Source organism: Helianthus annuus, chromosome 9 (genome assembly GCF_002127325.2).
Source record: "Helianthus annuus cultivar XRQ/B chromosome 9, HanXRQr2.0-SUNRISE, whole genome shotgun sequence".
In the NCBI taxonomy this organism is placed as follows: Eukaryota; Viridiplantae; Streptophyta; class Magnoliopsida; order Asterales; family Asteraceae; genus Helianthus; species Helianthus annuus.
This window is the reverse complement of record NC_035441.2, coordinates 105,177,044-105,321,222: the sequence shown is the minus strand read 5'-3', so window position 1 is coordinate 105,321,222 and position 144,179 is coordinate 105,177,044. Positions and strand designations below refer to the sequence as shown.

The following is a 144,179-nucleotide window of genomic DNA, read 5'->3' as shown; positions in this document are numbered from 1 at the left end:
TTTTAACACCATCTGCAAATCTAAAACTAGTTCGTGGTGTCTACCAAGGTTCCACGTGTGTGGTATCAGCCAGCACTCAGTTGGGTTCAACATTCGGATCAATGTCAAGACATGATTGAAAACCACTGTACGCCATATTAATAACCGTCAACTTAACTATGACTGAATTTGAATAGAACTGCTGAAGAGCTTTTGATCTCTTTTATATTTCATATTTTTTCCTTTTTTGGTTTTATCACAGCAGGAAGTGGTTATTGGGCCTAATAACGGAACTGCTACGTCACATGATAACTTTCTACGAGTGAACCTCGTTGGGGACTTTGCTAGCATTCCTTCCTTTGAAGACTTCTTTCTTGTTATTCCGAGACAGGTAATTTTTTCTCGAAACAATTGTATTATCATAACTTAGTTCGAATTTTTTATTTTTTTATTTTTTACTGCCTATTGGTTTTTTATGCTTCTGAAGGGTGGCCGCAAGATTTGGGAAGGAACTTTTCTATGTGGATGCTACTTGAACGAGTGAGGTTCACGTTAGATGGCCTTGAATGTGATAAAATCAGTGTCAGTTATGAAGCTTTTAACAACCAGCCAGGTTTCTGCTCTGCACCACAAATGAGTTGTCTGCACAATCAATTATGGAACTTCTAGGATGTGAGTATATACATTTTCTTGTGTTTGATATAAACTTTGTGTTTACTTCTATATTTTTGTTAAATGTTTATATGATTCATAATATTTAGTATAATGGATCAAACGGGTAAATTTCTACCCGTTTGACAAATAAATACCTCAAATCGACATGCTCATAATTAAACGGGTTAAAGTCACCACTTCTAATTGAGAGCTTGTTCTTTATCCAGAATGGCAGCGATCATGACACGGATATGATGGCAGATGTTGGCAGCGATCAGGAAGATCATTCGGTTGCTGAAAACATAGCGAAGCACATAGAAGTTCCAGGAAGATCATCCAAGGTTTCGTTTAATTGGTTGTTTTATGTCCGACTTAAACAAAAATCCGAACTAGTCAACGTTTAGGTACTTTTATGTGTATATATGTATACATCAATGGTTTGGTATGTATTCGGGAAAATTGGTTATAGCAGTAACATGTCGTCGGTAAAAGTGAATAACATTTAGCGGCGACATCTTTAGCGGCGACAAATGTCTTTTAGCGACGGACCATTAGCGGCGACCTTTTAGCGGCGACAAGTCGCCGCTAAAGGCTTAGCGGCGACATCTGGGACTTTTAGCGACGACAAAAGTCGCCGCTAATACTCAGTTTTTCTCATTTATTTTTCTTTTTGAAACAAGGGTTACACATGATCTTAGTATTTGATCATTTCCAAATCATGTGATTAGAACTGTTAAAATTAATGTATAATTTTATTTGATTCAAAAGTAAATTAATTTCTTATATTTTGAATGTCTTTTTTTTGTAGAGTTTTCTCTCTAATTCTTTACAAGGGCTTTATTGAAAGTTACTAAAGCGATGACATAAAAAACAGAAAGTTTAGATATTTGGAGTCATTGCCTTACATCTTTAATCAGTTTATCATTTTTTTTTCTCAAATAGCTAACTCCCAAGATCATTCTACCGACTCAAAAATGGGTTTCCATCTTCTAGGGTTGGCATGTAAAAGTTCATCGCTCCCTATTGTATAATCTTCGTCAATCATTGATCAATTATCTTCATACAGTCTTAGTCTTGGTAGTCTATCGTTTATTCAAGCTTGGTCTTTGTTTTACGTAGATTGATTCAATCATTCGATTTGTCTTGTCCAGATCACTCGAACCTTATGTTAACACTCGTTGTTCAGTTGTTTCCAAGCTATATACATCCAATTCATACATTCTTGACAAGGACAATACTTCCTATTAATCCAAACATGTTGCCTTCGCTTATGGAAGTAAAACATACCTATATTTGCAAACCTGATTAAGATAACATTCTCAACTATTTGTACGTAATGCCATGCCATATGATTTTAGTTTGTTGCATTAATCCTTTATTTGAGCTGCAAGTCAATTTCATATTATACATTTGAGTTTTAGTTTTCCAATCTTGGTTCCACTACATGATGCACAAGATGATATCTCGCTGAACACATTTTATTCAAACCAACAGGTCCTTGACACATAACCAAGTTTCTATGTTTTAGAAAAATGAGTGAGACGAATATCGATCGACACATCTAATTACCTTACAGTCAGATTTTGGTTTACATTTGTTATAGATATAAGTGAGACAACTTCTTCCTTGGGAGTATCCTTTTCAAAATCATAATTTTGTACAAATTCTTGGATGCAATTTGATAGAGATCTACAGAATGGATCAAGATCCAAAGATAAATAACCCTTAGAGGGGGTCAGGCTCCAAGAATTGTAGAGACGAACACAAGAGTTTTTTTTTTTTTTTTTTTTTTTTTTTTTTTGCAATTTTTCTTCTTCTATTCTTAATACCAAACAATCAATTACATTTATAGGTAAAATTTAAGCAGGGAAATATGGAACCCTAATTTAATGCAGATATTGGAAACGTGGAATGAAAAATGAAAACATTAATGGGAAAATGCAGAAGTGGGCTAAAAACTACACTCCTATTATTATGGATGCGAACGTGACTTTTTAATGGGTCTTCAACATGGTTATCCATTTGCAAGTCCTGGGTCGGATCATATCAATATTTCCACCATGAAAAACGTCCATGTCCTCAAGGACGAAATACGTGTAGACGTTGGCCGCCATTTATGTCTTCCGGTAGAGCATTAGGCTCCGTTTGGTCGCCAAGGTGGTCACCACTCATGTTTACAGGCTACAGTCGCGACACGTTGAGATACCCATTTTTGAGGATGTTTCTCAAAGGGTGTGCCTATTGGCACACTAAAGTGCCTATTGGCACACCAAACCCTAGCAAAACTAGGGTTTATCTACGCTGCGTAGATAAACCATAGATCTCAGTGTCTGATAACCAATCATTGCATAAAAAACAAGGTGTGTCTACAATGCGTATAGGTCAATACGCAGCGTATAGCTATACGCTGCGTATTGACCTATACGCAACGTATATAAAACATCAGAAAATTTGGGGTCATTTTGGTAGGTTTGACGCATCAGATACACTTGATCGCCGGGTAATTTGGTTCATCAACAGGTGGAGTGGGAGTCTTGTTCAAGTCTGGCAACTGTGTTTTTTGATCAACAGGGACTCCAGACACAACCGCCTCCTCCTCATTGGCATCATTTGCTCCCCATGTGTCGTTAGAATAGCGATTACCGAAATAATTCTCGTTCCAAAATGATGACATTTTAACAAGATTGAACAAAAAACAGAACAAATGATTTTGGTTTGAGGTATAAATTCTCTATATTGAAGAAGAATATGAAACACAGAAGAATAGATGAATGGTGTGGTTGTGCGAAGATGAAAAGAAAGCAGAGCTAAATAGACTTTTAAATTTACTGAAATACGCAGCGTATAGATCTCTACTCTCCGTATTGCTTTATTCACGTGCCTGGACAACATCGTATCATTGTCAAATCAGTCTGACATACGCTGCGTAGAGACCTCTACGCAGCGTATAGAGTTACCAATTTACGTAGTGTATTAGTCTCTATGCAGCGTATGTCAGACTGATTTGACATCGTACTAGGTTTGACTATCTGGTCGTGTGTAGGTCCCTTTTTCGCGGAGGATTACGAACCTAAACCTTGTTATACAAACCTACTAGCGAGTGCGGAATCCAAGCTAGAAGCAAACCGGGATGAAGCAAGTATAGAAACAAACACACAAGAGTTCACCGATTAACACCACTGTATTAATACGTATGAAGGTTCCGGTTACAAGCACAATGTTTACAAACAGTTTGCAAACTCTCAAAGTGTGTGTGTGTGTGAGTTTCGGACAGAATGCTCTCAACTCTCTAACTTTCTGTCTGTGTGCATCTATATCTAAACTCAACACTGCATGGGTATATATATACCCAGCCCATGATGTCTGGTCGAAGGATCCGATAGATGATCCGAAGGATCATCTTTCGGACATAGTGCTTTCGAAGGATCAGCAAGGACCTCGAAAGATCACCTTTCGAGGTCTATAGTTCGAAGCCTATCTTTCGATCACCTCGAAGGATCAACAGTATCCTTCGAGGCTATCCTTCGATACAGACAAACATATTACATCTTGTTGGCCAAGTCAAACTAGGAGGATAGTTGACTTGGTCAACTTACAGACTAACTTAGGACATCGTTTACATACAGACCGAATACAGACAAAGTACAGACACAAGTGCACCAACAAACTCCCCCTTGGCTGTAGCTTTGTCTTTATCTTCTATAGTTGTAGACTCGTCTCGAACTTCGACGGTCTCTGATCTTCGAGTTCCAAAAACTCTGATGTCCTTTCAAGTCTTCATTGTTGGAGGATCTTCAAAGTCTTCACGTCTTGAAAGCAGAGAGTGTATCAACAAACTACCCGTATCATGTAGGAAGTGTGTTGACAAACTCCCCCTTAACATAAGCTCCCCCTTGAGTTATGCTCGTGAATGACTTGATCTTTATGAAGTGAGATCCTTGTGGTGTTGATGATGGCCAGCGGCAACTCGATCATCTTCATCTTTTGAGCGCCTTCTCGTCGTGTCTTTATTCCAAAGCTTGTCATCGACCATGTTCTCCTAGCCTTTAGAATCTGCACATGCAAGAAATCTAAACGCGTAATGAGAACAACTGCTTGGGACATAGTGTAAGCAAATGACACACGAATGACCATGTCACAATCAAACACCGTCCGATAGTTTGAAAGTTTAATAAATTTGTCAATTTTAGATTTAACTTTCAAAACTTGCAAATTTCGACCGTTTATGAAGATTTAGTCAGTTCGGTTTTCGTTCAGGTTTCAGGCAACGAAGACTCGAGTTTCAACATCGTACGATCGAAAATAAAGTAGAAGGAAAATCTTTTTGGCTTTTATAAAGTTTATATTAAAACAGATTTTAGGTGTGTTTTAATATTTCGGAAGACAACAATTTAAAATCCTTTGAGTGTTATCAAACGACATCACCGCTAATGTCGTGCTGATATGCACCAAACGACGAAACTGTTTAAAAGAAAGCAATAAAAGTTAAGCAGTAAATAACTATATACAGACATTCTTTTTGCGAGTTTCGAGGGTAAGAGAATCATATCAGTGTACGGTCATGCCAAAACACTCTTGTTGTTCAGTCAGTTAACATTAAGATAAGCATCCTATAACAATTATCGGTATTGTTGTCCACTTAAGCTCAACTTATCAGATGTAATCATGTTTAGAGGATACGTTAATGTATGATTTATACTTACCGACCGGTGTTCATCCACATCACGACACATTCCCGTATCAAGGTATGCACGAGGGTTCATCTTACCGGTGAGTATACCGATTATCATCTGTTTGACCGTATAAGCTGTGAGATACTCACTTATTTTGAATTGAAAACAAGCCCTTATGTGATATAATCACTTATTGATGAGGAACTTGATTTTCATATGCATGAGGGCACAGGTGCAAGTCCGTGAACAGGTCAGTACTTCCGTACAGCAGAGAGACGAACTTGACACCCGGATAAATGTGATATTTTTATCACTTATTTGTTTTGGACATGTGATTGTTTATCACTTATTGAGGTCGAATGCAGTATGTAACATGTACACGTATGTATAGTATCATGGATGTAACGCCCTGCGTTTTCAAACTTCCTACATTTAGAAACCTTACGTGAAATTCTATCTTTGGAAAGCTTGTGTTCTTATAACCATTCTTTCATCGTAATCATTGTAAAATACGGAACTTGCTTCGTAAATAAAACTTGTACATTACACTTTTTACCTAGTTAAATCATGTTTTATTTCATATTTCACCTTGTTACAAGTTAGGGGAAACATTGTTGCATATTATTACACAACTTAATTAACAAAATCACTCATTATAATGTTCTAAAAATAAAAAAAAATAAAGAAATATGGCAGCCCCAATTCAACAAAATTCAGCCCCATATAGTTGGGTTTTGTGGGCTAGTTTCAAGGTGTAACCCCTTCTAAACACTTCCAAAGCCCAACCCATTGAAACCCTAATCCTTCCCCCTATAAATACCACTTATAACCAGCCTCCCTACCACTTTTGCAACACTAAAAACTCTCAAAACATCCTCCAAACCGTAGCTGAAAGCAAGGGTTCGAGTAGATTGACACCCCTTCACGAAAATGGGCATAACTCACTCAATTCTTATCCGATTCACTCGATTCTTTTTCCTACTTGCTTGTATAATCATGGGGTTCGATTCCTAGACTTCTCCTTGGAGAAATCAGACCTGGAAATGCCCCGAAATAGTCCATAAACTTTCTGTTTGTTTTTATGTTCATCAAAAACTTGTTTAAACCTATGCAATTTGTGTCCAACACATCTCATACCTATGTCCTAATGCTTACAACTTATCCCATGGTTGGTTAAGCTTAAAAACAAGGTTGATACATTTAAAATCAGAGGATTAAACCTCATAAACTTGGTGTTTTGTTTAGGGTTTTTAACCCACAAGTCATGTCAAACTTTGTCTTTGATACATGAGTGATTATGGAACAACTTGGGTTGTCCAAACATACAATCCTCACATGATTTGATGATTTCTCTTAGTTAGTGTGTATATTTCTTATTCTTTATTGTATGTTCATGACCCTCCTTGGTTGTTTTTTTTACATCAAGTGTAGTGGTGAACACATAGAGGTGCCTAAATGGAAGACTTGATCTTCCTACCTCCTACATGACTTCTATGACATTTAGAGGTACCAAAATGAAGATTTTAATCTTCTACCTCATGCTTGAACTATTGGACATATATTATATAACCTAAATATATTATTCGAATAATCGAATCTTTGATGATGAACTAGTGTTCATATGTCGGGGTACTAGATTACATCATCCTAGACTATGATAACTTGTCACGATTCTAATGGAACCTTGTTCCATGAAAACATCTAAACTCCTTCGAGTTTCCTAGTGTCAAGAACAAGCATCATATGTACTAAATGATTATTTTCCATGTTATTCTCATATCTTATTTTTTATGTTGTTTTAAACACCGAATCTCGACTCTAAACATACTTGAACTTTAACCCTTATACATTCGGACTCTAAATCTCTACTCGTCAACAATTGGATAATCGGAAAACATATGCAAACTTTGTGAGTATACTCGTATTTCCCCTTTTTACTTTTACCACTTTTGGGGTGTAACATGTTTACCTATTGAAAACTTACACATGAACACTTTGTTAAACACATGAACGTTCCTATAACATGCTTGTATATGTGATGGCTTGATACTTTAAACTTGGGTTATTCTTATGTGTTGAACTTATCATTAACTTCGTACGAGCCAAACCTTGACATATGTAGCGCTATAGGATTAACGACCCGCCCGTAAACTTGAGGTTATGTCTTGAGCATATTGCGTTTTCTTGGTTTGATATGTTAGACACATGCCATGTTTAAATGTTTATCTTGAATCACATGCTTGCTATGAGGAATTGTTCAAACTTATCTTTTGCTATGTACGTATCAAACTTGTATACTCGCCTTTGCTTTTGCATTGAACTTTATTTTAAACATGTTACAGGTTGAGGACGATGATGCTATGAAATGAAGTAGCGTTGATGCCTAGATACACATATAGACGTTAGGGTTTAAAATGTTGTATCAAAATTTTGTTATGTTATCATGTTGTTTTGTTAAACTTGTCGTATTTGAATTTCTTGTAATGTTGACTATTTGAAGTTATGAAATGAAATGAAATTTGGATTTTCTAAATATTGTCACAAATAGCGTTATGATGTCTCTAGCAATCTTCACACTTCGTCTCATCCCGATGTTTCCGCCATTGGTTGGGGTGTGACAGATTGGTATCAGAGCCATAACTATAGGGAATTAGGAAAAGTAGGAATGCTTTAGCCTAGTCTATAGTTTTAGAACCTTATTCGTATGCTTTGCTTGGACTACTACATGATACTTTATTTGTTACTTATTTATGCTCTTTTAAACATGTATGTTACTCATGTGTAATATTCGACATGTTATTCTTACGCATTAATGGTTGTTTTATTATGTGTTAACACTTGTTTCGTTGTTCGATTCTTTATGTGTTATTCTTGACATATTTCTCTATGTGTTAATACTTGTTTTATTTCATTATTTAAGTATCATCCTTGATATGCTTTCTTATGTGTTTATACTTGTTTGTGTATCTCCTTCGACATACACTTCCCTCATGCATTTTACTCGATTATTCTAAATCCGACAACACTCATATTGTACAAATGAGACGAATTCACCAAAATAGGCGTGAAACCCACAGTTTAGTGAACGACTCTCAATCTATCTATTCTTCTTTTTACACGAGATATCGCCATTGAGCTAGGAGTGAAATCCACATCTAAATGGCAAATCTCAAATTTCAAGTTCTAGTGGACCCTCGTCAACACGTCGAAATTAAATTTTGACCCGACGAGTACCAACCACACTTAGGATACGAAATCGTCAAGTTAGGGGTGAAACCCGCACCTTGTCGACTAGTTCCACTCCTTGGCATTTTTTCATAAATCCCGCCAAGTCTCGAAATTTCGATTGATTTGGGACATGTAGTAACCGGAAGGGTAAATACCGTTAACCGACTTGTCGGCGAGAGTATTTTACCTATTAGGCCAAAACATGCTCCTCAAATTCAAAAGACTTTTCGACCACTTTGGTCAGTCAAAGTTCCGTTTTGGAACACTCCAAACTTTGGTCAAACATGTGTTTCTATTGTTCATTTTATACGATGCAATCTTTCAACCTCGAGTTTACCTTTGATTTCTCTTTTCACACGCACAACATATCGAACCTTTTCGATACACTTATATACGCATGATTTTCATATAATTTAAATTCATATTCCTTGTAACAACTAGTGGAGATGTATCATCGAGATTGGAGTGACTTCCTTACCTTGACGATTGACTCCACCCCTCTTCCCTTAAAACGACTTCACCAACGAGTTAGGGGTGATTCCCTTACTTAGGTGACCGTTACCCAAAACTTATCTTTCAAAATATTTTATTATGCAAACCCGATCATGTTTTATACCTAAATCATTATCATTATTCAAAATACCTACTTATACCGATTTCAAAATACATTGTTTATCAAACGTACTTCTTATTCTACCATCCATTTTCACTCAAATCATATACACGAGATTCTTAATCATGTCTTTACCATTTTACTACACGAATTTCCAAACCTTACGAAATGCTACCTATCAATTTAATCGGTCTAATGAATCTCTTGCCCATGAACTTCACATCTGATTTACTAACTGAAACACGTTCACATTATATCATCATACTAGAGACTTCCACTCTTAATCGAAATCAAACTAACCTTTCTCAATTACTTATAAGACCTCATAGATGTTATATGACCGCTTACCAAATACTCTTTCCAACATCAATAAATCCTTTGTTAAAATTATTTTTAAACAATCACTAAGTTCTTTTACTAAATTTCTTTTCTAAGGGTCGACGTTTTCACAAGAACTTTCAAAGTCCAAAATTTTCATGTTTTGATGCAAATGAAACAAACCCGTTATTTAAAAAAAAAAAAAAAAAAAAAACCTTCTCTACAACGCTTAACTCGTCATCCAAATTTCAAAACACGTGGGCTAGAAGACTTCATGGGGACCGACAATTTTCAACATACGTGAACTCCTTTTTTTAAACAAAAGTAGCATTTCAATCATTACAAAATACGTTAAGCATGACCAATGAGTACTTTATGTTCCTTTACATATACAAACTATATTCTACCTTTCAAACCAAGCTCAATCTAATTTTGATTCGACAAACTCAACGTTTTGTTTAAACAACTATACATGCACATCATCATATACATTTTAGTCGATATCTCGCGATAACATCATTTATATCGTTCGTATCTACATACTTAACCTTTTTTTTTTCTCTACAATGTCTCAACGTACACCATATACGCAATATTTATTTTTCATACCTACACCTATGTTCATACGTTTTATGCTTGTACTCATACACATATTACTTATACGTTTTACGCTTCTGCTTGTACACATACTACTTACACGTTTTATGTTTATGCTCATACATACATGCGTATTCATACTTAAACTTATGCTCATACTTTCATCCTTACTCATGATTCGTACATTCGTACCTATACGCGAGCGTAATCCGAGGGATTCGCTTACGTGGGTCCCATACATGCTTAAACATAAACATGCTTACATACGACATTCTTCTACGTACACATTCTTATTTTCAAATTCATGTATACCTTGATTCATACATAACTAGTACAAGCTATGTGGATCATGCGACAATCGGTATAATCGCGGGTGCACACGGGATTATAGTGATAGGCGTATGAGAACCATAGAGTGTACTACTGTGTATGGTAAGACACGGAACGTAACATGACCCCGAGTAACGAAACGGACGTAATGTGGTTAAAACATGGTGGATACGCCGCTGGTATTTCCTATATATAAGTGTTTTCACCATGTTACCAAACTTTCGTAAAACGTGCCATGAGAAATTCAGTGTGTTGCAGACCTTTTGGACCTAATACAACTTCACGCAACTCACAAACGCATTATATCCGATTATTCATGACGAGACTTCATCCTTAACACACTACGTTCATCTATCCAACACTTATGCTATTCACATACTTGTACTCTTTAAGAGTCATTCGTTCATTCTATACTCGTATTATTTTATACAAAACTCGTTCGCAATCCAGCTTGTTTAAACATTTGAGTCCTAACTTACCTTGTTACCTATAAAATAGCCTCCCTATTCTTGATTCTTGTGTAACTATACTTAGTATCTCTCTATTGCTTTATTTAAAGTAACAAACCTTTTCGTCCCTCTCAATAAACAGGTTTTACGAAAGTATGATTTTTTTATACTATCCTTAAAAACTTCCCCTTGCAAATCTACCTTGACGTTCTCCAAAATTTGGTACTTTTCAAAACTTTCAAACTTCCCAAGTTTCAATTCTTAATGATCACCTTTATGCCAAAAACTCTTTCAAGCCTTCCTCTTGAATAAATTTCGGGACGAAATTTCCTAAAGGATGGGAGACTGTAACGCCCTGCGTTTTCAAACTTCCTACATTTAGAAACCTTACGTGAAATTCTATCTTTGGAAAGCTTGTGTTCTTATAACCATTCTTTCATCGTAATCATTGTAAAATACGGAACTTGCTTCGTAAATAAAACTTGTACATTACACTTTTTACCTAGTTAAATCATGTTTTATTTCATATTTCACCTTGTTACAAGTTAGGGGAAACATTGTTGCATATTATTACACAACTTAATTAACAAAATCACTCATTATAATGTTCTAAAAATAAAAAAAAATAAAGAAATATGGCAGCCCCAATTCAACAAAATTCAGCCCCATATAGTTGGGTTTTGTGGGCTAGTTTCAAGGTGTAACCCCTTCTAAACACTTCCAAAGCCCAACCCATTGAAACCCTAATCCTTCCCCCTATAAATACCACTTATAACCAGCCTCCCTACCACTTTTGCAACACTAAAAACTCTCAAAACATCCTCCAAACCGTAGCTGAAAGCAAGGGTTCGAGTAGATTGACACCCCTTCACGAAAATGGGCATAACTCACTCAATTCTTATCCGATTCACTCGATTCTTTTTCCTACTTGCTTGTATAATCATGGGGTTCGATTCCTAGACTTCTCCTTGGAGAAATCAGACCTGGAAATGCCCCGAAATAGTCCATAAACTTTCTGTTTGTTTTTATGTTCATCAAAAACTTGTTTAAACCTATGCAATTTGTGTCCAACACATCTCATACCTATGTCCTAATGCTTACAACTTATCCCATGGTTGGTTAAGCTTAAAAACAAGGTTGATACATTTAAAATCAGAGGATTAAACCTCATAAACTTGGTGTTTTGTTTAGGGTTTTTAACCCACAAGTCATGTCAAACTTTGTCTTTGATACATGAGTGATTATGGAACAACTTGGGTTGTCCAAACATACAATCCTCACATGATTTGATGATTTCTCTTAGTTAGTGTGTATATTTCTTATTCTTTATTGTATGTTCATGACCCTCCTTGGTTGTTTTTTTTACATCAAGTGTAGTGGTGAACACATAGAGGTGCCTAAATGGAAGACTTGATCTTCCTACCTCCTACATGACTTCTATGACATTTAGAGGTACCAAAATGAAGATTTTAATCTTCTACCTCATGCTTGAACTATTGGACATATATTATATAACCTAAATATATTATTCGAATAATCGAATCTTTGATGATGAACTAGTGTTCATATGTCGGGGTACTAGATTACATCATCCTAGACTATGATAACTTGTCACGATTCTAATGGAACCTTGTTCCATGAAAACATCTAAACTCCTTCGAGTTTCCTAGTGTCAAGAACAAGCATCATATGTACTAAATGATTATTTTCCATGTTATTCTCATATCTTATTTTTTTATGTTGTTTTAAACACCGAATCTCGACTCTAAACATACTTGAACTTTAACCCTTATACATTCGGACTCTAAATCTCTACTCGTCAACAATTGGATAATCGGAAAACATATGCAAACTTTGTGAGTATACTCGTATTTCCCCTTTTTACTTTTACCACTTTTGGGGTGTAACATGTTTACCTATTGAAAACTTACACATGAACACTTTGTTAAACACATGAACGTTCCTATAACATGCTTGTATATGTGATGGCTTGATACTTTAAACTTGGGTTATTCTTATGTGTTGAACTTATCATTAACTTCGTACGAGCCAAACCTTGACATATGTAGCGCTATAGGATTAACGACCCGCCCGTAAACTTGAGGTTATGTCTTGAGCATATTGCGTTTTCTTGGTTTGATATGTTAGACACATGCCATGTTTAAATGTTTATCTTGAATCACATGCTTGCTATGAGGAATTGTTCAAACTTATCTTTTGCTATGTACGTATCAAACTTGTATACTCGCCTTTGCTTTTGCATTGAACTTTATTTTAAACATGTTACAGGTTGAGGACGATGATGCTATGAAATGAAGTAGCGTTGATGCCTAGATACACATATAGACGTTAGGGTTTAAAATGTTGTATCAAAATTTTGTTATGTTATCATGTTGTTTTGTTAAACTTGTCGTATTTGAATTTCTTGTAATGTTGACTATTTGAAGTTATGAAATGAAATGAAATTTGGATTTTCTAAATATTGTCACAAATAGCGTTATGATGTCTCTAGCAATCTTCACACTTCGTCTCATCCCGATGTTTCCGCCATTGGTTGTAACAAGGTGAAATATGAAATAAAACATGATTTAACTAGGTAAAAAGTGTAATGTACAAGTTTTATTTACGAAGCAAGTTCCGTATTTTACAATGATTACGATGAAAGAATGGTTATAAGAACACAAGCTTTCCAAAGATAGAATTTCACGTAAGGTTTCTAAATGAATAGGCAGCATAAAGACAACCATGATACCCAGATGATAGGCAGCATAAAGACCGAATATCTCAGAACCTCGGCAATCTATCAAACGAAATTTCGGTACTAAGACCATATGCCAATGAATGGTTCCCACCTGGTCTTCAGTCGATTAAGATTTATATCACCCTGCACACTTTAAAATGATTGTGAGCCTACCGATACATCTTATATAGAGCTGCTTATCGTTTTTCATTTAAGGTTTAAAGAGGTTTGGATAGACCACTGATGTACTATCATTTTCTCTTTTGCTCGCCAGGAAACTCATTTTTGTTTTTCTATTGTTTTTGTGTTTTTGAAATTTTTCGATGTTTTTGGATTTTCAGATTTTTGGATTTACTCCCCCTAAATTCAATAAACTAAGATAAATTTAAAAACACACAAAGATATTTACAAAAAAAAAATGATTTTCCGATGTTGGTTTACTCTTGCATGACCTTAATGCCATTTACCAAAATTAATTTTACTCAGGAAAGATTTAATTGAATTTTGGAGAAATCAGTTGGCATGTCGGTAAGCGGTGCGGACCATGACAACATTGACGAGTTTCACAAAGAAACAATCACGTGTGAGGTGATATCCGAGATCAACGTGTCAGGCCAAAGAGTGCTGTTCGAGATAATAATAATTCTCAAAGTAGCCTAAATATCGACAAGTATAGGAGAAATTAAGAATTTAAAGGCATATCCTGCAACTGTTCCGTGCATTGCAAGGAATCTGAGCACTCTCCCAACTGGATATCCACCCGGTGTGGACTTCAAAGTCGAATTTGCAGCTACTTAAAAAATCTCTTGACAGCAATAAAATCATAAACCTCCGGGTCCGGCTGGTCTTCCACATTGTACCAGCGAAGGTCTTTGACTTTCTCTTTCAGAAATGGTGTGCGGATGTTCAATCCATGCAAAGGCATCGGCACACATTTCACTTCATTCGTTCCTGAGGACCCGATCAAAAACCATAATGACCAAATTTTGGCACATGCTTCATTTGGTCGTATTTTCCAATTTCCAATTTCTTTTATCAGATATTTCCTCTTTTCTTTTCCTCTCCATCAAAGGCAACAATTTCTTCTGTCGCCTAACTTGTGCAAGGACATTCCACTATCAACAATCCTATGACTATCGATAGTTCCTCCTGGAACTTCCTGCACACTCACTCAAAGATTAGTTGGAGAGTGGGACCCAAGCCTTCATAGACTTGGGTTGCCCCTGAGAATCAAGAAATGTAATTTCAATTTCCTGATAATTTTCAAGCACAACACCTCCCCCTGAACTTTCACCTGATTTAGGTTTCCAAGTTTGTTTTTGTTTACCAGATTTTTGTTTTTGTTTACCAGATTGTGTATTATGTACAATTTCTGGTTTTAATGGTTGTGACAAACTCGGTTTCCTTTTAACCGCCGTTTCCGGTTTTAAAGCCTTTTCGATCACCTTTACATTTTTACGTCGTTGTTTTGTTTCTTGTTCTTTAATAGTGCGTTTATCATGTTTTGGAGAAACATGACGACGTTGTGAGTGACCTCGTTCAGTGGGGGTTCTTTCAATAAAATTTGGTTTGGGCGAGTTTGTGCAGTCTTTAATGATGTGCCCAAACTTCCCACATTTGAAGCAAGTTCTCCTTTCAACAAACTTAGGAGAATTTGTTCGACTAGCAGATGTCGAACCTGTAGAACCTGAGGTACTTGCTCTTTCATCACACCCGTTTGTGTGTTGGGTGTAACTGTTATCGCTATTTCGTTTCAAAATCTTGACTTTTTGTACAAAATCGGTGTTTGATTTGTTTTCAAAAGTCTCAATTTTATCCGTACCCTTTGATGCTACAAATTTAACATCTTTTGCTTTCTTCTTGTAATGAGCTCCTTTTGATTCAACCTTAGCCTTTGGCTTTGGAGCTCGTTGTTGTTGTTTACCCTTAAAAGCAATTGGTTGTTGCTTTGTCGGTGATTTCTGATCGCCAAATTGTTTTCTGATTTCAGCCTTTGGAATTGGATCACATTGAGTTACAGTAACTCCAGGGATCGTCTTTCCCAAAAACTTGCTTGAGTTATCTTTAAAAACTTTATCAATCAAGGATGGATTGACATTTTTAATTGGAAAATCATTGTTTGAATAAATTTTAACATCTCCGACCAAAGTGTACAACAAATTATTGCTTTCAACAGCAAACACACTTTCTTTGTCATTCTTGACATCTTTGACAGGATTTATCACTTTCTTGGCAACAGGTTGCACGACAGGAGTAGGAGGATCAATTGGAATTTCTACTCCTTTCGCCTCATCAAGTGATTCATCCTGGTCATTCACATCTGATTCATCATCTGAAGAATCACATTCCTCAATAGTTGGAGGACTTTGATTTGAAGCACATGATGACTTTTCTTTGTCATCAGATGAGCCCTCCGATGAATTGTCCGGTTTGAACCCTAGCCCAGTAGCAAATTCCTCAACGTTAAGAGGCACACTGGGTTCATACCGAGGCATTTCCTCTTCATCGGGCATCTTGGTATAGTTGTCCATCAAAGGGGGTGGACACGCCTTATACCCTACACCTTTCACATTACCTTTCAGTTTTTGAACGTCTATGATGTGATCGAGCACAAATCGGGAGTTAGAATAACTCTCCAACTTTTGCTTGATAGCATCATGCTCGCATTTGGCAATGGCTAACTCCTTTTTGGTTTCCTCAACAAGATTAATATAATCGTTAATACTAACTTGTTTATGATAAACAACTTTGTTCAATTCGGAAACACTTTTCTTTAGGGTTTCAATTACAGATTTAAAATCCTTTTCGTTTTGAGTTAACACCATGTTTGCCTCTCTGCACTTGGACAGTTCAATAACCAAACTTTGATTGTGACTATGAACCGTTTCAGATTCACGTTTCAATTCATCACATTTAAGTTTCATATCGGCACAATCACTACATATGCTAGGAGTTTTAGCTTGAACCTGACTTGTAGAATCTGTGACATTATCCACAAAGGCAGTCTGAGAAGAAAAAGATCCATCTTCAGTGAGAATCTTCTCCATTTCGCTCGATGTAGCATCAGCTTTCTTGATCAAGTCAGATTTTTGATCTTTTGTCTCCTTTGCTTCATCCGACAAGTTATCAGCTTCAGCTTCAGAATCAGTTCTTTCGTTTAAATATGATTCTTCATTTAAACCTGATTCTTCATCCGAGCTGCCACTATATCCTGAACTGTCATCATTTCCCGAAGGTTCATCATCATTGACATTTTTGACAATTTCAGCATAGAACGCAGTTCTTGTTTGATCACCGTTTCCCAACTGTATGACCGGACCACAATCGACACTTGGATCAAGTTGAGGCTGTGTTGTGGAAACTTGGGCTTGTACTTGGGTTTGATTGAACTGTGGACACGGAGAAGAACTTGTATTGGATTCAAACTCTGTTTGAAGCTTCGGTTGCTGAACAAAACTAGAACTAGCTGAAGGACCAAAACCAGGCAAATACACTTCCGTGCTTTGAGTAGGTGTAATTCTTTTGGCTTTTCGAATTTCCACGTCGTTCTTTTGCTCCAACTTCTGAATGAATTCATAGATATTAACATTGACAGCATCTAAAACGCCCGTATGCTTTAAAAACTCTATGAATGGGCTCCACTTTGGAGGTAGAGCATCAGCAAACCGTGCTACCATTTCCTGTTGGGATGTACGAACACCAGAATAACACATTTCACACATCAAATGATAATAACGAATAGTCATATCATTTAGAGTTTCATTCTCTAAGAAATGAAATGATTCGAATTTCTTCTTCAACAGATCCTGGCGTGTCTTTCTAGTAGCTGCATATCCTTCCCCTCCCGCTACCAAAAGATTCTGCATGTTTTGATTTTGATTCGACACCATTGCCCATTGACTTGAACTTATTGACTGTTGTTGTTTAGGTATGGTACTCGTCATATACTCAGCCATCGACATCTGTTTTAGATCTGGTTGTGAATCCGTACTCCAATCCCAAGGACTTGTACAGCTCATTTTGATCAAATAATAATTGAGAACCTTCACAAACACAAACTGTTAAGTGTAAAACAGATAAGAATTGAAAGATACAATCTGTTCGAAAGATCACGACCTGTTCGAAGGATCAACAATGTTCGTAAGATCACTGTTGAGTTTCGAACAATCACTTCGAAAGATTGACAAAGAAAGATCCTTATCTTTCGACCAATTATCACGAAAGATTCACAGTTCGAAAGATCTTTATCTTTCGAATACTGATCTCGAAAGATTCACAATGAAAGATCCTTATCTTTCGAGATGAATCCTTATCTTTCGGACTACTATCTTTCGAAAAGATTCCAAACACGAAGGATAATTCTTAGACTTCGAAAGACTACTCGAAGGATGCTAATCTTTCGAGCTGTCTCTGATCGAAAGATGATCTTTCGAAGTCGAAGGATATCTTTCGGAACTTCTGACACAACTGACACAAAGTTGACGGGTAGGTGGGAAAGGTGATGGGTTGGTGCACAACTTTCGGCAGAAGGTATGTGCAGACACAACTTTTCACCAAACTTTGAAAAGTTTTCCCAAAATGGACAACACCTTATCCACAACCAGTCGCCGGAAATATGATCGGAAAATGGCCGGAAAAATCAAAGTCTCTTAAAAACAAGTTTTCAAGTTACCCAACCCAACCTTGAACACTCCCGAAGGTTTAGAAACCGTTTTTATGCAGAAAACTACCAAAAACGAGTGCTAAACCAAGTGTCCAAACACACCAAGAACTTGAACAACCCGGTTTTAAACAAGGTAAAGAGCCAAGCTCTGATACCACTTGTAGGTCCCTTTTTCGCGGAGGATTACGAACCTAAACCTTGTTATACAAACCTACTAGCGAGTGCGGAATCCAAGCTAGAAGCAAACCGGGATGAAGCAAGTATAGAAACAAACACACAAGAGTTCACCGATTAACACCACTGTATTAATACGTATGAAGGTTCCGGTTACAAGCACAATGTTTACAAACAGTTTGCAAACTCTCAAAGTGTGTGTGTGTGTGAGTTTCGGACAGAATGCTCTCAACTCTCTAACTTTCTGTCTGTGTGCATCTATATCTAAACTCAACACTGCATGGGTATATATATACCCAGCCCATGATGTCTGGTCGAAGGATCCGATAGATGATCCGAAGGATCATCTTTCGGACATAGTGCTTTCGAAGGATCAGCAAGGACCTCGAAAGATCACCTTTCGAGGTCTATAGTTCGAAGCCTATCTTTCGATCACCTCGAAGGATCAACAGTATCCTTCGAGGCTATCCTTCGATACAGACAAACATATTACATCTTGTTGGCCAAGTCAAACTAGGAGGATAGTTGACTTGGTCAACTTACAGACTAACTTAGGACATCGTTTACATACAGACCGAATACAGACAAAGTACAGACACAAGTGCACCAACATCGTGTACCTGCCCCTTACATACGCAGCGTAGAGACCTATACGCTGCATATATTGGTAACCCTATATGTTGCGTAGAGGTCTCTACGCAGCGTATGTAAACCCTAAGTGTGTAGATAGCCTGCCAAGGTGTGCAAATAGTTAGAGCCTTCTCAAATACATCAATATATAATAACTTTGGGTCATCTTTAGTAGATATATCATAACCAATGTGAAATAGTGTATTTAGATGGACTTCATTTTTGGGTTTTGCACTTGGAAGTTCCATCGTGATAGACCTCTTTGCTTCTTGGTGTATAAAATCAATAGGGTAAAGCACCATTTTCTTTACACCAATTGGCAGAGTCAGATTTGGTGACGGAGATACGGATGTTGGGGTTGCAATTGCTCATCTAGTGATGGTTGTGTTGGAGAGGGTCCACTGGTTGGGATGGGAACAACCACTTTTGTGGGTGTCAGTGTCGGTGTTGGTGGTGAAACTTGGGATAGAATTGGAGGAGGTGATAGAGGCTGTGAATTAAGTAGCGGAGGAGCGACGAGTGGAGGTAGACCGAGGCTAGCGGTAAACTCGACGAGGCGTTGTTGGTTTTTCTCGATAGTAGCCCACATTTCATTGAGCAACCACATGATTTTTTAGGCCATGATGGAGGTGAATTCGGGGAATGAAAGCACCAATGATAGAGATCCGTAGAGTGGATTAAGCTCCAAAGATAGATAACCCTTAGAGGGGGTCAAGCTCCAATTATTATAGAGACGAACACTTCGGCAATTTTTCTTCTTCTATTCTTAATACCAAAACAAACAATTACATTTATAGGTAAGAGCAGGGAAATATGGAATCCTAATTTAATGTAGATAATGGAAACGTGGAACAGAAATGCAAACACTTGGGAAAATGCAGAAGTGGGCTTAAAACTATACTCCTATTATTATGCATGCGAACCTGACTTTTTATTGGATTCCTATTGATTTTTGTAGTTTCAGTGCGTGTTTCATTCAAATCATTTCCATCTTAATTTAAGTATCTGAAATCAGTTCCCATAATCAGACGCCGATCATTAAAATTTTAGGGATACAGCTAATTAAAATTTGTATGTGTGTTTCTTACTTATTTTGTTGTGTTGCTGGATCTAAAAGTTTTTATGGATGAATTGTTTGTTTAATTTGGATTTGAATTCTTTCTCACTTCATGGTTCTTTATTTGATTAGGAATAATACATAGGGTATCACTTTTTGGATTGAAACTTATATAATCTTTTCTGGTTTACAGGTTCAATTGTGATTATAAATACCATTTGATTGTTAAGGCTATTGATGAGTTTCATTCTGATTGTAGGAGGTAGATGAGGGAAACAGATTCCGATGATCATATCACCAAAATGCCAGATTATTCTGTCGTTTTTGCCAATGAAGTACGCAGGTTCTTGCGGCGTAATTTAATTAAACTGAAATTTGATGGTACTGAGGAATTAAATAAAATAAAAGGTATAGCTGCATGTTTTACACAAAGCTGTCTGGTCTAAATCATTTCTTAGCACGATCGGACTTACACGAGTGAACCAGGTATCTGGAAGGTGTGGTCGTGTGGAGAGTCATCAGAAGCCACCCAGTGGTTCAAGAATTCCGGATTCGCTTTGATCTTAATCATCAGGATCAAAGACTTATCGATGGTTGGCTAGAGTTTGCAGTAAACAAGAAAGTTGAGGTAACTGAACTGGATTTTGTAGACAACAAGCACCACACGAGTTTTGGTACTGCCAACAACCACAATCTCCCATTACAATTACCCTAGGAGACCTTGTACAATGGCCATCCTTAGATGATGCAGTTGTGGAGATACCGTCTCTAAAACAACTTTTTTCGAAGAATGTTAACGTGACCGAAGAAATTCTTGAACAATTGTTGACAAATTATCCACATCTTGAGACGATATCTATCCATGGCTCTGGATACTTGACCGATATCCGAGTTAGTGGATGATCACTTAATTTAGGCAAATTGGATTTAAATAATCCCAACTTAGTTATTGACCAATATAATTCGAACCGGTTCACTTTTAGCCGATAATAGTCTGTGTTAAATATACCTTAACGGAGTTAAGTTTTTTTCGAATTACAAACTGATGTTTTAGGGCTTTTGATTAGAATGAGAATACGAGTTGATTGATGTAAAATTTACCTTGAATGCCCCAAACGACGAAAACGGTGCTTCAATTCGGGTGTTTAAACTTCTAATTAACAAAAATCAAGCCGTTTCGTTTCGAGGTAAGTTTTACATAAATCGACTCGTATCCTTGTTCTGATCAAAATCCATAAAATTTCAGTTTGTAATTCAGAAAAAAGCTTAACTCCGTTAAGCTATTTTTAACGGCGAACTATTATCGACCAAAGGACCGGTTCGGATTATTGTCGGCCAATAGCTGAGTTAGGATTATTATCGGACAAACTGAGAAAGCTGAGATTATTTAAATCCAATTTGCCCTTAATTTAAAGCACTTTGAGATGATTTTTTTCTTCTTGTCGCAGCGATTTATAAAGATCGATTCCCTATCAATTTTACTAAATGTCAAGGAACTGACGCTGACAATTGGAGCTCATGATGATGAAAGTTTACTAGAGTTCACTTGGATATTTAAAGCTTGTCTGAGTTTAAAGAGTGTTACAGTTTAGGTATTTATTGAAGGTCCACCCGGAGGATCGAGTAACCTCTATTCCCTGTTTTCTGACAAACCCGAAAGTGCGGAATCCAAACGGGTAAGTTAAACCAAGTTACGAACACGAAAACGACAAACACGAGATTCACCGATTAACACCCCATTGTATTAATCTAGAAAACGGTAACAAAGCAATGTTTACAAATGGTCTCTGTAAACTCTCAGTGTGTGTGTGTGTTACAGTGTGTTCGCTCTCAAATCTATTCAAACTTGCACCCTCAATCTGTGTCTTCAGTCTGCTGTTTATATACTTAAGTGGACGGCGAACCTTCACATGTGCGACGAAGGTTGATGACGAAGCTTCACATGTGAGCCTTCGTCACTTTTATCTTTGACGAACAATGGAACCTTCTTCATACATGTTCCAAAATCAATCTTCGTCATTCAATGGAACCTTCGTCAAGTCAGGCCCAAACTAAACATGATGTAAGCCCAAATCTATTGAGTCTGATGGAGGCCCAATAAGCTTCATATATTCGATGACATATATAGCAGTTTCATTAGAAACTTGTATTTTGTCAAAGTTTATGACATCATCATGACATCATCATGATGATGTTATGATGATGTCATGGTGATGTTAGCTTGCGACGCTCCTTGCTTCGAGTGTCGAACTCTGGGGCGCACGACGGAGGAATGTCGTGACGTCGGGCTTGAGCCGAACCTAACCGAGTCGAACCGAACCGAGTCGCACTTAACCGAGTCGCGTCCACATAATATGTATCAAATTGTAGGTCCACCCGGAGGATCGAGTAACCTCTATTCCCTGTTTTCCGACAAACCCGAAACTGCGGAATCCAAACGGGTAAGTTAAACCAAGTTACGAACACAAAAACGACAAACACGAGATTCACCGATTAACACTCCATTGTATTAATCTAGAAAACGGTTACAAAGCAATGTTTACAAATGGTCTCTGTAAACTCTTAGTGTGTGTGTGTTACAGTGTGTTCGCTCTCAAATCTATTCAGAGTTGCACCCTCAATCTGTGTCTTCAGTCTGCTGTTTATATACTGAAGTGGACGGCGAACCTTCACACGTGCGACGAAGGTTGATGACGAAGCTTCACATGTGACGAAGGTTGTAACCTTCGTCACTTTTATCTTTGACGAACAATGGAACCTTCTTCATACATGTTCCAAAATCAATCTTCTTCATTCAATGGAACCTTCGTCAAGTCAGGCCCAAACTAAACATGATGTAACCCCAAATCTATTGAGTCTGATGGAGGCCCAATAAGCTTCATATATTCGATGACATATATAGCAGTTTCATTAGAAACTTGTATTTTGTCAAAGTTTATGACATCATCATGACATCATCATGGTGATGTCATGGTGATGTTAGCTTGCGACGCTCCTTGCTTCGAGTGTCGAACTCTGGGGTGCACGACGGAGGAATGTCGTGACGTCGGGCTTGAGCCGAACCTAACCGAGTCGAACCGAACCTAGTCGCACTGAACCGAGTCGCGTCCACATAATATGTATCAACAAACTCCCCCTTGGACGCTACTCGTGAGGTTCATCTTCCATGTCTTCCATGTGACACCCCAGGAAAACCAGTGAACGATATAACTTACCTAGCTTCCTCAGTGAGTGCGTACCAAATTTCGGGACGAAATTTCTTTTAAGTTGGGGATAATGTGACAACTTGAATTTCCAAGATTCTTATTTCGCATTTATTGCACGTTTATGTGTTGTTTAGTTGTTTGATTCAATATAACGTTTTGATACAATGAAGTGTATTGTGTGATTATGCATGGTTATGTGTTAATTGTGAAAGACTTGTCAAATATGTGAACTTGGTGGCGAAATTGTGGAATTGTTATGAGATGGTGTAATTGTGTAAAATAAAGTAATTCAGGGTGTATTGAGCAATTAGTGAAAAGTTAATTATACTTAACCCTAATCCTTCACTAAACCACACACACAAAAATCCAAGCACGTAGTTCACAATTCTCTGGCAATCATCACCAAATCATTGGCAAGACATCACAAGTTTGATTCCTCTCTTTCTCAAAAATCATTCAAGGTAATTGTTATTGATCATTGTAATATTTGTAAACTCTAATTGATTTCTTGATTATTATCAATTCCTGATTCTTGATTGAGTGCTCATAAAAACCCTAGTGCTTCATATAATACTCTACGATTCTTGATTTGATTCGGATTGTGATGATAATGATATTGAATGGTTGTTTAATCGATTGCCTGTGAATGATAGAATGGTTGGATGTTGAACTAATGTTTGCAATGCAATGAAATCTAGGTTTCCAGATCGTAGAATATGAGAACGTAACTGATGGAATGTATGTGTGTGTAACTGTTACGATTGTGATTATGTTTGTCTGAGTTTGATTTGATATGTTAGTCCGAGTATTGAATAAAATAGTCTGAGTCTTAATGATGCATTAAGGATCCGAGTTTCAAGTCATGAGATATGGTCCGACCTTTTTATTAACATGATGAATGGAGTCTGAGTTTGTTGATAATACAACTTGTGGTCCGACTATTAAACACCATTGTATGGCCGAGTTTATTTATGATGTGAAGGTCCGAGTATGTGGGGGTATAACCTTGTCCGATGATTAACTTGGTAAAGAGGTCCGAGTTTAGTGATAAATAACCTTGTCCGATACTTGTTGATTTAACTTAATATGTCCGAGTTTCACACTAGCATGGTCCGAGTTTCTTGAGTGGAACCATGTCCGACTTTATGATTATATATTAGGTCCGAGCTTCATTAAGGGGAAGCAAGGTCCGAGTTTTATGGGCTTCCCCTTGTCCGACTTTGTGAGAGAAACCCACCCCCATGTCCGAGTTTAAGCAGGGGAAACCCCCCCACACACACTTGTCCGAGTTTGATAAGATCAAGGCCCTGTCCGACCTTTTTATGATGCAAGGAGTCCAAAGATGTTAAGTGGATTGTGTTGTCCAAGTGTTATTGATTTTATATGCTAAAATAAGTGAATGAGTGTTCTGTTATGACAAACACCAGTAATTAGGCCCTCTGTATGCTTCTGTATATAGTTTCATGCAACTGTTCATGTTTGCTTATAACTGAATGATACGATATATGATTTCATGATTTTGATTTCAACTACATGATCCTGCATGCGTGAGCATCCTATGTGATAATTGCATGTACACACTAAATACACAAAAACACAGTTGCTTGATTTCTCATGACATGCAAACCCTAATTTGATGCAAACACTTACATCATATCATGTGCAACATATCCTAGGTCGTGTGTAACGGATTTAGACACTTGATAAACCCTAGAGCATAGCATACCGAGCAAACCAAGGTGAGTTCACACTCTTACTAAGGCATGGGATTCCCAAGGGCTTGGGAATGGGCTTGAAGGAATAAGATTGAATAGAATCATACTGACACTAATACTAGACTACCATACCACTGTCCTCGGTTGTGCAGGACACATACTTATGCTATTCACTGTCCTCGGTTGTGCAGGACACATACTTGCAATCTACGTAGACTTATACTTACTACTATCCTCGGTTGTGAAGGATACGCACGTAAAACCTACGTGCATTTATACTTATTACTATCCTCGGTTGTGAAGGATACGCACGTAAAACCTACGTGCATCATACTTACTACTATCCTCGGTTGTGAAGGATACGCACGTAAAACCTACGTGTACCTATACTCACTACTATCCTCGGTTGTGAAGGATACTTATGGTTACGAGTAGTCTAGTGGTTATACAACATGGGAAGCCCCCACCAATAGAACGTACTAACGGCCCAGTAGAGCCACCTGTACAAACGAACTTACTATTACGCATTTACTTTCTGTGAACTCGCTCAACTAGTTGTTGATCCTCTGTTACATGCCTTGCAGGTCGTTAGATACATGGAGTTTGCACAGGGAGGAGCTGGTCGTTGTGGGCTTGGATCGTGATTGTTTCTTTAAACACTTATAACATTTGATACTATATTACGATGGGTTTTGATTATACGCTTCCGCTAAACAACGATAACTTACTTATGTTTTGGAACACCATTCATATGGATTTGGTTTGGTTTAATGGCAATTACTTTTATTATATATATTGTTCTATATGATTGGTGGCTTGATCCTGGTCAGTCACGCTCCCAAGCGGTGATACTCCGCAGGTGGATTTTGGGGGTGTGACATTCCATGTCAGAGGATCTTCAAAGTTTTCACGTGTCGCAAGTAGAAAGTGTATCAACAAACTCCCGCTTTCATTTAGGAAGTGTATCAATAAAGTCCCCCTTAAGTTATGCTCGTGAATCTTTTGATATTCAATGCTTGAGATCCTTGTGGTGTTGATGATTGATCAGCGGCGACTCGATCGTCTTTATCATTTGAGTGCCTTCACGTCGTGTCTTCATTCCGAAGCTTATCATCGAACATGTTCTCCTCGCCTTTAGCATCTGCACATGCAAGAAAGCTAAACACGTAATGAGAACAAACGCTTGGAATATAGTTAACATTTAAACAAATGACACACATGTGACCATTTTTCAATCAACTACCGTCCGACAATTTAGTTTGAAAAGTTAACAGATTTTTCAATTTTGATTATTAACTTTCAAAACTTGCAAACTCTGACCGTTTATGAAGATTCAGTTGTTTTGGTTTTCATCAGATTTCAGGTAACGAAGACTTGAGTTCCAACATCGGTTAATCAAAACTAAAGCAGAAATAAAATCTTTTTGACTTTTATAAAGTTTATATTAAAACACACCTAAAACTTTTTGGCATTTTGAATATTTCAAACTTAAAAACTGAAAGCAGTAAATAAATATTTACAGAGATGCAGAAACTGAAAGCATTAAATAAATATTTACACACAATCTTTTTGCGAGTTTCGAGGGTAAGAGAATCATATCAGTGTACGGTCATGCCAAAACACTCTTGTTGTTCTTTTTGTTAACATATAGATAAGCATCCTATAACAATTATCGGTATTGTTATCCACATAAGCTCAACTTATCAGATGTAATCATGGCGAGGGGATATGTTAGGGTATGATTTATACTTACCGACCGGTGTTCATCCACATCACGACACATTCCCGTATCAAGGTATGCATGAGAGTTCATCTTATTGGTGAGTATACCATTTATCATCTGTTTTGACGTATATGAAAATGTGAGAAACTCACTTATTTTGATTGAAAACAAGCCCTATGTGATAGAATCACTTATTGATGAGGAACTTGATTTTCAGATGCATGAGGGCACAGGAGCAAGTCCGTGAACAGGTCAGTACTTTCGTACAGCAAAGAGACGAACTTGACTCCCGGATAAATGTGATATATTATCACTTATTTTGTTGGACATGTGATTATTGATCACTTATTGAGGTCGTATGCAGTATGTACACGTTTGTATGATATCATGGAAGATCTAGACTTCGTCTCCGTTATTTTTCGGTAAAAGAAACAACCATGATACCCATATGATAAACAACATAAAGACCACGTATCTCAGAATCTCGGCAATCTCTCAAACGAAATTTCGGTACTAAGACCATATGCCAATGAATGGTTCCCACCCGGTCTTCATTCGATTTAAGTTTATATCACCCTGCACACTTTAAGATGATTGTGAGCCTACCGATACATCTTATATAGAGCTGCTTAACATTTTTCATTTTGCATTTCAGTTTAAAGAGGTTTGGACAGACCACTGATGTACTATCATTTTCTTTTTTGCTCGCCAGGAAACTCATTTTTGTTTTTCTATTGTTTTTGAGTTTTGAAATTTTTTGATGTTTTTGAATTTTCAAATTTTGGATTTACTCCCCCTAAAATCAACAAACTTACAATAATTTTAAAAACACAAAGATATTTACAAAAACGATTTTCCGATGTGGATTACTCTTGCTTGACCTTAATGCCGTTTACCAATAATAAAAAGTCAAATCTTGATTTATCAAATGCTTTGGTAAAAAGGTCGGCACGTTGGTCATCAGTATGGACTATGACAACATTGACGAGTTTCATAGTGAAACAATCACGTGTGAAGTGATATTCGAGTTCAACGTGTCAGGTCAAAGAGTGCTTATACGAGATTATAATAATTCATAAAGCAGCTTAAATATCGACAAGTATAAGAGAGATTAGAAATTTAAAACCGTATCCTTCAACAGCTTCATGCATTGCAAGGAATCTGAGTGGTCTCCTAAGCTGGATATCCACCAGGTGTGGATTTCAAAGTCGATTTTGTAGCTATTGAGAAATCTCTTCACAGCAACAAGATCAGAAACCTCTGGGTCTGGCTGGTCTTCCACATTGCACCAGCGAAGGTCTTTGTCTTTCTCTTTCAGAAGTAGTGTGCGGTTGTTCAATCCACGCCAAGGCATCCGCACACCCGGTTGGTTTGATCAACCAACACATTTTCTTCAACCACACCGTAGAGAAAAGTACACTACGTTCATCTTGTGGACTTTGAACTTCTTGTGGAAGAAAAATCCATGAATCTTCGAAAAGCTTCAGACGTGCTGCAGGCGCGTACATTTCATTGAATCTTTCCTGGGGACCCGATCAAAAACCATAACAACCAAATTTTGGCACATTTTTCATCTGGTCGAATTTTTTAACTTCATTCCTTTTTCCTCTCCATCAATGGCAACAATATTCTCCTAAATGTAACAATATTTCGGAGCCTTATGTCGCCGATCTTGTGCATGGACGCTCCATTATCAACAATCCTAAGACTATCAATAGTTCCTCCTGTAACATCCTGCACACTCATTCAGAGATTAGTTGGAGAGGGGGACCCAAGCCTTCACAGACTTGGGTCGTCCGTCATCATCGAGAATTGTAACATCCATTTCCCGATGATTCGGAATTGATGTGGCTCCCCTTGAAACAATTTCCGATTTTGGTTTCCAAATCTGTTTTTGTTTTTCATTTTTAACATCTGATTTAACAGACTGCGTTTGGACAACCTCTGGTTTTAAAACCTTTTCAACTTCTTTTCGTTGTTTCTTTTTCTGTTTCATTTCCCGTTGTTTAACAAGACGAGGGTCCTGTTTTGGTGAAACAGATCTTTTATGGTAACTGTTACCATGGGGGGCATCAACTTTTGCCTTTCCTTTCGTGAGATATGGACAGTTTCTAACAATGTGCCCATACTCACAGCATTCAAAGCATGATCTCCGCTCAACAAATCTCGGAGTATCATAACTGTAAGAACTTGATGATGAACTTCGTGATCTTGAGGTACTTGGTCCTACATCACAACCGTTTTTGTGTTGTGTATAGTTGTTTTGACTGTTTCTTTTCAAAATTTTACTTTGTTTAACAAAATCCATGTTGGATTTGTTTTCGAAAGTTTCAATTTTATCAGTCCCTCTGGATTTCACGAAGTTTATCTTCTAAATCGTCTTCTTGTTTTGGCTTTGTTTGCCTTTTCCATTTCCTTGGGCAGCGTGATTTTGTTTCGTTGATTGTTTTGTTTTTGCAATTTTTGATTCCCATATTTCTTTCTAACTTTGGATTTTGGGATAGGAGCACACTGAGTTACTACAACTCTTGGGCTCGACTTTCCCAAAAACTTACTGGTAGAATCTTTGAAAACTTTATCAATCAAAGATTGATTGACATTTTTGATAGGGAAATCCTTGTCTGAATATATTTTATCAGATCCAATCAACGTGTAAAGCAAGTTCACGCTTTCACAACTTCCAGATGAGGATTCAACGGACTTGGCTTTAGTAGTCACAAACGGTTTTGCAGGTGGATCACAAAGAATGTGATTTTCGAGAGGTATGTTTTCCTCTTTTGTTACCGTTTCTGACTGTTCAGAGTTAGTATCCTCGGATTCATCATCTGACGAATCAGCATCCTCAACAATATGACTGGAGGATCCTGATTTTGTTTAGCAGTTGACACATCTGTATCTGCTGACACATCCGAATCTGAAGATACTTCCTTTTTGTAACCTAGCCCAAATGTGAATTCCTCAAGGTTCAATGAAACTGAGGGCTCAAAATGAGGTTTATTTTCCTCATCAGGCATCGGAGAATAATCGTGTTTAACAGGTGGTGGACACTTCTTATAACCTATGCACGTGACATCCTTTTTCTTTTTCTGTATGTCAATGATGTGCTCCAGCACGTACCTAGAGTTTGAATAGCTATTCAGCTTAAGCTGGATCGCCTCACTTTCACACTTAGCACAGGCTAACTCTTTTTGCATGATCTCAAGACGATTGATGTAAAGGTTTATTTCAGTTTGTTTTCTTGAAACCATTTTCGTTAGCTCGGTCTTATCTTCTTTTAATGTTTCAATTATCTTTTTAAATTCCTTTTCATAATTTTCACGAAACATGTTGGCCTCTGTGCATTTCGAAAGATCCACGATCAAATGTTGGTTGTGGATAAATGTCACATCATATTTGCTTTGCAAATCGTTATATTTGCTTTGCAAATAGTTATATTTGCTTTGCAAATCGGACAATTTAACATTTAATCCAACACACATATCACATCTATCACAACTATCAGATTTTAATTCATCGACACGTACGTGACTGGAATCACTCTCAGATGTTGACCTATCTGCATCAGAATCAACAACCTCCCTTGATGATTTACATTCAGATCCATCCTCGCTTGAACTTGAACTTGAAGTTGTAACATCTTCAACTGAAGTTGAAACGTCTTCAACTGAACTATTGTCATGTTCAGAACTGTCATCGTTTCGCGATGATTCACCATTGCTGGCATCTTTGACAATTTTAGCATAAAACGCCGTTTTTGTTTGACTACAGTTCCTTGGATCAAGAGATGATGGTGCAACAGTAGAACGATGGCGCTGTGAAGCAACTGGTGGTAATGGATTTCCATACAAGTCTGTTTTTCTTTTCGGTTGGGGAACTGATTGTATTGGATTTCCATATATGTCTGTTGTCATTTTCGGTTCACTTTGCTTTTGATTAGTAACCGATGCCCATTGTTTTGCAGTAATTCGAGGTGGTGTGGGAGATTCGGCCCATGATGGCGACAAACGCGTGTTTGTATACTTACTTTCCAGATTAGATGTGGGTGCGGGAGATTCGGCCCATGATGGCGATAATCCCGTACTTCTATACTTGCTTTCCGCATTAGACGGAGTACCCCACCAATCCGGATTCATTTTTAATATGTAATGAAGAGTACCTGGTTAAAACAATCAAATCAAACAGTTAACTATAAGATTTAAAGCTTCTGTTTAAAAATATAAGTATGATCGACGAAGGTTAAAAGTTTGATCAATAATATGTGTGACGAAGGTTCCATTGAATGACGAAGTTTGTATTTGACTGTTTGAAGAAGGTTGTTTGAGACGAAGGTTGTATTGAGACGAAGGTTTAAATGTGAGGAAGGTTGAGGTGAGGAAGGTTGATGTGAGTGTGACGAAGGTTGTGAGTGGGGAAGGTTGAGGTGAGGAAGGTTGATGTGAGTGTGACGAAGGTTGTGAGTGGGAAAGGTTGAGGTGAGGAAGGTTGGAATGTATGGAGAAGGTTGTTTAGTGGCGAAGTTTGTCTGCATGTATGGCTGAGGTGAGGAAGGTTGAAGTGAGGAAGGTTGAGGTGAGTGTGACGAAGGTTAAAGGTGAGGAAGGTTGAGGGGAGGAAGGTTAAAGGTGAGGAAGGTTAAAGGTGAGTGTTACGAAGGTTAAAGGTGAGGAAGGTTAAAGAGCTGGGGAAGGTTAAATAGATATTTTCACACAGTAAATCTTATCCTCTGAACCTTATCTTCTGAAAAAAGACACCCATTTTCAAACTACACCTCACTGTAACAGTTCACTCAACAACTAGTAATCATGTCTTTTGTACACAAAAGTCAAATTAATATATTTTAAGCACAAACACTTCAATCATTCACCAAAACAAAGATCAAAATACAGAAATATATGGAGAATATTATGAACTGTATGAAGATCTGATGAAGACACTTGATGATTTAGGCCAAATTTCACCGGATAAATTTTCATGACCCAAATTTTTGCTAAATCTTTCAATAAAAACCCACAATAACGTACAAGCATGTAATATAACAAGGTTTCCACTAAAACAAGAAGCAAAACATACTGATTTTCAAGGTTTTGAAAAAGAGTTTTTCAGAAAAATGATTTTCAATCAAGAACATAAACTGAAATACACTTTCAAAATCTATCAAAACACGAGAAAAATCGACTTGGTTTAAACAAGGAATCGAGCCAAAGCTCTGATACCAATTGTAGGTCCACCCGGAGGATCGAGTAACCTCTATTCCCTGTTTTCCGACAAACCCGAAAGTGCGGAATCCAAACGGGTAAGTTAAACCAAGTTACGAACACAAAAACGACAAACACGAGATTCACCGATTAACACTCCATTGTATTAATCTAGAAAACGGTTACAAAGCAATGTTTACAAATGGTCTCTGTAAACTCTTAGTGTTTGTGTGTTACAGTGTGTTCGCTCTCAAATCTATTCAGAGTTGCACCCTCAATCTGTGACTTCAGTCTGCTGTTTATATACTGAAGTGGACGGCGAACCTTCACATGTGCGACGAAGGTTGATGACGAAGCTTCACATGTGACGAAGGTTGTAACCTTCGTCACTTTTATCTTTGACGAACAATGGAACCTTCTTCATACATGTTCCAAAATCAATCTTCGTCATTCAATGGAACCTTCGTCAAGTCAGGCTCAAACTAAACATGATGTAAGCCCAAATCTATTGAGTCTAATGGAGGCCCAATAAGCTTCATATATTCGATGACATATATAGCAGTTTCATTAGAAACTTGTATTTTGTCAAAAGTTTATGACATCATCATGATGATGTCATGGTGATGTTAGCTTGCGACGCTCCTTGCTTCGAGTGTCGAACTCTGGGGCGCACAACGGAGGAATTTCGTGACGTCGGGCTTGAGCCGAACCTAACCGAGTCGAACCGAGTCGCACTGAATCGAGTCGCGTCCACATAATATGTATCAACATTTATGTTATGTCCAATTAAGAAGTTCATTTAATGGTATAAAAACGGTGCCAAAATCGGGTTTTTTTTTTTTTTTTTTTTTTTTTGTAGTGGAAAAATGTAATGGTTTTTTGCTTTTTTGCAGCCACTTTGGTTTACCCCCGATCATAAGGAGAATGAAAGTAATGCATGATGCTAGCTACCTTCAATGAGCACCTCAAGCTATTCCAAATCTTGGGGTATCATGGTCGAGTAAGCGTGGCACAAAAGTGAATCTCCAAAGGACTTTTTAAAAGAAGAGGAACGTTCTGGATTTTCTGCAAAGAGGTAGCTTATACCAAGGTCTCCTGCAGGTGTTAATCTGGTCATACTATGAACATGTGTAAACATGTGTAATGGTAAAACAGTTTTTTTAATTTGTCTTAGGCTTTCAACTACACCTTTTAACTATCATAGAAAAATATCTTTTTCTACTAAATCCAAACCAACCTTGATTTTGTTTATATGATATGTTGGAGTATCACACACAATTGAACACACTCATTATTGCAAACGTAAGAACAGAAACTAAACTAACTACCATTATTTTTGCTAAAGACTAGGCCCTCCTGCTCATTCTTTTGCTAAAGGCTAGGGTTTGCTATTCAGAAAGGGGTAGCGGCACAGCTTGTTGCTCGCTTACCTGCGATATTGATGTAACTCGGCCAATATTTTATATATAAAAAACAATTTATCTTAAAAAAAAAAAAAGTTGAAATTTGATTTAACTTTAACATCCCTTGGTAATTCAAAGTCTGGTAAACGTAAGTCCACGTACATACAGGTAACAGAACTGTTCAGGAACCCAATGTCTGTGGGTAGTGTGTTTACTCTATCGGTGAATAATCTTGATGCTTGCTTAAAAAGACTGGTTGTAACAATAGAAACGTAGTTGTACATCTTTCCTAAATTTGTATACATCTGTTAGGTTGATCAAGCCATCAACAAGACTCCTAAATTTGTATACATCTGTTGCATGTGCACCATCATCCAATAATAGCCTGTCATGCACGTTTATATGCGTTGATACCTTGAAATTAAAATCCAGGGGACACAGTGACATAGACTTCTTCATTGAGACCAATTAAAAAACAGACTTTAACATCATACTGATGTAAGTTCCAACCATTTGAGCTTCCAAGTAAGCACAACACAATTTTTTTTTTTCTAACTGAATCATTGGAGAAAATGTATCTTCATAATATATTCTGTGTTTTTATGCTTCCCTCTAGCAACCAATCTTGCCTTATACTTGTGTACATTACCATTGGCATCCAATTTTACTTTAAAGACCAATTTAAGACAAATAGCCCTTTAATCATTAGGTAGAACAGTTAAGGTTCAAGATGATGTCTCTGCAGAGCAAGGGCGGAGGCAGTGTATAAGGAGGGGTAGTACATGGCGGCTGCGACAATAGTCACGGCGGTGGCTGTTTCGGTAGTGGTGTCGCCCGTGGGTGGCGGCGGAGGTGGTGTCGTGTGACGGCGGAGATGAATGACGGTGGTGGGTTATTAAAAACGATAATAATAATAATAATAATAATAATAATAATAATAATAATAATAATAATAATAATAATAACAATAATAATAATAATAATAACTAGTTTTTTAACGTCGCACGTTGCGGCGAAACCGAGCAAATAATAATATAAAACAAACGTGATTTAAAAATAAAGCATGTTGTTTAGAAAGTCAAACCATTAGAACGGTTTAGTTTATTATCGTATCGTTTTATGATAATAAATAAATACTTTATTTAGAATACAACTTTGTTTTTAACAAAACTTATAACAGAATGTCGAGGAAAATTTTAAGCACAACTACGTACTTAAGTTTTTAGAATAAAGCTATAAATGTAAATTATTAAAAAAAGTATCAAATTAATCAATCGATAAATTAATATATGTTCTAAAAAAGGAAAAAAGAATTATTAGAAAATGGTATAGGGAATATATTGTTTTAAAAAAGGGGAAAAATTAAAAATATTTTATTAAAAGTACATATAAGAATAAACTATTATATTATAAGGGTAGGGATATTGTAAAAAGTGTTTAAAATGTAATAAGGATAAGAAGTGTTTTAAACCATTGGATATTTGATCTAATGGTTGAGATCAATAGGGTATAAAAATGTAAATTGTGTTTTAGTTAGAGGAACCTTATGTAAAATTGAAGGGCAATAGTGTCCTTTTCAATGTTTCAAATATGGTAACTGTATCCTACACAACCAAAAACACCTACATTCACTTCTTTTTCCTTAAATATCGGAATTAATGACCAAGATCTAAATCGGAAGCCTCTTTGTTTTATGTAAGATTCAAGGCGTGGTGTTTTACATTTAGAAGAACTGTAATCAGATTCATGGCGTGGTGTTTTAAAACATCTGGATAAATTGACTATGATTCAAGTCATATGGTGTTTTATCTGGAATCCAGAAAACATTGTATTGTGATTACATCCATGGTGTTTTAACATCTGGACAATCAATACAAAACATTCCCAGATTTTAAAACACCATGACTATGATTCAAGTCATGGTGTTTTATCTGGAGACATTGTTCATGGCATGGTGTTCTAAACATCTGAAGACATTGTTCATGGCGTGGTGTTTTAAACGTCTGGAGACATTGACTATGATTCAAGTCATGGTGTTTTATCTGGAATTCAAAAAACATTGTATTGTGATTACATCCATGGTGTATTAACATCTGGACAATCAATACAAAACATTCCCAGATTTTAAAACACCATGACTATGATTCAAGTCATGGTGTTTTATCTGGAGACGTTGTTCATGGCGTGGTGTTTTAAACATCTGGAGATATATGATTAAAAGATGTTGCGATTAAAAGATGATGAAGAAGATAAAACAATCAGATGTATAAAATCGTAAAAACAAATATGTTTCCTAAAATTCTCCTAAAATAGTTAACACATGATATCATTTCCTTTAATTGACTCTAACTACCATTAGGAGTAAATTATATTATTACCCTTATTCATTAATATCATTGATGGACACATGTCAACACCAGATTATTTCTTACACTTTGAGCACTTTTTACAGGATCCTTTACCTATATTATAATATATTAAATAAAAGAAAAACAAAAAGCTATATATTATTATAAAAACTAGGATGGTGCCAGATGTCGCGCGTTGCAGCGGCAACCTTTAGGTTGTTTATAGTCGGCGGAAATATGGTTGTTGACGGTTTTAATGCATACACTATATATAGTTATATGATTTTAAGTGAGAGAATTATAAAACTACATACTGGGGTTATATTAAATTCATTAGGCGGCGTTAAAGTTGTTACAAAAGGCCGTCTTTGTGTCATATTTTCCCCATAGGAGGTACTACCTAACAGCTACAAACTGGGGTTATACTACATACGTTAGTTGACACTGAAGTTTTTACAAAAGGCAATCTTCTTGTCTTGTTTTCCCCATAGAAGGCAGGTCTTGTAATACTGTACTTTAGGACCTGTATTTTTGTACGTTAGCAAAAGTCATTTTTTAGTCTTCGGTTTTCCAAAAGGTTGTTCCAAAAGCTTGTTGTTCTTTTACATGCGTTGGTTATGCTGGGAGCTTTGCCTTCTTGTCAGAGTCTATTAATGAAATGAAACCCTTTTGGTTAGTATTAGTTGAAACATAATAATTGAAAATCCACAAAATAAAAACTAAAATAAAAAAAAATAGAGCCCACATTGTAAATGCAGATTAAAACCCTTGAAAATCTTATTTGTAAACTTTGGGTCTAAATTAACATTGAAGGGGTCCAAAAAAAACATACAAACGTAAATCATCAAATATAACATTCGATTTGAAATTTTATGTTCGACTGAACGGTATGATGTATAGTTTTTGCTGTTTATAGCCCAACCAGTGCGCTACCAGCTTTTTTAATTTAAATTTAATTTTACGGCATTTACCAGACGTATAGTATAGTTCGACTGAACGATATTATGTATAAGCTCTTTTGGTTGCTGGCTTCTTGGGGTCTGGTGTTGCTGGTTGGATTGTTCTAGGATTTTCTGCTTTGTTCACGGCAATGCTATTGATGTGTGTAAAATGAAACATATAAATCACATCAATTAAGGCATAAAACTAACCCTTTTTAAGTACTAATGTTGGAAAAAGAGTGTTTTTGTCTTCCTTTTGTATTTTCAGGATGAAATGAGCTCAAAATCACAAAAGAAGCAAAAAGACAACTAATTCTACCATAAAATACAAGAAAAGGAACAAAAAGTGGACTGCCCGGACCCTCAACGGCACCTCCCAAGGCAAAGGAGAAGAAACAGAGTCTGAACACGCCCCGTGTCCAGCGAACACGGGGGCGTGCCCAGGAAGCAGCAGAAAAGACAAACCAGTAGAAGCTTCCATTGCCCACCACGGGGCCGTGTCCAGCGAGCACGGGGGCGTGGTGAAAGTACAGCAGGCGCATTAATTGTAATTCGCAATTACAATTAATGAAGTGAGAGAATGTCAGACGGGCACGGGGTCGTGTCCAGCGGACACGGGGCCGTGTCCAGCCTTCTGTTCAGCCTATAAATAGAGGAGCTTGGCTTCATTCTCTCTCATCCCTTGGCACACCACCTCTCTCACACCTCATCCACCACCCACCACCACCATAACACCATCATCCACCACCATCATCCATTGTCCATCGTAGAGTGTGTGAGTCGTCTCGGGATCCAAGATTGATCGTAAGAGTTCTTGACAATCAAGGCCATGTTTGCCTAAGTCTCTTACATCACTTGGTGAAGACAAGTGTTTAGTATAATACTTTTTATTTTTAATCTTTTGCACTTTTTATTTGGTTTTGTATTAATGACTTTAATAACTAGTTACTTATGTTGAAGGTGATCTTTCCTTATCGTTTGTCCGTGGTGTCTTGGCATTATTTTACTGTCTATATAAAATAAAAGATTTTCACCATTCATATCTCCACGGTCTATATGGAGATATGTTGGCTACCTGGTCGGGGGTTAAGGGAACGGTTTGGTAAGGGTCTTGCCCTTGTTCAGCGTTTAGAGGTCCTGCTTGGGACCTGGGTCAAATTTAGTAGGATCTCCTTCAATGCCCATAGGTATTGGATGGCGGGGATCCAAACTCTTTGACCTCCTCATAAGTTAACTACTATTAATACTATAACCCGGCTATTTAGGACTGTATCCCTGCTGACTCAGACTACTTAGCCGAGGGTAACGTCACCGCCAAAAGCGGGGCCTACCATAATTTGCATTAATAACTTAATTCATTATCTTTCAATAATCCAACCCTTTAGGATTGTATCCTTGCTGACTCAAACTACTGGGTTGAGGGTAACGTCGCCTTCAAAAGAGGGGCCTACTACAATAACTAAGATAATCTCTTAAACAAGTGCAAAAGTGCGAAAATAATCAAAGGTTATACTAATACACGTGTCGGATCCAAGTGATTCATCTTGTCTATCTGTTTTTATTTTATTTTTTTCAGCATTTAGTTAGTTTTTATTTTTCTTAGTTTAAAACATTTTTCTAACTTTTTGATTTGATTAGACGTTGAGGATAAACCGGTACTAAAAGCTCTTGTGTCCTTGGACGACCTCGGTATCTTACCAACACTATACTACGTCCACGATGGGTGCACTTTCCCATATGTGTGTTTAGTGTTAGTGAATATCGTGTTTTATAAATTTAAAACTTGGCTAAAAGTGTAAAAAGGGCTTAAATACTCATAAAAAATAATACTACACTTCACGCGCATCAAGTTTTTGGCGCCGTTGCCGGGGACACAAGGATTTTAAGAAAGTTAGGAATCAATGGCCTAATCATATTTTTATTTTTCTTTAATTTTTTAGGATTTTTCTTAGATTTTCAGCTTCTGCAGAGCTCAGCACGGGGCCGTGCCTGGTCGGACACGGGCCGTGCTCAGCAACGTTACTGGCAGTTTTTGTTTCTCAAGTTACAGAAGGCTGACCACGGGGCCGTGCCGGTGCAACACTGGGCCGTGTCCAACTTCCAGTAACTGGGATCTGAAAAACAATCACTGTAATTCCGACCACGGGGCCGTGTTCGCTCAACACGGGGCCGTGGTGAACCTTCTGACCAACATTCTTTTCTGTTTTTATTGCAGGACTTGGAACCCGACGCCATCCTCACATAGTGTATGAGCTCCAGTTCCAATAAAGACATAAAGGAACCGCTAGAAGAACCCGAACGCTTTCTCAGAAAAAGGTTAAAAGCCAAAAACCAAGAGAAGGTTTCGGGTGATCCACCCCCAATGGCGGACCAACGTACCCTTATGGATTATCTACGGCCCACCGTAGGTAATCTAGGCGCCGCTATCAATGCTCCGAATGTCGAAGCCAATAACTTCGAACTTCGACCGCATTTGATACAAATGCTCCAAAACTCCGCAACCTTCCACGGGCTTGCGGACGAGGATCCTCATCTACATATAACTAATTTCTTAGAAATATGTGATACCTTTCGGATCAATGGAGCATCAAACGACGCCATCCGCCTCCGTATGTTTCCATTCTCACTAAAAGACCGAGCGAAAGCTTGGCTCAACACCCTCCCAGCTGGATCGGTAAACACCTGGGATGAAATAGCCCAAAAGTTTCTATATAAGTATTTCCCTCCTTCTAAAACTGCTAAATTAATGGCTGAAATTAATACATACTCACAAGAGGACGGGGAATCCTTATATGAAACATGGGAAAGGTTCAAGGAGCTATTACGCAAGTGTCTCCATCACGGCCTCGCAATATGGCAACAAGTATCCACTTTCTACAATGGATTGTTGCCACACACTAGGCAGACACTTGATTCTAGCTCCGGGGGACTTTTAGGTAATCGACGCCCACACGAAATATATAATCAGATTGAGGAAATTGCTCAAACCAATTTTCAATGGCACACTCCCCGGGGAAATAAGTCTATCGCCCCGGGCGCCCATAAGGTCGACGAAAGCACCTCTTTACAAGCCCAAATCGAGGCCCTTTCTTCAAAAATAAAAAAATTAGAAATGACAAAAACAGTCTCGGTTATGGCTTGTGAAGGGTGTGGTGGGTCACATGAAAATTGGAGTTGCATGAAAGAAACGGACGATCAGCAAGAAATGGTAAACTACATTGATAATAGACCTAGGCCGTCGGGTCCTCCAACGGGAACTTACAACCAAGGATGGCGAAACCACCCAAACCTTGGTTGGAGGGAAACCGGCAATAGTAGTAACCAACAAACCCAACGAACAAACTTTCAGCAATCAAGAAATGAGTCACAAAATTTCACTCAACAACAAGGTGGACGAGAAAGGCTCGAAGATACTATATCTCGCCTCGTCTCCGACACTGATAAGAAAAACTCGGAGAGATTTCTACAATTAGAATCTAATTTTAGGAATCAACAAGCTAGCATTCAAAACATAGAAAAACAAATAAATCAACTAGCACAAAATTTTTCCGAGAGACCGCAAGGCGCATTACCTAGCAATACCGAAACAAACCCAAAGGCGCAAGTTCACCTCATCACACTACGAAACCGCACCGTTGGGCCTGCAGAAGTACCTCCACCAACGGAAGAAACAATGCCAACACATCTGCAAGAAAAGAACTCTCCCCCATCACCAGAGCCTACCAAGGCTCCTCGAGTTCCGTACCCCGGTAGGTTAATTCGTCAAAAGACCAATGAGCAGTTCGCAAAATTCGAAAGTCTGTTAAAACAGTTGCATGTCAATATTCCTTTTATCGAAGTCCTAACCCAAATGCCCAAATATTCTAAATTTATGAGGGACTTCCTTACACATAAAAAGAAAATTGAAAATTTGCAATTAGTTAATTTAGGCGAAGAATGCTCTGCCCTCGTACTCAATAAACTACCCCAAAAGAAAATCGATCCCGGAAGTTTCACGATTCCATGCTCAATAGGGGAATCACCCGTTCGCAATGCCTTGGCCGACTTAGGGGCTAGCATTAACCTCATGCCCTCATCGATGTTCAAAAGGCTTGGCTTGGGAACCACGAGCCCTACAAAAATAAGCATACAACTCGCTGATCGATCAGTCAAGTTCCCACAAGGTGTCATCGAGAATGTCTTGGTAAGGGTAAGCAGATTCGTTTATCCAGTTGACTTTGTCATACTCGACATGGAGGAAGACACCGAGGTCCCCCTTATCCTAGGGAGACCCTTCCTTGCCACAGCACAAGCAGTGGTAGACATGAATGACGGGACACTGACTTTGAGGTATGGGGACGATGAGGTGAAGTTCGGAGTTGGGAAGAAAATAGAGGACGACGACCCAGTCAATTACATGAAGGTTATTGATTCAAGCTTGGATGCCGCTCTCTGACGGTGTAACTTGGGAAGCAAGGCACTCCACTCAGAAGATATATAACCAGGAATCGGGTCTAGCCAAGGACCCTTATAAACGTGGCGCACCACGGAGGCATTCCACGGATCTATCCTTAGTTTAGTTTAATTTAATCTTTTAGTTTTTGCAGAATAAAACACACTCATGGTGGTAGTGGATGAAAAAGGGAACGAGAAAAATGGAACCATGCACGAAGAACAGAGCAACCCGACAAAAATCTCCATCACAGAAGGCTCAACACGGGCCGTGCCCAACCAACACGGCCCCGTGCTGAGCCCCTGCAGAAAATCACCTAGTTCAGGTAACTGGACACGGGCCGTGTTCAGCGGACACGCCCCCGTGTCCAGGCTTCTGTTTCAATTCTGTAATTTTTGTTACTGACACTTGACCACGGGGCCGTGCCCGGTGAACACGGGGCCGTGTCCAGGATGCCAGTAACATAAATCTTTGCTTTTTAACCCACTTTTATACATTCTAATCAACCAAAAACATTATTTTTGGACACATTGAGGACAATGTGTAATTTAAGTGTGGGGGGGATGCTAAAACCTTGAAATTTTGCAAAATCCTAAACACAAGCCTTACACAAAACTCTATTGGAACCGCTAAACACCCCAAATTTTTTTCAAAAACTTTTTCGTTTTTTTTATTTACTTGTCTTAGTTTAAGTTGGGAATAACAAGTTCTAAAAAGGTTATATTTTTACAAGTTTACAACCGATAGCGTCGTGATAAAAAAGGAACCAACATAAGAAAATTATGAAACGGTATAACAAGTCTAGTTTAAAATTCGATTATATATGCTTGGTCACATTAAAAACCCATTCCCACAAAAGTGAGTTTTGAGCCTTTATTGAGCATAAAAATACACATATTTAGATTAAATGCTCATTTTTCGTTTCTTGTGTGAATAGCCGCTCGGTCCTTACAAATCTAGAACTTGCCACGACGATACATTCCCGGTCCTTACCAACTTAAACCCAAGTAAGTAAATGATGGAGGCATTAGGACTAACCATTTTTTCTTTCAAAACCATTATTTTTCATTTTTTTTTACTACCCAAAATCCCCCTAGATAGCCCCTTTGAGCCTAAACCTTTCATTTCATTACCCCAAAACCCTTTTTACCCACCAAAAACCTTTTTATTTATTTTTTTTTAGTAACAAGTCCGCTTTTTCGTAAACATCACCTTTTTATGTGACGATAAAAAAAAAATGATGATGAAGTCAAAAACAAACAAAAGCTATAAAAGCTTGTTTGGAGAAATACTTCAAAATAAAAAGTCACTAAAAACAAGGTACTTCACGAAAACCGACGCTTGTTACGATTTTCGCCCTTTTTACTAACCACTAACCAACCACCCACCTTTAAACCCAAGCCTTCACCCAAAAAGTCCTCTTGATACTTACAAAGGTAAAAAGTTAAAAAGGAGGAGGATTGATTGCTTGGCAAGCCTATGGAAGACGTAAGTTCCGTGCCGCTCTCGAGTGATTCACTAAAATATACACCTTCGGCCGAGTGTTGAGTGATCTCCCGTGAGGTATGTGAACTTGTATATAAATGGAATTTTAATAAGGCATGCTATGCCCAATTAAGTAATTCATCTTATGAAAAGTTCAAAATAAATCATAACGAATAGGATTGTAAATAAATAAAAAATAAAACCTATAAAAACCTTGGATTCCCGACACTCTAGGACAAGCTAAAAAACTTCTCTTCTACCTATTCCATTTGGGAGTGTAAGCCACATTTAAAGAGTTTTGCTTGAGGACAAGCAAAAGTTCAAGTGTGGGGGTATTTGATGTGTGTAAAATGCAACATATAAATCACATCAATTAAGGCATAAAACTAACCCTTTTTAAGTACTAATGTTGGAAAAAGAGTGTTTTTGTCTTCCTTTTGTATTTTCAGGATGAAATGAGCTCAAAATCACAAAAGAAGCAAAAAGACAACTAATTCTACCATAAAATACAAGAAAAGGAACAAAAAGTGGACTGCCCGGACCCTCAACGGCACCTCCCAAGGCAAAGGAGAAGAAACAGAGTCTGAACACGCCCCGTGTCCAGCGAACACGGGGGCGTGCCCAGGAAGCAGCAGAAAAGACAAACCAGTAGAAGCTTCCATTGCCCACCACGGGGCCGTGTCCAGCGAGCACGGGGGCGTGGTGAAAGTACAACAGGCGCATTAATTGTAATTCGCAATTACAATTAATGAAGTGAGATAATGTCAGACGGGCACGGGGCCGTGTCCAGCGGACACGGGGCCGTGTCCAGCCTTCTGTTCAGCCTATAAATAGAGGAGCTTGGCTTCATTCTCTCTCATCCCTTGGCACACCACCTCTCTCACACCTCATCCACCACCCACCACCACCATAACACCATCATCCACCACCATCATCCATTGTCCATCGTAGAGTGTGTGAGTCGTCTCGGGATCCAAGATTGATCGTAAGAGTTCTTGACAATCAAGGCCATGTTTGCCTAAGTCTCTTACATCACTTGGTGAAGACAAGTGTTTAGTATAATACTTTTTATTTTTAATCTTTTGCACTTTTTATTTGGTTTTGTATTAATGACTTTAATAACTAGTTACTTATGTTGAAGGTGATCTTTCCTTATCGTTTGTCCGTGGTGTCTTGGCATTATTTTACTGTCTATATAAAATAAAAGATTTTCACCATTCATATCTCCACGGTCTATATGGAGATATGTTGGCTACCTGGTCGGGGGTTAAGGGAACGGTTTGGTAAGGGTCTTGCCCTTGTTCAGCGTTTAGAGGTCCTGCTTGGGACCTGGGTCAAATTTAGTAGGATCTCCTTCAATGCCCATAGGTATTGGATGGCGGGGATCCAAACTCTTTGACCCCCTCATAAGTTAACTACTATTAATACTATAACCCGGCTATTTAGGACTGTATCCCTGCTGACTCAGACTACTTAGCCGAGGGTAACGTCACCGCCAAAAGCGGGGCCTACCATAATTTGCATTAATAACTTAATTCATTATCTTTCAATAATCCAACCCTTTAGGATTGTATCCTTGCTGACTCAAACTACTGGGTTGAGGGTAACGTCGCCTTCAAAAGAGGGGCCTACTACAATAACTAAGATAATCTCTTAAACAAGTGCAAAAGTGCGAAAATAATCAAAGGTTATACTAATACACGTGTCGGATCCAAGTGATTCATCTTGTCTATCTGTTTTTATTTTATTTTTTTCAGCATTTAGTTAGTTTTTATTTTTCTTAGTTTAAAACATTTTTCTAACTTTTTGATTTGATTAGACGTTGAGGATAAACCGGTACTAAAAGCTCTTGTGTCCTTGGACGACCTCGGTATCTTACCAACACTATACTACGTCCACGATGGGTGCACTTGCCCATATGTGTGTTTAGTGTTAGTGAATATCGTGTTTTATAAATTTAAAACTTGGCTAAAAGTGTAAAAAGGGCTTAAATACTCATAAAAAATAATACTACACTTCACGCGCATCAATGCTATTATCATTTTTCACCGTGATGTGTAGTAGCTTTGGTTCCCCCTTTGTTGAAGTTATTTTGTCTGGCAACACCTTTGGGTTTCTGTTTCCCAAATTCATTACCATGTCACGACAACTTAGCTTGACAATATCATTAAGGGCTTCATTGTGGAAGACTGCCTCTGTGGAGTCTGTGTTATCTGTTTTATTTGCGTTGAGGTAATACCTGTAGACGTAGGACAACATGCGAGTATTAGCCTTTTCATTTGTATGACATACTACGTGTTATGTGTGAGACTTACTTGAAAATCGGTTCTTCTTCTTCTATATCATCGTCCAAGCAAACGTTACGTATCGGTCTTTTTCCGGAAATGCTGTCTTGCCACATTTGGGACATTTCACATAAAACCAGGTGCGTAACTCATCGATTTCTGTTATTCTTGCAGTGCATGTGTAGTGTCCTTGTTGCTGCATTATGATTTAGAGGTATTAAAAGCAAGGTTGGAGTAAAACAATCAGTTCAACATAAAAGTATTTCCTCATTCTATATAAACTTAAAGGACATAATTCATAAATAAAGTACATGAGGAAAAAAGTAGTTTATCGCAGTCTTGTTGTAAATTTTCTTCTTCAGTTCAGCAATAGTTCAGCAATGGTGATGTGGTATAATGATGCACATTGTTCTGTAAGTGGCACTAATTCTTGAAATCTATAACAACATATAAATGGAAAAATTGTTAGTTTCTTATTTATAAATAATAATTTAGTCTTAAGAATTGAATGTCTTATCAACATAGCTCAATCTTTCATTGTATACTTGTTCATGTATGTCTGAAGATCTAGGATCGGTGGATTGATAACAATTGTAGTTGATGTTGTGGACTCAAGTTGTAGTTTTTTGAAATAAGTTACCATGGTAGCAGTTATTGCAAATACTTTGCCAATGATGTCCTCTGTTTCAATCATGTATGCCTTCTCATCCCAGAGTGTTACTTCAATTCGATTTCATTGCACCTACAACAAATGTCTATTTATTGGTAAAGTTGTAATATTACGTTCAGATTTAAGTTGATACTTTACCTTTCATCTTGAATGATGATCTTTCGTAGCTTTTTTCCACTTCTAAACATGATGGGTGATACCTCCTCGACACGCCCTATGTAGTCTGGTTATTCATAATAATCTTGTTAGTAAGTAACATTGATTTATTTATTAATTATATCTTTTTTTATATTTTTACCTGTAAGTAGCTTTGGTGGCTTCATTCTTGGCGCAAGATCATCATAGGTTGCAAAGTTATAATAGTAAGTGGGTATGTCTTTGTCAAGTAAAGGTGTAAAAGTAGCCTTTTTCCTAATTTTCAGTGAAGCGACGTGTGGTGCCGATGGCATGTATTGGCGTTGTGGAGATGAGACATACTTGTCAACCGTGTAACAATGTTGTACATTGATAAGTGAGTCAAAGTATTCTACTTTGGTAACATCTGCCACTGCTTCAATTGCGTCTCCCTATAATAGATGATGTTAATTTTTGGTTAGTAAAAACGTAAGTTAATTGACATTATAGAAGGAACCTTAGTTTGATGTTTAGTAACTTACATGTATATCAACTAATAGGTAACATAGGTCGATCATTTTCTCCTTGTTTTTAAAGTAGGGGATCCACCTTTTTAGAACTCTAACTTCAAGGGGTTCTGGTGGGTCTTCTGGCCTGACATGAGACACTCTTTTTGGAGGCATAGTAACTGCGTCTTGGATGCTAATTTACGGGTAGAAAAAAGAAAATAAGTAACTAATGCAATGCCAAAAAGGGAAAGTTATAGCATTTATTATATTGGATTTTAGACAGTAGTAGACGTTAATAAAAGCTTGTGAGATTTGTAGATGAGTTACTACTACAAAACTGTGAAGACAAAAGATATGTCATATATCATTCTGTTGTATTTACTTTTATGTCACACTTGTGATTTCTCATTAATAATTCTACCTATAATGGATGGTAAACTAAAAGCATGATACTTTTCGTCTCTTTGGTAAATGTAAATTAACTAGTTGACGCAACCCGTGCGTTGCGGCGGGAGTTGATTAGCAAAGTTTTTATCATCAAATTCAAATATATTTTGTATAAACAAAACAATTTTCTAGCTTAAGTTATTGGTGCTAATTAATGTAAACAAAATTTGGCACAATTATTTAAACAAACATTAATAATCATCTTAAGTATTATCGGCCACACTCATATATAAACAATTCTTATATAAAGTTGAAGTATTGATGAAGGATCCTTTATCATACATATGAACAATAGTAATGAATGAGGTATAAAAAAGTGCTTGATTGTGTTCGGATATTTCATCTGCCCAGTGAGAAGAAAACTTTAATGTGTGAAAATAATAGCAACTTATTATTGTTAATACATAAAGCTTACATGATTATACTAAAAGATAAGATAACACTCTCACATTTATATGTTACCCAACTCCTTAACTCTTAGATGGAGTAGATTGCGTAACACTTCGTTTAATCACATATCTCTTTGAATATCATTATAAAAGTTCCATGCAAAGCAATGAAATGATAAAATTATTTGTTATGTTCTTAAAATGCAATTATAAAGTTATATATTTAAATATATGCACATTACTTATTGATTTTGAACATACCTTTATTTGGAGTATTTGATTTAAGAAGTTAAGAAAAAATATTTTTGTTACGTTAAATAGGGTCGTTTTCTTGTGGTTTGATGAGTACTTTTAATGCATCGGGAGAGGTGGCTCTAGTGGCCTTGACATTGTTAATTGTCATGGCATAACATAACTTAATTGGAGATTGTTTTCTTTTGAAAATGAAAGGCAGATTATTATTTTTGTAGGTTAGAATAATGCGAGGAATATACACCCGATGACCATAAAACAATGACATAATGGAATATACGTTGAAATCCGTTCACTGAGTTCAAACCATAAAACAAATAGGTGTAAGGGCATGTTTGGTTAAGCTTTTTGAAACAACTTATTAATTTATTGGCTTTTTTGAAAAAGTCAGTATGGAGTGACTTATTGACTTATTGGCTTTTTCCCCTCACATACACCATCATTGCCAAACATCATTTTAGAGCTTATAACTTTTCAAAAAGCCAATAAATCAATAAGTTGTTTCAAAAAGCTTAGCCAAACATGCCCTAAATATGATTTTACCTTGTTTTCTATATTTCTTAATTGTTTCTATGGTTGCATGAACAATAAGCAAGAAAACATCTTAAAAAAGTTGTGTTTACAAAAATTAAGCTAAACCACATAGTTACAAAAAATGTAAATACAGACTTTACATTACCCTAATAATGAGGGCTGAGAGAATGAAACAATCTGGGAAATACAATAACGTTTACAAACACATAATCAGAACAATATGGGGATTAGATGCGAAGTTTACTCTAATTTTGATTCATATATGTAAGTAAAGATTTTTTTTAAATTAGTATGAAAGTAGAGTGAATGAAACAATTTGAAAATAATAAAATAACATTCAGAGACACATAATCATAAACATATGAGGATTAGATGCGCATTTTACCCTAATTTTGACGCGTATAGAGATATGAACAAATTTACCCTAAGTGTAAATCAATATTAGAGGAGTGTGAATCAATAATTAAGGGGGGGGGGGGGGGGGGGATGATAAACATGATGCAATATAATAGAATCCATATCGTGAGCACGAAATAATCACCATTCATATAGCAAGAATATGAAATAAAAATTTAATCTAAATGTAATTCAAGTTGATCGAGTGATGATCAAATTAAGTGATGGAAGTGGAATTAAAGAACGGAGGATATGACGAACATATATTGGTTATATCGAGAACACAGTTAGGGGAAACGTACCTTTACGGTGTGTTCCCGAGTTAAAAATCCCTCCCCTTCCCTCCCCTCCCCTCCCCTCCCCTCCATGTCTTTCCAAATTGGAAAGACTATTTTCAGGCAAAAAAAACCCTATTTTCCCTCCCCTCCCCCTGTTAAGTGGATCTCTGGAACACCATTTTCCCTCCCCTCCCCTCCCCTCCCCCTGTTAAGTAGATCTCTGGAACACAGCGTTAATGGCATTGGGTTTTTTTATGATGATCTCTGGATGAAGAAGATTGAATTGGTAGAAGTTGGTGTTGGATTTTTTGGGAAAATGAATGTAAATAGGGTTTGGGAGGAAACGAAACGGTTTTATTATTATAAATAGTAACATATATTAATATTATTATATTATAATAAATATAAATATATAGTCATATGTTACGTATTAATATGTTATATGTATTATTATTATATGTTATATGCTATTATTTTATTACATAAAATGATGACATGCATATTGTATAGGGAAAAATGGTGAGTAGAAAGTGGGGTATATTATTATTTATATTATTAGTGATGTGATTAATAAATGAATATATCCTACTAATTATATCTTGATTTTTTTTTTTGAATGGCCAACGAATCCTCCAAATGGGCTACTGGCGAAATTCACCACATCGGGATACACTCGCCTTCCGAACCGGGGAAAACCCTCACCTAGTGCCGAAGCCCGTGAACACTCGCCCGAAGGCACGACAGTGCGGTGAGGTAAAACCCGCTCAGTTCAAGGATCGAACTAGCGATCACCGCCTACTCGCCTAGTCTCCCATCATCACCAGGTGCCGCAGAAACTAAATGCTAGGGGCAGGAATTGAACTTGGGTCACTTGGAACACAAGGTCTCTCCCTTACCACTCCACCACTAGCTCATTGGCAATTATATCTTGATTTAAGTCGAGTAAAGATAGTAGTAACAATATTTAATATTAATGTGAAAATTTTTGGATAAGGTGTCACCATCCATTCATTGGACCAACGTAAAAGATAAAAACATTTAATACTTGGATGGAATAAATGCAATCAATTGAGAGGGTGTTGGAGTTGTGATGGTTATCGATTAACTGAAACGGTAGGATTAAATATGTGAAGCGGTGCTAAATGGGGTGGGTTTTTTTTGACGCAATGGTTGGGTTGGTGGTTTTTTTGGTGCTAATGATTGAATTGGTGGGAATATGGTAAAGATTTAAAGCGGTACATTAATAGTGGTGTGGTAACCGTTTGTCTTTGTTAACGTAAAGTTGATAGTAGGTAGTTTTTTTGGTTGCTAATTGTATAAGAGTATAATATAAAACGTAAGAGTTATTGTACGGACAGAAGAGCTATGTAGGACCACATAACTTGTACCTGAAAGGGTCCTTATTAGAATGGCTATGAAGAGAGACAAATGTCTCAAATGACTGAACCAACCTTAAGATTGGTTAATGTCTATCTGATGTAGAAAATGAGAGTAGACTATGTTCTTCGTAACATTGGATGGCATATCCTTCATTGGGGTAGTTAGTATTTTTAAAGAGTCTGGGGATGTTGCCCTTGATAATGCCACATATAATTGACCATGGCCGAACACTGGCTCGGGAAGGTATACCCCGATCTTGTTAAGTGATTGGCCTTGGCTTTTGTTAATTGTCATGGCGTAGCATAGTTTAATCGAAAATTGCTTTCTCTTGAAAGTGAAAGGTAGTTCGTTGTCTGTGTGTGTCAGAGATATACGTGGTATGTACACACGGTGGCCAATTGCAGTACCAGTCATTATCTGTGCCTCAATCACCCTTGGAAGCAATTGTGTAATTATTAATCTTGTGCCATTGCACAAACCAGCTGTTTGATTGATGTTACGTATTAGCATAACTGGTATATTTACTTTCAGCTCTAACTGATGTGGCGGCAGTTCACTAAAATTCAGCAAGTTCAAATACTCTGTCGGGTAAAGCATTTCAATATCACCATGGCTTCCTAAGTTGGGTATCATTGTGTCAGTGCTGAGATATGTCTTGCTATTCCCAGGGCTGCATGCAAGAACCATGTTATTAATCTCTTGTGCAGCTTCATTTTTAGGACAAATAATTGCTTTGTTGTGAAGAATTTCAGTTGTCTGTCGGATTCTGCAAAGTGGCGTCATCATAGATAAACTGAATAAGCTCTTGAAGTGCATTATCACTATAAGGTATGACATAGTCTAACGGGATCTCGATGTTTCTAGTGTTTTGGGGATCGTCAACGTCTGGAGTTCCTAATTTCCGGTCACCTACAGCAAGCAACCATGATGAGAACGCATATTTTCGTACTTTGCAAGCGCATATTTTCTGTCAATTTGTACACTTTAAAATGTCTCCTTAGATATGATCTTGGAAGAGAAGATGATAAAATTACATTTTTTGAAGCCTTTGGTATTACTGATAAAGTTTGTCGGAAGTCACCCCCAAGTAATATGGACTGACCTCCGAAAGGTTGATGAGGTCTATTCAGCAAGTCTCTAAGTGTTCTGTCAAGTGACTCAAAGCATCTGTGATCATTCATAGGTGCTTCATCCCATATTATGAGTGTTGTTTCTGTTAGCAGTTGAGCTAGATGAGTGTTTTTCTTTATGTAACAGGTTGACTGATCTGTTAGATTGAGCGGTATCTTAAGTCGCGAATGAGCCGTTCTTCCAGCGGGAAGTAACAAAGACGCAATACCAGATGCAGCCACTGCTAACACAATATTACCTTCAGAGCGTAAGGCCGAGATGATAGTAGTCCATAAGAATGTCTTGCCTGTTCCACCATAGCCATAAACAAAGGCCATTACTTGCTCCTTTCGTTCTAATGTAGACAAAACATAATCGTATATGCTCTTTTGTTGTGGATTGAGAGCAGACCGTGATGACATATGTTCGATTGCAAGTTATTGCCTGTCGTAATTTCTTTCTTCCATGAGTAGTCTATTTGTCACAAATGCAACAACTGTTGGATTTGGCATTGGCAACCCTAACTCCGACAATGAGGAAGACGATCCAGTGCGCAATAATAATTCAAGCTCATACAAAACATGTTGCATCTTATCATCATCGTTTAAGAGATGATGTCTATGCACAACGTCATCAGCCATTCTATGCCAATGCATATCCCACAATTGTTTAGGGTTTGACACCTCACAGTATAAAAGCATATGTATGAATAGGTGTCGTAACTCAGAAGCTGTAGCCCAAGCAGCAGCCTCAATGAAGGTATATGACCATTCCTTGTCATCACCTAGTAATCCAAGCCTTTCGCATGCAGTACGGTATGTTGAGCATACCTCTCCATAAACTGTACGAATGTCCTCGAAGTATCGACAACCTATCTGGTGTGACAGCAATAGACGCAGGTAGAAAGTTTCACCACATGCTGGGTGTACGTAGATAAGTCTCCCAATCGCTGGTGTTATGTTTGTTATTCTACGTATCCACGTCTTACTTGAGGCATCCCATCTATACTCTGATAAAAGGTCTACATAATTCAGATGTCGTCCACTCTCATCAACGCAATTGTTGTAAAGCCATTCTGTTAATGTAGTACGCCTTGATAACGGGTTTCTAACAATGTTTTCTAATTGCTCATTGTCCCTGAAAGTTACACCTTGCATTTCTTGCAAGTGAACAGCTAAAACCTGTACTGCAGGATTCTTTTGATGAATGTGGAAATCAAGAATTCTCCAAGCTAACTCATGTGGACATATGAATCTTCCATCAACATAGTTCTTAATCTCGTCGATTTCAAACGTAGTGTCACCTTCGGTATCACCAGAAGAAGAAGGACCTTTTCTAATGTTAAAACGAATACGACCAGAACCCTTTGATATGTACTTAAAGAGGTACTTTATCAACATGCTCCACCCGCAGTACTCTACATTTATGTGTGCTTGGAAGTGTAACAGTAGGGTGCGGTTGTATGGGTCAACGTAGCTGTTATCAAGAGCAACGCCACCTTTGAGGACAGTATTCCCAGTCAACCATCTTTTATAATGTGCATATCCGTTCTCGTCAATCACACTACTTTGTTGATAAGCCTTTGGAAAGTTCTTAGAGCACATACCGAATGACATACATGGCGCGTTGGGTCTAACAGTACCACATGGTCCATGTATCATGAAGTCGGTAACAATCCTATGCAGATCCAGGTCCATTAACAGGATCTGGAATTTCTGCTGAAATATACCTATCAACATGAGTAGCGTCGGTTATCTTATTAGTTTCGTCTATCCATAACAACAAATGACAGTGTGGTAGACCCCTCTTCTGAAATTCAATCGTGTATAAATCCGCAGTAACTTTCCCAAATGGCCTGTTATTACGAAGAAAGTTGACAAATGAGACAACTTTCATATGGAAAACGCGAGCTATGATATTGGGACGGTCTTGCGCTTTAAGTACTGGATACTTAGTCAAATATCTACGAATTTCAGGCCAGTTAACGCTGCATGTAAAAGTGATGAAGTATTGAGGGTTTCCATGTACTCTACAAATCGCTAACGCATCCTGATAATGCTTGTACATGTATCGTGGACCCCCCATAAATGATGAAGGTAGAATAGTACGTTTTCCTATATCACGTCCCTCAGTGTATCACCACGACGAATAGCATCATGTATGCCTTTCAACACGTCACTTCTTAGAGAACTTTGATTACGTCTGTAATATTCTAGCCTATTCTGCTCTATACACACGTAGGCGTCAACCAGATATTGCTGGAATAGATGACCTCCTCGCAGCAGCAATGTGTAGACGTTAAGACGATCATGAAGTTGATAACTATAGAACATAGTCATAGACATATTTTTGTCCTCTTTTCCAGAAACACCAGAAAGTCGTAAGTCACAGGACCAGCCACTTTCACCATAAATAAACAACAAAGGATATTGCAAAGCCATGTATAACGGATGAAGATTGCTTATTCGTTGAGGACCAGTAGCCTTATGCCGAATAACAATGTCATATCCATCAGAATTGGGGTCTTGGTCAGTGACAATTGCACCAATGCAATCAGCGCCAGGTCTATCATAAGACAAAGAATTATATGAATTGTACAAACGAATTGTAAATGAAGGCAAGTTAGATGAAAGAATTGTAGAGACAACATCAACACTTAACCGTGAACGTGTATTGCCATCAAAGAATCTAAGCCTGTTCACAATTTCGTTATCAGTATCATAGATATACATCTGCAGAAATCTTGGTGGTTCATTATCTAATGAACCCAACGAATGATAAACCTGGCCCTCAACCTTAAACACGTATGGCGCAGACCCAGTATTAATAGAATCATCTACTTTGCCACCGAAAGAAGTCATTGCGAACATAGAGTTATAAGCACATATGTTTGCTAGAAAATCTGCTCGACCAAACAGATCAACGAAAACCGACAAAGGATGATTAGGAGGCGGAAACTTCACACGTCAAGTTTTTCAACATTGGTTATATCAAAGATGACGGGTGGTAGATGTAGCAACTATACGTTCATCAAACCAAAAAAAGCACCACAATGCTCACAAACATTAGTACAGTCTCCATTGTCCAAATATAAGGAACGACCAGAAGAAGAGGGAGCATCAATTAACGAACAGAACCTAGTAAGCTTACGTGATGATGACATCTTAAAATACAACTAAATGTATCATAACAGTAACACGACAATAGTATTAACCTCTAGCATATATGCATAACCAGAATAAAAAGTATCAACCTAAGAAGAGACCCTAGTATGCATGACATTTTAGAATACGACTAAAATTATGATAATAATAAACACGATAATAGTATTAGTCACTAACACGTATGCAGATCCAGACGAAAAGTTAAGAAAAAATGTTAGTAAACCACACTTCAATAAGGCATAAAACATAACTTCCTTAATACCTACCTTAAAAGTAAAGTAATGAACTTTAGACAATCTTTAAACGATCCCAGCCACCTAAAAAGGAAAAGGTTAAAAAGTTGTCCATCATATATGAATATAGGATTCTAAATTTCACTTATTTAAAAGCATAGGATATATAACGTACAAAATCCATTGTTGAAGTACTAAATCTGGATGAAGTTAGAAGCAGAAATAGTAGCAACAACTTGAGACCTTGTAAAGCCAACCTCCAAACTGCATAACAAATAGGAAAAATAATATATTAGTAATGCGAACAGAAATCTTTTACCCGCAGGACCAGCGACGGTGTGCTACTGCTAGTAAGGGGTATTTTGCCATGTTCTACCCACCCTTACACTTTATTAGATTCAAATAAACCTTGATTATCTTTCTTATTAGAAGTTTATAAAAGTATTTTTAAGTTAAATTAACATTATCAGAAACTTTAAAAGTTACATCCATATATGAAAATGACACGTTATTATTTTCATCAAGTAATCTAACTAAAACAACAAAATTAACCTATAAATTATTATTTGTGGGTCAAAAAAATGTTTAAACATAAGGTCCAGTAATCTAAGCCCAACAACATCAGCCCAAATCTAACTAAACATCCCCCTCTTTCCTGAAGCCATTTTTTTTTATGAAACTATGGTTTTTAACTCACATAAAATATGTGTGATATAAGCATTTTCATGTAGGTCTCATGCTGTTCTTCAAAACAAAAGGCTCTTTTTACAAAGGAATGGATAAAGATTATCTCAAGTAACGACTCAATTCAAATATATCCCAAAAGTGGAAAAAAACTATGATGCTCAACTAAAACAGGGGTGGTAAGAACTACCGAATATATAATGGTTCACAATTGTCACGCTAGCGTTATTCTTTTGAAGGAATATGAACATGTATAAACGAAGTTGTTCTTTTTTTTTTCTTTTACACAAAGCTCCGTCTTCACTACAAAACTTCTTATGAAATTAAGTTCACATAGCCTAAAGTTGTAACTTGACATGCGGCTTTGAAGAAACGAAAGCGATCATTTGTATAATCAAGTAATTATTAGCATCTTGAACCAAACTGTTATACAACACTTTTGAAAACATTAACCAATACCATATTATAAAGAAATATAAGCGAGAATTGATATCTTATTATTTCTCATAATCCAATAAAAAGCAAATATAACAGTTTTAACACAGAAACAAATTAACAAAGAATGCCATTGAATTAACAAATTGTGATAGCTATGAAATACTTACATGTACCTTATGTATTAGTCGTGTACATTCCTCTAGGTTTGTCTATTTGGGCTGTGGAAAAGAGTTTAACAAAAACCATGTACAGAATAAACATTATCTAGCCACACTTAATTTGGGGACTTTAAAAATAAGATCAACAGTTTGACTGTTAGTAATATAACTTTTGGGTCGAGTTATTCGACTCATAGGCTGACTGTTACTAATATAACTCGCCAACATAACCACTTGACAAACTTTTGTATATAACTTAGCTACGCAACATACCCATCGGAGAAACTTTTGTATAACATAAGCGAGAATTGATATCTTATTATTTCTATCAAATAAAAAGCAAATATATACAGTTTTAACACAGAAACAAATTAACAAAGAATGCCATTGAATATCATAACTTGTATAGATATACATCTGACATTCAAATACAAAAGATGAAATCAAAAACCTTATTCTTAAAGATAAATGTCGGTGCACCACTCTAAAGACAATAATACCCAACTTCAATTTGCTTAAGAATGCCATTGAATATCATAACTTGTATAGATATACAACATTCAAATACAAAAGATTAAATTCAAAAACCTAATACCCAGCTTCAATTTGCTTAAGAAAATTGAGCCAGTATCATTCATGAAAATGCGGCTAAACTTATGTAACGCACAAACGCCCGAGTCAAAGGGTAACGCCTAAATAAAGGTGTGACGCCTATATGAAGGATATGGGTGTATTTTTTTCTTCATAATCTTTGAGACATTTAAACAAACACTTGGCGTGAACTAAGGAACCCATAACCAAGAAACAAAATTTAAAACCATGGAGCATGAAATCAAAAACCTAAAGTGCAATGAAGCATAAACCTAACACCCAGCTTCAATAGAAAACCTAGAAGACTGAGTAAAGCATAAGAAAAGTTTATTGAGCATAAAACAAAGGGGAACCAAGCAGTTTTGGCTGAATAATAACAATTTTTGTTAAGAAAAATTAGGGTTCAAGGCTTGTATAATGATTAATTGATGATATCTAATGATTAATTGATGATATCTTCCATTTTTGTGGATGCAGGAGTACACTAAACTGGTCTTTGCAAAGCATGAATATAGAAGACGAAAGAGAAGAAAAGTAAGTTGATACTAACCTAACAGCAGCAATGGTTGCAAGATGGCGAGAACAAGCAAGATGGAGATAGTGAGAGTAGAATGATGAAAGATCTAGAAGAAATCCCTGGCCACACACTTTTGTAAAGATTACGACTTCTCTGTTGAGGGGCATTATTGTCTTTTGAGTGGTGCACTGACATTTATCTTTAAGAATAAGGGTAATAAAGTTACTATTCATCGTATTTCGTCAACAATATTTATATTATTATTTATATATATATATATATAATAATATATTTATTCCTTCAAGCACCACATTACAAAGGAATGGAATGAAAATTTTTATATTTGTAATAGGGGTGAGCAAGTTTAGCTCCGGACCGAAAATAACCGAGAACCCGAACCGAAATTATACCCAACCCAACCCGAACCCAAGTACCTAGGTATTTAGATCGGTTCCAATTTTTCATATAAAATCGGGTCGGGTCGGGTCGGGTCGGTTCTCGGTTCTTTTCATGGTGAAACCCGACTTGGACCTATGGACCGGAACCGACCCTATATTTAGGGTAGTGAGTTGGTTCTGTATTTTATGTTTGATCGGTTCTCGGGTCGGGTCGGGTAATGGTCTGGTAGGGTCGGGTTTTTCCTTTTGCTCACCCCTAATTTTATAAGGTTTACATTCCTTGTGGAATGCTCCATTCCATATAACATGATAACCAAACATGTTTCTTTTCATTCCATCAGAATGATCCATTCCATCCCGTCTTCTATTTCTTCATACCAAATGCTACCTTAGGTAATTTAATTTGGTTAATTATGTGTGTCACTTGGGTTTTATCTTTTGGTTTAAAAAACGATTCCAAGTTATACTGACTGACTTTTGTTTCAAAATCTCACTTATTTTGTTTTAGAATTTCATTTAGGTTCGATTAGATGTTTTATTACCTTTTCTATACAATGCGCTTTGGTATTAACTATAGACTTTTTTCTTATCATTTTTACATAAAGTTGTTCGTATTTTTGTACGCCAATCTAACAAGCGTCTTATAAAATATATCACTATCACGAGAGAATTGATAAACTAACAAAAAAGAGTACCAGGTTGTAAATTGTCGCCGCCGCATAGCGCGGGTATCCTACTAGTGTGTGTGTGTGTGTATAGAGAGAGAGAGGCCGATTATTGTACAATATGGCTTAACGTACGAAGCATACGAGATTCAGTATCAACATGCGAAAATTAGTTTATAACATGCGATTTTGGTATTTTTTAACATCATGCGAATTTCGTTTTTTACTAACATGCGAAGTTTGGTTTTTTTATAAACATGCGATTTTCATTTTGTTTTGATCATGCGATTTTCATTTTTTCTTAACATGCGATTTCATTTTTTTAACATAACATGCGTTTTTGATATTGTATACGCTTCGTACGTAAAGCCATATTGTACGATACACCTTATTTCTCTCTCTCTATCTATATATATATATACATATATATACACCATCACATTCTTCCCATCTTTTTACCTCTACCTCTCTGCCACCACCTACCACCACCAACAATCTACCACCATCACCTGCTATCACCACCACCACCATCACCTGCTATCACCACCACTTGTCACCACTGCCATCACCTACCCCATTACCATCACTGTAACAATGCAGTGTAACCGCACCATGATATTGTCACAATCGCCTCACAGATTTAAAAAGCGTCATGATGGTGAAGGTATCAAGCCTCTTATAACGAAGCTTTTGTTCAGCTTCACAACTAATGTGGGATGTTACAATCCACCCTCCTTATGGGGCCCAGCGTCCTCACTGGCACATCAGTCTGGTCCCTAGCTCTGATACCATCTGTAACAGCTCAGCGTAACCGCACCATGATATTGTCCGCTATAGATGGGACAAACCACCATCGCCTCACGGATTTAAAATGCGTCATGATGGTGAAGGTATCAAGCCCCTTATAAGGAAGCCTTTGTTCCCCTTCACAACCAATGTGGGATGTTACAATCACTACCTATCAGCACCAACACCGCCACCACCTACCCCACCACCATCACCACATCTCGACCATTTCCCATCTCCACCATCATCGGCCCTTTCCCATCATTGATTCACACATATTTATGACCATCATTTGCCACCACCATCTCCATCATCTCCATCTAAACCCTTAACCCCTCTATATCACTCTCGCAACACTAGTAATCACCTCACCTCTCACCGTCAACGTCCATCCTACACCGTGTCACCACTCTCACCTCACAATACCCCGAACCCTAACCCGCCTCTGTTGCACCAGTAACCACTCCACTTTTGATGTTTTTATATATGTTAGTGTAGGATCGTTTTTAGATCTCAAATCTACACCTACTACTGTGTGAACACATACATATCAACTGTGTACAAAATCCACAATGAGATGTAATTAATCAAGACACAAACAATCAATAAACACTGATCCATTCACGATTAAACGTGATACAAATTCTGGATCTATGAAGGACACACTCTCAAAAACACACAGTTAAAGATGATAGCTCTAAAAAGGTTGTAGAAGAAGAGATGGTAAACTAACTTGAAAGGCCTATTTATACCCTAGCATTCTAACAAACTTATGAGTTCATTTAGATCCCTAAATAAACTCATCCCTTTGCAAGTCCTTCTTCTTCCCACCTTTAACATAAATAACCCCTACAAAGCTTAAAACAACACAAACTTATTACCGATTTCTAACCGACACACTATCTACCGACTATATACATTTTGCATCTACTAGTGGTTTTGAATATTTAATATAGGTTGTGTTACAGTTTTATGGTTTAGGATCTTACACACTGTTGAATCTTATATATATATGGTTGTAATTTAAGTTTTTTAGAGGTTTGTGGTTGGTGACTGTGTTTGTTATTGTTTGATGGTTTCTAGTTGAGTAAATTGCCATTTTGTAGGATCAAGATTTTGATCTTGTTCTTCACACAAATGAAGAATAGACAATATTCAACCAATTTGGATCGATTAGTGAGTAAAATCCACTAATCGATCAATTAAACGTGTACACAACAATCTAAATTACATTGTTTTGGCAACATTCCGCAATTATTGTATTATTCGTTTCTGTGTTTTCGTATTTAACCATTGTAATTGTAATCTAAGACTTATGATCATAATGGAATTCATTTTATTTATTTTTTTCTCTCTCAATAATTGTTCCATCAAACATATGTGTTATTCATATAATCATCAAGACACATTTAATTCATTCGAAAACCGACTTATGCTGTGTAAATTCAATATTCGAGACCCAATCAATCAACTATTGTGTCATACTACGTTTATAAATTATGTTGGCAACTCAAATTTATACAAATAACAAAAAAGAAATGTATAAAACAAACAAGCCCATGACATTAGGCCTAAAAATAAAAAAAAAATATATATATATTAGTGGGCCAATTTTCAACTTTCCATATTTCTTTCACCACTTTAAGCCCTAATCTCTCACCTATAAATACCACACTCATTCCACCACTTTTCTTTGCCATTTCTCAAAGAATTCTTCCCTCTTGAAAGTGAGTTCCATCTCCTTTCACCTTATTCTCTTCTTCTTGTTTTTCTTTGTGTTTTCATACTTCCACATATTGGAGAAATCCTTATGGAATGTCACTAAATGTTTGCCATGGTAAACAAATATGGTACATCACCAAAATAAGGACCAATCTTGGGTTTTCTTTTACATGTTTTTTTAATCTTTAATTATGTCATTTCCATCTTACATTACTAACCATGATCAATTATTAAAATACCTAACTTAATATTGTCTAACTCTTTATTATATGTCTAACATTACTAGCCATGCTAACTTCTTTTACCATGCTAATAATCACTAACATTTTATCCATGCTACTAACCACTAACCCCTTTAATTTTGTTTCTAACTCATTTAATCTTACAATTTAATTTTGGTCAACTCATTTATTTATTCTTGCAATTAATTATTATTATAATTTCTATTATTACCAAAATCATTCATGGTACTAACCACTAACCCCTTTAATTTTGTTTCTAACTCATTTAATCTTGCAATTTAATTTTGGTCACCCGTGCGTTGCGGCGGGTTGTTGTTTATCAATATTCTACCATCACTATATTAGATGAAAAAATTCATAAGTTTAATACGTAAATAAAATGATTTTTCATTTATGAACTGACGTGTTTTTTAATGTAAACTTACATATACCTTATTTTTTATGATGCTTGGTATTAAACCAAGTTGCTGAATGAACGGACGCGATGGTTTGCATGGCGGTTACATGATTAAAATAAATTGAAGTGTGATGACTTTTTGCAAGAGGCATAATGATTCGAGTGGATACAAAATTATCTATAAATACCTTGTAAATTTTTTGCACGTTGCGACGTAGATACATATTTGTTTTCAATAAAGTTATAAATATTACGTGACTTACCCAAAACAAAATACCGGTTTAAAATTTATCAAATACCATTTATTTTTATGTCGTTGCTAACCATCTGATAGTGAACTAATCTTGGTTGGAGTCGGCCATTAAAATCTAAGCCCGTTAAACCGAAAAGTAAACACGTAGTCTGCCAAGGAACCGGAAAGCACATGGATGCCGCCGCTATGTGCCGCAGTGGTCGGTCATTTTAGGATAGTCGAAATCTGCCGACCCTCCATCTGGCGTTTCTTTCTTTCTCTAACTCTTGAAATGCCTCATCTTCTCCACCATATCACCGCACTGCCACCGTAACATGAACGCTGAACCACTGTCAGAACCGGAAACCACCATAAAACCACCGGCACAACACAACATCTCTCACTCCGTCTCCAGCAGTGGTCGAACTCCGTAGATAGTGCCGGAAGTCTGTTGGTTCTAACGATTGTGAATAAATTATCACAAAAGCAAATTGATTAATTGCATATACCCTTGAAGACGATGAAGAAATTTAAGAAAAGATCTTTGAACATTAACAAAAACAGGGAAACAAAAGATAACCTGTATTGATATTCGCCCGTTCGTGGGTATTCATGGGAGAGGCAAAAAACGGTGGTGCAATGTAGATGTTGTAGACAGAGAAAGGATGAAGAAAATGGTGCCTGAAGATGAGTGATGGTGGGAGCTATATAGGGTGTGAAACGGTGGCAAACGACGGTGAATCGGTGGATGGTGTTGACAGTTTGGTTCTTTCGAATTGTGCATGAATTTGGTTTTCAAATGCAAAGTGACGACGTTTGAAAGGAAAGTGTGTTTGAGTATTTTAAATGTAAAGTGCCGACGTTCGAAAGACGCGTTGGTTTGAATATTTTGTCAGTTGTTTGTAGGTCAAATGTAAAGTGACGACGTTTGAATATCCATGTTAGTTTTATATATAGAAACGGTGCGTCGTTTTATGCAGCCAAAACCATTTTGCAAATATGTATACAATACGTGAGTTTCTTAAACGGTGCCTTTTATACACATTTTCTGCCTGTTGTTAAAAAGGTGTCTTTCAATGAGACGATGTGATGGTTTGTATAGGCACCTTGGTTTTTGTATTGTTATATAATTATTTGTATAAGGTAAATTTGCGCATAAGATTTATGCACAAATTTTGGGGGATAGAGAGAGACATCTGTATATATGTTTAATTTTAGAGAGAGAAAATGAGAAAAATACAAAAAGAGTTTGTGCATATATGGGAAATGAAATGAATGTTCGTGTTAAAGAGTTTGACCAACACATGTACAGTGTTATAGCTGAAAAGACTAGGATCTACTTGTCACACCCCAACCAATGGCGGAAATATCGGGATGAGACGAAGTGTGAAGATTGCTCGAGACATCATAACACTATTTGTGACGATAATTAAATAATTCCCATTTCATTTCATAACTTTCAATTGTCAACATTACATAAACTCAAGTAACAACAACTTCAAAAGAAATACATGATAACATAAGCAAAATTGATACGACATATTAAACCTAAACATCTATATGTGTATCTAGGCATCAACGCTACTTCTTTTCATAGCATCGTCATCATCAATCAACCTGTAACATGTTTAAAATACAATTCAATGCAAAAGCAAAGGCGAGTATACAAGTTTGGTACGTACATAACAAAAGATAAGTTTTAAACAATTCCTCATAGCAAGCATGTGATTCAAGATAAACATTTAAATATGGCATGTGTCTAACATATCAAACCAAAAGAGACGCAACATGCTCATGACATAACCTCAAGTCTACGGGCGGGTCGTCAATCCTATAGCGCTACATATGTCACGGTTAGGCTCGTACGAAGTTAATGATAAGTTCAACACATAAGAATCACCCAAGTTTAAAGTATCAAGCCATCACGTATACAAGCATGTTATAGGAATGTTCATGTGTTTAAGCAAAATGTTCATGTGTAAGTTTTTGATAAGTAAACATGTTACACCCCCAAAAGTTGTAAAAGTAAAAAAGGGGGAAATACGAGTATACTCACATTGTTGCGTATAGGAATCCCTTGAATTATCGCACGAGTAAAGATTGAGAAATCCAAGAGAACGAAACAGTTATCCTAAATATTTAAATAACACATAACGAACTTGTTAATTGTTATAGGTTAACATAAATAACCCTAATATTTATTATTTGCATATAAGGTATTTATGTTATTATAATTTAACTCGTTAATATTAATGTTATAAAATAAAATAAATAAAGAAAAATAAAAGAGTTAAAATAAATTGCTAGTAAGATAACAAAATAATAATATACTTTGGTGTTACAAAAATAATGGATTTTATTACGTTTAATCATATATACTTTGATTAAATAACAATGTGTTTTGTCATAATATACTATATATAAAAAAATAATAATAACTGTTAAGAAAATGCTTAGTTGAGTCTTTGTTCAAAACCAACACATTCATATATCCGTTTTTTTAGAGGAAATCAGTTCAATCCGTACCGAACAAAATACTGGATAGATACAATCTCATAACCATTTGAAGGAATCATGCTTGAAATGTTTCTAAACCATTAATTAAACTTAAGTTTTTATAAAAAAAAGAATAAATAAATAAAAAAAATTTAAAAAAAAATACAAAAGGTCCATCCATCCCTACGTTTACACTCTGCCATGTGATGTTATGTTTTTTTTTTATTCTATTTGAACACAAAGACCATAATCATCTTCTTTATTAACTTCTTCAATTAAAAAAAAAAGCATCAATCAAACAGTATGATCAAGGAAATATAATCCAGTTATATGAACCATGATTTCTACTAATGTAAGTATACAAAACGAAAAAAAAGAAGATTTATATGACAGAACGTATACCGACACGAGATGACGTGACTCCCGTCGTGAACCTCCGACGCAGTTCCGACGACGTGCTCTGGCATGTCGCTTGCTTTTCTTCGAATGGCCTGAAATCCAGCCGTGACAGAACCAAACCCCGACACCAAAAACCATCACCTCCTTGCCCGTCGTTCACCGCCAAGCACCACCGCCATAGCCGCACCTCCGCTCCCCGTCCGTACATCGCCGAGCACCACCGCCACCGCTAGTCTCTGTGCACCACCAACTTTGGTTGTCGGCCTTATGTCGAGGGGGAGGGTGACCAAGAGGGTGTTTGGCTTGTGAAAGTGTATGTATAGTTGAGAGACGAGTGTGATTTGGTTCTGGGTTTGTGTGTGAATATGATCGAGAGGGAGGGTAAGGCAGGGAAGATGTCTGTGTTCCTTGTATGTATGTGGGTTTAGAGATTGTAGACAAGGGATTGAGAGGGAAAGAATGGATAAAGTATCGGCTGATATCAAATGGTAAATTTTAGGGTTCTCTTTTCTATTTATATGTAGGTTAGATTTTGTTTTAGGTGGGCTTAAGCCCAAGGCCCACAAGCCCAATCTCGTGTTTAAGTGGCCCGTAATTTCTACGAGACCCGTTATCAAAACTTAACACTTTGTGGCGTGTCGTATAACATTATAGAAGTAAGAAATGTTGGTGTCGGTAGTCGATATAGGCGTGCTCGTTGTCGGTTGCGTTAAAAGTCGCGTAAAATTGCATCGTTGCCATTTTAATTCGTTTTTTTTTTCGATCCGATTTCAATTGTGAATTCTAAAATAAATAGGAGGCAAATACAAATTTTCTAAAAATAGAAATACAGAAAGAGCGGAGCGTTACAGCTTCCCCTCCTTTAGGAAATTTCGTCCCGAAATTTATTCGAGAGTAAGACTTAATAAAGGATTTGGCTAAGGAATGATCGTCTGAAATCGAGACTTAAAAGTTTGGGTACATGTGGAAAAGTATGAGGTTCTGAGGAACGAAAAGTTAAATTTGTAAAAAGAGGTTGTTTGACTAACATAATTTAAGGCATTAGTCTTAAGTAAATCGTGCATGTGTTAAGAATGAAGTCTCGTCATGGATAATCGGATATGATGTGCTTGGCAATGCGTTTGTGAGTTGTTTAAAGTTTGGATTAGGTCCAAAGGTCTGCAAAACACTGAATTCCTCATGGCACGTTTTACGAAAGTTTGGTAACATGGTGGAAACACTTATATATAGGAAGTACCAGCGGCGTATCCACCATGTTTTGGCCATGTTACTTCTGTTTCGTTATTCGTGTCATGTTACGTTCCGTGTTTTACCATACACAATAGTACACTCTATGGTTCTCATACACCTATCACTATAATCCCGTGTGCACCCGCGATTATATTGATCGTCGCATGATCCGCATAGCTTGTACTACTCGTGTATGAATCAGGGTATACATAAATTAAAAAAAAAAAATTTAAGAATGTGTACGTGTAAGAATGTAGTATGTAAGCAAGTCCATGCTTAAGTATGTATGGGACCCACGTAAGCAAACCACTCGGATTACGCTCGCGTACTGGTACGAATGTATGAATCATGAGTTTAAGTATGAATATGCATGTATGTATGAGCATAAACATAAACCGTGTAAGTAGTATGTGGATAAGTATAATCATAAAACGTATGAAAAAAAATGAGTATAAATGCGAGTACAACATGAGTATAAGCGTAAACACAAGGCGTATGAGTATAAATACAAGTATCAGTGTGAACATAAGATGTATGAGCATAGATATGAATATGTATATAGGTGTAAAACATGAAGGTTAAGTATGAATAAAATATATGTGTATGAATATAAGTGTAACAAAGTTGTGTAAGTGCAAATGGAAACATAAAGCGTATGAGTATGAATATGAATACGAATGTAGTATAGACATGAATGTAAGGACAACGTAAGTGTATAATTGTGAGTGTATTTATTAACGTAAAACATACGAATTTTGAATCGTGAGTATAACATAAATGTGTAAGTGTGAACATAAGTGAAGGCGTAAAATGTATAAGCATGGATGTAGAAAATAATGATTTTGTTTATAGTATAAATCGAAATACACGAGTTTATGTGCGTAAAAGATCAAAATTTTTGAGTATGAAAGAAAAAGTGAACGAGTGACACGCATGAGATTGTTGTGAGATATTGACTAAAACGTGTAAAATGGTATGCATATGTAGTTGTTTGCGTAAAACATGAAGTTAAATAGATTGAGTTGTCATGAAATGCAGAATCTAGTTTGTGAATGTAAGGGAATATAAAACAGATATTGGTTACGTGAAACGTGCTTTGTAAAAAGAATGGAAATGCTACTACGGTTTTAAAAGAGATTACATAACTTGAAAATTTGTCGGTCCTTATGAAGTTTCCTTGCCCACGTGTTTTGAAGTTAATTGAAGTATCGAGTGAGGTTTTGAAAAGTTCTAGAGATTAATAAGTTTACGCCGTTTTAAGTAACTTTGTATTAGAAAGTTTTGAAGTTTACGGATTTTCGTGAAAAGTTGATCCTTTAGAAAAAGGAATTTGGTATATGGACTTAGTGTTTGCTGAAAAAACGTCTTTTAATAAAATGTTTTATTGATTTTGAAAGAAGTTTTAGTAAATGTTGAATAATATTTGTAATATTTTATAAGTGTTTCAATAGTTATGTTGAATACAAAGTTTTGTGAGCAATGGTTTTGTTGGACCGATTAAGTTGATGAGTAGCATTTCGTGAAATTTTGAATGTCGGGGAATAAGTGTTTATGGTAAAAGCTAAGAATTTTGTGTGTGCGAGTGATGTGAAAATAAATTATAGAATAAGAGGTACGTTTAAATAAATAAAGCATTTTGAAATACATGATAAATGATTTAGGTATAAACATGATTGTGTTTACATAATATAGCCTATTAGAAGAAAGCATTGGTAACGATCACCTAGGTAAGGGAATCACCCCTAACTCGTTGGTGAGGTCGTTGTAAGGTGAGAAATAAAGCGGAGTTAATCGTCAAGGTAAGGAAATCACTCCTATCTCGATGATATGTCTTCACTCGTTACAAAAGTGTAAATAAAATTACGTGAAAATATGCATGCAAATAATGTATAATCGTATGAAAAGTAATAGCATGATGCATGCGCAAAAGTGAAATCTCAAAATGGTTCAAAATTGACAAAAGATCGAAAATAATAAAGCGTGAGTTTGATAAAAGGAAACTCGGATGGTTCCAAAACGGAACGTTGACTAACCAAAGAGGTCGAAGAGTCTTTTGAATTTGGGAAACATGCTTTGGCCTAATAGGTGGAATACTCTCACCGATATCTCGGTTAATGGTATTCACCCTTCCAGTTACTACATGTTCCCAATCCATCGAAAATTCGAGACCTGGGGGGATTTTTCAAAATCAAGGAGCGGAACTAGTCGACAAGGTGCGGGTTTCACCCCTAACTTGACGATTTCGTACCCTAAGTGTGGTTGGCACTCATCAAGTCAAAATTTAATTTCGACACATTGACGAGTGTCCACTAGAATTTAAATTTGAAATTTCCGTTAAGATGTGGATTTCACTCCTAACTTAATGGTGAATTTCGTGCGAAAAATAGAATCAAGCGGGGTGAGAGTCGTTTACCAAATTGTGGGTTTCACGCCTATTTTGGTAAACTCGTCTCGTTCGTATAATATGAGTGTTTTCGAGTTTAAGAAAAAAAAATCGAGTAAAATGCCTTGGAAAAGGCGTATGTTAAAGGAAATAACGAACAAGTATAAGCACATAAAAGGCATGTTGAGAATAACACACAAAGAATAGATCAATAAATCAAAGTATCGACACATAGTAAACAAGTATTGACACATAAGAATAGCAATTCAAGTATTAACACACAAGCGACTTATATGTTTAAAAGTCAAGGCGAATAAATGAGAAGCGAGTAAAGTAGCACGCAAGTAGTTTCAAGCAATACACGAGAATAAAGCTCTAAAACTATAGACTAGGTTTTAGCATTCCTACTTTTCCTAATTCCCTATAGTTATGGCTCTGATACCAATCTGTCACACCCCAACCAATGGCGGAAACATCGGGATGAGACGAAGTGTGAAGATTGCTCGAGACATCATAACACTATTTGTGACGATAATTAAATAATTCCCATTTCATTTCATAACTTTCAATTGTCAACATTACATAAACTCAAGTAACAACAACTTCAAAAGAAATACATGATAACATAAGCAAAATTGATACGACATATTAAACCTAAACGTCTATATGTGTATCTAGGCATCAACGCTACTTCTTTTCATAGCATCGTCATCATCAACCTGTAACATGTTTAAAATAATATTCAATGCAAAAGCAAAGACGAGTATACAAGTTTGGTACGTACATAACAAAAGATAAGTTTTAAACAATTCCTCATAGCAAGCATGTGATTCAAGATAAACATTTAAATATGGCATGTGTCTAACATATCAAACCAAAAGAGACGCAACATGCTCATGACATAACCTCAAGTCTACGGGCGGGTCGTCAATCCTATAGCGCTACATATGTCACGGTTAGGCTCGTACGAAGTTAATGATAAGTTCAACACATAAGAATCACCCAAGTTTAAAGTATCAAGCCATCACGTATACAAGCATGTTATAGGAATGTTCATGTGTTTAAGCAAAATGTTCATGTGTAAGTTTTTGATAAGTAAACATGTTACACCCCCAAAAGTTGTAAAAGTAAAAAAGGGGGAAATACGAGTATACTCACATTGTTGCGTATAGGAATCCCTTGAATTATCGCACGAGTAAAGATTGAGAAATCCAAGAGAACGAAACAGTTATCCTAAATATTTAAATAACACATAACGAACTTGTTAATTGTTATAGGTTAACATAAATAACCCTAATATTTATGATTTGCATATAAGGTATTTATGTTATTATAATTTAACTCGTTAATATTAATGTTATAAAATAAAATAAATAAAGAAAAATAAAAGAGTTAAAATAAATTGCTAGTAAGATAACAAAATAATAATATACTTTGGTGTTACAAAAATAATGGATTTTATTACGTTTAATCATATATACTTTGATTAAATAACAATGTGTTTTGTCATCATATACTATATATAAAAAAATAATAATAAATGTTAAGAAAATGCTTAGTTGAGTCTTTGTTCAAAACCAACACATTCATATATCCGTTTTTTTAGAGGAAATCAGTTCAATCCGTACCGAACAAAATACTGGATAGATACAATCTCATAACCATTTGAAGGAATCATGCTTGAAATGTTTCTAAACCATTAATTAAACTTAAGTTTTTATAAAAAAAAGGAATAAATAAATAAAAAAATTAAAAAAAACACAAAAGGTCCATCCATCCCTAGTTTACACTCTGCCATGTGATGTTATGTTTTTTTTTATTCTATTTGAACACAAAGACCATAATCATCTTCTTTATTAACTTCTTCAATTAAAAAAAAAGCATCAATCGAACAGTATGATCAAGGAAATATAATCCAGTTATATGAACCATGATTTCTACTAATGTAAGTATACAAAACGAAAAAAAAAGAAGATTTATATGACAGAACGTATACCGATACGAGATGACGTGACTCCCGTCGTGAACCTCCGACGCAGTTCCGACGACGTGCTCCGGCATGTCGCTTGCTTTTCTTCGAATGGCCTGAAATCCAGCCGTGACAGAACCAAACCCCGACACCAAAAACATCACCTCCTTGCCCGTCGTTCACCGCCGAGCACCACCGCCATAGCCGCACCTCCGCTCCCCGTCCGTACATCGCCGAGCACCACCGCCGCCGCTAGTCTCTGTGCACCACCAACTTTGGTTGTCGGCCTTATGTCGAGGGGGAGGGTGACCAAGAGGGTGTTTGGCTTGTGGAAGTGTATGTATAGTTGAGAGACGAGTGTGATTTGGTTCTGGGTTGTGTGTGAATATGATCGAGAGGGAGGGTAAGGCAGGGAAGATGTCTGTGTTCCTTGTATGTATGTGGGTTTAGAGATTGTAGACAAGGGATTGAGAGGGAAAGAATGGATAAAGTATCGGCTGATATCAAATGGTAAATTTTAGGGTTCTCTTTTCTCTTTATATGTAGGTTAGATTTTGTTTTAGGTGGGCTTAAGCCCAAGGCCCACAAGCCCAATCTCGTGTTTAAGTGGCCCGTAATTTCTACGAGACCCGTTATCAAAACTTAATACTTTGTGGCGTGTCGTATAACATTATAGAAGTAAGAAATGTTGGTGTCGGTAGTCGATATAGGCGTGCTCGTTGTCGGTTGCGTTAAAAGTCGCGTAAAATTGCATCGTTGCCATTTTAATTCGTTTTTTTTTCGATCCGATTTCAATTGTGAATTCTAAAATAAATAGGAGGCAAATACAAAATTTCTAAAAATAGAAATACGGAAAGAGCGGAGCGTTACACTACTGTGATATGTCGATAGGCTTAACGCTCAAAAGATAAAAGATACCAAGTGATACAAACATAACGAACTATGTATCATGTGGGTAACATACCATCATCGTATGATTTTATGGTTTTAAATCTTGCGTTGATAGATAGCCAATTTATGAGGTTTCAGGTCTTTATACTGTTGAGTCATCCGGGGATATCATGTCTGTCCTTCTGTTGCATCCAGATTATATGTAGACCTAGGCACAGTTAGGATATCTTAAAAGAGCTAAAAAGGGCCAAAAACCTTAAAGGAAGAAAATCTCCCAATTATAGAATTCCGTATGCTAAAAAGAAAAATTCTTACCAAAAGGTATTTGCCTAACCCTCGTCGGACACAAACATTGGTTACTCTGCTGTACGAAAGTACTGACCTGTCACCAATGGTCTGACGTTGTAAAACGAAAGGATGAACTCAGTATACTCACCTGCTACGATGAATCGTTGTGCTTACCTTGATTGCGGGGGTATGTATGTAACATCCCGTGTTTCAGAAATTCAAAGTACAAGTTAAAGTCAAAGTCAAAGGAAGAAAAGATTGCTAATTGCGATCTGTCACTTTTTGCTTAAATACTAATTTGACTTCGTTGACTTGTAATCGAACCCTATTATTTATTTTGCTTTAGTTGTATTATATGGAGTATCTATAATAATCGCTGTTTAATCAATGTTAATCACAAATCTATTTATCGTTTTATCGCTAATCGCATCGCAATCGCGTTCGCAACTTGATTGATAGGTTCTATATATTGTTTTACGTGTGTGTGTGTTATTTATGTGTTACTTGTGCATGTTTACTTTACGTTTGTGGTGATTAATCTAGACGAAATCGCAACTCTATCGCTACGCAATCGAATCGCAAACGCTAAACGCAAGATAATTAGGTTGATTGTAGGTTAGATATAGTATTTGTGCGTGACTATTATTAATCTATCGCATCGCTAAATCAACACTCGCTTAAACGCATCGCAACGCTCAAAACGCAAAATGAAACACCGAAACTCAACTCGTCGGACCACTTCGATCGAATAACCATTCGATCGAATGGTCATCCGATCGGATGGCCATCTGATCGAAGTGCCATCTGATCCGTCGCCTGTGCTCCTCTTTCCTCTTTTGGCAACCTATAAATACCCCTTTCACATCACCAACAGTGATGTGACAGCTCTCTCGTTCGACCAGTGTGCTCAAGCCCTCTTTTCTCTCGATTTCTCGCGATTCTTGTAAGTTTTCAACTCAATCTTGTACATCTATCATCTACATAAACTTCTTCATCATTTTCACCTTTGAATCTTAACTTTTAACCGTGAAATCAGCGGGTTTGAGGTGTTCTAGGGTGATGTCATCATGGAGTTCTTATGAACTTCAAGGTTTGGCTTCATTCGACCAAGAATAACCTAGATCTGAAGGATTTTCACATGTTTTAACACAGATTTCATCTAGATCTAAACATTTTCCATGGTTAAAAGGATTAAAGGTGGTTTCACAACCTTCATTCAACTCTTTTACACTCAATACACTCAAAACCGATAGAATCGGAGCTCATTCAGGCCTTCTACTCGTTTCTAGTGAAGTGTCGGTCCGAGATCTGATTCCTATCAAAGAGACAACCGATTTCGGGTTACACATGAACAACCGTTACAAACAGTTAGCTAAACGTATTGGGGTGATTCCCACTCCGGTCGGACGACTTGGACTTGACGAGGTTCCGTTGTTTAGCACATTGTCATACCGTCTCGATCAAACCGCAAAACATTCAAAACTTAACAAATATTCAAGTTTCAAGACGATCAGATTGTGGGACGGATTGTCGTCCGATCGGATTGCCATCCGATTGAACGACAATTCGACCGGATTGCACTTGGTTTCAACACTTAACATTTTTTTCATAATTTTCAAAGATCGTCAGTTCTAACGGATTGCCATCCGATCGGAAGACCATCCGATCGAATGACCATCCTGCTGTGAACTTGTTCTCACTAGAAAATGTCTCGCCGATCGGGTCGCTATCCGATCGAACGACCGTTCGATCGAACGACCAGAAAGGTAGAGATACTTCTCTGATTTTAAAATGCTACAACGAAAATTTCAAAGCCATCATACACAAACACATCCATCCTAAACGAATGTCAATCCGATCGAATGGCCATCCGTTCGGATTGCCATCCGACTGGATTACCATTCGTCACTTGGTCACTTCGCACCGTTTATCGCGTCGTTCAATCGCTTATGCTATCATTCTGTAATCAGGCTAACTCTCCAGCGCTCCCTTCAATCCAAGAGAGTGTTTATTTACTAAACACAATATGTGAGTATACTCGAACCCTTTTTGCTTTACGCACTTTTGGGTGTTACATACGTTACTTATTCAAATCACAATCGACACACAACACAAACACTATTTATACGCTGACCGTTTTTGTATGTTACGTGTTATTCGATGAATGCTTGTATGTTATGTTTACACAGTGATTGTTGTCTGACACCTTAGCAACGATAGTACTATAGTTTGTACTCAGCACCTGTCGTGGACAGGGGTTGTTAAGGGCTTACTTCACGTGTCCCAGTGGGGATATGTGTTGCGCATTCTACAACTCGTAGTCACGTCTGTGCATATTTCATTGTCGATAACCTACATGCTTCACTTTGCTACATGTTACATGTTGTTTATGCGTAAACGATTTCGCTATCTATTATACTATCAAACTTGTATGCTCACCTTTACACTATGTGTATTGACCTCTATTTTAACGTATGTGACAGGTGTTTAGGATGCTTTTCTTGTTAGCTGCTATGGAATTGAGCTAGGAGAGTCTAGAAACAAACTAAATAAAATATGAGTTGTCGGAATGGATATTTGTCTTTGAGAACATCGTCTGTAATAACTGTTTTATTTTATATGTTTGTGGTATGGGACATGAACCTTTAATATATTATAATTAATACTTGTTATGGATTCTCCTTGACAATCTGTTTCGCTCAGTGCCGCGCCCCGATGATTCCGCCATCGGTTGGGGTGTGACAATGTAATGGTATGGGACACACGTGTATTTTAGTATAATATTACCATAAGCGTATCACAAAGTTGAAAATTGAAAGTTGAGCGTTAGGTTTAAGAGAACAAACATATTGGCAATCGCTTAGACAAGTTGAATAAGCTCGCACCGAAAAATGTTCCTTGGTCTGCCTGAGAACGATTTTGATCCCATTGCAATTGTAATTGTCATTGTATATTAGCTTCTTTGTTTACTTGCGTTTCTATTTATATTCTTATATTTAAAAAATAAAAAATAAAAATATAAAATATAGAAAAATTCAAAAATCTAAACAATAGAGTGTTTGTTTGTTTCATTAAAAATTTAACCGTTCTTGAAGATTTGATTGATCATTAAAATTGAGAGAAATTTGAATTGTGAAATCCGAGTACAAGTACTTGGTTGTACCTAGTGTTCATGTGGTAATTTCCTCAGTTGCATAGAAATGTTTGCTTATGAATTTCTGAGCATGTGCAGAACTTGATTTAAATCAAGAAACAGGGGTTGTTGAAGATTGAGTTGCTATTGGCTGTTGACAAAGCATGAAGCATCACAATAACAAGATGTACCTGAGTCAGAAGAACTAGATACGAGTAATCATTTGACAATGAAAGTATCTTTGAAGAAGTACTTGTGAACCTGCTTGAAAGAAAAAAGATTGACAAAGAAAAGAGTTGACGAGAATCCTCCTCTTGCATTCTTTCAACAAGATTTTCAAGCAAAGCTGATCATGATTACAAAGAACAAAAGACCCAAGTTTGAAGATGAAGAGATGAAGTATCTTCCCACTGAGACATGATAAAGACAACGGTGTGATAAAGACAACATAAACCTAGGGGGATATTGTAAGGCCATATAATTGAGTAGGTTTACGCTTATCTTTATCAAACACAAGTATAAGTTATTTGAACTTAGTTGTCGAGTGGGCTTGGGTTAGGCCATATGGGCCGAGTTCTTTGTGGACCCTATATAATGTTTTATTTAGTTCATTATTAGGGTTAACACTTTAAAGACTTGTTAGAAACGAATTAGAGAGAGTTGTTGATTGTTTTTGCTATTGAACGATTTGTACCAGACAGTCCTTGAGATTTTGTGCAAACTTATTTTACAATTGACATTACTTCTCTTGTTCTACACCAGTCTTTGTTATTTCGCACTTAGAATTGTGCTTGTGATATCCAATTGATTGTTCTTGGACTTACAGAAAGAATTCCTTAGACGTAATTGATTCATCAGTGAGTTCCTATTGCTTAATGTCTGTAGCAAACATGAAGAGATTGTAGTTTGGAATATCATCAGACATGCGTGCTGCTCCAGTCTACAAAGTTTTGAGTAAAGATGCTTTGATGACTTGGGACTGGTACAGGGTATCCAGCATGTGTATGTGATACATTTTGTGCAGAGTTAGGAATGTGTGATGGTACTTGTGACATTGTAGCATGATAATATTGAGCTTGATCAGATAAACATTCACGCTGAGCACATATAAGTCTTGGTGATTGAGAAAAGTGAATTGTTGGTTATGTGTTTGGATTAGGGGTATTCTCGGAAGAGTTCAAAAATGAATTTTGTGGATTTAATTGACTTGGAGACTTTGGATATGTAACATAAGACATCGAAATCTGAGTGGGATTTCTGCATCCTCTGGCAAAATGCCCTAGTTTAGGACATTTATAACACTCCACTATGGATTTATCTTTGTGAAAGTTACCCTTCCCTTCCAACCTAGGAAACTTCCTACGAGTTTTGTTATAGAATTGATTAGTTTTGAAACTTAGTAGAGCAAACTGTCAAGAATATCAAATTCTTCTTGATCAACGAGATCTATAGGTTGTTGATCATTTATCACAAGAGCAAGATATACATTGTTAAAATAATTCAAATGTTTTACTTATAAGCGTTCACGTAAATAATTGCAATGAAAACCATGACTATACACTTTGCGTTTTCGCCTTGGCAAGGTGTGACCACATAATTTATTTAACTCATGATTTTAAGCTCCATATATAATAAAAAATATCTAAAAAACCTAAAATATAGTGTCAATCTTACAGTCCAATTTTATACGAACAATTTTCCGCATAAACCGCAAACTAAACCATTTGTTACAGTTTGGAAATTTCGAAACCGACCAATCGAATATTAAGAAAGAAAATCGACTGTAAAACCAAACCAATAATCAGTTTCATGATTGTTTAGGATTGAATTTGGAAATGACTTATTAACTTATTGGACGATGAATCTTGAAAAAAGGATTAAGGGTTAAAACACCAATAAGTCAATAAATTATTTTAAAAGGCTCTTTTTAAAAATGAATCATTAACTTATTACCTTTTAAACAAACAATAAGCAAATAACTCATTTTCAAACTCTAGTCTTAAAAGTGCTACAATAAACAATTAAACCATTAATTAATTGTGTATGAGTAATAAAATAACAAACAATAATTTTGGGCCGAACAACATAGCATTTTTTGGGCAAAGTGTAAAGTATAACGGAGCAAGTGGAGAAAAAAAGCCGGTATTTTGGCTAAAACCTAATCTGGCGCCGCTCTCTTTCCCTCATCATCTCTGTTCACCATCTTCAACAAGCTTTCATCTATGGCGGCTCACTGCTTCAACCCCTGTGACAACATCCTCATCAAACCCACTAACACATCCACTTTCATATCCCCCAAATCTAAATCATACCCCTTCTCATTCTTCTCCCTAAACAAGCCCAAAATCACCCACCAATTATCCTCTGTTTCAACACGCACACCAGCTGTTTGCTCAAATGCCTCAACCACCAAACCGATTCAAGACAAGAAACCACAAGTGGGTAAGCGTACTGACATTAAAAAGATTATGATTCTTGGTGCTGGGCCGATTGTTATTGGGCAAGCTTGTGAATTTGATTATTCTGGTACTCAAGCTTGTAAGGCGTTAAGAGAGAATGGTTATGAGGTTGTGCTTATTAACTCAAACCCTGCAACTATCATGACTGATCCCGAGATGGCTGACAGGACTTACATTGAGCCCATGACACCGGAATTAGTCGAGCAGATTATCGCGCAAGAGAGACCCGACGCGATTCTGCCCACGATGGGCGGGCAGACCGCGCTTAATCTTGCGGTCGCTTTGGCCGAAAACGGGGTGCTTGATAAGTATAATGTGGAGTTAATTGGGGCTAAACTTGAGGCTATCAAGAAGGCCGAGGATAGGGACTTGTTTAAGCAGGCGATGAAGAACATCGGGCTTAAAACTCCGCCTTCCGGGATTGGTACTACCCTTGAAGAATGTTTTCAAATTGCCGAAAAGATTGGTGAGTTTCCTTTGATTATTAGGCCCGCATTTACGTTAGGGGGGTCTGGTGGTGGGATTGCGTATAACAAAGAGGAATTCGAGGCGATATGTAAGTCAGGGCTTGCAGCCAGTGTGACATCACAGGTTTTAGTCGAGAAATCGTTGTTAGGATGGAAGGAGTATGAGCTTGAGGTTATGAGGGATTTGGCTGATAATGTGGTTATCATATGTTCAATTGAGAACATTGATCCAATGGGTGTGCATACTGGTGATTCGATCACGGTTGCCCCTGCACAAACCTTGACCGATAAGGAGTACCAACGGCTTCGTGATTATTCCATCGCGATTATTCGGGAAATTGGTGTTGAGTGTGGTGGTTCTAATGTGCAGTTTGCTGTGAATCCAGAAGACGGTGAGGTTATGGTTATTGAGATGAATCCTCGGGTTTCGAGGTCTTCTGCTTTGGCGTCGAAAGCTACTGGTTTCCCTATTGCGAAGATGGCTGCTAAGTTGTCCGTTGGTTATTCGTTGGATCAGATTCCGAATGATATCACGATGAAGACACCTGCTAGTTTTGAACCGTCTATTGACTATGTTGTCACAAAGGTTAGAACCATCATTGACTTTTATATTATATATTTAACTTTGTTCATGTTATATGTGTGTGTAACTTCTATTAATATTAATGATAATCAATATTTTCAGATACCAAGATTTGCATTCGAGAAATTCCCAGGATCTCAGCCCGTATTGACGACACAAATGAAGTCTGTCGGTGAATCGATGGCAGTTGGACGAACGTTTCAAGAGTCTTTTCAAAAGGCGGTTAGATCGCTTGAATGCGGTTACTCGGGTTGGGGCTGTGCACCGAACAAAGAGCTCGAATGGGACTGGGAGAAAATCAAATACAGTTTGCGGGTCCCAAACCCGGACCGTATTCACGCTCTATATGCCGCAATGAAACGAGGCATGAAGGTGGATGCGATCCATGATATAAGTTTCATCGACAAATGGTTTCTCACACAACTTAAAGAATTAGTAGACGTTGAACAATACATCATGGCGAAAGGTTTATCTCAGCTTACTAAAGATGAGTTTTACGAGGTTAAAAAGCGCGGTTTTAGTGATAAACAGATTGCGTTTGCTTTGAAGTCAACTGAAAAAGAAGTCCGGGTCAAACGGTTGACTTTAGGAATCGTGCCGGCTTACAAACGTGTTGATACTTGTGCTGCTGAGTTTGAAGCGAACACTCCTTATATGTATTCGTCTTATGATTATGAATGTGAATCGGCTCCAACTAAAACGAAAAAGGTTTTGATTTTGGGTGGTGGGCCTAATCGTATCGGTCAAGGGATCGAGTTTGACTACTGCTGCTGTCATGCTTCATTTGCTCTTCAGGTTTCTTGTTCTTTCTTCCTTCTGTTCGTTATTAACAGCTTATCATTTTTTACTAATTTTTTTATTTTAAATAATTTTTTGTAGGATGCAGGGTACGAAACCATTATGATGAATTCAAACCCCGAAACCGTATCTACCGATTACGATACAAGCGACCGTCTCTACTTTGAACCGCTAACGGTCGAAGATGTTCTTAACGTCATCGACATGGAAAAGCCCGACGGCATCATTGTGCAGTTTGGCGGTCAAACCCCGCTGAAACTCGCTCTACCGATCCAACGCTATCTCGATGAGCACAAACCGGCATCGGCTAGCGGCGGTCGGGTCCAAATATGGGGCACGTCGCCCGATTCCATTGACGCAGCCGAGGATCGGGAGCGGTTCAACGCAATTTTGAAAGAGCTACAAATCGAACAACCGAAAGGTGGGATAGCCAAAAGTGAAGCCGATGCGTTAGCTATCGCGTCGGAGATCGGGTACCCGGTTGTTGTTAGACCGTCTTATGTTTTAGGTGGTCGGGCCATGGAGATTGTTTATAGCGATGAAAAGCTAATAACGTATCTTGAAACAGCTGTTGAGGTGGATCCGGAACGACCTGTTTTGGTTGATCGGTACTTATCCGATGCTATCGAAATCGATATTGATTCACTGGCAGATTTGCATGGTAATGTTGTCATCGGTGGAATCATGGAGCATATCGAACAAGCTGGAGTCCACTCCGGTGATTCCGCTTGCATGATTCCGACAAAAACGGTTTCACAATCGAGCCTTGAAACAATCAGATCGTGGACCACTAAACTGGCTAAACGGTTGAATGTGTGCGGGCTTATGAACTGTCAGTATGCAATTACCGGCTCTGGGGATGTTTTCTTGCTTGAAGCAAACCCGCGGGCCTCTCGTACGGTTCCGTTCGTTTCTAAAGCGATCGGACGCCCGCTGGCTAAATACGCTTCACTTGCGATGTCGGGAATGTCTCTTCACGAGCTTGGATTCACAAAAGAAGTCATCCCGAAACATGTTTCGGTTAAAGAAGCCGTCCTTCCATTTGAGAAATTTCAAGGATGCGACGTGTTTCTCGGGCCCGAAATGCGTAGCACCGGTGAAGTAATGGGCATCGACACGGATTTCTCCATCGCATTCGCCAAATCACAAATCGCCGCAGGCCAGAAGCTTCCCGTTTCAGGGACCATTTTCCTTAGTTTGAACGATATGACGAAACCACAATTAGGGAAAATTGCGCGGGCGTTTTTGGGGCTCGGGTTTACGATCGTCGCTACTTCCGGGACAGCTCATGTTCTTGAAATGGATGGTGTTCCGGTTGAGCGGGTATTGAAGCTTCATGAAGGGCGTCCGCATGCCGGTGATATGATTGCAAACGGGTTAATTAACTTAATCGTGATGACTAGTTCTAACGATGATTTGGATCAGATTGACGGGCGTCAGTTGAGGAGGATGGCACTTGCGTACAAGATTCCGATTATTACGACGGTTTCGGGTGCTTTGGCTACTTGTGAGGCGATAAGAAGCTTGAAAACTTCCAAGTTCAAAATGGTTGCTATTCAAGATTACTTTGTAGAGCAGCAGATTGGTAAAACAAAGTTCTGACCCTATTTCTTCACTATATAATACAAGTATATAACGTTCAATACAAAACTAATTTTACGCAGGCAACTGTATAATACGTATTACCGTATTACTGAAAAAAATTGTTTTTTTTTTCAGGTAAGACCACTGCAGCAATTTGAAGGGAGTTCTAGGTTTGTGTTGCGGTAATTTTAGTTTTATTTTAGAATTACTAGGAAGAATTGTGTTTTTATTTGTTTCTCCGCTCTATGTGACTTTTTTTTTTCACCTTTGTGATGCTTGTTTTGAGAACAAACGACACGTAATAAGGTGGTGTTTGTAACATTTTATTGTCTTTGATATAGCCCGTTTGAAGAATCGAATAATGGTTTTGGAAAGTCTGTTGGGTTCCGGTCGAGTAAGAACTAAGAACCCATCTTGATCTGAACAAAATTCATGCTTTTTTTAAAACAGTCTGAAACCCATTCTAACCCGACCCACCTGTTTTGCAGATTATTTACTATTTATTATTTCAGTCTTTACTGTTTTGCGATGAATGTTTCATGGATTTTGGGGTTGGGTCTCTGGCAATCATGAGGCGTGTGTTGGTATGATGATCACTGATATGAGGTAGAGATGCACAAAAAACAGATTGTCGACGACATTCATGGCCCATGAGAAGTGACATGTGTCAAAGGCCATAAATAACACCGCGTTCCAAACTCTAGTGAACGTTTATATCATCTCATCCTGAGTTACCCCATGCTAGGGGAGTGTGCATGTCGTTAATTAGGTTAGCTTCACGCGAAGTGGAGAAACATTCCTATGTCAACCTATGACAACTTTCCTGAAATGTTTAACCATTTTTAGGGTTGACGCATATGATGAACTCACTCGCCTTTATTGCACGTTTTAGGTGGTTTGTTAATAAAATTTTACTAGATGGATTGAAGGGTTCAACTTCTATCAAAAGGTTGATAAAATTGCCATCGAATGTGCAAACAAAAAACAAGTAGGTATGATCATTGAGCATCATCTTTGGAGCTCCAGAAGTCCATGTCAATTTGGTGTCGGATGTTTCAGTAGAAATGATCAACCAGAATATGATTCTATATAAATTTTGGAAATCAGAGCGGTATTGTTTTGGGAATAATTCTTCACCTTTTCTCATTCATCGAAAACAGTACATATACACAAAAAGTCAAACTAAAATAGCATAAGACTAACTAACACCTGCTAGGATGGACCTACCATGACTACTTAAAAGATAAGATACAACAAAAAAAATTGCAAAAGGTAAATACGTAAATTCCAATACTCTCCCTCAAGTTGGAGCGTGTAGATTTTTAACGCCCAACTTGATGAGTAATGAGTTAAGATGTTGTGCTCCAAGCGGTTTCGTAAGCAAGTCTGCCACCTGGAGTTTTGTCTCGATATAGGTCGGCATGATCTCCTTTGACTCCACACGCTCTCGAACAAAATGACAATCCATTTCTATATATTTTGTACGTTCATGGAATACCGGGTTATTCGCTATGTGTCGGGCAGCCTCATTGTCGCAAAACAACGTAGTCGGGCTGTCTTGAACAACCCCCAGTTCTGTTAACAACCATCGAACCCATAATACCTCACTTACAGTCGTTGCCATGGCCCGATATTCCGCCTCGGCCGAGGACCGTGAAACCACGGATTGCTTCTTTGATTTCCATGAAACGGGTGCACCCCCTACTAGTAATACGTACCCAGTTCTGGACCGTCGTGAGAATGGACAACCTAACCAATCTGAATCACAGAAAGTGACTAAATATGTTCCTCCTTCCTTTGCTAACATGATGCCCTGACCCAATGTTGTTTTGAGATATCTGAGTACGCGAATCGCCGCATCCCAATGGTTCTGTCGAGGGTCTGCCACAAACTGACTTAGCACATTAACGAAGTACGTGATGTCTGGTCTAATTGCCTGCAAGTATAACAGACGTCCAACAAGTTTTCTGTATCCGCTAACGTCTACCTTTTGTTCCTCTTCTCCTTTGCCCAACTTTAGATTTTGTTCCATGGGGATTGTACTAGGTCTACAGCCTTCAAGACCCATGTCATTGAGTATGTCCAAAGTGTATTTTCTTTGATTTAGAACCATACCTTCTTTTGTTCTCGAAACCTCGATTCCTAGAAATTACTTCAAATTTCCCAAGTCTTTTATGCTAAATTTCTTGTCAAGGTCTGACTTTGTCTTTTGAATCCAACTCATATCATTTCCCACAAGTATAACATCATCTACATATATTAGGGCTGCAACATGTATCTCTTTGGATCTGTTTGTGAACAATGAATAATCTACTTTGACTGTTTGAATCCCAATTCTTGTAACGCACTTGTAAACTTGTGATACCAATTTCGGGAAGCTTGCCTTAACCCGCAGATGGACTTTCTTAAACGACAAACTCTTGTTTCACCTTCGACTGAGAATCCTTGGGGTAGTTTCATGTAAACTTCTTCTTCGAGATCTCCATGAAGGAACGCATTATTGATGTCTAACCAGTGGCGGAACTAGAACATCAACTCAGGGGTATCCCAAATTTTTTTTTTATCGTGCAATCATACAATATTAAAAAAACATGCCGCCCAATTGCCCAAATCAATAATCATTCAATTTTGGGCTATTATTTACTTATTTGGGCTTAGCAAATGTGTATTATTTACTTATTTGGGCTTACCTAATGTGTTATTATTTACTTATTTGGGCTTACCAACATCTTATTATTTTGTAAAAAAAATTTTGAGGGGTGTCCTCGTACTTGTTCAGGGGTGTCCTATGTATAAAAATCGAAAAAAATAAAAAATTTAACACTACTAGTAAAAACTTGAGCCGTAGCCCGGGCTACGCCCCACATAACTAAAGGTCCGCCCCTGTGTCTAACTGATGTACGAACCAACCTCTTTTCATCGCCAATGTTAAAAGCGTTCTCATCGTTACCAACTTTACAACAGGTGCAAAAGTGTCGTGATAATCAACACCTTCCATCTGTGTAAATCCTTTCGCAACGAGCCTCGTTTTGTATCTTTTGATCTCATCGTTTGGTTTATATTTTATTTTATAAACCCATTTAGAGTCAATCGCTTTTTTTCCGCTGGGTAGTGGTTCGAAGGTCCATGTTCCGTTTCGTTCAAGAGCTGCTGTCTCTTTCTTCATGGCTTCGCACCAGTTGTTATCTTGTGAAGCTTGCTGAAAATTCTTAGGCTCATCATGTGAATCGATGGCCGAAAGAAAAGCCTTATGACCATTAGAAAATTTATCATATGAAATGTAGTGAGCTAAGGGATGTCCAGTGGAGTTACCTTGATTGGAAGACGAGCTAGCATGGTCTACCGAAGGTGGGAGATTCACTGAGTAATCCTTTAAATGACCCGGTTGAGATTTAATCTTTGTGGCTCGAATGGTTCCTGTAGGTTGGGGACTCACATTTACATTTTCTCTTTCAGTAAGACTTTCTGTATAGGTATCACCATTATTTTCTTGAGTTGGTGTACTAGGGTCATTTTCATGAGTAGGTGTACTAGAGTTACTTAGGTCACTATTCCCAAACTTAAGTGGGCCCAGTTCATCATGTTGCAAACTAGCATTTGATTCTCCATGATGGGTATATTTGATGGAGTCATGCATGCCCACATTAGAATTTTCAACGTGGGACCCATATCGTCATTCTTCATTGATGATACCTTTCTCTTTTATAATTTTATTCATTTCATCTTCCACTCCAGTACATATTTCTTTACTCATTTCCACTTGGTCATGCCAATTTACAGTATTTTCTTTCAGAAAAGGAAAAACATCTTCAATAAATTTTACATCCCTAGAAATTACCATCTTCTTTTGTTCTACATCATATATCTTGTAAACTTTTGTTCCCCGAGGATACCCTAAAAATACACCCGGTTTACCCCTTGGCTCAAATTTGTCACCTTTAGTGTCGGTATTTCGATAGTAGGCCAAACAACCAAATATTCTCATGTGTTCATAACTTGGCAACTTTCCCAATAATACCTCATAAGGCGTTTTATTTTCCACGACCTTAGAAGGTATTCAGTTAATGATATAAGTTGCCGTTAGTATGCATTCGCCCCAGAATTTAATTGGTAAATTCGCCTCAAAACGAAGAGCTCGAGCCATCTCAAGGAGTCAGTTTCCTATGTTTTCGTTCCACTACCCCGTTTTGTTGTGGGGTATGTGGACACGTGGTCTCTAAGGAAATTCCTTTTTGTTCATAAAATGACCTCATCTAATTGATGTGAACTCACCTCCGTTGTCACTTCTAGTTCGTTTTATTTTCTTTCCAAATTGTCTCTACCATGTTGTAAAACTCCAGCAAGTAGATACTTACTTCACTTTTATGTTTAAGTAGATATACCCAAACTGCTCTACTATAATCATCAACCAATGTAAGGAAATAATGTGCTCGTGATAATGAAGGTGTTCTATAGCTTCCCCAAATGTCACAATGTATCATATCAAAACAAGCATCAGTTTTAATAGAACTATTTGGGAAAGGCAATCTAGTAAGCTTGGCTCGGATGCAAGAATCACAAAATTTATTTTTAGAATCAAAATCAACATCCTTGAGAAGGTTCATATGAGAAAGTTTTACATTTGACGAATGCCCTAATCTTTTGTGCTATATGTTGATAGTTACCATCATTGCCTTCCTTTCTTCACATGCCTCCCCCATTTGGTATAGACCATTGATGCAATTACCCGCTCCAATCAAGTTCCTCTTGTTCAAACCCTGTATTACAAAGAAATCAGGAAAAAATGTAACCGCACAGTGCAAATCCTTCGTCAGCCGTCTGACTAATATTAGGTTGCATTTGAACTAAGGCACAAATAAAACTCCTTTTATTTTAATCCCTCCTTTAAAATTCATCTCACCACATCCCTTCACAGGAACATGCTCTCCGTTAGGGATGGTAACGGGTGGTTCATTGGCTTTGGTTTCAATGTTTTCGAGCACCTCCCCTTGATGGGTCATGTGCTCGGTTGCCCCTGAATCTACAACCCAATTACCATATTGATTAATTCTACCTGCCATGTTTGATGAAGGTGAAGGTTCTTCCTTTTCTTGATTTTGTTTCCACCAAATAGCTTTAAAAACATTGCATATTGCTCATCCTAGGACAGGGCTTGAGGTTGACTCAACCATCGCTGCCTTAGGCTTAGCACCGTTGTCACGACCCCTGACCCGTTTTTCCCCGGTTCAAAAGCCGCGGGATAGAAAACCTGTGGTATTGGTGTTTAATTAGGCAGCGAAAATTTTAACAGGATCGTTTAAACTGAAAACACCCCTTTATTTTATTTCAAATTTCGGGACAAACCCCGTAATTTACAATAAAGGAATTTCACTGGGAAACCCTTTGGTATTGCTTCGTTAGACTGGTAAGTATTCGTGGCACCAATTGTTCATCAGTTATGGTAGATCCAACATTCATAAGTTGGTCATAGATAACTTTCATCACTTGATAGTATGCAGACATGGAGGTGAACTGATCAAAACTAGTGTTCGGGAACCTATTATTGAGGTCAATAGTCCTCGTTGCCTTGTTGTCTTAGAAGAGGTAGGAGAGAGCGCTCCAAGCGTCGAAGGCTGTGGTGTTCGACTTCAAAATAGTGTCGGGAAGATCTTGGGAAATAGTCTCGTATATCCACTGTAGAACTATCGAGGCCAGACGCTCCCATGATTCGGTAGGCTTTTTTTCCTTATCTTTATCAGAAGAAGTAGCAGGGGTGGTTCGAGGTTAAAGATGGTCGTAGACTTGAAATGCCTTACATTAAATCTTGAAGAGTTCCGACCACGGAGTGTAGTGGCCAGACTCAATGTCTAAGGTGATATCTAGAATAGTCACAATATATTTACAATACTATATACCGGTAACCTATTATAATGATTTGATTGCAAAGAAAAATAAGGAAATAATCAGAGAATTTCAAAAAAGTGGATCGCGGATCATGCTAGGTTAATAAAAAAAGCTTGAAAAAACAAGTTGTCATTAGAGAATTGTATATTAAGCATAAAGATAAATATTTGTTGAGTTATGTGGCAAGTACTTTAATTTCTCAACAAGTTATTTTTTGATGGTTTTATATATAATGTATCTTATTGTCTAATTATTTATTTATTACATAAAGTAAACATTAATGTGTTTGTATAAACTAGAGGGCAGGCCCGTGCGATGCACGGCATGACCAAAAGTTAGTGTATTTTTGGTTGTGTAGGTGGGGAAAATGTTTATGTATGGATTAAAGATAGTTAGTAGAAAGACAATGCAAGAAAAGGCATACGAAATGTGCTAATACCATGTACTATGACTTGTAACAAAAAGGTAAGGCGTGAATAGAGTAGGAAAATTCGTTGCGTAATCCATTTAAGAGTAAGCATGTATGCCAAGTCTTAAAACATACATTGTAGGGGGAAAAGCTTAACAGTAGGTTACGGAGTTCCCCGTTTTATTTAACAATTCAAGAAATCTTAAGGCGTTCATGGATGGCTATGTAGCTGACGGTCCACTTTCACCTGGTGCGCTCCCTACGGAACCATCTGAATACGAAGCTTCATAAGTGGGGCTGTGTTATAAAGAAGGGAGATATTAGGAAGAAGTTTAACTTGGATTACACATATATTAGTAGCTCCTATGACATTATGTTGTACAAAAATCGATAGAGTGTAATGGTGGTTAAGTAACGTACCTTTCACATGGAGTGTCATTCATGGAACCATCTGATTCACAACCCGCATAAGTAGGGCTGTCGAAGAAGGAAAGGGAATGTCATGCAGTTATTTGGCGTGTATAAATAGGAGAAAAAACATGACCCAATGATTAAACCTAAATATCCAAAAGAACAGAGAAGTTTAAATAGAACCACTACAAACTTAATCGTAATAGACGTAAATAAAGGCAACCTTACGGAATGTGGGAAGTTAGGGGTGTGCTCGCATGTATTCTTAAATTGAAGAAGCCTATATCAAGTCCAATGTTGTAGTTCGTTACTGTGTCTGTAGCTGGGCGTCCAATAGGCTGATCACCTATAAGGATCATGTTTCTGGCCAAACTAACGTTGGGCATTCGGGCGGAAATGGTGTATTGACTGTTCAATTTTCGACCATTGCATTTTGTGGTTTTGTATGAGATAAGGTTTGTCCTTTTTTTTTCAATGTTACTATAGAAATATAATTGTTATTGTTTTCATATGGTTTCCATTTAATAAGTAACATTTGTATAGCGAGGCTTCAAGAAATAAATATGATGGCTGTAGTTATAATATTTGTTTTTAGACGTTTTCTAAAAAGAAACCACAGTCGGAGATGTAGTTTTGTGGTTCAGTTATTGTATCAAGTAAATAGGATATACAGAAACTTACATGGACTTTCTGTTCGTTTCTTTGAGCTTAACTGGTGTTGGTATTGTCATCACCCCTTTATCCAGCCTAGTAATGGGAGCAGGACTGGTAGGTCTAACAGGTTGCCAGCTTGTTTCGTCTGGGAGTACACGTTTGCAGTTGAAGCTCTCAAAGGTGCCATGATTGTAATATGTGGATGTGTCGACTTGGATGGTTCGGGTGGTGCCCACCAGTGAGTGCAAGCAGTTTGGGAGCGCTGAGATGCCACCATTAGAGTTCTGTATTATGACTGGAGTGAAGCTAGCCGGGGTGTTTTCGGAATAAATGGTGTTGATACGCGTGAGACCCGATTCCACATTGAGTATATCCTGAGCAGTGGTGTGGGTTAGTACCTGTGCAGTGTCATCGAAACACACAATGACCACACTTGCTGTGGAATCCAGGACATCAAGTTCAAGATGGTACCTGTGAAAATTTTTTTTTTGATGTCAAAATGTACAAAGGCTTTTGGCAACGAAGATAACAATAGAATACCAAAACCAAACCTTGCCCGGGGGAACATAACCGGGTTTTCACAGCCAGCACACCAGAGCTCCCCTTGATCAGCAAAGACACCTTTCATGCATTTCCCGCCTCTACACATAAGTCTAAACCATTGCTCGCTATTACGTATGCCTTTAATGACCACACGACAATTGAACTCAGCACTCTGTATGGATTAGAAGAAACATCTATTATGTATGGACAATAATGGGTACGGGGGAAACGGTTGAAATTATAGAAAGGGGTGATACCGTGTGGTGTTTATTTTCTCGGCCGTGGCGTAATATGTCTTCAAGCTTCGATAAACTTTCTGAACAATTAGCAACAGTAGTGTTTTTCTTCATTTTGGCAGATGGTTTGTGATTTGCAGTCTCCGGTTGCAGAATGAAAGAATTCATGGATGAATGTAGCCATGTATTTATAGTCACATGAATCGTAGACTCCTCGGATCACCTGCGGCAGTTTTCAGTCGAATGAAAATTTAATCAAAACCGTTACAGAATAGTTAACGATGTCATGAAATTAATATCTTTGTTTTCTATAGTTCCTTGATTTGTTAGTAATTATTATGTGACCTCTCAACTTATTACCGGTATGTCTTAAATGGCAATCATTTGAGTAGTAAAGGGTTTTATTTTCATGTTATGCAAATTGAATATGAGAAGTGTAGACATGCATAAAGCTATACGGTTAAATAAAATGGATGAGTTAGCAAGATATCACAGTATTTCAATCAGCTTTGGTTGTCTTTTGTATTATACGGAAAATAAACTTAGGGATTATTTTAGAGTACCTGATAGTAATCAGTTATAGCAGATGCAACCAACAACTCCAACAACAAATAAATCAGTAGCCGAGTTCAGCAAAGGCCTCAAAAAACGGGCCGCTTTTATTCAACCGTTCAACAGAGCTCGCCATAAACCGTGACCGTTATTGACAAAACATAGTGTATTATATATTTCACCAAACTCCAAACCGTGACCGTCGTTGGCCTAAATATTCAAAACCGTCAGATATACACGGTACTCATGTTTAAGTTTAGCCATGTTCAGGTCAAAACGCAAGACTTGACTTTGCAAAGTTCTACACGGTCAAGTAAAGACATATCGAAACATGTTTCAAAGCCTCTGAAGGCTGAACTACCTGTATCACTTAGGCTCATTGTTAAGGCGAAAAGTTGCATTTTTATATTTATAGGATAAAGACATAAAGCTCAGATGCTATTTACCAGAATATAATGTTTAATCATAGGATCATGAATATGTCTTCATGCAGGACTACACATGTCTCATTTCAATGAAGATAAAGACGGTACACTGTCTGATCCTACCCAAAGAGCACTAATAAGGATTAGATTTGATTTAATATTATCCTTTAATTAAGAATTGATAATAAACATGTATCCTTAAAATTTTAAATTATTTAATTTAATAGAAAAAAAGATGGTCTGAATGAATCACATGTGTAGTGTATAATAATATGAGCTATGAAGGATGTATAAGTACCAGTTATGCTCCGTCTTTTCCGATATGCATGGTGGCGTGAAAACGACAGGAATTCCTTTAGCATATCTTCGAAGTGAATAGCAAGCTAAAACCGCAATACGCCCAAATAAGAAAGCAGCATAAACACATTAAGATGTATAATTTAAAGCAGTTCCATCATTAAGCAACAATGTCCAAGCAATACCGGGGTTCCAGCAGTGGCCGTTGCACCGGAAACGGTTACAGACGCACCCAATGTGTCAGTCATCGTTGCATGTGTTACTTTCATCTCGTTTGCTGTAACAATCGTCTCACTTGCGCCGGCAGTCCGGGTTTTTGTGTGTTGAATAGTTCGAGGTGTAGACCCCCGTGTCCCATTGTTTCAACGGCGGCTTTTACACAGCTTATCGGTTTCTGCACCAATTGGGCTTTCGTCTGTATGGCTGATATATAATTCCTGGAAATGAGGAAAGAAACCAGTTTTAAGAAACAAACAAAAAACATTTTAGCCATTTTCTTTTTTGAGAACACATGGTAACATGAACTATGTAGGCTGAATAAGCAGTAGGTAGGTTCCGATTTCTCCGTCATTGATGGTTGCGTTAAATACGGTAGAACTTCGGTCAGTTTATCTCCGGATGTAATATTGGATGCATATATCAGTTTCGAAACCAAATAATGATTACCTGGCCAGAATAACGCATAGCATTAACATAAGTTCCATTATCAAGTACGAATGTAAAGAAAATAAAACCACAAAACACCCAACGGAAGACACCACTGTAAAATAATGTTTAATAATAATGACTTACCAGGGCTGAACATGTTTCAGGATTAACCGTTTGATATTATGCCAAAGTCCAGTAGAAAAACCGACAATTCGAGGAGTTGAAGTGATGATAAGAGTTCCTTGAGTCCCCCTCATAGTCGGCTCGCATTTCTATATAACCATGAACATGTTAGAGTGAATGTTATAGTGAGTTGGATATGACAGTAAACAAAATAGTATAAGGTTCATAAACCGTTGATGTGTAAGCGTGTAACCAGCTCATGAGGATCCACGATGTGTCTATAATGACAGGTTAAAATGTTTGAAACAACAGTTCGTACGGAAGTATATGACATCCACCCTCCTAATGACAGGTGGCACCCGTGGCCCAAAAATGCGTGCCTTACAATGTGTTTATAGCAGTAATAATTAGTAGGCTTCGAACCATCGTTACCATTGTTTACTAAAACAGACAAATAAACCAAGCATTAAAGCTAAGAAATAAAAAGAGCATCAGTTTTTGGAATTTAGTGGAATCTGATCAGACTTACATTTGTACTGCATGGGGCGTATATATAGCTGTTGCGGCGTCCTTATTGACATGCTACATGAATAGGTGGACCTTGGAGGTTAGACGCATAATAATTAACGTGTCTCGTATATAGTTGTGGTGGTTGGAACGGGTGGGAAGAATAGAGTTTAGGGCATGTATCAGTTACTATGTTGGTTTAACGGTGGTGGAGGTGGAAGATTTTTTTTGCAGCCCAAAAGTACACGGTAGGTCTAGGTATTGTTTATTGTCGCCAATCTGAGGTAGTCAAATTGTTAAATGTTTCTTTGTAAACGATGTTTCTAGTATGGTTTGTCATGCCACCGTTGCCATCTCCGACGATGACAATCTTTAGACCTGCAGGTGTTGTAACCCGTGAAAGTGCGACATATAACTGGCCATGGCTAAACACTGGTCGGGGCAGGTAGAGGCCAACAACTTTTAATGATTGCCCTTGGCTTTTATTAATCGTCATAGCATAACATGGTTTTACGGGGAACTGGCGCCTTTTCATAATAAATGGCCATTTTGATTTAGTGGATGAAAGCGTTATCCTTGGTATTAATGCAGTATCACCACGGTTTGACCCGGTAAGTATCCTAGCTTTGATAACAAATTTCCCAAGGTCTGTGATGATCAGACGGGTGCCATTACATAAGCCTTGGGAGGGGTTCACATTTCTTAAAAGCATGATAGGGAGACCTTCTTTCAGATCCAAAGCGTGCGGTGGCATACCTGTCAATATCAAATAATTAAAAGGATTTGGCCGGTGGTTTTTTTTTTATTTGTAACTATTATCTATGCGACGTGTGGTGGGGGATGGGGGGGGGGTACCTGGGAATGTCAAAGAGTTTAGGAACTCAGGCGGGTAGAGTTGTTCCTGTTCCAATACATCCGTGGATGCACGACATATTTCGTCGGAGCTCTTGTAGGTCTTTGTGGTCTGTCTTAATTGCCGAAACATGTAAGCATTGATTTCATCCGCGTCTACGTTGCGGGGGGTTAGTATTGCTCTTTCACACAAAAAATCATCATCGCCCTGCCTTTCTGTAAACGACGGGAAGACAGCATTAACAATCGAGTCCACAGGAAGCCCACAACTATCAATGATAAACCTGGCGGGTATCTCGATCCAGGTTGGTTCATCTTTACCTTCTTTGGCTTTCGAGGGAACAATTCCATCGCCAATTTCTAACAACCATTTGTTGAAACGTTGCCTTTCAATGTCTACTACACCCGTTGAGGTGTATTCGTTGACACGCATACTACGGTGGAGAGTGAAGAGTTCACAATTTTTCCACAGGTACGATTTATTTATGCATGCTTGAACAACATCTTCTCTTTTCCCTTTGGGATGACGGGAAGGATTTGCCTGAAATCACCACCAAGTAAGATAGGCATGCCACCAAAGGCACGTTCCCTGTTTGTGGTGGAACAAAACCCCAAGATGTCTCTAAGTGTTTTATCTAGTGCTTCAAATGCAAATTTTTGCATCATTGGTGCTTCGTCCCAGATGATTAACCGTACCTCCTGCAAAAGGTGTGCCAATTGGGTATTCTGTTTAATGGAACACGTGCTATTGTGAAGTAATTCTAAAGGGATAGCGAACCGGCTATGCGCTGTCCGACCACCGGGTAATAGAAGGGACGCGATACCTGATGGGTGGGACAGGTAAAGTTAGTAAAAAAATGGAGTTGCGTGCGCAACCACACAGATAATGTAGTATGAGAATAATTATACAACATGGTAGAATTATTTTTTTTACCTGAAGATGCAACTGCAAGAGCAATTAGTCCCATCGATCTCAAACGTGACAGGATGGCTCTGTATAGGAAAGTCTTGCCTGTCCCACCCGGACCATAGACGAAATAAAACCCTCCTTTGTGGGTGGTAACAGAATCAATGACTGTGTTGTAGATGGCCGTCTGTTCCGTGTTGAGTGATGCATATAGTTGTTCGTGCTCGTCTGTCATCTTTTTTTTGTTGTAACTCAACTCTTCTCTGATTAGACGATTATCCATCCTATCGAGCAGCGACGTATCTGGCTGTGGCATATCCGGGAAATCCACCAATGATTTCCCGTTTTTTTCCAACAGTTCATTTAGTTCAATCAGGCAGTAGTTCTTAAGTTGGTCGTCTGATAACTGTAGGCCAGGGAACATGTAGAGCCTACGTTTCATGTATAAGATATCATCTGATAGTATTTCCCAATTCTGTGACCACAGTTGCGATGGGCGGTTCACTTCGCAAAACAATAACATGGTAACAAATAACTCCCGTAGTTGGGAGCCGGATGCCCATAGTTTAGCCTCTGAGAGAGCGTCATTCCATTCCTTGTCATCATTAAGCAAGCCATATGCATAGCAGGCTTCTTTGAACGTTCCATATACGATACCGTCGACCGTTTTTATTTCTTCAAAACTTCGGGGCCCTCTCACAATCCCTAACAACATCCTTAAGTAATACTTTGGCCCAGCTGCTGGATTGCAATACACGATCCGCCCAATTGCTGGCCGTTCCAACCGCGTTTTCCATACCTTGTTATCATCGTGCCAGACGTACTTTGTTGGTATCTCGGCGTACGTAAGGTTTCTTGCCGCTGCATCTCTGCTGTTCAACGCAAACCATTGGGTGAACATTGTGTCTCGTATCCCCTCACGGTTTAAAAGGGCTGGTAAACTGTCAGAATCACGTAACGTGAGTAGATGTTGGTTAGGTGTATGGAACGTTAGTTTCATGACGGATGGGAATGAGTAATGTATAGGGAATGCAAGCATTCTCCACACAGCTTCACACGGCGATAAGTACCGACAATCCAAATAGTTTTTAATCTCATCAACCTTAACAATCTTTTGTGAACGATTTTCACCATCACTGCCAATGTTTTCTTGAACAACCATTGTAGCCCTGTCTGGCCCCTTGTTTAAGTATTTAAAAAGGTATTTTATAGCTCGGGACTGGTTGCACCACTCAACATTGATGTGTGATTCATACTTTAAAAGGAGATAACGGTTGTATGGAACGACAAACCGGTTGTCGAGTTTCGTTTTACCCTTTATAAAGAAAATCTTTGTATCTCGACGCCGGTAAACCGGGTAGCCGTCTTCGTCAATTGTCGTTTCTCGATAAAATGGCTTTGGGAAGTGTTTCATACATTTTCCATCTGTTGTACACGGAGCACTGCGAGCGTCATTCCCGCATGGGCCATGCAACATGTAATCTGTTACAGCCTTATAGCCGGATGGGTCGTCAATTTTCGATGGGATCTCGGCTGAAATCAAGTCATCTATACCAGCAGGCGTGTGAGACACGGCAGAATGTTCAAGCCATATTAAAAGGTGCGCGTGTGGTAGGCCTCTTTTTTGAAACTCAATTGTGTAAACAGCTGTATATAACCAGTGAGACAAATTGCGAAAGACAGAGAGATCAAAAAGAAGGAAATTAAAAAGTTTAGAAAGGTTAGTATTTGTGGGAGAATTGACAGCAAAACAGAGAGGCAAGGCATTACAAAGTTTACCTGATTTGCAGACGCCAAAGATTTGTTTCTTCATAATATCTTCGATCAAAAAGGACAGTTTTAGCTTAAAAACGCGTGATACAACATCTGCACGGTCATGAGACTTTTGGCCTGGTATGAGAGAGACCATGTCTTCGATTTCAGGCCACTTTGGGTTAGCTGTAAATGTCACAAACAGGTCGGGGTTCCCAAAAGCACGGCACAAAGCCATGGCGTCTTGGTAATTTTGGACCATATATCTTGGGCTTCCCGTAAAGGTTGCTGGTAAAACTATGCGTTGTCCGATAGCCTTGGCATTTGTATCCCCACGCGTCACAGCGTCACAAACATTATGGTAGAGTTCAACGCGGAGTTCATTCTGGTTATTCCTCATCCAACGCAACCTGTGTTCCTCGATGGCCGCGTATGAGTCAACCAAATATTGTTGGAATAAACGACCGCCTCTTAGGAGGGTGGTGCCTTCATTGTTGCGATAATGGATTCTGTAGCAGTAGTATTCCCGCATCGTGACACATTGTCGTTTAGTAGACCGACGGCCAGTGTTGTCGTGGTAACGTATGCGTTCGTGGAACCCGGTCTCTCCGTACGGAAACAATAACGGGTATTGTAAAGGCATGTATAGCTGATGTAATTCTGATATCCGTTGTAGCGTGCCGTTTTGTGTACTGACGATAACGTCACGTGGTTCGGTGTTTTCTCCAAAGTCGTTTGTGATAAGAACAGCAACCTCAGACACGTTAGGTCGGTTGTACTGTGGGTTGTTTGTTACTTGGCCGAGTAAGCGTAGATGACAATTGTTGCTTTCATTTTGAATGCACCAGTCGCGTGCCATGCGAAAGGCGTTAGCTAAAGAACTGTGGTTGTCCAGCATCCTGATGAGGGATGCAACAATTGTTTCATCACATGTGCTGTGAGAACGGGAAACCCCAAACAAAGCAGCTATACGGTTATTGACTTCGTTCTGTGTGTCGTAGAAATATAGTTGAGCATATCTGGGCTGTTCACCCTCAACTGGCAGCATGGACCCTATTCGGTGGTAGTTCTGCCCGCTTATTCGGAAGGTGTATAGGCTTCTACCACTATTTATAGCATGATCAATCTTTCCCCCAAATGATGTGAAGCAGAACATGCTATTGTACACTCGAATATGTTCTCTGAATCTAACTGTCCCCGTGTCGTTATAATCAAGTAATGATCTTAATGGTTCAGGAGCTTCAAGAAGGCGAGGAAGCAAAACCTTGCCATCCTGGCAGCACGAAGAGAAAGTCGTCCCATCAGAGGACTTTGTATTTTTATTCCTCTCTTCATACCACATGACCGCTGCACAGTTATGGCATGTGAATGTTGGACGGCCGAGGCTTTCGTACGTAACATGCGCACCTATTTTTTTTTATCAGGTAAACGTATCACAACGTACACATTCAAGGCAGTGAGGCAAACAACAAAGTATAGACATGTGCAAGACGGAACAAAGCGTGTATATTTAGGAAATAGGCGTGTAGGTCATAGGATCGGACAATACCTGTTGATGCAAACGCTGCCCTACGTGGGGTACGTATACGAACACCTGGTAACATAATAAAATGCGGCAACGTTATTTTGATGTTGCATGGTAGAAAAGGTGGAAGTAATGCCGGGTAAAGGGCAGTGATGGAGTTGTACCTTCTGTTTTTTTAGGCCGAGAAGAGCGTAGACGTGATGGACCAGCTGTATTCAGATGAGAATGTTGTGTTGTGCAGGAAATATTGTCTGGGAAAAATGTAATAGTTACAGAAATGGAAAAGGGTAGTAGTAAACATCGTAGATAACAGGGCAGACCTTGGGTAGAATGGGAGGAAGAATGCCTTGGCGGTGGGCATAAAACAGGCCGGATATCCGCTGGGTCATCTTGTACGATGGTTTGACCTGTAGCATAAAATTCAGGGGAAAATATTACAGTCAACCTTTGTTAACGGTAAACAATCAGTTTACATGGCATGCGGAGGTATTTCTGTTTATCCAAAGGACCTCCCACATCATTCAGGCAACTTTACGGATTATAACATGTACGACAACGTATTTATGGGTTTGTCTACCATGTAGAAAGCCGTTGACAAATGCATTAGTAGAATAATCGAAATGGATTTCCGGTTATTTTGGGACTGTATTTTGCTTTCTTTATATGTATTTCTCCCTTTTTTTCGGTTGGTTTTCAGCAGAGATGGAAAACGTGCGAAACATGCGATAAGGTTGATTCAGTCTATTAATTTGATAGTCCGTGGTTCGATTACAAAATAGGGTGAATCATAAATTTATTGGATCAGAATTTGCTGGGCTAAAATATGGACAGCGTTGTGAGTTCTAGATCACATGTAGTTTGTTGGAATATAAATTGAAACAATTGACAAAGACGTTGACCCTGCTGGGATGAAACTGTTAAGAAGGTTGTAGAAATTATTTATGTAAGTTAATTACGTTCGTATACAGAAAGTATCAGAAATATAGTTTTTAAAAATGTAACTTTTAAATGCACCCCATAGTGCAGCACTTGTTTTAAAAAGCGGCTTATATTCAAAGTCACAGTTAAGTTTTTTGTTTTAAAAGTATTTTATATGTAAAGTCAGGTGTAATGGGCTTATACTGTACGTAAAAAACAATCAGAGCTACGTATATGGGGTAACCTTTCATTGTCTCCCCTGCTCCCACTTTAGCGGAAGTACCAGTACCCGGTTCAACAGTCACCGATTGCACCTGGGTGCCACCTGTAAAAGTGACAGGATACGCAGATAGGTTAAACATAGTATAGCGGGTAGACAGCGTCTAAATAACCAACTATGAAAGTCACTTTCAATACATTGAGGGTGGGTTGTGAGGATGGGTGTCAAAACTGAAGGGCTTAAACTGATGGCAGGCTATTTACAGGTTTACTTTGTGGCCACACGCATGCCGGTAAGTGGACACGATAGCCAAATGATTTTCTTTTCAGGAACAGTACAACTAACCTATGTCGGGCTCACAAGAGGGAGTCACCGCGTTTATGCTAGATAGGGTAGCCCCACAGTATGTCATCGCCTTCCCATTAAGGCCCACATAGGTACGACTTTGTATATGAATAGAATGTTTGTTACCGCCGATGTCATCATTCATGCAGCTGTCAATCAACGTAAGAGCGTAGTATGTTTGTTTCTTTCCGCAAGGCAACGTATGGGAACAAAGGCGGGCCTCTATCGAATCACTAACCACACCAGAATTGGCAGGCCATAACCTGCAAACCTCGTCTTTTATGAGGTATCAGAAAGGGCCACAATTCAGTATTTAAAACTCCATATGCGGGGTGGGGGGATAGAATGTAATTATAAGTTTAATACCTCTACGCACTCCAGCCTGGTCAAGCAGTTGTAGCCCACAAACGTATTGGGTCATCCCCTCAGGCATAACACGCGAACATGTATGAAAAGTAAATGCGTCTTTAAGCATCACGAAGGGATGCACAGGCAGCTGCATGTTACATACAATGTTACAAAACACATAGCCGAAAAATGAAAAGCTGAAACATGTACCTATACCGATTTGGTTGTTTGGGGGGGGGGGGGGAGGGGGCTGCAAACTAATTAAACGTGAAGGCAAAGGACAGAGTTCATACCGCAAATAACCCTTATTGAATGCACGTCAAAGTTGGTTTAAATTTTACATCTAGTCATGGAACATACCTGTTTTTTTACCCAAATAACAGACATAGGGACAGGCAGTCAGGAAAGGTCATATGGCATAAGGTATTTGTTTAGCACAAGTCATAAGTTGCCTATTCCATTGCTGTTTGTAATGCAAGTTTCCAGGTAGGTGTCGGCAAAGATTCTAGGGTGACACGGTTATCGTTTACACGTTTGTGTTCACCTATATGCGGCATTCAACATCTTAGATAAAATTTCATGTAGGTTTTATACGATGCCAAAGAAATCGGGAATGTGGGAAAATAACACATGCCGTGAAAATGTAAAAATTACAGTTTTGGTCTGGGCACAACACAAAGGCATTGCCACATTATTTGTAAACACAAAAGAGGGAGTCACAAAATTGTAAACACTTGGGGAAGAAAAAAAAAGAGCATCGCCGTATCAGAGGGAACCCTCCTTAGCATCGCCGCTATCGTCCACGATGTCATTAACTCCCGTACAGTCAATGGACACCTCATCAGCATCGTCATCTGATTCTTGAATGCATCTGCAAAGAAACATGGGAATGCATGTATTGGTGCAAAGTGGGTACATGTGACCATACGAAACAGGGTACGATTGGTAGGTCCAACTTACAGCTTTCTAAGTTTCCGTCCAGATCCGGGGGTTGGGGGCGGGAGGTTCGAGTCACGCTTTAGGGTGGCAGATGGGCTTCCATTTAAATCCGACGGAACAACATTCACACTCCCACCTGTTTTATCCATATCAGGCCCAACAATCTTGCCGCAATTGAAGCTCTCATATTCTCCATAACGGTAGTAGGTGTGGCTCTTAATTTCGAAAGTGTGCTTTGTTCCAATAAGGGCCTCGAGGGCGGAGGGTAGTATGGGAGAATCAATAGAAGTATCCTGCATACCAAGTACAAAAGACGGAAAGTTATCGTAGAAGGTTCACGTATGCTTCAAAGACACGCTGTAATGAGAAGCACGAATACCGTCAACTGTTCCTCAACTAAGGACTTTGCAGTCCTCTTAACCAGCTTCTCAGCAACTTCATCAAAGAGGGTGACAACGGTACTCATTGTTCCATCAGTTACATCCGCTTGAATGCGAAACCTAGCATGGTAGAGTAGTTCAATAACAATGGGTGGCGAAACCAAGTTGTGTTGGCAGTGTAGGTAGAAGGGCACCAAAGTACACCGGCCAACAAAGAATCATGACATCAAATGGAAAGGGGAACAAAGAAATGAGTCTGTGACTGAGATGTTGAAGTATATACCTCGTTCTCGGATAATCAACCTTTGATTTACACGTCTTGCAAACGAAGTAACCTTCCTCTCTCGTTAGTCCCTTACGACACTGGCTTCCGGAGCACGTGAAAAGATACCAGCTGTTCTTGGTTCTGATAGACGTAATTTCTACAACATTCCGGAAAAGGATGGCCTACAACGGACAAAATAAGAGGAATAGTTAAGTGAGACGGACAGGGTATTGGGGAGGGGGTGTATTTACGGTGTTTCCCACACATAGTAGGTGAATGCGTAGGTCATGTTGGGGAGGGTAAGCCCTACTTACGCACAATTGGGATGTTAGTCAACTCTGTTTAGTAGTTCATGACCAAAAAAGCAAGACCCCCAGCTGGTGTGGGTTTTTTTTCATGGTGAAAGCTGGAGAAAGGAGGATGGTGTGAGGGCAATGGCGTTGGTTAACGCGGGAACCATGGTGGCGCTGGTATTGGTCACGTGGGTGAATCTTGAAATCTAAAGCGGATGCTAACTATGAGGGTGGATGGTTTGTATAGAATAATAGTTGGCTTGACATACGCTGGGCATATTTTTGAGGTTTCAATTAAAGGCTGGTGAACGTGGAATGAAGCAATGACTAACTTGAGGCCCAAAGAAATATGTATAAAAGTTTAAAAACACAATAGAGAGTATGAGAGTTTATTAAAGTATATTCTTTTAAATTTAGTATGAATAAACACCTTTTTTTTTTATTTGTCGGCACGAACTCTGTCCACAAGTTCTTGTAGGGTACCAACACAGACCACTTCCTCGGTGACTGGGTCGCTGCTATCTCCCATAGCTACACAGCTGGGAAGCATACGTTCATATTCAGTTGGAGCAATAATCGTATAAATAAGGTAATTAAAGTGTGCATGCCAAAGGCTACACTCATACCTTACGGATGACTTAAAAGTTTGTAGGGCGGGTACATCGGAGCCATCAATGAGTATAGTTGACGATGAACTGGCCAAGCCAAGGACGCCTGTAGTGTGTTGAGTCAGTTAAAGACCTTTCAAGTAGCACACACAATAATTAACGTATAGGGAAACAATGTACCCAGGTAAAATTTTGCACTCATGGAAGTAAGGATAAGGCAATAGACAGCCGGGTTTTCGGCCTTCTTCTTAACCAGAGCATCACCCAAATTTCCCCATAACGTCACTCTAACTCGGCGATTGCTGTAAGGATCAAAAGAAGTCAAAAACCTTGACACTTAACTGAGGCTAAAAGCACGAACAATTGGGCAATAAGGATGAGGCACTTACCGTTCGTTGTTTAGATTAAACTCAACCGCGCGAGCACCTGATGCCTTCACAGATTGGGGGCCAACCTCAGTTACATATCCTATAACATCTGAAGCGCATCAAAAATTAGGCTGAATTAGAAACGTCTCTATTAGGTAGACCAACTCAGGTCTGAGCGAAAGTCAACTACGTAAAACTAATTTATCCGGGTCAATTATTTGATTGAACCATGTTATTGCTACCAATGGTAACTATCAATGGGGAAAAAATATTCAGCTATCAATAGGCCTACAAAACAATGTAATAAGCCATCCATTGTTATAAATGATACTATTCAGCAACCAAATGTAAACATGGACCGGCTATTGGAATTTGGAACTTAGTTAATAACCAATAAGTAGTCTAACCTTTTATTAGTCGATTTTTGGACATTAAAAAGTAAGCAACAGTATGACCAACATGAGAAGAGTAAACATACCTACAAAATACTTGCCCTCTGTCGGTTCGAGGTCCTCAAAAGCGGTAAGTAAGAACGGGTAGCGTGTAAATGAACCACTCGTATCGTCAACCCTCTTAACAGTCGTGGAGCCGTTCAACCAGATAACAAAGGGGCTGTCTTTTAAAATACGGTATTGATCGGTGCGTTGGACTGTAAAACCCTTTAGTAAATATACACCCCCCTCCTTGATTTTGTCAAAGAAGTAGTGTGCAATATTATTCCGTGCGGTACAATGAATCATACCTCCCTATGCAAACCAAACGATAGACTTTCAGTAGCGATGAAGTGCGTGAAAGGAAAAGAGTATGGGAGTTTAAAGAGCGGAGAGGTACCTTTACATCGCTGATGACATAGTCCGTGCTCATGTAGCGTCCGTTGACATTTGTTACGTCCCACTTTCTACAGACCATAACAGTGATGGGACCGGTACTCCCTTCACGGAGATCAGTAAGTGCCATCTGGTTGCCAACACCAATTCCCGCTGTATTGACACTAAGAGAGGTAGCCATGATAGTAGAGTAGCAAGTGTGAATAGGGAAGCACAACAATAGGGAAGGAGGAGCTCATATAATAGAATATTAGCCCATTCACCTTCCTATGAAGAAGCTAGTGACTAATTAATGAAATTAAATCGGACCGTATATTATGGAGGTATGTAAAAAGACTCATTGAATGTTCATGCATTTATCATATGCAAATAGTCTTATTAATGAATATCCATCACTAAAACTACAAAATCTCTATATAAATAGGTGTTGAATAAAACTTATGCATGAACATTGTTTGTGTTCTTTTATTTATAATGACTGCGTGATATATTTATTTATTTTAAATTGAGTTCAAAGTTAGATTGGTTAAGGAACTAAAACCAACCTAAACCGAACCATAACCGAATCTCATAATCGCCATTAACCGAACCGAGGTCCAGTTATGTTTAAGAAAATTTCTTAAACAAACCTAGCGGGCACAGATACAGCTACAGCTTAAAAATTTACCGAACTGGCACATTTGCACACCTCTTTACCTCTATATTAACTATTAGACATATTTATGTTATTTCGTCTTTAGAGATGAGGTCGAAGCCATTTATAGAACCAGAACCTTTATGGGATGTTCGTGGGAATCAAAAACTAATGCTGGGATCACCCTCTTAGAAACTGGTTAGGCATGGGGGATAAAGATCCTGTAAAAGGGGGAAAAATAGGTAAATAAAAAAAACATCCCATATTTTTTTGAATGTATGATAATGAAAAGTATGAGGGTTGAATAATCACCAGATACGCTCCGTCTTCGCCGGTATGGACCCCAGACACGCTCCGTCCACTCCGGTATTGATGGTTGCGTGGTATATAACACGACTTCGGACAACACATCTTCAGAGCTAAGATTGGATGTCCGTGTCGGTTTCGAAACAGGTATCAATGTTTGCGTGAAATACGCTAGAACCTCAGCCATGCTTGTATGGTTGTATAATTAAACCAATTTCAGTAGAAAACGTATACTTCTAGATCCTCACACAACAAAACACTAAATAGTTATCAATATTCAAATCAGGATTGTATTAGGAACGTTGATAGGGATTAAATCGAATACAGGTCCACCAAAATAACCTTCATCACAAAAACAACAAAACTATTACTAAATATGAAGCAAAAACAAAAAAAATGGAAGCATACAGGTTGACAGAAGGGCCTTTTTGTATTCAAAAGCAAGCAAGATCCGAGTTACAATGAAAGTTAAGAGATGTAACCACAAACCCCATGGCTAAATCTACTAAATCACAAAATCAATTAAATCAAATCGGACCAAAACATGTATTCGAATTAGAAACATCTATGGTTAAAAAGATAACTGTAAGTATCAAAGCATTTCAAATCAGTAGCTTACCTCTTTTAGGCGAGACGGTTAGCCTGGGCGGCGGGTAACGGCTGGCGGGCGGTCGGACCAAAACATGTATTCGATCATAAATTTATGGTCCATACCTTACTGCTGCAAGTTCCACTGCAAATGACACCAAAAAGATGTCCTATCAATTACTAAAAACAACAAAACTATTACTAAATATGAAGCAAAAACAAAAAAATGGAAGCATACAGGTAGACAGAAGGGTCTTTTTGTATTCAAAAGCAAGCAAGATCCGAGTTACAATGAAAGTTAGGAGCTGTAACCACAAACCCCATGGCTAAATCTACTAAATCACAAAATCAATTAAATCAAATCGGACCAAAACATGTATTCGAATTAGAAACATCTATGGTTAAAAAGATAACTGTAAGTATCAAAGCATTTCAAATCAGTAGCTTACCTCTTTCAGGCGAGATGGTTGGGCTGGGCGGCGGGTAACGGCCGGCGGGCGGTCAGACCAAAACATGTATTCGATCATAAATTTATGGTCCATACCTTACTGCTGCAAGTTCCACTGCAAATGACACCAAAAAGATGTCCTATCAATTACTAAAAACAACAAAACTATTACTAAATATGAAGCAAAAACAAAAAAATGGAAGCATACAGGTTGACCCCATGGCTAAATCTACTAAATCACAAAATCAATTAAATCAAATCGGACCAAAACATGTATTCGAATTAGAAACATCTATGGTTAAAAAGATTGAATCAGTAGCTTACCTCTTTCAGGCGAGATGGTTGGGCTGGGCGGCGGGTAACGGCCGGCGGGCGGCGAACGCCGGGCAGCGAAGGTTCGGGCGGCGGACGGATGGGCGACAGTAAGTGCCAAGGGTCTTGCTACTGGGGCCCGAGGGTTCTGCAATTGGGGAACGAAGAAGAAGGGCAGGTAGAGAGGAAGATGGATCGGGCGGCGGAGGGATGGGCGACGGTAAGTGCCAAGGGTCTTGCTACTGGGGGCCGAGGGTTCTGCAATTGGGGAACGAAGAAGAAGGGCAGGTAGAGAGGAAGATGGATCGGTAAGTGCCAAAGGTGGGTAATGGATGCGGGTTATGATTTTGGGGTTTCTTTTTTTGAAGAATATTGTTTTAAATGTATTTAAAATTTATAATTTGGAATACATTTTTCAATGAATATTGATGAATTTATAACATCATTAATTTTGGCTTTAAAACACTAACATGTAACTAAACTTTTAATTATATATAGATAATAGGTTCACAAGCGTAATCCAATTAAGTATGTGAAGCTTAACCCGGAGCTCGTATTAAATGAGCTCCAATTTAGACACAAGCTCATTTAAGCTAGGCATGGTTTGGAATTTTAACAAACTAACATTGACTAGCTCACGAGAAACTCAACTCCTTTCTTGTTTGGCACTCGTTAGAACAACCACTAAATGAAGATGTCAAACCTAAGGGCCTTGTTTTATGTTTAAACTTGCTAGTTATTCGATTTCGATTAATTCAGTTTAATGCACAGTCCTAATCTACATAATGCCCACACCTACCACACATGTGAAATGGTACATTGCTATTTTTGAGCCCACCTCTTCTTTATTGTCAAGAAAGAAAGTAACAAACTTTTTTCAAATTCCCACTTCTAAACCTTTTGGGGTTTTACCCTTTTCTAACAGGTCAACCAAAGACTTTAAATTTCCATCCTTCAAATTTCTTAAAAAAAAGTGAAAGTACACTATAATTATATCACACTAATCTTTTAACTTTTTCTCATAAATAATTTATAACTTGTGATACATCACATAAAAATACCAACTTCTCTACCAGAAAAAAAAAATGAAAAGCAAACTAGCAAGAGCTATTATACAATAAATTCTAACAAAAGAGTCATAACTAAATCCCTAAACTGTAGAGGTTGGAGGAGATTGCAATAGTGCTTGTAATTACAGCCAGAATTATCATCGTTGCTCCAATTATCTTGTCCTTTCTTGAAGATATACCATGAACATCTCTGCATAAAAATTAAAACTCTTTGAGAAGAAAATCACCAATATTAGACATACTTTCAAGTGTGTTGTAGAAATTTTTTTACGCATATAACCATTAGCTACATTTTACTTGCGTATCAAGTAGCAACCTTAATGACCGATAAATAAAACCCAAAAACATGCTAGAAATAAATGTTACGCGAATCAGATTCAAGTATATGTTTTCTTATTCACGAAATCCTAAAAAATGATACGTGAAGCCGATTCATATGTCCACCTTTTGTACTTGCATAACTTACGGTTTATATATAAAAGCGGTTCTGTGGGTTGGTTTGCATAATTGCGTAAAAACATATACATCATGTAACGGTGAATAATGCGTGTGCACACAAACGACTTACCTTAGAGCAAGCGCGCCAGGGAAAATGAAGGCGATGCAAACAGCTGATGTTGATCCCATGAACTGAAAGAAATACCATATATTTGGAATGGCTATGGCAATGAGGTAAGCTGTTGCTAACAGGACAAATGTGAGGCAAAGAAATCTTTTTGTGTCTTTAACAAGGAGAGACTTGTTGGGGAAAAGGAGTTCATCAATGTTTGACCTCAATGAGAAGTTTAGCAAAGGGAACACTAGCATCAAGTGTAACGCGTAGCTTAATCGCACTGTGTCATTTAACAATGATCCAATCGTTGATCCGGTCGCTTCATCGAAGTTTACTAGAATGTCGGCTTCAATTGAGTCCCCGAATAAAATGTACCCGAATAGGCCGATAGAGAAGTATATAAGAGCACAAAGTATTAGAGAGATTCTAACTGCAGAAGCCATTGCTGCAGGTTTTCCTAGCTCCATACCAATAGCATGTACTGTTACAACAAACACAAACATATATAATCAGGTTTTAGGGTGTCATTTTAACGTGTTTAATAAGAAAGTCGTGTTCATATTATTAGTTAAACTATAATAAATTATACATATGTATTTTTATAAGTTCAACCTGTTTATTTAGGGGTGTAAACAAGTTGACCCGAGTCTACACTCAACTCCTTTAACTAGAGAGAGCTCAAGCTCACCTTCTTTAAGTTAAGAGAGCTTGAGATCAGTTTGTTTAGAACTCAGCTCAAGCTCGACTCCTTAATAGATTTCATCTCTAGCTTGGCTCGGGCTCAGGCTTAGCTTTTTTATATTATTATTAAAAAGTTAGTTATTTTATTTACATACACGTATAATTATCCTTATATATATATTTAATTGTGTGTGTATATACTAATTTAGTTTAGTTTAATCTATGTACAATAACTTTTACTATCTAACTATGTATTTATTTTATTTTATTTTATTTAATAAAAGCTATTATGTTTATATCAATTAAAAACACGTTTAGACTCACAAGTCTAGTCAAATTCGGCATCTAAAGATCGGGCTTGAACTCTGGCTCAAACTCGTTTACTCCATACATTGTTGCAGCCCTCCAATCGATCATTGATCCGTTTAACATGTTTACAATTCATTTACAACTTGTCAAACCGTTTAACTCATTAGATAAACGAATTACAACTTGTAGCGTTAATTTTTCTGAAAATTTCTGAAAGTTGTTTTTTTAGTGTAAAATATTGGATTTTTAAGAGTTTAGCCCCCATGAATAAAAACTATATGGGTTGTGTTCGGTTCATAATTCAACCTGTTAACCCGACTCAACGGTTACCCCTAAATTTACTTCATGATCCCATATTATGGTCAATCAGAAGGTATTGATCAATTCTTACCATTGAAATGGAAAGTAAAAGCAGTGACAATAACAGGGATGGCAGTAAAGAGGTTGAAGAAGGCAGCTTGATCATCCAGCTGAGGTAACATTCTGATACTCTTTGACTGACCTTTGACCGCAGCAGCGACCGCCATGGCCGTACATATTCCCACAAACACCACAGCCAGCAGAACCGCCACTGCTGAGCTCTTTGCTAGAAGTTCTGCTTAGTTCATCAATAATTACAAATAACAGATTAACTTAAAGAATTAAACAAAGCACTTAGGTTAATGTCACTATCAGAGATGATACTGACCAACACGGCGATATAAGACCAATGGAAGCATGACAAAAACGACGATAAACAGGATTGCGACTGCGCGTGTATTCCACCAGTGAATACCAAACCATTCTTGCAATACCCCCAGATGAACCGATCCTTCTACAGATTGGTCCCCAGACAACACGTCACCTGGCAGACAAAATGAAACGATATTGGTGAATAATATTTTCTCTATGCTGAATAAATGAAAATCAAATTGATAGATTTCGTCGTAACAAACAAACTCAAAGATAAACGATAAATCAAATAATAATAACGGTAACAAATAATAAATTTAGCTAACACTAGAACATCCATAAATCATAACAAGATCTCAACATCATGAGTGTTACTGAATCCAAGAATATTGTTGTATTAATAAATAATAACTAACAAACAAACTTAAAAAATAAATAAAAATTTAAATAATAATAACTATAACAGATAATAAACTCAACCGGCTATAACACTAACGCAACATCCATCATAACAAAAGCTCCACAATTTATCATGACGAATTTAACTAAACCGAACAATATTGTCATAGATCTACCACAAATCTAATCAATCAAACTCAGTGGCGGATCCAGCCCTGTTTTGTATGTTCACATGAACCACTCGGTTTGGAAAAAAATTAGTAAGAACTTTGTATGATTTGGAAAAAATAGTGAGAATCTACGAAAACGAACGCACTGAAAGAAGTTTCTGGATCCGCGAGTGATCAAACTTATATATAACCTTACCAATAATAATGAGATAAATGATCAAACAACCAAGATTAGTGATCATAACAGAAACTTGAACAGCAACAGATCCTATCCGTCCAAACGATTCCTTCATGACGCCTGCGTACGTCGTGGACCCTCCAGCGTAGGTAAACCTCAGCAAAAACTCGACGGATACATCAACCAGCAACGCGATGAGCACGATCAAAACGAAAGCTGGAACAACACCTAACACTTTGAGAGTGGCAGGAATCGACATGATTCCTGCCCCTATTATGCTTGTAGAAACATTGAACACAGCTCCGGAGACCGATGGCTGCTTATCGGTTGCGGACGTAGCCGGAGAATCGTGCTCCGGCAATAGCGGAACTATGCTATCGGAGCTGACTGGCGACATTGTATGTGACAAGTATTAAACGTGTATTGTTGTTTATTGGGTTTTGTTTTTATTAATGGTACGGGGTCATATGTTATGATTGAGGTGGAGTGAAATTACGAAAATGGGTAGGGTGTGGGAGGGAACTTGAAGGGTAAAATGGGAAAACGAGGGCGGCTTGTATAACTAGAGTTGGGTACGGTTGAATGTGGCGAGTGGTGTACGATTAAATGTATGTGGACGGTTATCCGGTCAGATGGTAAAGACTGACAGCTAACACTTAAACATTTTGACTAAAAGTAAAAAGAAAAAAAGAAGTTAAAAAACGGTAATTTTATAAATGGGTTAATGGTATCCAAAATCAATATAGCTTTATTACTTTAATATTCACAACATAGTGTTGGCATATATAATATTATGACAATTTATGTACATGACAAGAAAACATGAAAAAGAAAATCAATCCAATTTTACAATGTTAAGGTCTATTTGTTTAAAATGCATGTATTTGCGTTAACATGAGACTAGCTCACTTGTTAGATGTTCTTGTCTTTTGGTGAATATATCTGCTATCTGATAGCGTGAGGGGATGTGAAAAACATGAACGGATCCACGTTACACCAAATCACAAACAAAATGGATGTCTAGTTCAATATGTTTGGTACGTTGATGTTGGACCGTATTACCCTAAGAGACACACAACTGAGGAGCGGATGGGTATGGAAGGCTGTAGTGTTCGGCTTTCCTGTGAACAGGTGGAGGAATTGTTGGAAATTTTGGTGAATGGATATTAAATATATTTATAATTTAATGAAATTATAAATATTAATTAGAATATTCATGTGGTAAATAAAAGAGTAACTCTTGAGTATTTAATTAGTTTTATTAGAGTTTTTAAGTCTCTAATTAAGTGACTAATTAAGTGAATCCTTTCACTAGTCTTGTTCAAATAGTAGGTTTTGTAACAAGAAGAATATAGTATTGCTTGATACATGAAGAATACTAGAAGTAATATGAACACTTGAACACCAACTAGAGAGAGATGAGTACTCTCTACTTGTTTCCACCACATGAGTTCAAACACTACAATTACCGGATGTAACCTTAGGCCGGTGAGCCATCTCCGGCAGTACAGACTGCTTCGGCTGTTGTACCCTGGGAGACAAACGCGTCATCTTTAGTAGAGGCGCGGAATCTGTTTTAAGGGAAGCGTGTTGAACACGTGCCTCAACCAAAATCGTCAACGTTTTAGTGTGCTCTTTGTTGCAGTCAATGAGTATTTTTCAAGACTCAAGATGATGAATACTCGAGTCTAGGATGCTATCAAGTGCGCGTGAAGGACTCATCAGAGATGCGGCTTGAATCAAGATTGGTATATATAATTATATTTATATTCTTTTATTTAGTTATTGCAACCGGTATTGTACAATGATATTTCCTACGAATAACGAGAGTCTCGTTATGATATATTTTGTAATTATATTTTATAAAAGGTGAACCTATTTCCTACAAACTTAAAACAGATTTCATGAGATTGTTGGTACAATTTTAAAAACCTTATATATAAGGATTTTGGGTTTAAGAAAGGATTTATAATAGAATAAAAAAAATATTTTTAGAAGTTATGATCTTATAAATATTTTTTTTTGGGAAATATGTATGTAGTACAACTTGTTGTGTTTGGATTTTTTGAGATTGAGATAAAATCTTAAATCCTATACCGTGGTACAAAACGAATAGTTTTGGTTCCAACGTTTGGTTTGAAACGATTTTGGGAATAGTTAATTTTTCTAACTTTTGTGTTAGATCGGGTTTATTAGTGTAAACCATACGTTTTTTGTAAACGTTAAGTTAAATTCTCTAACATGTGTGTTAGACCGGAATTATTGGTGTCAACCATACGTTTTTGTAAACGTTAAATTCTCTAACATGTGTGTTAGACCGGAATTATTGGTGTGAACCATATGTTTTTTGTAAACGTTAAACTCTCCTAAGTAGAGTTTTTTATTACTTTAAATAAGAGTTTTATGTTACTTGATTAGAGTTTTATGTCTCTAATTAAGTCTCTATTTAAAGTAGACTATTCATCCACCCATGGATTGATATGAACAAATAAGTCTTATAATGATTTTTGTAATCATTTATCTTCTAACATGTGTGTTAGAAACGTACATGAAACGCGTTAGTTTGAAGCAATTTTTAATTGTTTAGTTTCTAACGGTGTATTAGAAATGACTTATTTATTTGAACCATATATGTGTTTTTAGCAAGTCGAATTAACATTTTGTGGAAATGTTAATATTTCTAACGTGCGCGTTAGAATTTCTTTCATTTTAACATGATTGTTAAAAATGGTTAAAATACAAATGCTTTGAAATGTTTTATGTTGACATTTTATATAAACAATTTGTTATAGCATTGTTTTAATGCTTTGTATGATTTAGAAATAAGATGTCATACATTGAAGTTAATGGTTGATTGGCTTCAAGGAATTAAATCACCATAAAGTGATGGTGTGGTAGTTATATGAATTTAATGAAATTAAACTCTTAAGGAGAGTTTCAAGTCAATTTATTAGTTTTTATTAGAGTTTGTTTCTCTAATAGAATCTCTAATAAAGTGAGACTTTTACTTTTTTTTTTTTTGAAAAGTAAACTTCATGAAAACACACCTCCGACCCAAGCGGGCAAAAGGCCAAACAACAAGACAACACCCCCGACCCAAACAGGCAAAGGGCAAACAATTACAGCATATACATCGGGTATTTACACCAATCCATCCAACTAATATCTATACAAGAAGATCTATTTTTAATTCACCCATAACCCTTCGACTTTACCTCCCCTAAAACATCTTGCGGGCTTCGTCTAATCTGCTTGAAAACCAATTCATTTCTCCCTTTCCAGATACACCAACACGAAATAATTACCAGACCTTGAATAAGACTCTTAGCTTTCTTACCTTGTTGCGTGAAATTGTGTATCTCCATAATGTCTTTGAATTCGAAAGCGTATATCTGCGGCAATTTACACCAAGCACTGAAAGCCGACCAGACCCTCTCCACCACAGGACATGCAGTAAATAGGTGCTCCACCGTTTCCTCGAATTCTACACAATAAGGGCACATAACCGAAGTAACATTCACATTCCTTCTTCTCAAGTTAACTCTTGTAGCTAATCTATCCACATTACCTCTCCACGCCATAATATTGCATTTGAGTGGGACCCATTTACACCATTCAAAGTTAGGGGGTGACTAACTCCTCTGTCCTCAATGAGAGCCAATTTGACGGACTTCACCGAGAATCCTTCCTGTTTGTCTACATTCCACAACCATATATCCTCATTATTTGAAAAAGACATCCCACTGAGAACCTCCTGACATTCCTGCCATTCCTTAAGCTCTACGCACTCTGGCTGCCTAGACCAATTCCATACAAATCCGCTATTCCCTTGGTTCGCATCCGTTTTTTCAGCTACCCTGCACATTTTAAACAATTCCAAACCAAACAAGTGTGGCCATCTTTCCACAAAAGGCATATCACCCATCGAAGTGTCCAACCAGAAACGAATCTCCTCCCCATTCCAATCCTTACCCAAAATCAACCGGTTTATACCCTTCCCGTTAATTTTCAATTTAGATATCATATTCACAATATTTTTCCAACAACCCTTAATATTTCCATTAATCGGAAGGAAGTTCCTATGACTGTTTTTACCATGACACGCTTCCACCACCTTTCTCCACAAATTCTGATTTTCGACTCTGTATCTCCATCCCCATTTAAAAAGCAGCGCTAAATTGATCTCTTTGAGTCTGTTGATACCCAACCCCCCTTTTGATTTGGGCCATGTGATCCAATCCCAAGCCACCCAGTTCATTTTGTTATTTTCATTTGTCCCCGCCCAAAAAAATTTTCTCATTTTCGCTTCAAGAATCTTAATAATTCCCACCGGAGCCTTATATAATGAGAAGTAATATACCGGGAGACTTTCCAATATAGAATTAATCAGAGTGAGTCTCCCCCTATCGAAATAGATTTAGCTTTCCACACCGACAATCTTTTGTCGAAAACCTCAATAATCGGAGTCCAATTACTGATTCTGTTCATGTTAGCTCCCACCGTAATCCCCAAATAAGATAGCGGGACATTATCATAATTACACCCCACCACTTACTAGAGTTTTAATGATGACATTTGATGAGTTTTATTAGAGTTTAAATTTATAATTATTGAGACTCTTAACTCTCCATATGGTGAAACTCTTGAGTAGAGTTTTAATGATGATATTTGATGAGTTTTATTAGAGTTTAAGTCTATAATTATTGAAACTCTTAACTCTTCATATGGTGAAACTCTTTACTAGAGTTTTAATGATGACATTTGATGAGTTTTATTAGAGTTTAAGTATATAATTATTGAGACTCTTAACTCCTCATTTGATGAAACTCTTGAGTAGAGTTTTAATGATGACATTTGATGAGTTTTAATGATGACATTTAATGCTCTAATTTGGTCATGTTTGGTATATATAAAATGACTTAAATTTTCTAACACGTGTGTTAGAAAATGTGTATCACGAATACGAGGTTAGAGATTGTACATAATGAACAGAAATGTTTTATGTAAACATTTAATTGCCTATGTGAGCATTAAAGATGATGAAAAATGGTTTATTTTATAAACTATATCTTTGGAAAACGTTTTATGTAAACGTTCGATTCTATAATGTGCTTGTTATAACGTTTTTTTAACATGCGTGTTAGAAAATGTTATTTGGTGAAAAACAACTTGGTGTTGTTGTGAACAAAAATAATTGTTCAAGTTTACTACTTAAATGTAGTATTTGTAACAACTTGGTGTTGTTTTGAGCATAATTGTCCAAGTTTAAAGTTTAAACACGAAATGGGGAACTTGTACTTACAAGTGCATGGAGTCTTATTGAGGGAGTACCTCAAGACATGCCATGGGACGATATTGTTGAGAAGATTTCGGTCAGATTATAAAGTGTTGAAGATAAAAGCACTTTGCTATTTGATGTCTACATATTGTCTATGCTTCCGTTTAAATTTCAAAAGTGATTGCCACTTATGATTTAGTTTCCAATGTATTTTATTGTTTTGTGTTCAATATCTTCGGATAACACATGCAATTTTTTACAAAGAAATAAATCACTAATGGTTGTGACGTATAAATTATTTTGTGGAAAATAATTATAACGTCGGTTATACATTGTTTAAAAGAATATGATTTTAAACGGAGAGCACATGAAAATACTTGGACATAAACAACTTGAGAGTTGTTACATTGACTAAAAGTCAAAGACGAAACATCAAATGTATAACCAAATCATGAATGAGTAATGAAAGAACGTAGTGAGTGTATTGAGATGAAATACACTAACGACATTCATGTCGCATACTTCATTAGAAGTCATTGAAAAATTCACAAGTGTGAATTCTAACATATGAAAGTAAAAGTACTATATGTTATTGTATACCTTTAATAAATCTTGCGAGATTTATAAGTAGATGCGTCTACCACTTGATTATTGTTAGATCTATATGGAGATTTTACCTTCATTTGGGAGAGAATCCTAAATATACATATCTCTTAATGAATAACAATAGATGTGTGCAAATCACTTATGGCAAAATTATGAATGCCATGTTGTTGAGTGTCGATCTAGTTGATTCTATCTCACACATAATAGTGAGTGTAGACAAGGAACATTCATCTTGTTGGTGATGAATGTGTTCACCAAGTGACTTGGATTAAGACTTATGTTTAAGTACTTATGAGTCAATGGTAGATTGTTGGAGATCAAAGGTAATCAAGTTATGTTCCTTAAATGAATGATGAAATTTAGCTATGTGCTATATATAATAATTTGTGAGACCTTCCTAAATATTGATGTTTTAGGATTATGAATAAGTCTCATTATTTTGTCTTAACAAGGGATGAATGTTGCAAAGTGATATTATGATATCCTTAGGGCTGTGAAGAATTAGAATGATGCATCTTCTGTTCACATGCTAAAGTATTGTAGTCTAAAGCATGCTAGACTAGTACTTGGTTAATTATGGGTCTTGACGGAGACTAATTAACTCTAAACATTCAAATGTGTATGAACACAAAAAGAATTTGTGTATGGACAAAGTTGAGAGAGAATTTTCATTCATTATAAGGAAATGACATGTAACTTTTAAGAGTTTATTCGAAAAGCTAATGAGGAGAACTCATTGTCTAAGCTTATTCTAGATGCTAAATTAGAATTATTCTAAGTTGGTGACAAACTTATGACAATGGCATGTGTTGCTTTGGTCAGCTCGGAAGCTTGTGTAAGCTAATGCAATATGAGTTGAATTCACTGATACAATAAGGTTGGTCTTGTTCAATCATATGTGTATAAATGTCGCCATAAGTGGTGTTACAGAAATGTTGATCAAATGGCAAGAAATGTGGGGGAGGAACCATTTAAGAAACAACCCTACAAGGGTATGTAGAAATGGTTCTCATTAACACATCTAAATGTTATCCAATAACACTTAAATGTGGGGGGTGTCTTGCATTTGTTTTTAGCAATAAGGATTTTGTAATCCAATCTAACATTGCAAATAGACGACTAAGTGGAGGACACAAAGGTCATAGTGTATAATAGAGATGTGTTTGCCTTAAATGATACACGTATCTTATGAAGACATATGTTATAACCTGATTCAGATGGCCACTGAGGTTATAGTCTTAGAAGTTGACAATAGGCAAAATTAACTTACGAGTTAAGAACACATCATGACAACTGATCTCAAATACGCAAAGTTATTTGCTAACGTTATGGATCCAACAACCTGAGGGTTTATTAGAGATCAAGTTGTGGAATGGGACTGAAGCCCTTGAAAAATGAAGTTCATATGATGGAAACCTAACTCAGTAGACTGGAGATCCCAAGAATTGAGTTCAATAGGAAAACCTAATTGTATGAATAAGCGAGGTCACTGTGGGGGAATAACCCTACGCATTTAATAAGGTAGTTTATTATAAAGATTAATAAACTTCCTAGTCCATTCCTAAAAGTGACAAGTGTGAGGCTAAGCATAATATGTGGTAAATGATTTGGATAGATCATGATAACCACAATGCTTTTAATGATCTAAGGAGAATCACCTATGTTAGAGAGAAGTGGGTTCGCTTCGAATGGAATTGAGGGTACAATTCCTAGAGCTCTCGTAGAACCAGGAAAGTGTTCCACGACCATTATTGGACACGACTATGAGGAGATGACCCGGCTAGGGAGAGTCTTGTGTGAAGTGTATTGTCGTCTACACAAACGGCAGACGAGTTTAAAGACATCGAGATCTACTCAGAGCTAGTGGGCTAAGTGCATTTCATGAGCGAAGGTTCAAAGGGTAACACCTATCGTATGCAAAACTCAACTGTCGAGGTTACATTGGAAATTTTAAGTGTTTTGAATGATCTCCATTCATGTGGGGGATTGTTGGAAATTTTGGTGAACGGATATTAAATATATTTATAATTTAATGAAATTATAAATATTAATTAGAATATTCATGTGGTAAATAAAAGAGTAACTCTTGAGTATTTAATTAGTTTTATTAGAGTTTTTAAGTCTCTAATTAAGTGACTAATTAAGTGAATAATTAAGTGAATCCTTTCACTAGTCTTGTTCAAATAGTAGGTTTTGTAACAAGAAGAATATGGTATTGCTTGATACATGAAGAATACTAGAAGTAGTATGAACACTTGAACACCAACTAGAGAGAGATGAGTACTCTCTACTTGTTTCCACCACATGAGTTTAAACACTACAATTACCGGATGTAACCTTGGGCCGGTGAGCCATCTCCAGCAGTACAGACTGCTTCGGCTGTTGTACCCTGGGAGACAGACGCGTCATCTTTAGGAGAGGCGCGGAATATGTTTTAAGGGAAGCGTGTTGAACACGTGCCTCAACCAAAATCGTCAACGTTTTAGTGTGCTCTTTGTTGCAGTCAAGGAGTATTTTTCAAGACTCAAGATGATGAATACTCGAGTCTAGGATGCTATCAAGTGCGCGTGAAGGACTCACCAGAGATGCGGCTTGAATCAAGATTGGTATATATAATTATATTTATATTCTTTTATTTAGTTATTGCAACCGGTATTGTATAATGATATTTCCTACGAATAATGAGAGTCTCGTTATGATATATTTTGTAATTATATTTTACAAAAGGTGAACCTATTTCCTACAGGAATTGTGCTCGGCTTTTGCGTTTAGAGTCATACACACAACCTTGGCAGCTTGCTTTGTTTGGTTAATCTTGCGGGTTTCGGCCATACAAAGTAGGGATCGGGTTTCATAGAAATCCGGCAGGGGTTTTGTCTGTTGTGTTATGAGAGCGACACTTTCGTATTGCTTCGTTAGACCGGTAAGTATTTGTAGCACCAATTGTTCATCAGTTATGGTAGATCTAACGTTCATAAGTTGGTCATAGATAACTTTCATCACTTGAAAGTATGCAGACATGGAGTTGAATTGATCAAGATGGGTGTTTGCGAACCTATTGTTGATGTCAATAGTCCTCGTTGCCTTGTTGTTTGGAAGACGTTGGAGAAAGTGGTCCAACCGTCGAAGGCTGTGGTGTTCGGCTTCAAAATAGTGTCGAGAAGATCCTGGGAAATAGTCTCGTATATCCACTGTAGAACTATCGAGTCCAGACGCTCCCATGATTCGGTAGGCTTTTTTTTCCTGATCTTTATCAGAAGAAGTAGCAGGGGTGGTTCGAGGTTAAGGATGGTCGTAGACTTGAAACGCCTTGCATTTGTGACAACCGGCAAAAATAATGGTATTTCCGTAGAACTTAAACGCTTAATTAAACATTTAATTTCTCTTATTACGATTTAATCATTGCATAATTAGGTCGTATAAAGTCTAGCAGCCATAGGACATGGTTATAAATGTCAAACAACATTAATACAGTCGCCACGTCGTGAGAAAACTGCAAACTGTATCCTAATATGTTGGCAAAATGTTGAAAACATTATTCACCTGAACACGCTATTCATGCCAGCAAGTTCCGAAAACTTCTGAACAAGCGACGAAGCATGAACACACTTTATAGGTGAAATACAAATGAAAATCCCTAATTAGGGACACTAAATACAAAAACACTTTAACATTCTGGAAAACACGTGTCGTTAAAATTCGTTCGAACCGCGCTAAAATATAACAAAATAAGTTGTCCGAAACGCCGAAACTCAACATTTTAGGGGTCGTAGGACTCGTATATAATGATATACACCCTAAATAAGCTTCGGAATATCAACGAGATATCCTAAACATAAGCTTCCGTCGATATGCCGTAACTTGCACAACTTCGTTGTTTTTGCGCCAACGAACTAGTTAACTACATTTTCGTCACCCAAACACCTAAACTAACATCCTAGTGAACTAGTTAGCCTCATTTTGGTGTCAAAAATATTGCCGGAACATTAACGGTGCAAGAACCCATCAAACCCCCTAAACCCCTAAACAATTTATTAACTTTACAACCTCACTTTTATATAACTTTTATAAAAAAAATAATAATAAACCATCCCCCCCCCCCAATCGGTCAACATGGTTGATCCCGCCACAAGATCACCTAGAAAATTTGGAGTATGGTGCTAGATATGAAGAGCATGGTATGTGAAATTATTTATTAGACACCATTCTTTTAATCATCAACTTTCACAATCTCCGTATCATTTTTCTTTCAAAATCAACAACCAAAACCCCCTTGTTCCCGTCTCTAAATCTCGACCAAAGACATCAAGGAAAACACCACCATCGTCACTCCGAATTCACCATATTTTCACTATAATCACACCTTCTTACAACCATCTAAGCATCAATAACTCATGGAGCATCATTAAAACTTGGTGTGGAGCTAAATCTCTTCCTAATCATCATTATAAACTTGTGCAAAGTTGTAAACCACTTTCTTACCATTTTTGAGCTTGTTATTAAGTGTAGATCATGAAAGTACTAGTTGATCATATTGAAAGTCAAGAAAAATCTAACTTAAAACCCTAAACATAACTTAACAACTTACTAATCATGAAGTATTATGTGATTATTATGTGTTTTAGGGTTGAATAAGTTGTATGATCTTGTTAATCTTGGTTAAAATAGGTTGTTTAACTTAGGATTTAAGATGGTCATGTTGTATGTTTAGTGTAGTAATCTAGATTAGTGATGATCTTGTTAGATTAGTCTTAAAAATGTGATTTAAACCAACTAGAGGTTTAAATCAAGAAAGACCATCACCTTTGTATTCATGAGAATTACACATAAGTTTCCATACATGAAAAATTAAGGACTTTAAAGGTCTAAACTTGATGTTTATGAACTAATAAGTGTGAGTTTTGAATAAAAGAAATGATTAAATAAATGGTTATAAAAACTACACTTAAAAAGTCTTAAATTTCAAGACATAAAAGTCTTGAAATTTTTAGGAAATTTAAAATGTAAAATCTCATGAATTAACGAAATAAATAGTGGTATTTGATTACTTGAAAGTTGTAGATTGATGAGATTAGTATGATGATGATGATGGTAAATTGAAAAATGGTTTTAAACGCGTTTTGAAAACGTGGGAAAACGTCATAGTTTAGGGGAAAGTATGGCGAAATTTTCTAAAAATCTAATCGCGATTAAATATAGATTAACGGGGTGGTTAACCGGGTTAAACACGATTAGTAACCTTAATTGTCATTAAGGAAGTTTTTGATGAAAAGGTTTAAGCCTAAACATCTAAGTGTTTATAAACTAACATATATATATTTTTACTAAATAAATAGGTAAAAATAATGGATATATGTTTATATAATTTTGGTAAAAATTATATAGTTCAAACACTTTGTTTGATGTATAATGTGTGTATATTATGTTTATGTGTTAGTTCTATGAATACATACTGATATATTACATAAAACACACATGAAAAATATACACTTACACATAGCCGAAAACTTCATAAAAATTCACGAGTATAACAATGGTCGTGAACCTTAGCGAACAGTTAAAACACACATCTATGAGGTATCTTAAAACAAGATGCGGACATCAGACGACGAACATCGAACGACGGACATCGGACGACACTTTATGCTTCATCGGTGAAACGGACTACTTCGACACAAAAGTTATATTAACAAATCGTGACGACAAAACTAAACACAACATATTTTTAGACACTTGAAATATATATTAACGACAACGAAAAACCGGAAAGTTCAATAACGACAATAACATTAAGTGTAGTTATAAAAGTTACTACCATATTTATTTAGTAATTAGCAAAAGATTACTAAAATGCAAGAACACTAAATTTGATCTTACATATCTAACATTGGACTTTTAAAATTCATATTGGGCTTAAATAACATAAATATTGGGCTAGGCCCAATATCCTAAATACATGGGCAATGGCCCATTTCAATAAACACTTATAAAAGCCCACTTATAATAAATAATATGGGCTTGGCCCAAATACAATAATAATGTGGGCTGGGCCCAACAACTTTAAGACATGGGCTAGGCCCAATGACAAAATACATGGATTAAGCCCAATAACACTAAGATGTGGGCTAGGCCCAATGGAAAATACATGTATATTTTTATCAATATATATATTATAAAATACATTATAATACGGTATACCTACACATATAAATACGATATACCTACACGTATAATACGGTATACCTACATGTATAAATACGATATACCTACACGTATAAATGCGGTATACGTACACGTATAGAACACGCAAATACACGTATAAAACGGTATACGTATAAGTATAAAAGACTCAGGTACATAATGATGTACTCACATACACTTGTTGAAGTGTACTCTCACAAGGATGTCGTACACGTACGACAACGTATTTACAACATTAAAAATAAATATTTTTAACACTTATATCCGTAGAAGATATACGATATTATATTTGTGTAACAAATATAAAGTTTAGAATCAAGTATACTAGAAACAAATGCCAACATATTATTAAAATACACAAGTATTCCAAAAATAAAACGAAAATAATAAACGTTCAAGATGAGCAACGAGTACAAGGTCTAGAAAAGACCGGAGTGTCTAATAAAGTTAGAACACTTGTAGGTAACTCACGTTGGAACACGTTGCTAGCATATATCTCTCTTAAGAACGCAAAGCTATAAGTTCATATCCCCCTTTTCTCTTAACTGTTTTCGGATTTATAACTCTCGGGGTGAAATACATATCTCAATGGTATGGTTTAGCGAGGGAATGAACTGTTAGATCATGTGAGCGAATAGTATCTCTCTTAAGCACCATTAATCTTGTATAAGACCGAGGGGCAAGAGTGGTAGATCTATCGGGTGTAGCGAGCCCCACTCTTGGGTCCTTGTGTGGCCCATGTAGTGCTTTTGTTGTTCCAACCGGGTGGACCGGAGGAAATTCGCTTGGGTTGAGTGCTTCCTATGTCACCACATATATTAATGTCCTTGCAAAACATTAATGATCTGTTCATAGATGCTTTACATACCAGTTTGTTATATAAGATCTCTCAAATGTTTAAAGATTTAATTGGAGCTCATGCAAAACACATGAACTCGCTCAACTTTTGTTGATGTTTTCAAACTTACATGTATTTCAGGAAACTAATGGGATCTTCGTGCTGTCGTTTCATAAGGCTTTTTGAATAACAAGTTATCGATGCCATCCTTTTGGAGGGTTTGGTCCATATATCTCATCTTCAATGAGATATAGGATGCAAAGCCTTACATTTTAAAACTTATGTCGTACTAGTGTGTTGTAAAAACTTAAACTTATGATGTCTTGTACTTAAACAACTTATGGTGTGTAACTTTTGAATTATGTCAATGGATGAACATCGTATGTTTTTATTCATGTAGTTGTTTACTTATATCGTATGCGATGAAAACTAATCAAGTTCACACCGCGCGCTTCCGCTAATGAACGGGTGTGCCAGATTGGTATCAGAGCTTCGATTGTAGTGAACTAGGATTCTTTCTTGAGTCTAGTCTACAATCACTAGGATCTTCTCATGAAAACATTTTGTTTCTGTGAAACTGTTTTCATTGCATATACAAAACACCAAGATCCACTAACAAAACTCTTTTCAAGAAAATAATGCAAGGACTTTATTTGGGGCTTAGTCTATATGGGATAGACTTGGTAAACTAGATCGATTTGCACAAGTTAATGTGGTTATATTTGACAAGCATATATTTATATATACATATATACATAATAAGTAATGAGATTATTTATTGATATATATATATATATATACACACACATGTTGTACGGAATATTTTGCGAATATTTTGCCAAGAACGAAATACCTTCGACTTCGAATTCTATTATTGTTCTTGACTCGCACGATGAGAATATCGACCTCGCGTCTATTGCTAAGCTTATGGCGGATGTAGTTACTAAGTGAGACCTTAAGCTCGATGCCGTAGAAGATGGTTGTTCTTCCCTTGAATGTGAAGATGCCTGACTTCGGTAGTGACGACGATGAGGCGGAGGAGACAACCCTGGACAACAACTTTATTTATGGGGCGTGGTCCCTGTGGCTTTTAGGAATCATGATCGACGACACTCTTGTCCAGACAAGGAAGATGAAGTACTCATCTTGAAGGTGCCCCTCCAGCTATATTGTTACGAATTCTCTTTATTTCTACTTTATCTAACGTTGTGCCATTTCGCGAGTAATGACAACGGATATTAGCATGTGGACCATCATGAAGGTCCCTTCTATGTTGAACGTATGAAGACAGTAGTATCCCCTCTCTGATTGATCGTCTGCTTTGAACGAGAGAACAATAGGGTGCCCATGCAAGGCAATTTATTATTACGGGGACCCACGTAATAACAACTTGTAGTGCATGGAAATCCTGGTGGGCTCTGCGGGTCAAGCTAATGATCACTATCTATCCGAAATTCTTAAGTTGCTCAAGTTTCTATCTGGTAGAACACTAACCGGGGTGGTACAATAACACCCTACGATACCATAACATCACGCGTATTTGTTCACACCTAGCATTCGATATATATCACGAGTCGGTTGAGACTAGTCATCTAAACAGACAAAATTTGTTAGCCACCCAGAGATGATTTTTCCTCAACATTCTAGGATTCTTGTACATTGGTTGGTTCCTTGGTGTCTATGACACCTCATCTTATCTTAGTTATTGGAAATAGTTAAAACAAACTTCGTCTCTTGACAATGGTCTTGTCTCAAGGGATGGTATGGCATGAGCCATGCTGCAACTCTCCCTTTGCATTTTATTTGACATCTATGGAAATTATCACAATCTTATTGGGACTCGTGGAGCTCAAGGGGTATAAACGCATTCATCATATAGGATAAGGCGACGAAGGATTTTCCTAGTTTGGACGAACGAGGTCCATTAAGTACGGAACGCATGCTATAAGATTAGAGACGACCGTTTGACGAATTATTTCTTTTCCACTTAGACATGTGACCGATACACGCAAGTGGCGCATGATGGACTATATTTATCCAAATATATGTCAAGGTTATCTTAATATGGAGTATTAAAAAGGAACATGGCACCAAAAGGAAAGTCTACACCGAAAGAGGGGTTAGTTAATTTGCATCTTACAAATTAAGTCGAATTAGAGTTCTTATAGGACAACATGAGGTTGCGGAATTGCACAACATGAGGTTATTGAGACGACAGTAGTGACGGTACTGATGGTACCAGTAGTTCAAGCGGTTCAAATCCCAATAGACTATGAATGAGTGGCAATGTCACAGCCGAAGATGTGACCACACAAGATTTTAATTATAAGGATTTCCCATACTATAAGCCGCGAGACCTCATTGGTACGAGAGGTGCGGTAGGTTTTGTCTGCTAGATAAAGACAATGAAGTCGGTTAGCCATGCTAGTAAATGTACTCCTGAGTAAATGATTAGGTGAACAAATAGTCTCCTGCTAAATGCAACATTAACTTGGTGGAACCTCCACGTACGAACTTTAGGGAGTAATACAACCAAGAGGTTGTCGTGGGAAGAACTTAAGGATCTTATGAGAGATGAGTATTGCTCGCTGACTGAAATTAGTTAGAAACGGAATTCTAGAACTTGACCACGATTGGAGTCGATGTTGTTGGGTACACTCGACGTTTTCACAACCTCTCAAGGGTTGTCTCATACTAGGTAACGCCCGAATTCAATGTATTGAGCGCAACATTTGGGGGTTTAGCCCCTGGGATGCGAAGCATGATCACATCATTCCACCCTACCTCGATCACTCAAGTAGTAACTCTCGCCGTTAGCCTCACCTAGGATGCAGTGGGAATGAGGAAATTGTCCAAGAACGGTGCTGAGATAAAGGAATCACATATGGAATCTACTAGCGACGGGAAGCGAAAGTACTCACACCTTAGGAAAGGTTCAAGATTGAGGAACGAACGAGAGGAAACTCCTGCGAAGAGCGAAACGAAGGCAATTGCTTCCATAGACAATGATGGCACCAAGAAGTATGCTAATAACTTGCCAAAATCCTGAATATGATAAGTGGAACTTGCATCATGAGGGCACTTACGAAAGTACCAAGAGAGAAGTGTTTGAGACCTGGCATAAACTAGAAAGTATTAAGGTAGTAATACTCAAGAAAGAACAAGGATGTTTAAGTGTGGCATAGAGGCCACTACATGTAGAAATGTCATAGGAATGAATCAATTTTGTCAGGATACGACTTACTCTACGATCATCGTGTAGCTATCCTTTTGATACCAACGTCGAGCTTAGCTAGTGTCTTTAGGTGTTAAGCATATACGCGAATTAGATTCATGAAATTTAGACACACCTTACTCTATCAAGTTAGCTAATGGGGGATTAGCTGACTCGCGTGGAATCATTAAGGGTCACTGGTACGTTTCCTATCACCCAACATTTCACATCAATTTCATTCGATGCCAGTGCCGATTCTTAACTTCATCTCCATGAAATTTAAAAAGATACGAGGCCAGAGTCGAGTAAGCTAGACGTCCCCTCATTCTATAGGATTGGAAAACGGTAAAAGTATGGTGTGTAAAAAGGATACACTTTGGAACTTGGAGCAGCGAAATTTAATATCGACCTTCTACCCGCTCAATTGGGTTGTCACGACGTAGCTTATTGGCATATACTAGTTGTCCGACAATTGAGTGAAAGTGATTATTATGAGAAAACTATCTGCATTCCCCCCGTCTTATTAAGAGACGTTCATAGTACGCAGAAAGAAACACGAGACACCCTTACGGATTATTAACTGCATGAAAGCACACAAGTGTCTCCGAAAAGGTTGTATAGTTTTCCTTGCCCACGTAGTCGACAAAGAAACCAAGGAGCCAAAGTTAGAAGATATCCCCATCGTGAAGGAGTTCCAGAAGTCTTTTCGAAGGACTTGCTGGGACTGCCTCCACAATGCCAAGTGAAGTTTCACATCGATTTGGTGCGCGGAGCGGCATCGGTGGCGAAGTCTCCATACCGACTAGCTCCGTCCAAGATGCAAGAGCTATCTATGCAACTTCAAGAGTTTCTAGATAAAGGATATATTAGACTGAATTTCTCACCTTGGGGGAGCTCTGGTATTATTTGTTAAAAAGAAAGACGGTAGCTTTCGCATGTGCATAGATTATCGGGAATTGAACAAATTTACTATTAAGAACTGATATCCTCTATTGAGAATCGACGACTTGTTCGATCAACTACAAGATCAAGTTATTACTCTAAGATCGATTTGAGATTGGGATACCATTAGTTAAGAATACAAGAGGAAATTATCCCCAAGACAACTTTTAGAACTCGTTACGGACATTACGAGTTTCTTGATATGACGTTTGGCTTAACAAATGCACCGGCGATATTCATGGACCTCATGAACCGCGTGTGTAAGCCGTATTTGGACAACTTTGTGATCGTGTTTATTGATGATAGCCTAATATAATCATGAACTGAGAAGGAACTCGAACAACATTTCGAGCTATTTTGGAGCTTTTGAAAAAGGAAACACTTTATGCGAAATTTTCAAAATGCGAATTTTGGATTCACGAGGTGCAATTCCTAGGTCACGTGGTGAACGAGAATGGGATACATGTTGATTTGGCTAAGATTGAGGCGATCAAGAACTGGGAAGCCCCCAAGACCCCTACTGAGGTACGACAATTTTTGGGACTAGCGGGCTATTATAGACGATTTATAGAGAATTTTTCAAAAGTTGCTCAGCAGCTAACGTCCCTGACACAAAAGGATAGGAAGTTTGACTGGGGCAAGAAACAAGAGGCGGCTTTCCAATTACTAAAAGATAAACTTTGTAACACGCCTATTTTATCTTTACCCGACGGTACCGATGACTTCGTGGTTTATTGCGATGCGTCGCACCAAGGATTAGGTTGCGCGTTGATACAATAAGATAAAGTCATCGCATACGCGTCTCCACAATTGAAGGTGCACGAGAAAAATTATACCACGCACGATCTTGAGTTAGGTGCGGTGGTATTCGCGTTAAAGATCTGGCGTCACTACTTATATGGTACTCGATGTACAATCTCTACAGAGCACAAGAATCTACAACACATATTTGATCAGAAGGATTTAAATATGCGGCAATGACGATGGGTCGAGTTATTGAACGATTATGACTGTGAGATAAAGTATCATTCGGGCAAGGCGAACATCGTGGCGGACGCCTTGAGCCGCAAGGAACGTGCAAAATCTCTAAGGGTGTGAGCCTTAGAGATGACCATACAAACTGATCTCACCTCTCGGATTCACGATGCTCAGCAAGAAGCGCTTAAACCAGAAAATATTCAAGCCGAATCATTGCGAGGAATGGAGGCAGAATTGGTGCCAAAGGAGGATGGAACACTGTACTTTATGGGACGAATTTGGGTTCCATTCATCGGCGACCTACGGGCGATTATTTTGGACGAGGTGTCACACCCCCAAAATCCCACCTACGGAGTACTACCGCTTGGAGGCGTGACTGACCAGGATCCAGCCACCAATCATACTGAACAAGCATGTAAACAGTTATAAAAGTTTAACCAATACGATTGGTGTTTCAAACAAACAAAGTTTAAGTTGCAAGCGGAAGCATAAGTCTTAAAGTTAAAACATAAGTTCAAATGTTTTCAAGTTTAACATAGTACGCAGCAATCCGTGTCCCACAACGACTCTCCTCCATGCAAGCTCCAGCTGAGTACCTATGGTCCTGCAAAGCATGTAGTAACGAGTCAACAACTAGTTGAGTGAGTTCACAGTTGAGTGTTCGTTTTAGTTGTTTCGAAAACAGTTTCCTTTACTGGCATCCTGCCGTGGGGGTTACCCCATAGTTTAAAAACGTGACATGTTCATTCCCAGTTACTCTGGCATTCCAGCCGTGGGGGCTACCCCATGTTAGTTATCAGGCATTTCGGCCGTGGGGGCTACCCCATGCGTACACTAGACTCGTTACCATATCGACTGCTGACTGTAGTCATGTTTATGTGCCCTGAAAACATCAATGTCTATCATCATTGACGTGCCCCAGATCCATTAGTTCACGCCCGTCCTCTGCGGCACGGTGTGAGGTTTGTCAGACCTAAATAGCGCTATCTAACTAATGACCCGCTCGCCATTGGCCCGGCGATTAAGTCGATATAAAAAGGAGGGACTTCGTGATAGAGTTTTAGTCTAGTACGAGTTATCCGTCCGTCCGGACGAGGAATCACATTCCTGAACCATAACTGTCCTACCCAAGGAGGACGAGGAATCCACATTCCTTACCCCGTTCCCAACCCAGGGAATCCCATGCTTTGTAAAGGGTGTGAACTCACCTTGGTTTGCTCGGCAGTTAATCACAGAAAGGTCAATCAAGTTGCAAGTAGTCAATTACGTCCTAACATAGATACCACTTATAATCAGATTCAAACCAAGCAGTGCACGTACAAGTAACGATCCTAGCATACAGTTCTATCATGGCAGTTTCAACAACAGTGCACAACCTATTCAGTTAACAGTAGCACGTACAGCCCATATGTTCAGCCTAATTACTTAAGCCCAAACACGTTTTAAACAGTTAACACAGAAGTCCATAAGTCCGGCCCATTAACGTAGGCCCATAACTAAGCAAGCCCAACAAGTGTGGTTTCGAGTCGTAACCGGACTCGCAAGCATGGTTGCGGGTTATGCTGTTTGTGTTGATCATGGATGGTTGCGAGTCGCAACCTATGTCGCAACCATGGTTTCGGCTGATCATGCTAAGGTTTCGAGTCGTAACGGGACTCGTAACCTGTGTCGCAACCTGTGGTCTCGGCTTGTCATGTTATGGTTGCGAGTCGTAACCAGGTGTTCTCGACTCGCAACTGGTGTCGCAACGTGGAGATTTCGAGTCGCAACCAGGGGTTCCGACTCCCCAGCAGCTGCTGATCCTTCGCAGATTGTACTATCCAATAGAATTCATGCAGAATTATGTACTATCCACTAAACATGTTTTGTTGTCTAATATTTACTCAAAATGGATCAAACAGTGCAGATTTCAAATATTCAACACACTTTCATTGCATATTCAAGTTGTTCTTCATGTATTCAAACACATTCATCAAGTTCTTCATATATTCATAACACAAACAACCCTTATTCTACCAAATTATGAACAAGCATCAAAACACTTAGCATAACACACAAACTCGGTTTTTATACAAATCCGATTACATGACAAGTGCAACCCGGTTTCATGTTCATCAACATAAGTGGTTTGAATCACATTTAGACACAAGATACCATAACCCATCATGCATTATATATCCGAAATCAAGACATATTAACCGATTATCAACATTGTACACATTAGAATCATCATATACATCAAGAACATCATGTAAACACTAATATCCAAACACAATAAACATCATATCATTCATTTTATCATTTAACATAACCAACATCAATCAATAAACACCATAAATACTAACCGGTTGGTGAAGTGTGTGTGTGCCGATCCAAAGTCCAAATCCGAGAGTTCTTGTGCCAACCGATTGGATCCGAGAACTTGGAGGTGTGTTTGTGTTCTTAAGGTTTTAGTGAGAGGGAAAGTAGGAGAGTGTGTGTAGAGGAGTATGGGTGTTGTCAAAAGAAATGGTGGGTGTGGCCATGAGTGTAGTATAAATACTAGTTCTTCATGGTTTATCCTAAAGGGCTTACTAGCCGGTTAAGGAGGTCACGGCCCAAAGGCCCAAATCGGTTATGTTCACTCGAGACCACATGGTCTCGAGTCGGGTCCTTGTTGTCTCTAGTTGGGTTCTCGGCTCACATATACACATACATACATGCATACAAATACAACACATAATCACATAAAAGCTTCACATTTATTATTAAGTTAACAAGTTAACTAGTCACATAGCGTTCAAGCATGTTACATCAAGGCACAAGAAAGGTTCCAAATTTCGAGTTGTCACACGAGGCACATAAGTCAAGGTACTCTATACATCCGGGATCAGATAAAATGTACCAAGACTTAAAAGAATTTTATTGGTGGCCTAATCTTGAAGGCGATATTGCCACTTATGTCGGGAAATGCCTTACATGCGCTAAGGTTAAGGCGGAATATCAAAAGCCTTCAGGTATACTGCAACAACCTGAAATTCCCGTATGGAAATGGGAACAAATCTCGATGGACTTCATTACTAAGTTACCCCGAACCTCAAGAGGCCATGATATGATTTGGGTAATTGTAGATCGACTTACAAAGTCCACACATTTTCTACCTATCAGTGAGAATGATAGCACTAAGAAACTGGCTGAAATATACCTCAAAGAGATTGTGGCATGACATGGAGTGCCTGTTTCTATTATATCGGACCGAGACAGTCGGTTCGTGTCAAGGATATGGCAATCATTTCAAAAGGCCTTTGGATCACAACTGAATCTTAGTACGGCCTTTCACCCTCAAACGGACGGCCAAAGTGAACGGACGATACAAACTTTAGAGGACATGTTACATGCTTGTGTGATGGATTTGGGTGGAAACTGGGATACTCACTTGCCCTTAGTGGAGTTCTCATACAATAATAGCTATCACACTAGCATTCAGGTCGCCCGTTTGAAGTTTTGTATGGACGGAAGTGTCGGTCCCCGCTATGTTGGGCGGAGACTAGGGATAAACAAATCATTGGGCCAGAACTGGTCCAGGAAACCACAGACAAGATCATTCAAATACGAGACTGTATCAAGGTGGATCGTGATAGACAAAAGAGCTTGATGCGTGTCAGTGTATATATGTTTTTAGATGTATATTTAAGCCCTTTTTACACTTTTAGCCAAGTTTTAAATTTATAAAACACGATATTCACTAACACTAAACACACATATGGGCAAGTGCACCCATCGTGGACGTAGTATAGTGTTGGTAAGATACCGAGGTCGTCCAAGGACACAAGAGCTTTTAATACCGGTTTATCCTCAACGTCTAATCAAATCAAAAAGGTTAGAAAAATGTTTTAAACTAAGAAAGATAAAAACTAACTAAATGCTGAAAATAAAAATAAAATAAAAAACAGATAGACAAGACGAATCACTTGGATCCGACACGTGTATTAGTATAACCTTTGATTATTTTCGCACTTTTGCACTTGTTTAAGAGATTATCTTAGTTATTGTAGTAGGCCCCTCTTTTGAAGGCGACGTTACCCTCAACCCAGTAGTTTGAGTCAGCAAGGATACAATCCTAAAGGGTCGGATTATTGAAAGATAATGAATTAAGTTATTAATGCAAATTGTGGTAGGCCCCGCTTTTGGCGGTGACGTTACCCTCGGCTAAGTAGTCTGAGTCAGCAGGGATACAGTCCTAAATAGCCGGGTTATAGTATTAATAGTAGTTAACTTATGAGGGGGTCAAAGAGTTTGGATCCCCGCCATCCAATACCTATGGGCATTGAAGGAGATCCTACTAAATTTGACCCAGGTCCCAAGCAGGACCTCTAAACGCTGAACAAGGGCAAGACCCTTACCAAACCGTTCCCTTAACCCCCGACCAGGTAGCCAACATACCTCCATATAGACCGTGGAGATATGAATGGTGAAAATCTTTTATTTTATATAGACAGTAAAATAATGCCAAGACACCACGGACAAACGATAAGGAAAGATCACCTTCAACATAAGTAACTAGTTATTAAAGTCATTAATACAAAACCAAATAAAAAGTGCAAAAGATTAAAAATAAAAAGTATTATACTAAACACTTGTCTTCACCAAGTGATGTAAGAGACTTAGGCAAACATGGCCTTGATTGTCAAGAACTCTTACGATCAATCTTGGATCCCGAGACGACTCACACACTCTACGATGGACAATGGATGATGGTGGTGGATGATGGTGATATGGTGGTGGTGGGTGGTGGATGAGGTGTGAGAGAGGTGGTGTGCCAAGGGATGAGTTGAAATGAAGCCAAGCACTCCTATTTATAGGCTGAACAGAAGCCTGGGCACGGCCCCGTGTCCGCTGGACACGCCCCAGTGTCCGCTGGACACGCCCCCGTGTCCGCTGGACACGCCCCCGTGCCCGTCTGACACTCTCTCTCTTCATTAATTGTAATTCGCAATTACAATAAATGCACCTGCAGCACTCTGACCACGCCCCCGTGTCCGCTGGGCACGGCCACGTGGTGGGCAATAGAAGCTTCTACCACTTTGTCTTTTGTGCTAGGGCTGACCATTCTGGACACTGCCCCGTGCTCGCTGAGCACGGCCCCGTGTTGAGCTGGACACGCCCCGTGTCCGCTGGACACAGCCCCGTGTTCAGCTGGGCACAGCCCCATGCTCAGCTGGGCACAGCCCCATGCTCAGCTTTCTTCTTGTTTTTGCTTTGGGAGATGCTGTCGAGGAGTCGGGCATGCCACGTTTCTTCCTTTTCTTTGTATTTATGTTGGATTTGGCTGCATTTTTGCTTCTTTTGTTCATTTAAGCTCTTTTAACCCTGAAAATACCAAAGGAAGACAAAAGCACACTTTTTCCAACATTAGTACTTAAAAAGGGTTAGTTTTATGCCTCATTTGATGTAATTTATATGTTGCATTTTACACACATCAAATACCCCCACACTTGAATCTTTGCTTGTCCTCAAGCAAAACTCTTTAATATGTGGCTTACACTCCCAAATGGAATAGGTAGAAGAGAAGGTTTTGGGCTTGTCTTTGAGTGTCGGGAATCCAAGATCTTTATTGGGTTTTATTTTTATACTATTTACAATCCTATTCGTTATGATTTATTTAGAACGTTTCATAAGATAAATTACTTATTTGGGCATAACATGCCTTTTTTAAAATTCCATTTATATACAAGTTCACATACCTCACGGGGGATCACTCAACACTCGGCCGAAGGTGTATTTTTAGTGAATCACTTGAGAGCGGCACGGAACTTATTCCTACCATAAGCTTGCCAAGCAATCAATCCTCCTCCTTTTTAACTTTATACCTTTGTAAATATCAAGAGGACTTTTTGGGTGAAGGGTTAGGCTTGGGCTAAAGGTGGGTAGTTGGGTTAGTGGTTAGTAAAAGGGCGAAAAGCGTAAAAAGCGTCGGTTTTCGTAAAACACTTTGTTTTTTTTTTTTTTTTTTTTCTAATGAAGCATTTTTCAAACAAGGTTTCTTTTGATGAGCTTGTTTGTTTATTGCTAACTTCATCTCTCTTTTTTTTTCTTTCTTTCTTTTTTTTTTTTGTTTTTTTGTTTTTTTTTTGTTTTTTTGTTTTTTTTTTTTTTTTTTTTTTGTGTCACAAGAAAACCGAGCTTTGTTACTAAAATAAAGGGTTTAAAATGAAAAAGGGTTTTGGTGGGAAAAAGGGTGTTTGTTTTGGGTTAAGAAATGAAAAGGTTTAGGCTCAAAGGGGTTAACTAGGGGGATTTTGGGTAGGTGGTAAAAAAAAAGAAAAATAATGGTGTAGAAATAAAAAGGGGTTAGTCCTAATGCCTCCATCATTTACTTACTCGGGTTTAAGTTGGTAAGGACCGGGAATGTATCGTCGTGGCAAGTTCTAGAGTCGTAAGAACCAAGCGGCTATTCACACAAGAAACGAAAAATGAGCATTTAGTTTAAAGATGTATATTTGTATGCTCAATAAAGGCTCAAAACTCACTTTTGTGGGAATGGGTTTTTATGTGATCAAGTATATATAATCAAATTTTAACTAAGATTGTCATGCCGTTTCATAATCTTCTTATTTGGTTCTTTTTATCACGACGCTATCGGTTGTAAATTTATAAAAATATAACCTTTTTAGAACTTGTTATTCCCAAATTAAACCAAGACAAGTAAAAAAAAAATGAAAAGTTTTTGAAAAAATTTGGGGTGATTAGCGGTTCCAATAGAGTTTTGTGTAAGGCTTGTAATTAGGACTTGCAAAATTCAAGGTTTTAGCATCCCCCACACTTAAATTACACATTGTCCTCAATGTGTCCCAAAAATAAGATTTTCGGTTGATTAGAATGTGAAAAAGTGGGTTAAAAACAAGATTTTATGTTACTGGGTAGCTGAACACGGGGTGGTGTTGGCTGAGCACGGCCCTGTGTCCAGACTGCCAGTACCAAAAGTAAACAGAAGGCTGGGCACGGGGGCGTGTTCAGTGAGCACGGCCCTGTGTCCAGGTACCTGAACTGGGCATTTCTGCAGATTTTTGGGCACGGGGGCGTGTTGGGTGAGCACGGCCCCGTGCTGAACTTGCAGTAATGAAGAAAAATTGTCGAGAGGCTCTGTTTTTGCGCATGGGGTGTTGGTTCAAGCTTCCCTTAGTATCCTTCACCATCCCGAGTGTGTTTTATTCCTGCAAATTAAAACTAAACTAGAAAGCATAAAAGTTAAACTAATCTAAAACTAAGGATAGTTCCGCGGAATGCCTCCGTGGTGCGCCACGTTTATAAGGGTCCTTGGCTAGACCCTCCTTATCGGGTGGTTCAGGCTCATCTTCAATTAGGGGGTCATTATTGCCAAAAGGATATTTCATTGAGCGCTCAAGATCTATGCTCCTTTTGAATGCCCCTAATTGAAGAGGTAGATTATTATACTTCCGGTTTTTCAAAGCTTCGTGTGTTTTTACAAAAGGTCGTCCCAACACTAGAGGAGCGTCATCAAGGATGACAAAGTCTGTTGGGATTACCATTTGATTTGTTTGGACCAAGACATCCTCAACTACACCGATTGATTTTATTACTTTCCGATTGGATAGAAAAATGGGTATTTAAAGTGGAGAAAAATCACTAACACTTAATTTTTCGAAAATGTAGTTAGGCATTATGTTAACACAAAGATCTTTATCAATGGTGATATTACTAATAAATGAATTTTGAAAAAAACATGGAACCGGTGTAATGTTAATTTCAAAAGGATCTTCTTTTATTAGTGAAGTTTGATCATTAGTTAACTTAACGCTTACCATCTCTTTAACTTTAGTGTTAGTGTTTAACTCTTTTAAAAACTTAGCATGAGTGGTTACTAAACAATGATTTTCAAAAGAAGGTGACAAGAGATTAATTTCTTCAAAATTAGACTCTTCTTGAATTTTAACGTTATCGGTCTCACCTTTTTCGTTGTTTAGCTCATGTGTCGGTTTTTCACTTATTTGTTCTTCCATTTTTAATTCCTCATTTATCGTTTCTTCCTTTTTTAATTCTTCTCTCGCGCGGGACTCCTCTTCCCTTGCGCGAGATTCTTTTATGCATCTTTCGATAAATTTCAGTTTTTCTATTATCCTATCGGCTATGTCGGTGATAGAGTAAGGATCGGGATCCTCAAAGCTTGAATCCGGTTGTTCGATCCTTGGTTCCTCATAGTACCCATATGAAGTAGATGGTTCACACCATTGTTCTTCATTGTGAGTATATGATGGATAAGGGTCGAAATTTTGTTCTTCATAGTACTCATATGAGGTGGGTTGTTCACGCCATGGTTCCTCATAATAAGAGTATGAAGGTGGTGGCTCATATGTTGAATCTTCAAAGTACGAGTATGAAGGCTCATACCTTGGTTCATCAAAATATGAGTATGAGGGAGTAGGTTCATACCTTTGGTCTTCATAGGATGTGTATGAAGTTGATGGCTCGTACCTGGGCTCCTCATAATGGTTGTATGAATTGGATGGTTGATATGAGTTATTATATTGAACCGAGCGTGTGTTACGACAATTAGTGCAATAATTACCCCTATAATCATCCTCATCATAGGTGTAGTTGTAGCCTCTTGAGTATTGATCCATAAGAATCACTCAACAGATCACAACTGAGTCTCGGGACCAGAAAACAAAAATAAAGACGGAAACAGAAGCTGGACACGGCCCCGTGTTCGGTGAACACGGCCCCGTGGTCAGGGTCTGTATCTGGGCGTTTTAATTAAATTTACTGGTCACGTTGAACACGGGGGCGTGTTGAGTGAGCACGGCCCCGTGGTCAGACTCTGTATCTGGGTATTTAACTAAAAATATGCAGCACGGGGGCGTGTTCAGTGAGCACGGCCCCGTGTTCAGGCTACTGTAAATGCAAAACTAAACTAAAATGCAGAAAAATTGCGCGCGTTTTTAAAAAAAGTTTTGAAAAACTGATTAGGCCGTCGATTTTAAGCTTTCTTAAAATCCTTGTGTCCCCGGCAACGGCGCCAAAAACTTGATGCGTGTCAGTGTATATATGTTTTTAGATGTATATTTAAGCCCTTTTTACACTTTTAGCCAAGTTTTAAATTTATAAAACACGATATTCACTAACACTAAACACACATATGGGCAAGTGCACCCATCGTGGACGTAGTATAGTGTTGGTAAGATACCGAGGTCGTCCAAGGACACAAGAGCTTTTAATACCGGTTTATCCTCAACGTCTAATCAAATCAAAAAGGTTAGAAAAATGTTTTAAACTAAGAAAGATAAAAACTAACTAAATGCTGAAAATAAAAATAAAATAAAAAACAGATAGACAAGACGAATCACTTGGATCCAACACGTGTATTAGTATAACCTTTGATTATTTTCGCACTTTTGCACTTGTTTAAGAGATTATCTTAGTTATTGTAGTAGGCCCCTCTTTTGAAGGCGACGTTACCCTCAACCCAGTAGTTTGAGTCAGCAAGGATACAATCCTAAAGGGTCGGATTATTGAAAGATAATGAATTAAGTTATTAATGCAAATTGTGGTAGGCCCCGCTTTTGGCGGTGACGTTACCCTCGGCTAAGTAGTCTGAGTCAGCAGGGATACAGTCCTAAATAGCCGGGTTATAGTATTAATAGTAGTTAACTTATGAGGGGGTCAAAGAGTTTGGATCCCCGCCATCCAATACCTATGGGCATTGAAGGAGATCCTACTAAATTTGACCCAGGTCCCAAGCAGGACCTCTAAACGCTGAACAAGGGCAAGACCCTTACCAAACCGTTCCCTTAACCCCCGACCAGGTAGCCAACATACCTCCATATAGACCGTGGAGATATGAATGGTGAAAATCTTTTATTTTATATAGACAGTAAAATAATGCCAAGACACCACGGACAAACGATAAGGAAAGATCACCTTCAACATAAGTAACTAGTTATTAAAGTCATTAATACAAAACCAAATAAAAAGTGCAAAAGATTAAAAATAAAAAGTATTATACTAAACACTTGTCTTCACCAAGTGATGTAAGAGACTTAGGCAAACATGGCCTTGATTGTCAAGAACTCTTACGATCAATCTTGGATCCCGAGACGACTCACACACTCTACGATGGACAATGGATGATGGTGGTGGATGATGGTGATATGGTGGTGGTGGGTGGTGGATGAGGTGTGAGAGAGGTGGTGTGCCAAGGGATGAGTTGAAATGAAGCCAAGCACTCCTATTTATAGGCTGAACAGAAGCCTGGGCACGGCCCCGTGTCCGCTGGACACGCCCCCGTGTCCGCTGGACACGCCCCCGTGTCCGCTGGACACGCCCCCGTGCCCGTCTGACACTCTCTCTCTTCATTAATTGTAATTCGCAATTACAATAAATGCACCTGCAGCACTCTGACCACGCCCCCGTGTCCGCTGGGCACGGCCCCGTGGTGGGCAATAGAAGCTTCTACCACTTTGTCTTTTGTGCTAGGGCTGACCATTCTGGACACTGCCCCGTGCTCGCTGAGCACGGCCCCGTGTTGAGCTGGACACGCCCCGTGTCCGCTGGACACAGCCCCGTGTTCAGCTGGGCACAGCCCCATGCTCAGCTGGGCACAGCCCCATGCTCAGCTTTCTTCTTGTTTTTGCTTTGGGAGATGCTGTCGAGGAGTCGGGCATGCCACGTTTCTTCCTTTTCTTTGTATTTATGTTGGATTTGGCTGCATTTTTGCTTCTTTTGTTCATTTAAGCTCTTTTAACCCTGAAAATACAAAAGGAAGACAAAAGCACACTTTTTCCAACATTAGTACTTAAAAAGGGTTAGTTTTATGCCTCATTTGATGTAATTTATATGTTGCATTTTACACACATCAGAGCTACGCCAACAAATGACGCAAACCATTAGCTTTCAAGGTCGAAGACATGGTATTGTTAAAGGTCTCACCTTGGAAGTGCGTAGTAAGATTTGGTAAATGTTGAAAGTTGAATCCACGCTACATTGGACCTTTCGAGATCCTGGAAAAGATCGAAACTGTTGCTTATAAATTGAAACTACCAGAAGAGCTTAGCAGTGTACACGACGCGTTTCACGTTTCACGTTTCACGTGTCTAATCTCAAGAAAAGCCCTACTCAAGAGACGATTGTCATCCCAGCAGACGAGATACACGTTAACGACAAACTCCAATTTACTGAAGAAACTGTTGAGGTTACGGACTGGAAAGTCCACAAGACACGGAGGAGTCGTATAAAGCTAGTTAAAGTTCGTTGGAACTCGCGTCATGGTCCCGAGTATACGTGGGAACGTGAAGATCAAATCAAGTCCAAGTACCCTCATTTGTTCCAAGGCTCCCCTGCAACCGGTAACACGACTTGAACTTCGGGACGAAATTCTTTTAACGGAGGGAGAATGTGACAACCGGCAAAAATAATGGTATTTCCGTACAACTTAAACGCTTGATTAAACATTTAATTTCTCTCATTATGATTTAATTATTACATGATTAGGTCGTATAAAGTCTAGCAGTCATAGGACATGGTTATAAATGTCAAACAATATTAATACAATCGCCACGTCGCGAGAAAACAGCAAACTATGTCCTAATATGTTGGCAAAATGCTGAAAACACTATTCACCGGAACACGCTATTCATGCCAGCAAGTTCCGAAAATTGTTTGAACGAGCGACGAAGGGCATAAACACACTTTATAGGTGAAATACAAATGAAAATCCCTAATTAGGGACACTAAATACAAAAACACTTTAACTTTCCGGAAAACACGTGTCGTTAAAATTCGTTCGAATCGCGCTAAAATTTAACAAAATAAGTTGTCCGAAACGCCGAAACTCAACATTTTAGGGGTCGTAGGACTCGTATATAATGATATACACCCTAAATAAGCTTCGGAATATCAACGAGATATCCTAAACATAAGCTTCCGACGATATGCCGTAACTTGCACAACTTCGTCGTTTTTGCGCCGACGAACTAGTTAACTACATTTTCGCCACCCAAACACCTAAACTAACAACCTAGTGAACTAGTTAGCCTCATTTTGGCATAAAAAATATTGCCAGAACATTAACGGTGTATGAACCCATCAAACCCCCTAAACCCCTAAACAATTTATTAACTTTACAACCTCACTTTTATATAACTTTTATAAATAATAATAATAATAATAATAATAATAATAATAAACCATAACCCCCCCCCCCATCGGTCAACATGGTGGCTCCCACGACAAGATCACCTACAAAATTTAGAGTATGATGCTAGATATGAAGAGCATGGTATGTGAAATTATTTATTAGACACCATTCTTTTAATCATTAACTTTCACAATCTCCTTATCATTTTTCTTTCAAAATCAACAACCAAAACCCTCTTGTTCCCGTCTCTAAATCTAGGCCAAAGACACCAAGGAAAACACCACCATCTTCACTCCAAATTCACCATATTTTCACTATAATCACACCTTCTTACAACCATCTAAGCATCAAAACTCATGGAGCATCATTAGAGCTTGGTGTGGGGCTAAATCTTTTCCTAATCATCATTATAAACTTGTGCAAAGTTGTAAGCCACTATCTTACCATTTTTGAGCTTGTTATTAAGTGTAGATCATGAAAGTACTAGTTGATCATCTTGAAAGTCAAGAAAAATCTAACTTAAGACCCTAAGCATAACTTAACAACTTACTAATCATGAAGTATTATGTGATTGTTATGTATTTTAGGGTTGAATAAGTTGTATGATCTTATTACTCTTGGTAAAAATAGGTTGTTTAACTTAGGATTTAAGATGATCATGTTGTATGTTTAGTGTAGTAATCTAGATTAGTGATGATCTCGTTAGATTAGTCTTAAAAATGTGATTTAAACCAACTAGAGGCTTAAATCAATAAAGACCATCACCCTCGTATTCATGAGCTTTACACATAAGTTTCCATACATGAAAAATTAAGGACTTTAAAGGTCTTAACTTAATGTTTATGAACTAATAAGTGTGATTTTTGAATAAAACAAGTGATTAAATAAATGGTTATAAAAACTACACTTACAAAGTCTTAAATTTCAAGACATAAAAGTCTTGAAATTTTTAGGAAATTTAAAATGTAAAAGCTCATGAATTAAGGAAATAAATAGTGGTATTTGATTACTTGAAAGTTGTAGATTGATGAGATTAGTATGATGATGATGGTAAATTGAAAAATGGTTTTAAACGCGCTTTGAAAACGTGGGAAAACGCCATAGTTTAGGGGAAACTATGGCGAAATTTTCTAAAAATCTAATCGCGATTAAATATAGATTAACGGGGTGGTTAACCAGGTTAAACGCGATTAGTAACCTTAACTGTCATTAAGGAGGTTTTTGATGAAAAGGTTTAAGCCTAAACATCTAAGTGTTTATAAACTAACATATATATATTTTTACTAAATAAATAGGTAAAAATAATGGATATATGTTTTTATAATTTTGGTAAAAATTATATAGTTCAAACTCTTTGTTTGTTGTATAATTTGTGTATATTATGTGTATGTATTAGTTCTAGTAATACATACTAAAATATTACATACAACACACATTAAAAATATACAATTACACATAGCCGAATACTTCATAAAAATTCACGAGTATAACAATGGTCGCGAACCTTCGTGAACACTTAAAACACACATCTATGAGGTATCTTAAAACAAGATGCGGACATCGGACGACATTTTATGCTTCATCGGCAAAACGGTCAACTTCGACACAAAAGTTATATTAACAAATCACGACGACAAATCTAAACACAACATATTTTTAGACACTTGAAATATATATTAACGACAACGAAAAACCGGAAAGTTCAATAACGACAATAACATTAATTGTAGTTATAAAAGTTACTACCACATTTATTTAGTAATTAGCAAAAGATTACAAAAATGCAAGAACACTAAATTTGATCTTACATATCTAACATTGGACTTTTAAAATTCATATTGGGCTTAAATAACATAAATATTGGGCTAGGCCCAATATCCTAAATACATGGGCAATGGCCCATTTATTAAATACTTATGAAAGCCCACTTATAATAAATAATATGGGCTAGGCCCAAATACAATAATAATGTGGGCTAGGCCCAACAACTTAAAGACATGGGCTAGGCCCAATGACAAAATACATGGATTAAGCCCAATAACTCTAAGATGTGGTCTAGGCCCAATGGAAAATACATGTATATTTTTATCAATATATATTGTAAAAATACATTATAATACATTATACCTACACGTATAATACGGTATACCTACACGTATAATACGGTATACCTACGCGTATAAATACGATATACCTACACGTATAAATATGGTATACGTACACGTATAGACACGCAAATACACGTGTAAAACGGTATACGTATACGTATAAAAGACTCAGGTACATGATGATGTACTCACATACACTTGTTGAAGTGTACTCTCACAAGGATGTCGTACACGTACGACAGCGTATTTATGATGTTAAAAATAAATATTTTTAACACTTATATCCGTAGAAGATATACGATATTATATTTGTGTAACAAATATAAAGTTTTGAATCAAGTATACAAGAAACAAATGCCAACATATTATTAAATATACAAGTGTTCCAAAAATAAAACGAAAATAATAAACGTTCAAGATGAGCAACGAGTACAAGGTCTAGAAAAGACCGAAGTGTCTAATAAAGTTAGAACATTTGTAGGTAACTCACGTTGGAACACGTTGCTAGCATATATCTCTCTCAAGAACGCAAAGCTGTGAGTTCATGTCCCCCTTTTCTCTTAACTGTTTTCAGATTTATAACTCTCGGGGGTTAAATACATGTCTCAATGGTATGGTTTAGCTAGGGAATGAACTGTTAGATCATTTGAGCGAATAGTATCTCTCTTAAGCGCCATTAATCTTGTATAAGAACGAGGGGCAAGAGTGGTAGATCTATCGGGTGTAGCGAGCCCCACTCTTGGGTCCTTGTGTGACCCATGTAGTGCTTTTGTTGTTCCAACCGGGTGGACCGAAGGAAATTCGCTAGGGTTGAGTGCTTTCTATGTCGCCACTTATATTAATGTTGTGAATGTCCTTGCAAAACATTAATGATCTGTTCATAGACGCTTTACATACCAGTTTGTTATATAAGATCTCTCAAATGTTTAAAGATTTAATTGGAGCTTACGCAAAACACATGAACTCGCTCAACTTTTGTTGATGTTTTCAAACTTACATGTATTTCAGGAAACTAATGGGATCTTGGTGCTGTCGTTTCACAAGGCTTTTGGAATAACAAGTTATCGATGTCATCCTTTTGGAGGGTTTGGTCCATATATCTCTTCATCAATGAGATATAGGATGCAAAGCCTTACATTTTAAAACTTATGTCGTACTAGTGTGTTGTAAAAACTTAAACTTATGTTGTCTTATACTTAAACAACTTATGGTGTGTAACTTTTGAATTATGTCAATGGATGAACATCGTATGTTTTTATTCATGTAGTTGTTTACTTATATCGTATGCGATGAAAACTAATCAAGTTCACACCGTGCACTTCCGCTAATGAACGGGTGTGATAGCATTGAATCTTGAAGAGTTCCGACCACGAAGTATAGTGGCCGGATTCAATGTCTAAGGTGATGGGGATGAGTTGTCGGATGTTAGATACGGTAACTGCGGGGTGGAGAGTGGAGACTATAGGGACGCAAAAGAGAAAGAAAATTGTAGCAGAGATTAGCGGCGGAAGTAGGGTTTTCGGGAGGGATTGTTGGTTGCTTGATACCATGATAGAATGGTAAAACTGATTGCCACTATATAATACAAAGGCTCTCATCTATTTTAGGAAGAGATATCTAAAATAGTCACAATATATTTACAATACTATATATCGGTAATCTATTATAATGATTTGATTGCAAAGAAAAATAAGAAAACAATCCGAGAATTTCAAAAAGTGGATCGCGGATCATGCTAGGTTAATAAAAAAAAGCTTGAAAAAACAATGTTGTCGTTAGAGAATTGAATATTAAGCATAAAGATAAAGATTTGTTGAGTTATTCTATATACAATACTTTGGCAAGTACTTTAGTTTCTCAACAAGTTATTTTTTTTGATGGTTTTATACAAGTTATTTTTTTGATGGTTTTATATATAATGTAAGTTAGGGGACCGCTAAAATGAAAACCACATCCAGTTGTAAGAACCATGAGAACTACACCGTACGGGGCGAGAGTTGGACCAAATTTTTTTTTTCATAAACGTAGATGCGTGTATTATAAACACATTTGTAAAACAAATTAAAAAAAAATGTCGTGTGTTTAGTTTTGAGCACCGCAAGTTTGTGTTTACGGGTACCGTAAATTTTAAATAAAATTTACAGTACCCGTAAACACAAACTTGTGGTGCTCAAAACTACACACACGACAATTTTTTTTTACATTTTTTTTTACAAATGTGTTTATAATACACACCTCTACTTTTATGAAAAAAAAATTTTGGTCCAACTCGCCCGGATCAAAAAGTTCTCATGGTTCTTACAATTGGAGGTGGTTTTCATTTTAGCGGTCCCCATGTAACTTATTGTCTAATTATTTATTTATTACATAAATTAAACATTAATGTGTTTGTATAAATAATAGGCTCACAAGCGTAGTCCAATTAAGTATGTGAAGCTTGACTCGGAACTCGTATTAAATGAGTTCCAATTTAGACACAAGCTCATTTAAGCTAGGTATGTTTTGAAATTTTAACAAACTAAGCTCACGAGTAACTCAACTCCTTTCTTGTTTGGCACTCGTTAGAATAACCACCAAATGAAGATGTCAAACCTTAGGGTACTCGGTGTGGGGAACGTCCAGCCCCTTCGAGCAGAGGCGACGACCCCAAACACCGTACCGGGTGGGACGGCGTCGTCCAAATTGTCGAGGGTGGGATGGACGAGACGGGCAGTAGAGGACAAAACTTTATGACCGTTGGGTGCACTAGCCGTTGGTAAAAAAATATTTTTCAAATCCCACTTTATAAATATACACCCTCATTCTCCCACTTTTAACCCAAAATTTTTTCATTCTCTCTCAATTTTTTTATACACCGTCATACTTTTATAAAAAAAAAAAATAAGCATGTCTTCATCTTCTTCTTCATCGTGGTGTTCGTCATCTTCGGGTGAGGGCGAATTATTTTTTTTCAAACGTGATTATGCACGCTGCACGCAGTGCAAATGATGATGGAAGAAGATGAAGAGACTAAAACATCGTCACAACGACATACTAGGAGAGCCGCCTTAAACCAAGACCGAGAAGGTATTTTATTTTTTTAGTGTATCTTTATTTAAATTTAATAATATATTTAATTTTTTTCAGTGTTAATTTATTTTTCGTTGTTAATATATAGCGGCCATGATAATTTAGTGGCCGATTATATTGCCGATGAACCCGTGTACACGGACGCAATGCTTCAACATCGGTTCTGAATGAGTCGTCCACTGTTATTACGTATCGAAGGCGACTTGGCCTAGTCTGATCCGTTTTTCACACTGCGATACGACGCTAGAGGCCAAAGGGGATTCACTACTTTACAGAAATGTACGTCGACCATTCGCCAACTGGCATACAGGACGACACCCGTTTCGTTTGACGAGTATTTAAGGATGTCAGAAAGAACTGCACGTGAAAATGCGTCTAACGGGAATTCTGTTCCAATGAGTTTGGAACAACAAGATTTAAACGGATTTTCGCTACGTAACGAGTACACACATCAAAACCTACAAGCGGACTTGGTGGAGTACATTTGGAACAACGTACAAAACGAACCTAACGACTACATGCCGGATGAAGACTAGTAGTTTTTATAATTTTTTTAAGAATATGTTGGTTTTTTTTAATGTAATGTTGGGATTAATATTTATTTTAGAGTTTATTTTAATTTTAGTTATATATATATATTGCATATTAAATTTGCTAAAATTAAAAAAAATAAATAAATTAACTTGGTGGGTAGGCTCAACCTCCATTTCCTTGGTTTCATCCTTGGAGGGGCATCCTCCAAGGAGTATGACGTGGCTCTTATGTCACACACTGACTTTTGCGGAAGCGTGATTATGGTGTGACTTTCTTAATATCATTGCATCCAATCATAACATCAACTATATGATAAAACCATAGGTTCGTCATCCATTACATAAGTGTAAAACATAACAACATCGCTTTTTTAAACATAGACTTCAGATTCAAGTTTTACAAATCTTACAAATTGATTGTGAGTTCACTAAAGACTCGTCAAAAAGTTATTGAGTAACACCAAGGTTTGGAAGACGCGTCTCGTCCAGGAATAAGACACATTAACCAAATCAAAGACCATGGATGACAGCTTTATTTTTAACGCAACATAAAAACTTCCAACGCCCGCCAGATCCACTTATAAATTCCCTGAATACATGTAGTTTGACATACCTTTAAGATTCTTTTTAATATTTAAACGCAGAGCAATCCTAAATTGAGATGTTAACAAGGATCTGAATCTAATTGAGGAACTACCATCTTGGCCCTGTCTTAAGGTGACATATGGCTAGGTCTTGTCCTTTTTAGATTTTACCATTTTATTATAATGGTAGATCTTATAATATAGGAATCTAATCGTCCCATTAAAATTTAAACAGGTACATGGTTGCCCTAAACGGGACTTCTAACAGAAAATGACTTGCCCATGCAAGGGCTAATCAGAAAATAACAAGGGAAAA

The 144,179-nt window shown here is 37.8% G+C and overlaps 6 protein-coding genes, 3 long non-coding RNA genes and 1 other non-coding gene across 16 annotated transcripts in view; 2 read left to right on the top strand and 8 right to left on the bottom strand.

Moving 5' to 3' along the window:
• LOC110878063 overlaps window positions 1-1,108 on the top strand; it is a 2,573-nt gene extending 1,465 nt beyond the window's left edge. The window contains exons 5-8 of one of the 3 annotated variants that reach the window (XR_002557571.2): window positions 49-127; window positions 245-370; window positions 467-651; window positions 861-1,108. This is a non-coding gene — a long non-coding RNA (uncharacterized LOC110878063). Of the gene's footprint in view, window positions 1-30; window positions 128-241; window positions 371-466; window positions 652-860 lie in introns of all 3 variants that reach the window. The other 2 variants (XR_002557569.2, XR_002557570.2) reach the window with 2 other exon arrangements.
• Window positions 1,109-39,376: 38,268 nt separating this feature from the next.
• LOC118482508 lies at window positions 39,377-39,483 on the bottom strand. The gene has a single exon (XR_004868542.1). It is a non-coding gene; the product is annotated as a small nucleolar RNA R71 (small nucleolar RNA).
• A 5,019-nt stretch (window positions 39,484-44,502) lies between these two features.
• LOC110874461 lies at window positions 44,503-56,824 on the bottom strand. 2 transcript variants are annotated; one of them, XR_004866944.1, is made up of 10 exons: window positions 56,736-56,824; window positions 54,490-54,578; window positions 54,348-54,398; window positions 46,165-46,324; window positions 45,807-46,074; window positions 45,647-45,731; window positions 45,384-45,580; window positions 45,150-45,275; window positions 44,869-45,034; window positions 44,503-44,792 (listed from the first exon to the last, which is right to left on the bottom strand). It is a non-coding gene; the product is annotated as an uncharacterized LOC110874461 (long non-coding RNA). The 2 variants fall into 2 exon arrangements; XR_004866945.1 differs by having other exon boundaries at window positions 45,479-45,580.
• A 19,186-nt stretch (window positions 56,825-76,010) lies between these two features.
• On the top strand, window positions 76,011-80,266 carry LOC110878064 (carbamoyl-phosphate synthase large chain, chloroplastic). The gene is made up of 4 exons (XM_022126321.2): window positions 76,011-77,445; window positions 77,545-78,237; window positions 78,322-79,825; window positions 79,960-80,266. Exons 1-4 carry the CDS (start codon window positions 76,156-76,158, stop codon window positions 79,980-79,982), a joined length of 3,510 nt encoding a protein of 1,169 aa, XP_021982013.1. The 5' UTR covers window positions 76,011-76,155; the 3' UTR covers window positions 79,983-80,266.
• Window positions 80,267-86,162: 5,896 nt separating this feature from the next.
• Window positions 86,163-89,816, bottom strand: LOC110878065. 4 transcript variants are annotated; one of them, XR_002557574.2, is made up of 7 exons: window positions 89,420-89,816; window positions 89,236-89,320; window positions 87,982-88,183; window positions 87,733-87,896; window positions 87,209-87,579; window positions 86,537-86,593; window positions 86,163-86,413 (listed from the first exon to the last, which is right to left on the bottom strand). XR_002557574.2 is itself a non-coding variant. In XM_022126322.2 (7 exons), exons 3-7 carry the CDS (start codon window positions 88,126-88,128, stop codon window positions 86,338-86,340), a joined length of 888 nt encoding a protein of 295 aa, XP_021982014.1. In that variant the 5' UTR covers window positions 88,129-88,183; window positions 89,236-89,320; window positions 89,420-89,815; the 3' UTR covers window positions 86,163-86,337. The 4 variants fall into 4 exon arrangements, 2 of the variants coding, with proteins under 2 accessions (XP_021982014.1, XP_021982015.1); XR_002557575.2 differs by having other exon boundaries at window positions 87,209-87,555; XM_022126322.2 differs by having other exon boundaries at window positions 87,209-87,652; window positions 89,420-89,815.
• Window positions 89,817-91,847: 2,031 nt separating this feature from the next.
• On the bottom strand, window positions 91,848-95,365 carry LOC118481760. The gene is made up of 2 exons (XM_035976998.1): window positions 92,299-95,365; window positions 91,848-92,188 (listed from the first exon to the last, which is right to left on the bottom strand). The coding sequence occupies exons 1-2, from the start codon at window positions 95,363-95,365 to the stop codon at window positions 91,848-91,850; spliced, it is 3,408 nt and encodes a 1,135-aa protein (XP_035832891.1).
• A 225-nt stretch (window positions 95,366-95,590) lies between these two features.
• Window positions 95,591-96,795, bottom strand: LOC110876025. Its single transcript, XR_004866943.1, has 4 exons — window positions 96,711-96,795; window positions 95,869-95,955; window positions 95,713-95,799; window positions 95,591-95,617 (listed from the first exon to the last, which is right to left on the bottom strand). It is a non-coding gene; the product is annotated as an uncharacterized LOC110876025 (long non-coding RNA).
• A 1,346-nt stretch (window positions 96,796-98,141) lies between these two features.
• LOC110874463 lies at window positions 98,142-99,141 on the bottom strand. Its single transcript, XM_022123104.1, has 4 exons — window positions 98,982-99,141; window positions 98,698-98,818; window positions 98,340-98,611; window positions 98,142-98,250 (listed from the first exon to the last, which is right to left on the bottom strand). The coding sequence occupies exons 2-4, from the start codon at window positions 98,782-98,784 to the stop codon at window positions 98,145-98,147; spliced, it is 465 nt and encodes a 154-aa protein (XP_021978796.1). The 5' UTR covers window positions 98,785-98,818; window positions 98,982-99,141; the 3' UTR covers window positions 98,142-98,144.
• Window positions 99,142-99,695: 554 nt separating this feature from the next.
• Window positions 99,696-100,972, bottom strand: LOC110876026 (replication protein A 70 kDa DNA-binding subunit C-like). The gene is made up of 5 exons (XM_022124210.1): window positions 100,711-100,972; window positions 100,254-100,341; window positions 100,045-100,166; window positions 99,883-99,970; window positions 99,696-99,795 (listed from the first exon to the last, which is right to left on the bottom strand). Exons 1-5 carry the CDS (start codon window positions 100,970-100,972, stop codon window positions 99,696-99,698), a joined length of 660 nt encoding a protein of 219 aa, XP_021979902.1.
• Window positions 100,973-104,316: 3,344 nt separating this feature from the next.
• LOC110878066 (amino acid transporter AVT6C) lies at window positions 104,317-107,812 on the bottom strand. The gene is made up of 5 exons (XM_022126324.2): window positions 107,398-107,812; window positions 106,649-106,804; window positions 106,352-106,555; window positions 104,986-105,451; window positions 104,317-104,607 (listed from the first exon to the last, which is right to left on the bottom strand). The coding sequence occupies exons 1-5, from the start codon at window positions 107,774-107,776 to the stop codon at window positions 104,490-104,492; spliced, it is 1,323 nt and encodes a 440-aa protein (XP_021982016.1). The 5' UTR covers window positions 107,777-107,812; the 3' UTR covers window positions 104,317-104,489.
• Between the last annotated feature and the right edge of the window lie 36,367 nt (window positions 107,813-144,179).

What these genes read in the sequence shown, in the direction of transcription:
- LOC110878064 (XM_022126321.2), top strand. Translation starts at nt 76,156, where the DNA reads ATGGCGGCTCACTGCTTCAACCCCTGTGACAACATCCTCATCAAACCC. An exon ending in TTGACTATGTTGTCACAAAG is followed by an intron (nt 77,446 to 77,544) that starts GTTAGAACCATC and finishes CAATATTTTCAG; the next exon opens with ATACCAAGATTTGCATTCGA. An exon ending in ATGCTTCATTTGCTCTTCAG is followed by an intron (nt 78,238 to 78,321) that starts GTTTCTTGTTCT and finishes AATTTTTTGTAG; the next exon opens with GATGCAGGGTACGAAACCAT.
- LOC110878065 (XM_022126322.2), bottom strand. Translation starts at nt 88,128, where the DNA reads ATGAATTCTTTCATTCTGCAACCGGAGACTGCAAATCACAAACCATCT. An exon ending in GTTATGTTCCCCCGGGCAAG is followed by an intron (nt 87,653 to 87,732) that starts GTTTGGTTTTGG and finishes AAATTTTCACAG; the next exon opens with GTACCATCTTGAACTTGATG. An exon ending in GAAACGAACAGAAAGTCCAT is followed by an intron (nt 86,594 to 87,208) that starts GTAAGTTTCTGT and finishes CTTCTTCGACAG; the next exon opens with CCCTACTTATGCGGGTTGTG.
- LOC118481760 (XM_035976998.1), bottom strand. Translation starts at nt 95,365, where the DNA reads ATGTGGTATGAAGAGAGGAATAAAAATACAAAGTCCTCTGATGGGACG. An exon ending in TCTTGCAGTTGCATCTTCAG is followed by an intron (nt 92,189 to 92,298) that starts GTAAAAAAAATA and finishes CCCACCCATCAG; the next exon opens with GTATCGCGTCCCTTCTATTA.
- LOC110874463 (XM_022123104.1), bottom strand. Translation starts at nt 98,784, where the DNA reads ATGAGTACCGTTGTCACCCTCTTTGATGAAGTTGCTGAGAAGCTGGTT. An exon ending in TAGTTGAGGAACAGTTGACG is followed by an intron (nt 98,612 to 98,697) that starts GTATTCGTGCTT and finishes CTTGGTATGCAG; the next exon opens with GATACTTCTATTGATTCTCC. An exon ending in GGACGGAAACTTAGAAAGCT is followed by an intron (nt 98,251 to 98,339) that starts GTAAGTTGGACC and finishes GTTTCTTTGCAG; the next exon opens with ATGCATTCAAGAATCAGATG.
- LOC110876026 (XM_022124210.1), bottom strand. Translation starts at nt 100,972, where the DNA reads ATGATTCATTGTACCGCACGGAATAATATTGCACACTACTTCTTTGAC. An exon ending in AGAGGGCAAGTATTTTGTAG is followed by an intron (nt 100,342 to 100,710) that starts GTATGTTTACTC and finishes GATGCGCTTCAG; the next exon opens with ATGTTATAGGATATGTAACT. An exon ending in GAGTGCAAAATTTTACCTGG is followed by an intron (nt 99,971 to 100,044) that starts GTACATTGTTTC and finishes AACACACTACAG; the next exon opens with GCGTCCTTGGCTTGGCCAGT.
- LOC110878066 (XM_022126324.2), bottom strand. Translation starts at nt 107,776, where the DNA reads ATGTCGCCAGTCAGCTCCGATAGCATAGTTCCGCTATTGCCGGAGCAC. An exon ending in CATTTATCTCATTATTATTG is followed by an intron (nt 106,805 to 107,397) that starts GTAAGGTTATAT and finishes TTTGTCTGCCAG; the next exon opens with GTGACGTGTTGTCTGGGGAC. An exon ending in TTTTACTTTCCATTTCAATG is followed by an intron (nt 105,452 to 106,351) that starts GTAAGAATTGAT and finishes TTGTTGTAACAG; the next exon opens with TACATGCTATTGGTATGGAG.